The 139,227-nt window shown below is 40.9% G+C and overlaps 1 protein-coding gene across 1 annotated transcript; it reads right to left on the bottom strand.

Annotated features, from left to right (window-relative positions):
• Positions 1 to 69,040: 69,040 nt before the first annotated feature.
• Positions 69,041 to 136,826, bottom strand: LOC124605733 (trimethylguanosine synthase). The gene is made up of 9 exons (XM_047137612.1): positions 136,466 to 136,826; positions 136,228 to 136,387; positions 121,527 to 122,740; positions 105,260 to 105,385; positions 96,124 to 96,355; positions 93,955 to 94,411; positions 89,309 to 89,440; positions 77,204 to 77,505; positions 69,041 to 69,392 (listed from the first exon to the last, which is right to left on the bottom strand). The coding sequence occupies exons 1-9, from the start codon at positions 136,579 to 136,581 to the stop codon at positions 69,285 to 69,287; spliced, it is 2,847 nt and encodes a 948-aa protein (XP_046993568.1). The 5' UTR covers positions 136,582 to 136,826; the 3' UTR covers positions 69,041 to 69,284.
• Between the last annotated feature and the right edge of the window lie 2,401 nt (positions 136,827 to 139,227).

Below are 139,227 nucleotides of genomic sequence, written 5' to 3'. Positions count from 1 at the left end.
TTTCCTCGAAAGAAGCTGAATCCAACCATAGTAGCCATACGAGCATACATGCCATTGAACTGGCCAAAGAAAATGGGGCTGTTTTGTAGTGTCTTCCGCCACATTGCACCCACCTGCTTCAGCCTCTAGACTTGTCATTCTTTGGACCATTTGACACATACTATAACCAGGAAGTGAGGAAGTGGATGAAGAACAACCCAGGTAGAGTAGTTTCAGTTTACTAAATTACCAAGCTTTTCTGGGAAGCCTATTTGTTAGCAGCAACTCCAAAAAATGCCACAGACATCTTCCAAGTTTCTGGAATATGTCCGTTTAACCCAAATATATTTTCAGAGCATTTGTATACACATAGCAGAACAACAGATCAGCCATCTCCTATAACAGATCAATCTACCTTATCAACATCTGAGCTTTCTTGTACTCATGGCATCAATGAGCCAGCCACAGAAAGTGCAGAGACAATCCTCTAGGAGATTTCTCCAACTCCTTCCAGTTCTGGTATGTCTGATAAACGCAAAGCTGCTAAATGCTGCCAGGGGCTCACTGCAACACCAAATCTGCAAGTTCTAAAGGAAAAGGAGCTCCAGAAAAGTGAAAAGGAGCTGAGAAAATCAAACCGGGCTACTGCAAAGCGACATTTGACCATGGTTCCCTCCCCCCCCCCCCCCCCCACAGATGAAGAAGTAGCAGATATAAACGTCAATTGTGATGAATAAGAGGACGCAGCTCGTATTTACTGTTGTGATTAATACAGCTGATCAAAAGAAGGGAAGTGTGGCTGAAGTGTATGAGCTGCTCAAAATGGAGCCATGCTCACTGTGTTGGACTTTCCAATCGTACAAAAAAGTTTGTATGTGAGTTGTGCCAATAACATATTTTTTTCTAACTAATTTAACTGAAAATATCATCCATCAATTGAATACTGTTCAAATTTTAAATGTGATTTGTAAGATTCTAAGTTCCTGGAAGTAATTTGCAATACATTTTGGTATATTTTACTAAAGCACATCCTTAATTTGGTAGGATTAAAGTTCTAAGACTTAATTAATCTACAATATATGTTTATGCTATAATTTGTGCTTATACTAGCAATTTATTAGTAAAAATAAAGGAATTATCCTGCAAAGAGAAAAGGTGTGTCATTTTGTCCCACCAGGTAGCCCAAAATGACACATTGGCAATATTTTTGAAATTGTGAGTTCATAGCAAAACTAATTATTTTATACTGAATTCTTCATGCATATGCTAATGTAGAAATCCCAGTGAAATTTAAAATTGCATTTATTTAATTTTAATTGGCAAATATAAGTCGTGAAAGGCAATTAACTTTTTTGTATGTCGTTTTGGGCCACTTTCCACTACAATTTCTTAACATCCTCTACATATGGAGTTGTCGTTAGACAGCCCACTCACTCACGAATATACACGCCTTTTCTCATTGTTGCAACTTTTCTGGTGTTGAATATCACTAATATTTTATTAATATTCAGTGGCATAGTTTCTACTTGTATATACTGCTATTGTCGCAACGCTGCTTCATGGCGAGAATTATTACGCGACTTCATAATTAAACCCATTTTCCAAACTATTGCACCATCTGGCGCAATAATCAGAAAGATTAAAAACAACGGAGAAGACGAATTACAATTTCTAATAGCAGTGAGTTGCAGAGAAGATGAGTGTTCCGTGCACAGAGGTAGACCAATAAATTTAATTACAATAAATGTCATGTTCACTGTAAGACACCGTGATTGGCGGAGTGTATTAGTGAAAATAATATCAATATCAGTTAAGAGGTCTAATACCAGTAAAAGGTTTCAGTAAAGTGCTATCCTGTGAATTTTCAAGTAGCTTATCAGAAAGTCAGGTGTGTAAATTTTTATGTTCATTTGAAAATGCTCTGGCAAAGTGAATGTTTACAAGACTAAAGATAAAGATTAGGAATATTCAGGGCCAACTGAGTCATTTGGTTTTGCAATCAAATGGCGTATATACATTTAATTGAAAAAGGATTGTTTTCTCGCAGACAATTGTTTCATGTACCAGCTAGTTTGGATTTCGTATTGTGTAGCATGAGCTCCACATATGCCCGTTCAAAAATATATTTTCACATAGTTCTGTTGCCAGGGACTGAGATTTGCATACTGCTATACCAAAAATAAATCTCACACATTTCTCAGATACCAACTTGAAACTTACGAACAGGAGTTTAAATATATGTAAGAAACCTTCACTGTGTAAAAGCAGAGATGCACAAGGTTAATTCTCACATGTCAACCGAAATGACGAAGTTAAAAGCAGACTTAAAAACATTGTATTGAAAAATAGTTTGCCAAATACCGAGTAAAATAGGAGAGGTAAGCTGATGCTAAGTTGAAAACCATGGTTTCAAAAGTAAATTCACATCTTAGTGAGGTCCACAAAACTTGCTGTGCGTGAGCTGAGGATTCTGAGGGGAAGATTGTGATAAGGTTGGGAGCTAACGAAACTGTCTGTTCCACTTTTAATGTTTAGAACATGAACGGTCGGTAGTCCAAGAATTAAGGAAGAATTTTAGGGAGCATGCAATAGAAACTGGTCACATGCTGGTCACTGGGGAAATGGCACACAGCTGGTGCATAATAAATTGCTGGAAGAGAAACTTCTCCAAACCGATGAGATTTCAAAGTTGTTACGAACTGTATTACAGTATTCGCCCCCTACTTCAATGGAAGCTGCCTTTATTCATTGTCTAAAATTTAATTAGTTCGATCTGTATGGAAAAGTGCATCCCAAACTATTCATACAGGCATTTATGGACATGTTACTGAGATACTGGTCTCCGCATGAACAAATTTCTTTTGTAGCAGGACATTTTCAGGGGTTATGTCGTTAGGTCAGCGAATTAGATGGCTAACGACTGTAATGATTTACAGAAGTTCAGGGAAAAAAATTTAAAAGTGTATTGGGTTTCATAGATTAAGTGCGCATTGCTCATAGATTTCTGGTGTGGGAGTAAGTACAAACCAGATAGTGGAATAGTGAAAGGATTCTGTGACTGCTGTGAAAATGCATCAAGTTTCCTGATGTGGGGATGGCAATAGAACTGTTTTTCATGGATATTGAACGTACGTTGTCATTTAATATTCAACTAGAATTGGTTGCAGCGCTGTGAGATAGTTGCGAGAATTATGTAAGTTTCCTCGAAAGAATCGAAGGCTTAAATGGTAATCATGGCGGACTGCTGAATGAACAAACGAGGCCGCTGGAAGGTGTAGGGTAGGTGTGTCTTATGCGCATTTGGAGCCGCGCTTCTGACGCACAACAGGTGACACACTAGCAGCTTTTGTAACGACAGAGCGGAATATGACAATGAGCATATTCCACATGACCCCTAGACAGTGTTTCGGCTCAGACAATGAGATCTGATGTCCCAGGTTTTAATTCGAAAACTATTAGATAATGTGTTAACGAAGTGCCCACAGTGGACGTCTCCAGTGACCTAGGTGGCACGGAGAAGCAATCGGTGGCGGTAGCAGACGAGTCCAACCAGTGGCTGGGGGTGTTCTAACAAGTTTGGTAGCCGTTGGAGAGATTCGTCTACAGTACTGGGTGACCTTCACAGCAGTAGCTCAAACCATCATGAGATTCTTGACGAATCTGGCACAGCGGAAAAGTGCAGGATTGCACAGTGGTATGACAAGGAGGAACCGACTGTACCAGAAACGGTAAGGTATAACAATTCACTGAGCTGGCAAGTGTAGCAACTTTGGGCTCCAAAACAGCATATTAAAGAACTTCAGGATACAAGTACTTCCGAAATGTAAGCAAGAGAACAGAGACGAGCAATCAAATTGGAAAGCCAAAGACTGTCGCCACTTTTAGCAATTTTTCTTTAAATGTTTCCATCATACACTCCACTTTACCATTGGACGATGGATGAAACAGGTGTTTGACGCCATTGGGCATGCAGATCTACTGGAAAGCAATCGCCGTGAATTGGGGTCCATTGTCTGACACAATGATACAGGGAAACCCTATGGTGGCTAGAAGCTGAACAAGTGCATTGACAGTAGCGTCAGTGGAGTGGACGCCTTGCTAATCACATAGGAGTAGTTAGAATAAGCGTCCACAGCAGTGAGTCACATACAGTCCAGAAAAGGGCCAGCAAAGTTCAGATGAATGCAATCACAGGAGGCCAGAGCGCGAAAATTGGTGGAGCAGTCTAGTGCTGGATCCAAGCAGAGCAGCTGTGCACCAAAGCCTCCATGTCTTTGTTTAGCCATGGCCGATAGACATGTCGTCTTGCAAGGGCTTTCATCCATAGCATACCCTAATGCTCATGGTGGAGGAGTTTAAAGTAGGAGGGTGCAGGGTGGATAGGATGACGAGACTTCAATTATCTGCCTGCATGTCAAGCAAGAGAACATCAGAGATGACTGACCGACAATTGGAAAGGCGAGCCTAGACCGGGAGTTCTGGACTGCTGGACTTGGAAAAATAAGTGGGCCAACCATGGAGCACATAGTGACACTGGCGTTTGTTGGTAGAAATGTGTTTAGCTGTAATGGGAAACCTGTCCAATTTGTGTTGTCATTCCATGTCGATCTGGAAACAGGAGATTTTCTGTCAGTCATATGCCAGATCAGCTCCTAACGGCAGACAAGAGAGAGTACCAGAATTTGCGTGTTGTGCTGTGCGCCTACACATAATGGTATAATTGTAGGAGTTGAGGAAAAGTGCCCAATGCAGGAACTATTATGCTATCCGCTCCAGAAGCCAGGAATGTCGCCCAAATTGTGCTACCAGTGGTTTGTGGACTGTAACGGGGGTAAACTTGGTCCCAAATAGGTAAACAAGGAAGTTCTTAATGGCAAAGATAATTCCAAAACCTTGCTTTTCGATTTACAGGTAGTTCTTTTGAGCGGTTGTCAGCATCTTCGATACAAAGGCAATTGGTTGCTCACTACTGTCATCCTGTCATCGTTCCTAACCATCAGCACTGTACCAGTGTCATTAAGGGAAGCATCAACGGTCAAAACCAGGAGACGTGATGGGGAAAAGGTATTACGGCAGGATACCGAGTGCAGCACACACTTCAGCTGTGTGAAAGCATCCTCACATGCCAGTAATGAACATCATCCTTCCGCAACTGGTTGAGCAGATGCATAATGTGGATCAGCTTTGGGAGGAGCTTGGAATAATAATTCACCTTTCACAAAAACGCCGGCAGCTCCTGAAAGTTTTGTGGTTGTGGCAAAAAATCAATAGCAGAAACGTTGCAGTCAGTGGGTTGGGTTCCTTTTTTGTTGAACAAGTGTCCGAAATATTCCACTCCAGAAAAAACTGAATTTCTAAAAGCAAGACCTGAGCCCTGCATCACGCAATGTAGTAAAGAGAGTGCAGAGGTTACGCAGGTAGTCTTGACGCATAGTGCCCATGCCAGGTAAGTCGATGAGGCAGTTAGTGCATGCAAGGATGGAAGTTGTTAACTGTTCAAGGTATCTATGAAAGATTGCCGGAGTGGAAGAGATCCCAAAGGGCAAGGACTTGTATTTATATAAACCAGTGTTGAAGGCGATAATGCCTTACCATTCCTCATCCATTCAGATCTGCAAATATACATCAGTAAGAGCTATCCAAGAAAAATACTCACCTCTGACAAGCTTCTTGAGGAGGTCCTCTGGACCTGGTAAGGGATAAGTTTCCACTTGTGACTGGGCATTGATTGTCCATTTAAAATCTCCACATACCTGGAGGAAGCAACTGGGGCTTCTTAAACACAACCAAGGGTTTGGCTCAGTCACTGGTTTTAAGACCCCAACTCCGTGAAGATGACTTAGCTCTTGCTTAACGGTCATCCACAAGAAAGACTTGGACATAAGAAGACATAGGCCTTGAAATCTGTGGCTCATCTCAGACCAGGTTCTAGTACAGGTGCGAACACAGCATAAGGGTCATCGACTTCCTGGGAGGGAACTGTGTCAAACACGTCCTGAACTTCATCAGTGATGGAAAATCCAAACAGCGAGAAGGCATTCAGACCGAAAATATTGCAAGCCGAGTGACAATTGACCACAAAGAGCGTTATCAGGTGTGTGACCTCTTTGCAAGCTGTGGTGATTGTGAATTTACCACAGAGAGGAATCAAGATGTCACTATATCCGACCAACTAACAGGAGGCAGGGGCAAAACCAGGGGAATACAGACGAACATACATTTATTTTATTAGGTTTAGAGGTTTATTAAGGAAACAGAATCTCCTGTGTCCGCCTGAAAAATGGATATCCTGGTTCACAGTCACGAGATTGATAAGTAACTTAGTAGCAGGAGAGAGCCATTGGGAATAACCACCTGAAGTTCATGCACCATCCCTTGATACATGTGGAGTGTGGGATCCGACTGTCCTGACGGTTTGTGATAGAGTTCGGAAGTGCCAATCTTTCCCACAATGGGTGCAGTGCGCCAAGTGGTCCAAACAGCCCACACGTGAGTGTGCTGTGAAGTAGTCAGGACACGATGGGAGGCCCCTGTAGCTTATGCTGAGGGTTGACTGAATTTTCGGAGACCACTGACGCGCCCGAAATCGATGAATCACGACGCCGCCGTCGGGAAAAAGACTTACGAGAATTCCATCCCCTGAGGTGCCACCTGGACCACAACTACCTGTGAGCGATTTGTAAGGTTTTCATTTGCTGCCTGCATGTTCTCGAAAAAGTGCACGGTCTTCAACATTTCGTCCAACGAATGGTTGTCCAGTTTGAGGGGTGTAGTGTGTTCTTCCCGATCGCGAGATAATTTAACCACTTCATATCAAAGAATCTGCATATGTTTTGAAGTCACATTTGTGGAAGTGAAACTGCAATGTCGACGCAGGCCTTGCATGTTTATCACCCACGAGTGATCTGACTGACCAGATGGCACGTGTGATGGAACTTCAGGCACGATGAGACCACATGGAATCGTTGTACATAATAATTCAACAACAACGAACACTGCTCGAACGTGAGCGCGACAGGATTCGAGAGTGCAGCCAATCTTTTGGAAAAAAATGTCTCTATTGAAGCCCAAGAAAGGAAACGACCGTTGGAGCGCGTCATCAGAAACCGAAAAGCTGCGAAGTACTGTTTTTACCACGGAAAGTACATGTCCCAATCCTGTTTGGAATCGTTAAACAGAAGAAACGTGGGTAGGGGGCTTCCTGCTTGGGAACTGACTGCAGCCTGGAGGTGTTGGGTACCCTGAACCTGCAGTTGATACTTTAAACGCTGAATTTCCCGATGGAACAGTTCCGTATGTTGTGCTGTTGCTGTTGCTGTATTGAATTTGTTTTTGTAACTACTGTTGGAACTGCTGTTGCAACTGCTGCTTCAGGAGCAACATCTGCTGCTGCAGTTTCGCGAGATGCATGAGCTTTGCGTCTATCGGACGCCGCTAACCTTTTACCTCGTCGCCAATTATAGTGACCAGAAGGGGGCTAGACTGGAAACGGCTGGATAATCAGTGGAACAGATCGATCGGCAGAGTAAACAGGTGTACAACAACCAAAGGAAAGGAAACAATGGAGATGATACGGCAAAATAACAAACCCAGCAAGTAAACCAAGGTTGAAAACCTAAGATGTAGCGAACTCAGAAACAAGACATTGATGTGCAGTGAGATCAGTACAACAGCGCAGAGAAACCACGACTGACTGCAGAACTACTGCACTGCTGACTCTAAAGGGCAACCACAGGCGCTGATAGGCTGGCAGAGTGGGCATTCCCTTGCAGCGGCACTCACGGCAGCGACACTAGGGCCCACAGATGTAGAGCACTGTCCAGTAGCAGTCGTCGAGTTTCATACTTTCTGGTGAGTCTTCAAACTCATAGGACCAGAATACCACAAAAGTGAATTAAAGACTGAGCAGCAATAAGCAACAGAAAATATGGATTAAGTGGTATACAGACATGAGAGTCCAGGGATTAAGTAAACATAGCAAAAACAACCAATAAAATGTGATGTTAAGAGAAAAGTCGATGGAGTCATGTGTGGTAGTCGTTGGCCATTGGTATACTGTAACGAAAAGCAATTGTAGCTTTCCACCACGAGTAAAGGCATTCTAAAACTATCTGATAAATTAAAGGTTGATGGTCATCAGAGACCTTTGTGAGGTCAAAATTCTAAGATTTTTGAACTTAGACCCTAGCTGAGAAAGAGAGTGCACAGGTACGGGTTGGAGTGGACGACGGTAGCCACGAGGAAGGAGGCAGTGTCATCAAACATGTGGCCTGCAGGAGTACTATCTTTTGTTCCATGTGTGTTGCTAGACCTCATGGTATAGGGCCAGTGCCACCTCTAAAGGATGCACCACGAAGGTATTATCCGAATGGAACTCAAATCGATACTCAAACAAGTGATTACAGTTTCAAAAAAATTAAATGATTTATTCAAGAGAGAGTGCTCAACGAATTGAACAAGTCAATAATGCATAGGCCCACCTCTGGCCCTTATGCGAGCAGTTATTTGGCTTGGCATTGATTGATAGAGTTGTTGTATGTCGTCCTGAGGGATACTGTGCCAAATTATGTCCAATTGGTGTGTTACATCGTCAAAATCCCGATGTGGCTGGAGGGCCCTGCCCATAATGCTCCAAATGTTCTCGATTGGGGAGAGATCTGGTAACTTTGCTGGCCAAGGTGGGGTTTGGCAAGCACAGAGACAATCAGTAGAAACTCTCGCCGCGTGCAGACAGCCATTGGCCTGCTGAAATGTAAGCCCACGATTGCTTGGCACAAAGGGCAACAAACGAGGAGTAGAATATCATCGACATATCGCTGTGCTGTGAGAGTTTTGTGTATGACAACCAAAAGGGGTCTTGCTATAAAAAGAAATGACACCCCAGATCATCACTCCTGGTCGTCAGGCTGTATGGCTGGCGAAGTCAGGTTGGTTGTTGGTTGTTGAGTTTGTTCCTGTTTTCAAGGGGTACGATCGACGCCAGTTGAACAGCTCTGTGAAGAGGGCCACTATGGAGTTGGATTGACTGCTTCGGCCTGGTGCTGGGTCAGGGATTGGTTTGGTTCCTGTTGACACTATTGGTAGGTGGTGCTTTACTTGTCATGGCCTGCATCTCAATAGAAATGGGAAGGATATACTGGCTAGGTTGATAGCAAATTCTTTAAGGGGGGAACCTGCAACTCATGGAAGTAGCTCTTTTTTAGGATAAGCTCATTATCTACACATTCAATATTGAAACAAGATGTATCTGAAAATGTTAAGCTAACACTTTTGAAGACAAAAAAAGCAACAGGAAATTTACTACATCAAAATATCACATGTTTAAAAAACAAAAAGGTTTAAAAAACAAAATTAATGAATTTCAAATCTGTTTAGATAAGCTACAGTCTACAAATCCTGTTGATATTATTTGTATTTCTGAACATCATTTAGGTAGTGAAATTGAAATGCTTAATATGGAAGGGTATACCTTAACTTCAAAGTATTGTAGAAAAGAGATGGAGAAAGGACGACTTGCCACTTACATTAGAAAGGGTCACAATTATAAAAATATTGACGTTCTTAAATACTGTACTGATCAGCATTTTGAAGAACGTGCCTCACAAGTAGAAACACACAAAAGAAAAATAATTGTACTCACAATCTACAGGGCTCCACCTGGTAATTTCCAGCTTTTCGCTAAACAGCTTGATGCAGTATTAAATTTCTTAACTTCTAAAAATAATGAACTCATACTAAGTGCAAATTTTAATTTAAATTTTCCAGAGGATAGTTACTCAAGATCCATACTAGAGTCTCTTACCACTTCTTATAATCTCATTCCATTAGTAAAGTTCCCAACTAGGGTCATGGGTACCAGCAGCACTGCTATTGATAACATTTTCATAGATATTACGACACTAGCAAATCATAGTATAAATCCAATATTTAGTGGCCTTTCAGGTCATAATTGCCAGTTGCTTACATTTAACATAGTGGGGTCTGATTCAACTAATAACAGGAAGTGGGAAACTGTATGAATAATAAATGAAACAGGAATTAAGGTATAAAAAACTGTTTGAGGAATACAGACTGGAAAGATGTACGCAGTTAACCCAGAATAAATGAAAAATATAACTGTTTCTCTAATGCAGTCATAGGTCATATTGAAAACTGCTCCCCTAAGAAAGTAATCAAAGCAAATAGATTAAATTTTTCAAAACCTTCGATTACAATGGAATGAAAGTATCTTGCGAAACAAAAAGAAGACTGTACTTAATTTCAAGGGAAAACGATGACTACAGAGCTAAATCACATTACAAATTATATTATAAAATTCCAAACAAAGTAATCAGAACCTCAAAATGTATTTATTTTCAAGAAAAAATAAATGCCTCTAACAACAGGATAAAAACTATATGGAGCATAGTAAAAAGTAAAACAGGAAAAACTAATCAGGCAAATGAGGAAATTATGTTAAATGTAAATAATGAGTTGATTAGAGATACATCCAGAATTACAGACACTTTCAATAACTTTTTCCCTTCAATAGCAGACAACTTAGGTTTGCACAGTTCCTCAGAAGACAGCTTAAAATATTTTTAAAAATACATTTTCGCAGAAGTTTCACAAAATTCAACTATTTCCTACATCACCAAAAGAGATTTCTAATATTATTAGCTCTCTTAAAAACAAATGTTCCAGTGGTTATGATGAAATCAGCACTATCATAATTAAATGTTGTTCCTCAGAACTTTGTGACATACTGAGCTACTTATGTAATGAAACCTTCCACAGTGCTACTTTTCCAGATAAGCTTAAATATGCTATTGTCAAACCATTACACAAAAAAGGAGACAAATCATCAGTGGAAAACTTCTGTCGCATTTCATTATTGGCAATATTTTCAAAGGTGTTTGAAAGGGTTATGCACAATAGACTTTATAAACACTTAGTACAGAAAAACATTCTCATTCACTGTTACAGAACATATACTAGAATCGATAAATCAAAAGTTATTACCACTTGGAGTATTCTGTAATCTGGCTAAAGCTTTTGATTGTGCTAAGCAGATATCGTTATAGAAAAGTTAAAATACACTCCTGGAAATTGAAATAAGAACACCGTGAATTCATTATCCCAGGAAGGGGAAACTTTATTGACACATTCCTGGGGTCAGATACATCACATGATCACACTGACAGAACCACAGGCACATAGACACAGGCAACAGAGCATGCACAATGTCGGCACTAGTACAGTGTATATCCACCTTTCGCAGCAATGCAGGCTGCTATTCTCCCATGGAGACGATCGTAGAGATGCTGGATGTAGTCCTGTGGAACGGCTTGCCATGCCATTTCCACCTGGCGCCTCAGTTGGACCAGCGTTCGTGCTGGACGTGCAGACCGCGTGAGACGACGCTTCATCCAGTCCCAAACATGCTCAATGGGGGACAGATCCGGAGATCTTGCTGGCCAGGGTAGTTGACTTACACCTTCTAGAGCACGTTGGGTGGCACGGGATACATGCGGACGTTCATTGTCCTGTTGGAACAGCAAGTTCCCTTGCCAGTCTAGGAATGGTAGAACGATGGGTTCGATGACGGTTTGGATGTACCGTGCGCTATTCAGTGTCCCCTCGACGATCACCAGTGGTGTACGACCAGTGTAGGAGATCGCTCCCCGCACCATGATGCCGGGTGTTGGCCCTGTGTGCCTCGGTCGTATGCAGTCCTGATTGTGGCGCTCACCTGCACGGCGCCAAACACGCATACGACCATCATTGGCACCAAGGCAGAAGCGACTCTCATCGCTGAAGACACGTCTCCATTCGTCCCTCCATTCACGCCTGTCGCGACACCACTGGAGGCGGGCTGCACGATGTTGGGGCGTGAGCGGAAGACGGCCTAACGGTGTGCGGGACCGTAGCCCAGCTTCATGGAGACGGTTGCGAATGGTCCTCGCCGATACCCCAGGAGCAACAGTGTCCCTAATTTGCTGGGAAGTGGCGGTGCGGTCCCCTACGGCACTGCGTAGGATCCTACGGTCTTGGCGTGCATCCGTGCGTTGCTGCGGTCCGGTCCCAGGTCGACGGGCACGTGCACCTTCCGCCGACCACTGGCGACAACATCGATGTACTGTGGAGACCTCACGCCCCACGCGTTGAGCAATTCGGCGGTACGTCCACCCAGCCTCCCGCATGCCCACTATACGCCCTCGCTCAAAGTCCGTCAACTGCACATACGGTTCACGTGCACGCTGTCGCGGCATGCTACCAGTGTTAAAGACTGCGATGGAGCTCCGTATGCCACGGCAAACTGGCTGACACTGACGGCGGCGGTGCACAAATGCTGCGCAGCTAGCGCCATTCGACGGCCAACACCGCGGTTCCTGGTGTGTCCGCTGTGCCGTGCGTGTGATCATTGCTTGTACAGCCCTCTCGCAGTGTCCGGAGCAAGTATGGTGGGTCTGACATACCGGTGTCAATGTGTTCTTTTTTCCATTTCCAGGAGTGTATTATGGGAGTAGCAGGCTCATGGTTCTCATCCTATCCTTTTAATAGAAAACAGTGTGTGTCTGTTTCAGGCTTACCACATAACAATAGTCATTCAAAATATGAAACCATCAGACAAGGGGTGCCCCAGGGTTATATTTTAGGTCCTTTGTTGTTCCTATTATATATCAATGACCTTCCATATACAGTGACAAAATGCAAATTTTGTCTTATTTGCAGATGATTGGTATAAAAAACAAAACCCGTGATCTCACTGAGCAATCAGCTAATGAAATATTTCTAAGTATCAGTGGGTGGTTCACAGAAAATGGATTGTCACTGAATTTTGCAAGACCCAGTACATACAGTTCAGTACATCACAAAGAATACCTGACCCTATAAGTGCAATGTATTCAAACAATGAAATTAAAGCTGTAGACACTGTCAAATTTTTAGGGCTAGAAATTGACCATAACCTAGACTTAATCAAATGCCTTAGTTCAGCTACATTTGCAGTACACATGATAGCGGAAATAGGTGATTTAAAAATGAAAAAGTGAGTTTATTCGGCCTACTTCCATTCACTAATGAGTTATGGAATCATCTTTTGAGGAAACTCCTCTCACGAAGAGAAAATTTTCAAAATTCAGAAACGAGTCCTTAGAATTATATCTGTTGTCAGTCCTAGATCATCATGTAGAGACCTCTTTAAGAAACCTGGTATTCTAACTACTACTTCTCAGTACGTATACACATTGCTGTCCTTTGTCATTTCCAACATGTCTCTTTTTATACAAAATAGTGCAAAACATGGTTATAATACCAGAACCAAAAACAATCTGTGCAAGGAGTATAAAAGCTTAACATTACTACAAAAAGGAGTTAAACACATGGATATTCATATATTCAATAACTTACTACAGCATATCAAAGGTCTTGTAAGTGATAAAGTTCGGGTTCAGAGTGAATTTTAGAAACCTTCCATTGGCCAACTCCTCCTACTGTATCGATGAATATCTTCACAAGGATTATAGCTCATAACTCTGTCTGCATTAGCGTTGTAAAATATCCATGTATCTGAATAAATAAAAAAAACTTTGACTCCTTCTACATCTCAGAGACTCCTCTCCAAGTGGTCCATGGAAAACGATAAATGTAATAATGTATCCCACTGCTATCTGTAGTACCTCCAGTCAAGTCTTCGGCCTAGAGTCTCATTAACTGGGATAGTATTGTCTTCAGTGATGAGTCCCACTTCGAACTGAGCCCTGATGACCAACGAAGATGTATCTGGAGACGTCCAGGACAGCGATGGGATATCATGCTGACTGTCGCCCGCCATAAGGCCTGAAACCAGCACTGATGGTCTGGGATGCTATTTCATTTCATAGCAGCACCCCTTTGGTTGTCATCCATGGCACCCTTGCAGCGCAGTGGTACGTCGTCGATATTCTTTGCCCAGTTTGGTTACCGTTGATTGCAAGACACGCTGGACTTATATTTCAGCAAGATAATGTCCACTTGCACATGGCGAGAGTTTCTGCTGCTTGTACTCGTGCTTCCCAAACCCTACCCTGGCCATCAAATTCGCCAGATCCTTTCCCAATTCAGAACGTTTTGGAGCATTATAGGCAATGCTCTCCAACCAGCTCAATATTTTGACGATCTAACGCGCCAATTAAATAGAATTTGGCACGATATCCTTCAGGAGGACATTGAACAACCCTGTCAATCAATGCCAAGTCGAATAATTGCTTGCATAAAGGCCATAGATGGATCAGTATGTTATTTACTTCCTCAGTTTGTGAAACTCTCGATCCCATTCATATAATTTCTTTATGTTGCGTCTTTTTTCTGTTTCAAGGCGTATTAGAATTATGTTAAGATGGTAAGGAAATTGGTAGTATTAACTATCACTCGATGTTTTCTTAAAAGCAACAGTTTTAAGTATCGGGGGAACTTCTCAGAAGTTCGTAGTGCTTATAAACGAAATGAAAATGTCAGACTAAATGGTTTGGAAAATACACTAACATATTGGGTGTTGGAAGAATATGGATGAATGCGAAATAACAAAAAACTTAATTTCTCATATTGTTCTTGAAAATTCAGAGAACTTTTAAAAACAGTGGGATGAGGTGAGACGTGGCAGTGGTATATCTGTGTACTGTGCACACTTACTGCCCATTTTATCAATAAATTAAAACAATGAAGGAGAGAAATACTGAGTTGTAATCGTATCTAGATGTATAGAAAATTTTCGTATAATACTTTTGGTTAAAACAGCATTTTATCTTAGTGGAGAATCACGATTTATTTGAATTTTAATCCCGCTTATTAATCTAACTTCACGACCGCCAAAGGCCACCAGTGCCGGCCATTGTTGAGCAGCAAGGCAGTGTTGGTCACAAAAACTTGAGTCAGCAGTCATTTGGGCAGCCCACACCGTCAGGAAGGCTCAAATGCTGGCCAAGTTATACTGACAGTGCCCTAAGCAAAAGTACTGCACTGATTGCGGAACCGGACTCCCCTTTGGAGCGACCAAGTGGAAGACTCCAAGGCGGCATAAAAAGAGAAAAGAAAAATAGGGCAGGGTGAAGTTACTCATTGTTGTAATTATATAGTAGGGGAAATTCTGTTATCATTTTGCGGGGGTATCCCATGGAGCAATAATCTTAAAAGCATTAACATTTCTCAAAGTGGATGGTATGACATCACCTGGGACGGGCAGCAGTGGGGAGTGAAGCGCCATTCTTAGGAGAATGTGGATAGTGGCTGGAGTGATCATGCATGCAGTGTACGTCAGCTCCACAGGAAATACTAAGCTTTCTTTTTGTGCTTATTAAGTCAATAATGTCTCGGCAAGTGAAGTCGAATAGGAAATGAATTTGCTTGGTGTTGCAAAGTATATTTTGGTTTCTGACAACTTACACAGATTTAGACGACGTCAGTCAATGCATAAAGCTTATGCCAGGCGCGATATCAATACTATTGTTCATCTCGGTAAGTTGAATGCTTTGACTACTCCACTGTTACCTGTCTCAGTGCTGTGCTTTTATCATCGTCAATGGTCATCAGGTTGCAACAGTGGGATTATTTTATAATTTTGTGCCAGGGAGGATATTATGGGAGGTATTATGGGAAACTGCAATCTCTCCAGCATCGTCTCCGTGTACCAAGGCCGGTAACTCAGAGAGTGAGCTGGCTCACAGATCTGCTCTAGATAAAACTCGCACAATCTGACTGAGAAAAGCTCATTGGTCATCTGGGAAGCGCCGCGCCGTCGGCTCTGACACTGCAGCATCAGCACTAGCAGAAAGTCACATGGGTCAAAGCCTTCCTGCCTCAGTCTCAGAAAAGGGGTGGATAATATTGAGGCTGTTACATATTTAATAATAAATATTCATTGCACACTTATCCCCCTTCACATAAATTCACCTGATGATTTTGCTCTGTAGTCTGGAGCTAATGTTAAACTGTGTCACCATTCTTTTCAGTCATCAGTTTCCTGACTGGTTTGAAGCGGCCCGCCACAATTTACTCTCCTGTGGTAAACTCCTCATTCAGAGTATGTCCTCCGTTATTTGTTGGAAGTATTCCAATCTCTGTCTTCTCATACAGTTTTTACCCTCTACAGCTTTCTCTAGTACCATGGAAGTTATTCCCTATTGCCTTAACACATGTCACATTAATTCTGTTCCTCCTTCTTGTCAGTGTCCTCCATACGTTCCTTCCTTCGCCGGTACTGCGGAGAATCTCCTCATTCCTTATCTTACCAGTTCCCATAATTTCCAACATTCTTCTGTAGCGCCACATCTCGCAAGCGTTGGTTCTCTTCTGTCACGGTTTTTCTGCAGTCCATATTTCACTACCATACAATGCTGTGCTCCAAACGTACATTCTCAGAAATTTCTTCCTGAAATTAAGGCCAATGTTTGATACCAGTAGACTTCTCTTGGCCAGGAATGCTCGCTTTGCCTGTGATAGTCTGCTTTTGATGTCCCTCACTGCTGCGTCAATCATTCGCAATTTTGCTTCCACGGTAGCAAAATTCCTTCACTTCGTGATCCTCAATTTTGATACTGAGTTTCTCGCTATTCTCATTCCTGCTACATCTCATTGTCTTAGTCTTTTTGCAGGTTAGTCTCCGTCCAAGTTCTATACTCATTAGGCTATTCCTTCTACCCAACTCATCCTGTACTTCCTGTTCACTTTCATTGAGGACAGCAATATAATCAGCGAATCTAATCATTGATATCCTTTCGCCCTGAAATTTAATACCATTCTTGAACCTTTCTTTTATTTCCTTTATTGCTTCTTCGGTGTGTAGACTGAGCAGCAGGGGTGGACGACTGAATCCCTGTCTTACACCCTTCTTAATCTGAGCACTTTGTTCTTGGTCTTCCAATCTTATTGTTCTCTCTTGGTTCTTGTACATATTGTATATTACCCATCTTTCCCTACTGCTTACTCCTGTTTTTCATGTTACACCATTTTACATTCTCGAACGTTTTTCTAGGTAGACGTTGCTATGAGGGTATCCTGACTTTTCTTCAGCCTTCCTTCCATTGTAAAATGCAAAGTGAGACCAGCCTTTCTGGTGCCTTTACCTTTCCTAAAAACAAACTGATTGTCATTTAACTTTTCCTCTAGTTTCTTTTCCGTTCTTCTGTACATTATTCTTGTCAGCAGCTTACATTGGATGCTTACATTAGATGATGCTGACTATGCGATATTTTTCGCACTTATCTGCCCTTGCTATCTTTCGAATTGTGTGAAAGATACTTTTCTGAAAATCTCACTTCAATGGTCATTTGGTAGCCGTTCTCCCAATGATTTTAGGAATTCCGATTGAATGTTATCTATCCCTTCTGCCTTATTTGATCTCAATTCTTGCAGGGCTTTTTTGTTTTGTTTTGAGTTTTCTATATCTGAATCAGTCGTCCTGACATTCATTTCTTCTTCGATTCTTCCTGCAGCCATTTCGCCTTGGCTGCTCTGAATTTGCTATTTATTTCATTCCTAAGGGATTTACGTTGCTGTTTTCTTGTCTTTCCATGAACATTGTTGTACTTTCTCTTTCGTCGATCGATTGAAGTATTTTAGATGTTAGCCAAGGTTCACTCAAAGTTACCTTCCTTGCACCTATGTTTGTCTGTAAAACATCTTTGCGTGGCCTTTTTATAGATGTCCACTCTTCTTCAACTGAGCTGCCCACTCTGGTGTTACTTATCGCAGTACCAACAACCTTAGCAAACTTCAAGTACGTCTCGTCGTTCCTCGGTATTTCATATTCCGCGTCCTTCCACACTAATTCTTTCAGACGATTCACTTGGGTGTCCATCTACGCTTCATGAGTACTTAGTTGTGATCTGGGTCTATATCTGCGCCTAGGTACGCCTTAATATCCAATATCTGATTTCTAGCATTCAATATCATCTGCATCACGAAATATTTCCGTTTCTGTACAGTTATTGCATGGAATCATTCCATTGCTATTAATTACATTTGGTGTCTTAACATTTTTTACATTCGTCAGAGTGCTTTGTTGATTTCATTGAGCAATCTCTGTGTTCCAATATTCAGTGTTAGTTTTGAGATCGTCATATTTCATGAGATTTATTTTATCAGGTTTTTAATTGAATGTATCCATAAGCTCAGTTCACGCATTATCAAGTGCAACACACAATTTGTTGTAATCGTCCTTCATTTCTCTCTTTATTTCTCGACGAAATTTTTCAATTTTCTGCTGAGATTTCGTAATTTCCTGTTTAATTACTTGAGCCATTTTCCAATTTTTTAAAATTTATTGACTCATTTCCTGATGCAAATTTTCCATTTTTTGTTTTATCTGCAAGAGTAAATCACTGGTAACTATACCCATTTTCCTAAGGGGCTACTGGTGTTGAATTAGGCATTGTCAAACCTAAATAACAAACATCACTCTTGAGAATATTTTTGTTCTGTCGTTGCAACTACAAAAATGTGTGACTTTTTTTCCCCAGACGCGTTTCGCTTTATTGAGGTAAAGCATCATCAGTGGTCTGTAATTAAGTTATTTGCATTCTGATTAGCTTCTAGAGCAAAAAACAGTTCGTTAAGAATAGGTTGATTTGTACTTACGGTGATTTTTCGGCTGATTTCTCGCTTAGATCGGGAAATGGCGTCTGCTAGCACATTGTTGTTTTTCTGTGTTAGACACTGATAACTTTGGTCTAATTTTTAGATGTTCTGCGGCACTACACAGTTGTTATGTTTTCCACAACACTCTTTTATGCACAGCATTGTATTCTGTCTGTTTTTGTACTCCAATTATGTGTTGTTGTTTTGAAGTGTTGCCAACATAACCTTTCCACTACTTTGTCTTTGACCTACAACATTTTTTTTAAATTAGATTATTGTACGTGTGTAATTCTAATTACTTATGTTTCTGTGAATTTATGTACTGTGTAAGAGTAGAGAAGGAATAGCGATTGAGGGATGTTTTTTGAAGGGGTGGGTGAAACCATGATGAATGAATATAAGTATATAGCATTGTGATGGTGTGTGAGTTAGAGGAGAAAGTAAGAAGCGAGAAGTGATATGGTTTCCATTATTTAACTGGTCATTGAGTAACTGTTTATTTTGTGTTAATGCTTTTTATATGTGGAAATTTTCTGTGAAAGGGAGGAGGTGTCTGTCTTTACTGATTTTTATGATATTCATATCGTTTTCAATATTGCTCAGTCTATGGTGTTCTTCTTTTAGATGATCTGCAAATGTTGAATGATTTGTACCACATTTAAATGGTCTGGTGTGTTTTTATATCTTGTGTCAAATGTCCTGCCAGTCATTCCAATGTATATCTTCTCACAATCTCTGCAACTGAGCTGATATATACCACATTGTTGGTATCTGTCTGGGCTTGATTTCAGTTTTTGGGATGTGCTTTTGTATGGAATTGTTTGTTTTGTAAAACAAACATCACTATCTTATACAGTTCACAGAATTATGAACTTCAAAATTCTGTTCTACATTAACTCAATCATCAGACTGATTTGCTCTGAGTCAGTCATTTTAATAATGTTCATAACAGTAACTGAAATCTATAAGCAATTTAATAGCTCCTTTGCGAAATTAAAAAGTACTAACTCATTTCACAGTTTCTTTTCTATCCTCTCGTAAGCAGCATTGCACCCAGTTCTTGTTTTCTCAGAGGCCTTCAAAGACGGCATTGGTTTCAGGCCCTGGAGCTGCTCATCACAACATGTCTAACTAATACGACCACAAGCACCGATAATCCCATGCATACATTATGGCCTTCATTACATCTAAGATGACATTGCAATACTCCTGCTGAATATACTGATGAGCTTTCTTGACTAATAAACATTGACTATGATGAATAAGTTTCCTTCAGTTACGAAAATATTCCACTTAATAGACACTAAACACTATTTATTAATGTCAAACAACTTTCCACCACAAATACATTTCAAATTAAACATTATTTAGCGATACAGTGTACCATAAGCTTCATGACTGCACGTAGTCAGCATCAGCGATATTACATTCAAACGTATATGGGTAGTGTTCCCTTGCAAATTTTCAGCATGGGTTATGGACATTAGCCATACCGTATTTGATTACAGTTCCACAGGCACTACTATGTGCAATGTATCAGTGATTAAAGTTCCAGTTTCAAAACACTGTAGAATGCTCAGAATGATGTCATATTTGATATGCATATTATTGATGAAGGGGAAAACGTCATGGAATAAAACAAAAATTAACGAAAATTTATTGTTATTGTAGCATGTAACAAAAAGCTTTAACGATAATTTTAACGATATATGATGCTGTAAGCGTCTTAGCATAATTGGGGCCGGCTAATTGGGGTTGACAGATGACTCGCAGTACGATGGCTAAGGTTTGATTTGCACATTATACCATCCGCACTGTTCAGTGTACACGACCAGACAAGTTTTCCGTGAACAGCTGTGGAACTGTCGACTAGTGCCGAGTCGTATCACATCGGATGGGAAAAATCGTATTTTAATTGTCTTGACGCTAAAAACCGGTCGATTTCTAACTGTCACGAGACTGGCGTAAGACGTGTTCAGTGTGCTGACCACCGTTTTCTGCCACAAGTTGAAATCGAGAAACAGCATGTTCCACAACAGAGCGGAGAGTCACGGGGGTCATGTTGAGAATGCGTTTCGAACTGCGTGCCTTCAGTTCAGCTCCGTTCGTAATTGGAGCACTGAACTCATCTTTCAGATAACCCCACAGCCAGAAGTCGCACGGATTAAGATCAGGTGATCTAAACGGCCAGGCTTTAGGGAAACGACAGCTGATAATCTAGCATTTCCGAGTTGCCTCGGCAGCAGCTGCTTCACTGGCAGTGCAATGTGTGGAAGAGCGCCATCTTGCATAAAAATGATAGTACTGCAGATCCACACTGTTTAATGGTTGGAATGACATTGGTGTGCAGAAGTCTCTCATAATGTTTACAGTGATGGTGCGGGTAACTGGACCTGCAGGACTCACCTCCTAAATAAATACGACCCTATTATAAACAATGCCGTCAACCCGTACTAAACAGTTAACTTTGGAGAATCAGGGTATCGGTTGATGTGCCTGCAGATTTCCCGTTCCCATGATACGTAATTCTGCGTACTGTCATGTACTAGCAGATGGAAATGATATATCCTGAGCAGTGGTTCTCATTCTACAGCACTTTGAAACAGAAACTTTAATTACAGACACTCTGTAAATAATTACATTTAACCTTAGAACCTAACACATGCAAAAGAGCTGATGAATTTAAGAAGTGTTCGCGAAATACGAACAGAAAACTGTACACAGCACACTTGAGGTCAAAGGACATGTATTGTAATCTGTAATACAGTCTTTAATCCCCAAGAAAAACTTTTCAAAACAAGTTTAATAAGTACAGTTTCCAGTTTTTAGTACTAGTTTAGCATTTAATTTTACATATCAGAATTTCATGGGAGAGAAATTCGAAATACTGGATCAAATTGCTCGGTAAATCGTTTGTGTGTGGCGTGGTAGAAGTGAGTGACCAAATGCAGGTGATACTGCCAGCAATCCATTGTTCATATATGAAGTTATTAAAGCTTCAGTGGTATTTAATGTGTCACAAAAATTATCCAGTGCTCTACAAACATTATTAACGACCACAAAACCGAGCGCATTATAGCTGAAAAATTAAAGTTAGAAGTGAAAAAATTTATCATACATGAATTAAAGCGAACCAGACAGCAGATTACCTGCTAAACTGCACTATATGAGTGTTGCTGTTTGGAAGTGTTGCTCCTAAGCAACTTTCTGTTTTCATTATTTAATTAATAAATATAGGTTAAAATCTAAAGACTTTACTACCATTATTCTAAGTCTATATAATAAACAACCATATGTCTCTTTCTGAATTTTATCTTTGGGAAATAAAGGGATGAACATAATCCCATGGGCAAATGAAACTACCATTGCTGCTACCGCCTGTTAAGTTCCCCAGTCATACTGCAGTCATCAGATGTGATTTAACTATCCAGCAACAGTTGGGCTAGCAGTGGTTAGCACTCTGGACTCGCATTCAGGTGGACGACGGTTCAATCCCGCGTCCAGCCATCCTGATTTAGGTTTTCCGTGATTTCCCTAAATCGCTCCAGGCAAAGGTCGAGATCGTTCCTTTGAAAGGACACGGCCGAATTCCTTCCCTGTCCTTCCCTAACCCGATGACAGCGATGACCTTGTAGTTTGGTCTTTTCCCCCAAAACAACCCAACCCAACAGTTGGGCTAATTGTAGTTTTGTTAGTAGTCGGCTTGACAAGACATCCTGTAAAACACAACTGAATGCCTTCTCTTGAAACTATCTAGAACGAATAGATATGAACCCCTTTCATCATGGAAATGTATCGCATCTAATTTTAACAAATAAATCTGAACTCTCTTCAGGATGTATGTATTGAAAGTAGTAATAGTGATCACGAGGCAGTTGTAGCAAGAATGATTACCAAAGTACAAAGGGGAAATAAAACAAGTATAAATAATAATAGGTTCACTAAACTACATAAGGAAGCAGTAGTGTCATATCTCAATTAGGAACTAGAAACCTTTAGCTCAGGATAGGAGAGTGTAGAGGCATTATGACTCAAGTTTAAAAGTATAGTTGACCATGCACTGGATAGATATACACCTAGTAGAACAGTTTGTGATGGGAGCGATCCTTCATGGTACACAATCACTATAAAGAAACTACTAAAAAGAAAGGATTACCGCATAATAAATGTAAAACAAAGCATAGGACTATAAATAGAGAGACGCCGAAAGAAACATGGTCGGCTGTCAAGAGAACGTTGTATGATGACTTCAACAACTACTGTAACAGAATATTATCGCAAGCTCTCTCATAAAACGAGAAAAAATCTGGCCTTATTTAGAGGCTGTTAATGCCACTTAAGTTAGTGCACAAACACTTGTCGTCGAGACAGGAACTGGAATTGAGGGCAGCAAAGCAAAAGCAGAAATGCTTAACTCCGATTTCAAATGCTCCTTTACAAAGGAAAACTCAGTAGTACTGCCTCAGTTTCATTTCCATGCCACTGAATAGATGAGTGAAATAGATACCTTACTGGACGTTTATATAGAAGATTAGCACGGAGGGTGACGGAATGTTTTGGCCTATGGGAGAGTTTCATGGAGATGCTGAAAGAATTGAACTGGCAAACGTTTCATTACAGAAGAAAACTACACTCCTGGAAATTGAAATAAGAACACCGTGAATTCATTGTCCCAGGAAGGGGAAACTTTATTGACACATTCCTGGGGTCAGATACATCACATGATCACACTGACAGAACCACAGGCACATAGACACAGGCAACAGAGCATGCACAATGTCGGCACTAGTACAGTGTATATCCACCTTTCGCAGCAATGCAGGCTGCTATTCTCCCATGGAGACGATCGTAGAGATGCTGGATGTAGTCCTGTGGAACGGCTTGCCATGCCATTTCCACCTGGCGCCTCAGTTGGACCAGCATTCGTGCTGGACGTGCAGACCGCGTGAGACGACGCTTCATCCAGTCCCAAACATGCTCAATGGGGGACAGATCCGGAGATCTTGCTGGCCAGGGTAGTTGACTTACACCTTTAAGAGCACGTTGGGTGGGACGGGATACATGCGGACGTGCATTGTCCTGTTGGAACAGCAAGTTCCCTTGCCGGTCTAGGAATGGTAGAACGATGGGTTCGATGACTGTTTGGATGTACCGTGCACTATTCAGTGTCCCCTCGACGATCACCAGTGGTGTACGGCCAGTGTAGGAGATCGCTCCCCACACCATGATGCCGGGTGTTGGCCCTGTGTGCCTCGGTCGTATGCAGTCCTGATTGTGGCGCTCACCTGCACGGCGCCAAACACGCATACGACCATCATTGGCACCAAGGCAGAAGCGACTCTCATCGCTGAAGACGACACGTCTCCATTCGTCCCTCCATTCGCGCCTGTCGCGACACCACTGGAGGCGGGCTGCACGATGTTGGGGCGTGAGCGGAAGACGGCCTAACGGTGTGCGGGACCGTAGCCCAGCTTCATGGAGACGGTTGCGAATGGTCCTCGCCGATACCCCAGGAGCAACAGCGTCCCTAATTTGCTGGGAAGTGGCGGTGCGGTCCCCTACGGCACTGCGTAGGATCCTACGGTCTTGGCGTGCATCCGTGCGTCGCTGCGGTCCGGTCCCAGGTCGACGGGCACGTGCACCTTCCGCCGACCACTTGCGACAACATCGATGTACTGTGGAGACCTCACGCCCCACGTGTTGAGCAATTCGGCGGTACGTCCACCCGGCCTCCCGCATGCCCACTATACGCCCTCGCTCAAAGTCCGTCAACTGCACATACGGTTCACGTCCACGCTGTCGCGGCATGCTACCAGTGTTAAAGACTGCGATGGAGCTCCGTATGCCACGGCAAACTGGCTGACACTGACGGCGGCGGTGCACAAATGCTGCGCAGCTAGCGCCATTCGACGGCCAACACCGCGGTTCCAGGTGTGTCCGCTGTGCCGTGCGTGTGATCATTGCTTGTACAGCCCTCTCGCAGTGTCCGGAGCAAGTGTGGTGGGTCTGACACACCGGTGTCAATGTGTTCTTTTTTCCATTTCCAGGAGTGTATTTACAAAATTTCTAAAACCAGCTTTCACTAAGTAATCTAGGAATATACTACAACCCCCTACATATCCCCCCCCCCCCAAAGGGATCGCAAAGATAAGATTAGATTAATAACAGCACACTCACAGATGTTTAACCAATCATTAACCCCACATAAACCAGTAGAGATAGCGCCGAGAAAGGCTTGCAGAAGCTGGAGTAATCTTGATTTTTGGGTATGTAGTATGTAATACCTCGTGAAAAATCCAAGTTTTTGACCTTTTCCTCCTTTTGCGTTACCCGCCATCTTGAGAAACCTCTAAGAAATGGCGCTTTTTAGTTTTTCCTCGATAACTCGCTTCCAGTGCATTTTAGGCGAAAATATGCAGTCATCAATGTTAAAAAGCATTAAATTTCCTGTAAGCTGCATATATAACATGTTGGAAAAATTGGAGTGGCTACTGACGCCGTGAAAATTTGCAAAAAATCAATAAATCACAAAACGTTAGATGTGTCACTAGTTTCGCCTTAATAACTTTTTAGCACAGATTTAGGTACAATGCATAATAACCAGTGTTGTAAAGGATTTACTTTAATTCAAGATTTAAATAAAATATTTGAAATTACTCCCTATACACGTCGAGAAATGTTATAATAACAATTATAGTGAAAGTTGACTCAAAACTGAAAATACTATCCTCTGTCAAAAACAGTATTCCTGAATGTAGTAGCATCATTAAGCTTAATCTTTACGCTATTCAGAAATGATTCCATATTTTTACCCTAGTGCATGCTTCCACTACTCTAAATATGCTCATCTATATGTGCAAGATATGCTGACCTTGAAGATATAACTGATCCATTAGAATTTTAAAAAATTCGAATTCACAATTCGAAATATAAGAGTATGTAAAAGTGTATGAAATTCTTGTTTTTTTTTTTTTTTTTGAAGATGCTTATTTTCTAGAAATTACATGAATCTCATGAATTACATGTATATACAGATGATACTTCATTCAGGAATGCAAGTTTTGACTGCAGATGATATTTTTAGTTTCGAGTCCACTTGTTAGTTGCACATTTTTAGGCGTGTATGAGGAGTAATTACAAATATTTTATGTAAATCTCGAAGGAAATTAAATCCTCTGTAACAACGATTATTAGGTATTGTGTACTAAAACCGTTATTAAGGTGAAACCACAGACATCTCTAACGTTGTGTGATTTCTTGACTTTTTGCAGATTTTCACAGCCTCGTACTTCGGTAGCTGTTACAAATTTCCCCAACATGTTATGTATGAAGTTTGCAGGAAATTTAACACTCTTTAAAACTGATAATGTCAATTATTTGCTTAAAATGGACTGGAAGCGACTTACTGCGGGAAAAAAGAATAAGTGCCGTTTCTTAGCGGTCTAAAACTTGTATTTTTCACGAGAGGGTAATACATTAATACATATAGCATACCAGGAAATCAAAATTACTCCACCTTTACCAATCCGAAATGCTGTCTCTACTGAGTTAACGGAATTAGCTGCCACCATTGTTTTCCTAGTTTTGACTGAAATAAATTGATGCTGCAGTGTTCATCTTTAGCATACCAGGGTAGAAGTTGTCACATATTCAGCCAAGTGAAAAAATCTCTGTGGTTCACACCATTATTGACACACATAAGCCGATTTATGAATTTTCTTTTGTACGAGAGCGCATGTGTTAGGTCTGATTCAAAATTCTAGAATCTAGCAGTCTATCATTCATGTTATTTTCACCTAATTTTACATTTATTATGTCAATACTTGTGCGTATTGTGATATGTTGTGTGTATTCCTACATTTGTGAGTGCCACGCAAAACTCATATCTTACAGTCAATTGTAAACTGAACTTAAGCATTTGAGACAGTTTGTCTACTCTATCCTTATTCAAGACCAATCGTTCTCTAATTTCATTATATGTTGTTTTTGTTGTTGTTGTTGTTGTTGTGGTCTTCAGTCCTGAGACTGTTTTGATGCAGCTCTCCATGCTACTCTATCCTGTGCAAGCTTCTTCATCTCCCAGTACTTACTGCAACCTACATCCTTCTGAATCTGCTTTGTGTATTCATCTCTTGGTCTCCCTCTACGATTTTTACCCTCCACGCTGCCCTCCAATGCTAAATTTGTGATCAGATAGTTCAAATGGCTCTGAGGACTATGGGACTTAACTTCTAAGGTCACCAGTCCCCTAGATCTTAGAACTACTTAAACCAGCTAACCTATGAACATCACACACATCCATGCCCGAGGCAGGATTCGAACCTGCGACTGTAGCGGTAAATTTGTGATCCCCTGATGCCTCAGAACATGTCCTACCAACCGGTACCTTCTTCTCGTCAAGTTGTGCCACAAACTCCTCTTCTCCCCAATTCTTTTCAATACGTCCTCTTTAGTTATGTGATCTACACATCTAATCTTCAGCATTCTTCCGTAGCACCACATTTCGAAAGCTTCTGTTCTCTTCTTGTCCAAACTATTTATCGTCCATGTTTCACTTCCATAGATGGCTACACTCCATACAAACGCTTTCAGAAACGACTTCCTGACACTTAAATCTATACTCGATGTTAACAAATTTCTCTTCTTCAGAAACGCTTTCCTTGTCATTGCCAGTCTACATTTTATATCCTCTCTACTTCGACCATCATCAGTTATTTTGCCCCCAAAATAGCAAGACTCCTTTACTACTTCATTATACACTTAGGTGAAAAAACGTATGTCTTTGAGAATTTTCCTAAGCTTGCCAACGTACATTTCGAGAATTTTCGTAAGTTACTAGTGTTGTGCCACATAAATTTGCGTCTGTGATTTACAGTTACTGTAAATGACGCACATATCGTGTCACATTAGTTTTCTCTTTTAACAGGGTGTATGGTGCCTATTTTTATTGTAAATTAACGCTGTTGTCTAATTTTTTAGTGGCCATAACCTCAAAAACGTTTCAGAGAAACAGTAAATTTTTTACCTACCACGTTTTTCCGTTGTAATAGGTATCTTGCTTTTGGCTTCACTTCTAAAAGTTTTTTGAGAATACGTGTAGCATAATATTCCTATAAATTAAATAAAAAAGGGTGTCATTAAGCTTAGTTTAAAGTCATTAGTTTACTGTCCTGTAAAATATTGCATCAGGCACTGTGTATGCGTTTCTCGGACACGGGATGAGCTAGTTGCTGTTGGTAAGTAGACAGAAATCGCCCTGAAGCAATTGGAATCAGCTGCGGATCGGTGTATTGGGAAGGTACCAAGAGTCAGGCACCAGAGTAACCAAAAGCACCTCAAGTACTCTCTTCTCACATGGATACTGTGTCTTCTGCAGGAAATACAGAATCTGTCACTACTCGACCACTTGATTGTGAGTGGCAAGCCACTGGGATGTCTAGACATCCGGCACACGGGAGACAGGGACCAAAGGGAGATCAGAATCTTATACCCATCACACTAAACAACAAGTTCCAGGAGCTGTGTGCCACAGAAAACGAAACAGAGCCAGTGAGGCTAATTTCACCTGTTGGGAAACATGCTGAGTCCCATTACAAGGGAAGGTAAAAACAAAAGGCAGTTCAAACATACAGCGAGTAGTGGTACCATTACGGAAATGGTAGCAAGGAATAGGAAGAAACAACAAGTGCACTCAGTGTGTGTGTCTAGAAGTTTCGTTCATCATGTTGAAGAGGTTATTCCAGTAGCCACTGGGGAAACAAGATGCAACCAACTACAGACACTGGTGCATGCTGTAACAAACAATGCCAGTTGTCACAGCTATGAGATCATACTCGAATTATTCCAGTGACTGGCATAGAAAGTTCAGAATACCAGCAGTCCTCATGAAATTTCATTGAAGCTCACAATCTGCAGCATCATCCCCAGAACAGATTTGGGCCTGCTGGTTCTGAGTCGAGTGGAGGACTTGAACCAGAGACTTCGAGGGTTCCGTGACAAGACAGGCTGTGACTTTCTTGACTTGCGCCATAGGGTTGAGAATTGAAGGGTGCCACTAAATGGACCAGGTGTGCACTACATATCAGACACAGCTACGCAGGTTTTTTAGATTAGGCGGATCTGCATCCATTCTAGATAGCGGTAGCTGTATGAAACACAGCAATATCAGTTTAAGATTGAAAAAACAATGCCTTACACAGGTGACAGTACAAAATCTTAGCGGTTAACTGACGAAGCATTTGCAATGAAGAATCAGAGTTCAAAGTGCTCATGAAAGACAGTGAAGGTCACATAATACAAGGCACTGAAAGATGGTTGAAACCTCAAATTGATAGCAGAGAGATTTTTGGGGAAAATTTAAGTGTATATCGAAAGGATAGGCTAATGGGAAACGAAGATGGTATATTTGTCACATAGACAAGAAACTCAAATCCACCGAGATAGAAATGGAAACTGCATTTGAGATTGTTTAGGCAAGACTCAGTATCAGGGATGGGCATAAAATGGCGACTGGAGCCTTCTATCACCACCAGATTCATTTCCTGATGTAACAAAAAACTTTAGAGAAAACCTCAGTTCATTTGTATGTAAGTTCCCCAGTCATACTGTAATCTTCTGTGGAGACTTTAATCATCTAGCAGTCAAATGGGAAAATTACACTTTTGTTAGTGTTGAGTGTGACAAGGTATCCTGTGAAATATTACTAAATACCCTCTCTGAAAATTATTTAGAACAAATACTTTGGAACCCTACTCAAGATGGAAATATACTACCTCTAACAGCAATAAAATTCTTGACCTCTTTGAGGAGGTCCACATGTAAACTGGTATCAGTGACCAAGAGAAAGTTATAGCAATAGTGGACACCAAAGTACAAAGAGCAGCTAAAACAAGTAAAAGTAGCTGCAAATTCAATAGACTAGACAAAGGAGCAGTAGCATCATATCTCAACGAGGAACTTGAAACTTTTAGCTCAGGAAAGGAGCATGTAGAAGATCTGTGGCTTAAGCTTAAAAAAATGGTTGTCCATGATCTGGATAGATATGTACCTAGTAGAACAGTTCATGATAGGAGGGCCTGTAGGGAAGCAGCCTACATTCACAACAGTCTTTCCATTGTGTGCCAGCCAGTCCGCTGTAACTAGCTCTGACGTCATAAATTTTGCACAATACCTTAAAAATCAAGTAAATAACCTGAAACGTTTCTAGGACGTCAGGAGTAATACTAAATCAATATGTGTTGAATATCAGTTCAATAACTTTAACCATTTTCGAAATTTGGACATTTTTCTGTAAAAATCATTGGCGCAACAGAAAAGCGCTGGAAACTTAAAAATTTATATTTAGATTCATTTTGCGTAATAATTTAGTAGAAATAGTATTTTGGATCTCACAAATTTAAATTTTAGTTGAAATTCATGATTTTCTGGTTTTTGTCTTAAAAATTAAGGAAGCAAGATAGATTAAGTAGGCGAATAAATAAAGCTAGGATGTTTAAATTTAAGTAGAAGGGAGATCCGCTATAATCATAAAAACGTGAGAAGTTTCAACAGAATAACTATAAAACTATAGCTATAGCGTATCTCCAAAGAGCTCGTCTACTGCATGTAGTGTAATTTAATTAATTCTCTCGCCCAAAATATTTGATTTAGCCACGTCATACTTTTATTATGATTACTTACTTGTGTGCTGATTGCACAATTAAATTGAAAGCTTCATCGGCCATCAGCAAAGGAAGTAATGATTTATTTGATAACTTAAAGTGGTACATTACTAGCCCAGAGGCTAGTCGGGACAGCAGAGTTGATCAGGCGTTCCCTTATCCGTCCGCACCGCGGCTTTATATGTAAGAACGCTGCGCGAGTAAAGGAAGGCCCCAGTTCTCTCCAGACGCTGACTAGCGCACCACCTGTGCCGGGAGTCGCGATGCGTCGGTATCGTTGATATAAACAGCCTCGGATGCAGTAATAAGTTACTCGGGATACGCATAATCATGAAATCGTTTTCGAGTGAAGTGTAATTTTGGGATGACGTTAATGATCTATCTTTAGTTTGCGTATGTCGTATTTTCACGTGCCGCTGCAGGACAGACATTCTATCATTATTAGCGTGGCGTTTGATGAACATTATCATCAAATTATGGCGAGCATTGACTTAAACATTTAATTTGAACAGTTATAGTTGCATCAGCGCATTAGACTCTGAACTGCTCTGGTAGTTGGATTGTGTGGATTCTTTTTGGTCTGTGACTTTCAGAATATAGTGAACATTTTAGAGAGAATGGTTTTTGATTATGAAGCCCAGACAATCTCCTAATTCCTCAGAGCTATAAGCTGTAGCTATAAATGTATTTCTCAGATGACGTGGGTACTAGGAATTCTAATTACAGGCTTCACGTTCTGCTAATCACTTTCTGGTTGCCAATATTGTAGTTAGAGAGCCAGTGTTGAGAATGGCAAACAACAGCATTAAATAAATAATAGGAACATTAACAATTATTCCACCCACCGCCCCTCAGGCCCTCCATTGTATGATGTCTCTGCACTTGAAAAGAATTTTCTAAAGAAGCAGAGGCTACATCATAATAGTTACACAACAAAGCACAGGACGATAGAAAGATGCTGAATGAAATGTGTTTGGCTGCCTAAAGAGCAATGCCTGAAACCTTCAGTGACTACAGTTGTAAACACTATCGAATTGTCTTAACAAACCAAAGAAATTCTGGCTGTATGTAATGACTGTTAGTGTCACCGAAGTTAGTGTCCAGATAGACAAACCTAGATGAGACAGGAACTCAAACTGTGGTTAACAAGACAAAAACTAATATACTTGACTTTGTTTTCAAATGTTCCTTTAAAAAGGAAAACCGAGGAGTATTTCCCCGATTTAATTCTCATGCCTGAATGTATCACTGTGTAGGACATGAAGTGGAACGATCATGTAGGCTCAGTCATTGGTAAAACTGGTAGCAGCGTTCAGTTTATTGGCAGAATACTTGCGAAATACAATCTGTCTGTAAAGAAGATTGGTTACAAATCACTCATGCGACCCATCCTAAAAGATTCCTCAAGCGTGTGAAACATGTTCCAGATGGGACTCACTGGGGCATTGGACAAAGCAGAGAAGGGCAGCACAAACGGTCACAGGTTCTTTGACCTCTCAGAGAATGCCACAGAGATGTTGAAAGAGCTGAATGGACAGACTCTGTGATATTACTTAGTAGGTGATAATAATTATGTGAAGAAAGGTCCTCCTAAAAATTTGCAAGAAGAAGCATGTACTTATTAGAGAAACTCAACTACCATTTTATACAACAAACACAGTATAATCACTGAAATATGTCAGAGAATCACTACTGGAAAAGGAAAAGTGAATCAATACGATTTTTTATTACCTTTTCGAGATTGTCTCTTCTTATGGTCTTATGAAAACAGGACATTCTAAAAATTTGTAATAAGAAGTTCGTATTTATTAGAGAAACATAATAACGATTTTATATAACAAAGTATAATCACTGAAAAATGTCATAAAATCAAAAGGAAAATTGAATCTATATGATCTTTTATGTTACCTTTTCGAGATGGTCTTTTCTCATGTTCTGATGAAACAGGTGTGAGCCTTATAATCCTCTTCACTTGTATGAGTAAATAGAACCCCACAGCGAGCCCTTCAGAGGTGGTTGTCCAGATTGCTGTACACAATGGAACCTCTAATACCTAGCAGCACGTCCTCTTGCATTGATGCATGCCTGTATTCGCCGTGGCATACTATCCACAAGTTCATGAAGGCACTGTTGGTCCAGATTGTTCCTCTTCTCAACTGCGATTCGATGTAGATCCCTCAGAGTGGTTGGTGGGTCACGTCGTCCATAAACAGCCCTTTTCAATCTATCCCAGGCATGGTCGATAGGGTTCCTGTCTGGAGAGCATACTGGCCACTCTAGTCGAGCAATGTCATTATCCTGAAGGAAATCATTCACAAGATTTGCACGATGGGGGCGCGAATTGTTGTCAATGAAACGAACGCCTCGCCAATATGCAGCCGATATGGTTGCACTATTGGTCGGAGGATGGCATTGGCGTATCGTACAGCCGTTATGGCTCCTTCCATGACCACCATCAGCGTACATTGGCCCCACAAAATGCCACCCCAAAACAGCTGGGAACCTCCACCTTGATGCACTCGCTGGACAGTGTGTTTAAGGCGTTCAGCCTGACTGAGTTGCCTCTAAACATGTCTCCAACGATTGTCTGGTTGAAGGCATATGCGACACTCATCAGTGAAGAGAATTGCATGTCAATCCTGAACGGTCCATTCGGCATATTGTTGGGCCCATCTGTACCACGCTGCATGGTCGCAAATATGGGCCTCACCATTGACGTTGTGAGTGAAGGTGCGCATCATGCAGCCTATTGCACACAGTTTGAGTCGTAACACGACGTCCTGTGGCTGCACGAGAAGCATTATTCAACATGGTGGCGTTGCTGTCAGGGTTCCCCCAGCCATAATACGTAGGTGGCGGTGATCCACTGCAGTAGCAGCCCTTGAGCGGCCTGAGCGAGGCATGTCATCGACAGTTCCTGTCTCTCTGTATCTCCACCATGTCCGCACAACATCGCTTTGGTTCACTCCTAGACGCCTGGGCACATTCCTCGTTGAGAGCCCTTCCTGGCACAAAGTAACAATGCGGACGCGATCGAACCGCGGTGTTGACCATCTAGGCATGGTTGAACTACTGCCAACACTGTGTACCTCCTTCCTGGTGGAATGACTGGAACTGGTCGGCTGTCGGACCCTCTCCGTCTAATAGGCGCTGCTCATGCATGATTGGTTACATCTTTGGGCGGGTTTAATGGCATCTCTGAACAGTCAAAGGGACTGTGTCTGTGATACAATACCCACAGTCAACGTATATCTTCAGAAGTTCTGGGAACTGAGGTGATGCAAAACTTTTTTTGATGTATGTACAAGTGTTTTTGAGTTACTTAACTGTCTTACATTTCGATCCAAGCCAGTTCTGAACCAAGTAGACTTAGCAACATTAACGTCTGATTCGTCTCCATTACAGCTAACATGGGAATAACTACTGAAAGGAGTGGCAAAGTAATAGACCTCACACAGATAACAAAAAACTAAGAGGTAAAAAAATCGAGGTCTAAAATATTTACAGACAATGGACTACGTGAGTGTACCAATAAACTAATATAGAGAGCTTCTCAAGATAGATGGCTCACCATAGCCTCATAAAATTATATAAAATAAAATTTCAATTAATAATTTCCATTTACACATAAATTTTTCCTTGTAAGGACATCTAAAACTGTTTTATTAATTTATTATAACTCTTGAAGATAGATGCAAGCTATCCTGAGAAAACCCAATTACAAAGTTACAAGTACTGGCTTCAAACGATGACTCTAGGAATATTCTACAACCCTGCATACGTCACTACCATAGGGACTCATTCCTCCTTCATTCCATATGTGAATAGAAACGGAAAAAGCCATAATAAGTTGTACAACTGGACGCATCCTCTGCCATGCACTTCACAGTGGTTTGCAGAGTATGAATGTGTGTGTAAATATGAATGGAATGTGAAAAGCCCTTATAACTGGTACCATGGGAAGTGCCCCTTTTCATGCACATCACAGTGGCTTTCTGAGTACAAATGAAGACATAACTATAAGCATAAGTGAAAATAAATAACCGAACGAGCTTTGTCATGGACAGGGAAGAAGATCTCAAGAACATATATATGTGAACAATAAGCACATATTGTGTTCCTGCTAGAAGATGGACCCTCTTTACTTCGTTATTAGCAGTGTATCTGATTATAATGGAGTCTCATCACATCTCTAAAAGAGGAGACATTTGAGTACCAGAAATATTTTTATTAAACATTCATAATACACTGAAATGAAAAAAGTAATCGGACAGTGATACCTACATGTGCAGATGGCGATAGTATTGTGTTTGTAAAATGGCAAAATGTTCTTAAACCCAGTGATAGGAATCTCATACAAGCAGTCAGCAGTTCTTCAGCATCTACATCTACATTACATTTATACTCCGCAAGCCACCCAACGGTGTGTGGTGGAGGGCACTTTACGTGCCACTATCATTAGCTCCCTTTCCTGTTCCAGAAGCGTATGATTCGCGGGAAGAACGACTGCTGGAAAGCCTCAGTGGGGGCTCGAATCTGTCTAATTTTACATTCGTGATCTCCTTGGGAGGTATAAGTAGGGGGAAGCAATATATTCGATACCTCATCCAGAAACGCACCCTCTCGAAACCTGGACATCAAGTTACACCGCGATGCAGAGCGCCTCTCTTGCAGAGTCTGCCACTTGAGTTTGCTAAACATCTCCGTAACGCTATCACGCTTACCAAATAACCCTGTGACGAAACACACCGCTCTTCTTTGTATCTTCTCTATCTCCTCCGTCAATCCGATCTGGTATGGATCCCACACTGATGAGCAATACTCAAGTATAGGTCGAACGAGTGTTTTGTAAGCCACCTCCTTTGTTGATGGACTACATTTTCTAAGGACTCTCCCAATGAATCTCAACCTGGTACCCGCCTTACCAACAATTAATTTTATATGATCATTCCACTTCAAATCGTTCCGCACGCATACTCCCAGATATTTTACAGAAGTAACTGCTACCAGTGTTTGTTCCACTATCATATAATCATACAATAAAGGGTCCTTCTTTCTATGTATTCGTAATACATTACATTTGTCTGTGTTAAGGGTCAGTTGCCACTCCCTGCACCAAGTGCCTATCCGCTCCAGATCTTCCTGCATTTCGCTACAATTCTCTAATGCTGCAACTTCTCTGTATACTACAGCATCATCCGCGAAAAGCCGCATGGAACTTCCGACATATATGATAAAGTGACTCACTTGAAGTGAGTTAACGGATTCTAAAAGTATTGCAACTTACAGTGCATCCTTGCTGATGGTCATATTACCAGTACTGCAGAACAGTAGGTACTGTACAGGTAGCTTTTTTTAATATAATGATAATAATTTTTTGCTTTAGTCACTGAATGTTAATGTTATGGTGAAATGGAAACTTATTTCTGGTTTTAGAAATTTAAAGCTATTCTTGACCCTCATTAAAACCCTACATAAGTAAATCAGTGTTGGTACTGCTGATATCACTGAGTAAAGGATAATTCACACTGGTTTTCACATCACATCATGGCACCACCACTTCATAGTGTATTCATGCTGTCCGTCATGTCACGTCACATCAATCCACTTAGCCCAGTACCTAACAGTGAATGTTAGGTTATGAGTAACCATTTGGGATAAAAAAGTTGGAGTGTGGTATTGTAAATGAGGAACTAACTATGATAAAGTTAATTAATGGCCAAAGCAAGCTTCATAGCGTAAGTTCTTGATGAATTTTATGTGGTAAAATGTTGAGAAGTTAAATATCATTTCCGAACATTGACATTATCTGCTAGTGAAAATATATACATGAAAACATTTCAGACAATATTTATACGAGAATAAATAGAGCCTCTTTATTTTATCCATTATGTTTTTTTCCATTACATAACTAATAACACCATAAATAACTCTACTTTTCTTCATAATTGCAGCTGATTGCATCATCATCTTATTTTCTTATTTATATGCAATGTGGTTATCAACTCCGTTCTGTTATCGCAAAATGTAAATAATTTTTCGCTTTCAGATATCTGACCTAGCTTGTGGCAGAACACTCAAGGGGAAAATAAATAAATAAATAAATAAACCAAACGAAGTCGCCATAGGAAAATATGCGATTTACCACGAAAGCAAAGTACAATAATGAAACAAAGATTACAAAGAAACAAATACACGATATCCACAACTATAAACTTAGAGTGCATGACGAAAATATGTTAACTTCCATTTCTAGCAAGCGACGACACCGTCTAATCTTTCCTTCCGAGAACCTTCACGTGACGTGACGTGATGTGCTGGTCCGCTGGGGTCTATCTCACGTAATATATTGCAAAGTATGGATGAAGGGGAACAAGCAGTCCCATATTTCTAGATTTCCGGAAAGCATTTGGGGTAGTGCCCCACTTCAGGCTGTTAACGAACGTACGAGCATATGAAATGAGTTCACCGAATGTAAGTGGCTAGAAGACTTGTTAAGTAATAGGACCAAGTATGTTGTTCTCGATGGTGTGCGATCATCAGAGACAAAGGTATCGTCAGAAGCGCGCCAGGGCAATGTGATAGGACCGCTGTTGTTGCTTAGAGACATAAATGATTTGGTGGATAGCAATCTGTGATTTTTTGCTGATAATACTGTGGTGTACAGTAGGGTGTCGAAGTTGAGTGACTGTAGGAATCTACAAGACGACTTAGACAAAATTTCCAGTTGGTGTGGTGAATGGCAGATAGCTCTAAATGTTAATGCAGATGAGTACGAAGAACAAATCTGAATGTTTGGTTACAGAATTACTAGTGTCCTGCTTTACACATTCAAGTTGTTGTAATACCTGTGTGTAACGTTCTAAGGTGATGTGAAATGGAACGAACATGTGAGAACAGTGGTAGAGAAGGCGAATGGTCTACTTCGATTTATTGTGAGATTTGTAGGAAAGAGCCACCTGTAAAGGAGACAGCATATAGAAGGCTGGTGCGACCTATTCTTCAGTACTGCTCTAGTGTTTGGGATCCATACCAGGTCAGTTTGAAGGAAGACATCGAAGGAAATCAGAGGTACGCTGCTAGAATTCAAATGGGAATATCTGGAAGGAAGGCGACGTTCTTTCCAAGAAAAACAATGGAGAAAATTCAGAAAAAAGGCATCTGAAGCTGACTGACGAATGATTCTACTGCCATCAACATACATTGAGCGTAAGGACCGCTAAGATAAGATCACAGAAATTAGAGCTCATACAGAGGCATATAGATAGTCGTTTTTCCCTCGCTCCATTTTCGAGTGGAGCACTAGTGAGGCCAGCTGAGGATCTTCTTGACTGAGAAGTTGTGGCAACAGTCACGAAATCTGACAATGGCCAGGAGAGTGGTATGGTAACTACATGCCCCGCTATCAGTACCTTGGACCTTCAAGGACTGTTCACACAAGTTGGTTCTTTGTATTTGCAAGTGGAACAAGAATGGAAATGAATAGTAGTAGTGCAGGATACCCTCTGCCACACTCCGTATGGTGGCTTGCAGAGTATCCATGTACGTGTAGTTGTGTGAATGCCACCATTTTAAATCCACTGTAGAATGCTTTGACATGACGTGATGTGAGCACCAGTGTGGACTGGCCTTTATGACTGTTTTACACAGCAGTACAAAGTTTGGTTACAAAATTAAGTACTATATTCGGCAAGGAAACGTAATATTTACAGAACTTGTGACCTACCAGAATTCTGAATAACTCTAAAGATAAAAACAAAGCAGAAATTTTGAAACAGTAACGTTACTCTCCAATATACCTTCTGTGGATTGTAGGTAGCATCTGTAAATAATTACTTCAATGTCAAACATAGATATTGTCATATACTTATACAGAAATCGCTGATGAGAAATACGGCATTCTTTTGTAAATAATTGAGGCATGATTTGCCCTATATCTCTTGTCATCACTTCTTCTTGGTTAGTCTTCTTACTCACAGCAGCTTAACATGCAAGCACCCAGAGCCGAATAATTATAACTGAAATCCATACCTTTCTCTACACTTCACTTTAAGAGCATAGTTGCTACCACTTGTCACTAATAATAACAAGATTTATATTTTTCAGTGTAATTGAAGTAGGAAGAAGATCAGTTTGGTGATGTGTCGATTTTGGTGCCAACCATGTGCAATTACATGCAGATTTGCACATTTAAAAAAAGTCGAACCTCTGTAAACTATAATGAAATTTTCGCTCTGCAGCACAGTATGGCAGATTAAAATTGTATGCCAGACCGAGGCTCGAACTCGGGACCTTTGCCTTCCAATGGAAAGTGCTCTACCGTCTTTTTTATTTTTTATTTTTTATTTTTTATTTTTGTTTCTTTTTCATTTGTTTTTTAATTTATTTTTTATTTTTTATTTTTTTATTGTTTTGTTTCTTTTTCTGCCAACTTTTTTTTTAAAGTCCCTTAATAAAATGGAACTTAAAAAAAAGTAAAAAAAAAAACCTAAGTGCCACCGCCACTTTTCATCCTATAACAAAAAAATCTGGTCCACTTCAGGTGTTGCCTCCTGGCTAAACCTACTCCAGAGAGCTGCCTATATACCAGGGGAAATATGGGAAATCAAGGTTAGGGCTATCCTTACAAACAACAAAATCTTCCATTTTTTGAATTTTATTTTTATTATTATTTTTTATTTTGTTTTGCGTAGTTTTGTTGCGTATTTGGTCAGAGGCCTTCTGCGCCCCGTTGAGTCACGTCTTCTCGAAATTGATGTGTTCCGTTGAATTGTTCAGAAATGTTCATTGGTTCAAACAGGAAACCTTGGCTTAACACATTCCAGCTGCGTGGCGGCTCGTGGAAAGCACTCCCAAGGAAGTTCGAGGAAAATTGTCTGTATTTTGGGTGATGGACAACGACATAATGACGGTCATTGATGTATGTCCAAAAATCGAGTACAGAGTCTACAGTTTGTCCAAATAGGTAGTGAATTGCATGTCCGCGAATCCAATTCACAGCATTGGTCTTTGTCCGAGGAAAATAGTCACGTTCCGGAAATAATAATGAAAGGGGAGTAATCCAATCCGGAATGTCCCGCGTTAGAAAAGCCACAATACGTCGAACCAAGTGCCAAACCTCCGCCGCCGGTCCGCGAACAAACCGATGTTCATCGTTGTCTGGCACTCCACACGTGGAACATAGAGGTGATTGGGCGAGGTGGATATGATGAAGGCGAAATTGGTTGATTTGCTTACCATTGACAGTTAGGTACCAGACTGATTGAACACTCGTGTCAAGGTAACAGGCGAACACCGCGCTCCATTCATGACGCCAGTCAACCTGGGGGAACTTTTGTTCAATCAGGTTAGGTGGACGACCTAATTGGAGGACATTGTATACTTCCTTTGTCTTGAGTAAAAGCGGTCTTGGTAAGGTGAGGCGTAGATAACTGAGTTCAAGAAAGAAGTACCGTATATAATGGAACTGGGCCGGAACGTCCGAGATCATCACTGGGGCTGACAGTGAGACCGGCGACTATGCCTACAGGAGGAGACCAGTGAGGCTCATTGGGCAACGTCTCCATACCGTCATCTGGGAGCTGACAAATAGGGCGCGAGCTCTATCCGGCACGTGAAACAGACCTATCCCACCTCGTTCATGGGGAAGAGTAAGGGTTGCATAGTTAACTTTGAACAACAGCCCAGAGCTGACGAAAGATGCCATCACTGCCAACATGCGACGTGCCACAGTAAGTGGGAAAGGTAGAACTTGTGCTACATGGGGAACTCGGGATGCGATATATATATTGACATATCGAGCTCGTTGGAGAATATCTAGGGATCTAAGGCGATGGTCCATAATACCTGCTCTGATCATTAAAAGGAGGCGTCGGCAGTTGATGGTGGCTGAACGCCGGAGATCAGATGAAAAATCTATTCCCAAACAGCGAATGGTATCAACGGTGGTGAGAGGTGTAACGCACTCCACGGGAAGTCCCGTGCCAGTGAACATAACTTGTGACTTACGTACGTTTAAAGAGCTACCCGACGCCTCACCATAAGTCGCTACCCACGTCAAAACAGCTCGAACCTCGTCGGCATTACGTAAACAGATGACTACATCGTCAGCATAGGCCGTGCAACAGAATCGGTAGCGATCTATGGACAACCCTACCAAACGTTGTCTTAGTCCACACAGCAAGGATTCCAAGGAAAAGGCGTACAAAATTGCTGGTAGAGGGCAACCTTGACGTACGGATAGACCTATTTTTATCGGTGGAGTGAGTCTGCCATTGTACATTATCCTGGACGAGGCACCCCGCAGAAGGCGCATCACTACCGTGATAACAGCGACTGGGAAACCCATATGGTGGAGAACGGCCGTAAGGAACGAATGGTCAACCCTATCAAAAGCTTGACTAAAGTCCAAAGACGCAAGTGCCCCAGAGAGGCGTTGTGCCTGGGTAACGGCGATCATATCCCTGTAGCGGCATAAAGCCGTGCGGATATTATTATCCCCTCCCAAAGATGCTTGGTCTGGCGACACAACATATCGGGCAATGTTTTTAAGTCGTGCCGCCAAAAGGCGAGTGAAGATTTTCATATCACTGTTAAGGAGGGTGAGGGGCCGATAATCACTGATATTGTTGCCACCATGCGGTTTATGTACAGAAATAATAATTCCTTCCATGAAAGCGTCCGGCACAGGTACTTCCGGGGACATCAGTTCCTGACAGATGGAGGTGAAGGTGGACTCTAACAAATCACGGAAGGTGCGATAAAATTCGGGAGGAAGACCGTCGGGTCCTGGGGAGCGATTGATGGTTCCTACCCGGATCGCATCGCAGACTTCCTCATCAGTCACCTCTGACATCAAGTCAATTGCCGCATCTCCTGGGATACTACCGAAGTTGAGCTGTGTGACTTACTCGATCAACTCTGGGGAATGTAGGATTGCGGCGTATAGCTGCTGGTAGTGGGCGTGAAGCACATTCCCTATTGCAGAGGAGGAGGATATTAGTGTTTAACGTCCCGTCGACAACGAGGTCATTAGAGATGGAGCGCAAGCTCGGGTGAGGGAAGGATGGGGAAGGAAATCGGCCGTGCCCTTTCAAAGGAACCATCCCGGCATTTGCCTGAAGCGATTTAGGGAAATCACGGAAAACCTAAATCAGGATGGCCGGAGACGGGATTGAACCGTCGTCCTCCCGAATGCGAGTCCAGTGTGCTAACCACTGCGCCACCTCGCTCAGTCCCTATTGCAGATTGGGTTACGTAGCGACGCCCTTCTTGATCTGTTAGGACGTGAATCAATTTTCGGCGTCGATTTTGGCGTGTTTGGATGATATGGTACATCGACGGATGTTCATGAGGCATGCGATCAGCAGTACGAGATCGTACTATCGCTCCTTCCAAATGCCTTCACATGAGATTGGAGATTTGGGCCTTAGCATGGTTCATCCTTGTATGGCGCTCAGGGGAGGCTGGCATCGTGGAGCATTCTCGTAGGATCCTGTAATAAAAGTCCATAGTGCTCTTCCTCCAGGCGACAACATCTTTGCCATACCGGATCAAAGTTTTTCGAAGAGCAGGTTTTGCACACTGGATCCACCAGGATATGGTAGACGGATACGTGGGTAGGCGTCTATTACATGTGATCCAAGTGTCTTCTATTAGAAGTCGACAGTCAGGTGAATTAAGAAGTGCCGTGTTCAGTTTCCATAAACCACGTCCGTGCCATACTGACTGTCTTATGAGAACAACATCACAGAAGTAAGCCTCATGATCTGAGAAAGCAACAGGACAGATTTCAGCCTGTCGAGTGTGTTGAATTAGGGATCGCGAGATGTAGATGCGATCCAGTCGGCTAGAGGAATGCGCAGTGTAGTACGTAAAGCCCAAAAGATCACCGTGAACATGTCTCCACGTGTCAACAAATTGTAGCCGCGTGACGACTGTTTCCAGAGCTGCGCATGGTGAGTGACGCGGCAATTGATCCTGAGGTCGCTCGGTGCAGTTGAAGTCTCCACCCACGACCCAGTCATCGTGTGGTCCCATAAAAAGGGGTGTAACTTCATTCGCGAAGAAGGCATTGCGTTCACGACGGTAGCTGGAGCCCGACGGCGCATAAATGTTGACGATGCGTACACCAAAGAGAGTAAGGGCCATACCTCTGCCGTTGGGGAGGTATAGGACATCTTCGGCAGGAAGACCTTCGCGTAAGATGATGGCAACACCACTACCAGTGTCCGAAGCGGGAGAAAGATGCGCCGTGAAGCCATGTGGTGGTGAAAAATCGGCGACATGCACTTCCTGAAAAAGCGCAATATCTATGTCCGCATCATAAATCATATCGCGGAGCAGCGCCAGTTTGTGGGGCGCACGAATGGTCGCGAGGTTAATCGTTGCGACACGATAGTGCTGGTGTTGGAGTTCCACAGGCACAGGTGGGGCTTCTTCTTCAGGAGCGAGAGGTCGTCGATCTTGCCGGTCCGCTGAAGAGGCTGCTATTGTGGATAGTGTGCGGGCGCGGGCGCAACCGATGGGGGCGCCCCATCATCAGCACCGTCCACCCGAGTCCCGTCGATCTCCACGTCGTCTGCCCAGGAGACTGATTCTGCGGTAGGGCATCGGCTGTGCACATCATCCACGTGGAGAGGAGACCTAGTTTTCGTCTCATCGGATAGGCTCTCTTCAACGTCGACCTGTGGGGGCGACGGCGCCAGTAAGGAGGGGTAGTCGTTGCCAGTGGTCGCCTGTGGTGGGTCGTTCGCATCAGACTTTTGGTCATCAAAGAGCGGTTTGCCGTCCATCTTCGGGTCTGCATCCCTGGTATCCATCCGTAGAATGGATTCATCAGGGGGTGTACGGCTACGTTTCTTTCTCTTTCGTGTCGTCCCTTGTTTTCGAACATGTCGTTCAGAGTCTGATTGCGGGTGGCTTTCGTCTGACTCCGGACCAGTCTGAAGGAAAGCAGAAGTAGGTACCACTCCCGGATCAACGCCCATCTCAGTAGCATTTTCAGTCACATTGCTGCGAAGATTCCGCAGGTCAGGATCTGGCGTCTGAGGATCTGGCGTCTGAGGCACCTCAGAAGGATTCTCAGTAGCGATTGCATCTACCTGATCAGATGACGCCAACGAAGCAGGAAGACCCTGTGGAGAGGTACTACCTTCCTTGGCAACCTTGGCATATGTGACAGGGATCTGAGTGATCACCGCTGGGGACGCTTCCTCTCCGACCGGCGTCTGAATCAGGTGGCCTTCTTGTCCACAACCCGCACATGTTGGGGGTTGGCCGTCGTACATGACAATGGCTCGCACCCCGCCAATTGTCAGGTATGATGGTATATGTTTTTTCAGTTCAATTTTGACCTGACGCACACCATTAAGGACGTGGTAGGTCGTGAAGGTTTGCCATTTTTCCTCTACGTAACCGATGACATTACCGTATGGTTGTAACGCAGAGACAACTTCGTCCTTCGGCACTTCAAAAGGTAGTTCAAACACCCTAATCGTGCGGTGACTGTACTCTGCGAGTACAAGTGTTACAGCTCCGACGTGACCATCAGAGTATTTGAACTTAATTCCATTGGCATGGCGGCGAATAACATCTTCACACACCTCAGTGTTTGTCATTTTAATATAAACGACACTGCTCATGATCGAAAAATTGATTCCGATAACGCGGTTAGGATCTAAACGAACTTCTTCACGTATGAACGTCTCAACTTCATGTGCACAAGGTCGCGCATGTTCAGCTGGGAAGGAGACTTTAAGGGTCGCACGGCGGTAAGCGCTCGACATGTTCACGGTGGACGGACACAAGCCTTGAAGCTACGACGCGGACGTAAACAACGCCTGCAGCGGAGCACTGGCCGGCGCGCGGGGGCGTCCGCACGCTGCCACGGCTGAGAGCCGACTGCCGTCTGAGCTACTCAAGCACGACTCACGACCCGTCCTCACAGCTTTAATTCCGCCAGTACCTCGTCTCCTACCTTCCAAACTTCACAGAAGCTCTCCCGCGAACCTTGCAAAACCAGCACTCCCAGAAGAAAGGATATTATGGAAACATGGAAGGCAAGAGATAAGTAATGCCATGAGGACGGATTGCGAGTCGTGCTTGGGTAGCTCAGTCGGTAGAACACTTGCCCGCGGAAAGCAAGTTCGAGTCTCGGGCCAGCACACAGTTTTTAATCTGCCAGGAAGTTTCATATCAGCACACGCTCCCCTGCAGAGAGAAAATTTCAATTTGGAAACATCCCCCAAGCTGCGGCTAAGCCATATTTCCGCAGTTCCTTTTTTCAAAGGTCTGTTCTTAAGTTTCCCGATTATTCTTGGGATTTTAAGATTCTGTCAAAATAACAAAAACGAGATAACTCGGGATTTTACACTACTGGCCATTAAAACTGCTACACCACGAAGATGACGTGTTACAGACGCGAAATTTAACTGACAGGAAGAAGATGCTGTGATATGCAAATGATTAGCTTTTCAGAGCATTCACACAAGGTTGGTGCTGGTGGCGACATCTACAACGTGCTGACATGAGGAAAGTTTCCAACCGATTTCTCATACACAAAAAGTAGCTGACCGGCGTTGCCTGGTGAAACGTTGTTGTGATGCCTCGTGTAAGGAGGAGAAATGCGTACCATCACGTTTCCGACTTTGATAAAGGTCTGATTGTAGCCTATCGCGATTGCGGTTTATCGTGTCGTGACATTGCTGCTCGCGTTGGTTGAGACCTAATGACTGTTAGCAGAAAATGGAATCGGTGGGTTCAGGAGGGTAATACGGAATGCCGTGCTGGATCCCAATGGCCTCGTAGCACTAGCAGTCGAGATGACAGGCATCTTATCCGCATGGCTGTAACGGATCGTGCAGCCACATCTCGATCCCTGAGTCAACAGATGAGAACGTTTGCAAGACAACAACCATCTGCACGAACAGTTCGACGACGTTGCAGCAGTATGGACTATCAGCTCGGAGATCATGGCTGCAGTTACCCTTGACGCTGCATCATGGACAGGAGCGCCTGCGATGGTGTACTCACCTATGAACCTGGATGCACGAATGGCAAAACGTCATTTTTTCGGATGAATCCAGGTTCTGTTTACAGCATCATGATGGTCGCATCCGTGTTTGGTGACATCGCGGTGAACGCACATTGGAAGCGTGTATTCGTCATCGCCATACTGGCGTATCACCCGGCGTAATGGTATGGGGTGCCATTGGCTACACATCTCGGTCACCTCTTGTTCGCATTGACGGCACTTTGAACAGTGGACGTTACATTTCAGATGTGTTACGACCCGTGGCTCTACCCTTCATTTGATCCCTGCAAAACCCTACATTTCAGCAGGATAATGCACGACCGCATGTTGCAGGTCCTGTACGGGCCTTTCTCGATACAGAAAATGTTCGACTGCTGCACTGGCCAGCATATTCTACAGATCTCTCACCAACTGAAAACGTCTGGCCAATGGTGGGCGAGCAACTGGCTCGTCACAATACGTCAGTCACTACTCTTGATGAACTGTGGTATCGTGCAGAAGCTGCATGGGCAGCTGTACTTGTACACACCATCCAAGCACTGTTTGACTCAATGCCCAGGCGTATCAAGGCCATTATTACGCCCAGGGGTGGTTATTCTGGGTACTGATTTCTCAGGATCTATGCACCCAAATTGCGTGAAAATGTAATCGCATGTCAGTTCTAGTATAATATATTTGTCCAATAAATACCCGTTTCTTCTTGGTGTAGCAATTTTAATGGCCAATATTGTATGTTAAGGGGTTCAAGGCAAAATTTTTACTTGACCTCAGAGATACATTGGTTCATGTGCCTGAGGACGATCTAGAACAGTTTAAATCCATATTCAACTCGTCGTACCTCATACAAGACGGTGCTAAACTGTGCATCGATGACAATACCCGCACGGAGCGGTCTTCTCTGCCACACGCACCGTGATACAGTCATGGTGGAACAGTAGAACATCGAGTAGGTTACATCGTACAGGTAGATCTGCCACCTGCATTCATGTGCAACAGTCTGACCGCAGCCCACACAATTTGCATAAGAGAAAACAAAACGACAACCGGTATCATCTCGGATTCAGTGGCAGTGGTAATCGCTCTTAGCCTAACAATAATGTATGTTACATTGCTAATCGATGGAATCCTCGTGTGGGAGACCAAAACCAACCACTTATAAACGATAACAATAACAAGAACCAAAATAATTTCAACATGCAAGATGTCCTGGTCCAAAGGCGCACGATTGAAGGCGATTGTAGGACGAGACACGCTCCTCTGGTAATTATTAAGGTCCTGGGGGAGCTGTGACTTGATAGTAAGACATCGACAAATTAATTCCTGCCGCGTAAACCCTCAAATGTTAGCTGGGGTTTAGAGTGTTGGCAACCAGTACCACAAACTAAACTAGTTATGTTATAATGATGACGTGGACATCTGAGAAGAATTAATCAGAGAACATTTCAACTGCCATACATTGTACAGGCCACAATCCCTGCATTAGTGGGTGGAATAACGACTACAATCATGTTAGACACAGGTGCTGTGGTGAGTGTTTTATCGTCTAATCCATTTAATAAAGCACATGAGATTACTGAAGTACCAACCTGTTCAGTATAAAACTGTAGGATTACTGGGGCTATTGGTGTAAAGTCACAAAATGTCAATATGCAGATGCAAGTGGGTGTGAAATTAGGAAATTGAATAGTAAAATACCTGTTCCTAATCATGAATAGATGGATAGTCAAATGCATTTTGGACATAGATTTCTTGCACAAGACTGGTCCAGGGGAAATGTACTCTGAAAATCAATACCCAGGAAATCGTGGTAGGTTTGATAAAAAACTAATTGCAGCATGTTGGGAGTAAAATTACTTAGGACAAAAACACACATACACACTCTGGTCTAGTTGAAGGTATAGAAAGTTCAGTGAAAGGCTACATTGCTGAATCCATCACTAATGATACACTGCAACAAACAGAACTGAGAGATTTGTTGTTAAACAATTTTCATGTATTTGTAAGTAAACCTGGTGTTTTTAAAAGGTACCAGTATCATATGGAACTCCCCCCATCCCACACACACACACACACACACACACACACACACACACACACAAAACAAAAACTAATTTGCCATCTGTCTGAATGACAAGAGGGCAGAGGTCGTAAATCAGGTTTGGCAAACGAAATATGTTAAAGTGTATGGCGATCATGATCTGAAGAAATACTTTCACAAGTGAAAAAAATAGTTTATCCTCACTGAATTAATGTTAATATTTACTGCAACTATTAGTTATGAGTTGAATCTTAATTGGCAAGACCTGCCAGAAGGAAGTTTTGAATAGTAAAAGATGAATGAGATATACTCCTACTTACAGGTTATGCAAGTTGAGCTAGACACTGCTCCACCTGGAGTATTAAACTTATTAGCAGATTATGTAATTATGTAAATTACAGGTGTAAGATAATGTAAATGCAAACACTTTAGTGTTAAGTATGTAACTTAGTCAATACACAGTAAGATTGGGCATAAGCAATATAATAATAATCTGTAATTTTGACTATATGGATCAAGGAATAAAATAAGAAGCTTTAATTCTTTAAGACACGCAGATGTAGCAATTAAGAAAAAACGAAAAGTATCTTTCGTCTAAAATGTTGGCATGTTAAAGGACAGGTGACGAAACTGTAACACAGAACTCTTTATCCAAGTAATTCTTTTGACATGAGAGCTTTATTGTGAGAGCAATTTTATTTAGTAGTTTAAGCTAGGTGACAGGTCACTCAAAATATGTTCCCAGTACTTCTGGAGTCAATAAGAGTGTTGGTCAATGATACTGTGCTATGGACGACAACCAGTTCATACTTGCACATTTATTTTACCACAAGCAGTTGCAAAAATGATTTAGATATAGTACTCTGCAAAAACTTGTAAATATTGGTCTTAAATATAGCAAGAAAGTTTTGTGTGTGTATGGTCTCATTGTTTCTTGCAGTTTTCAACATTGCTCAGCTTTGAGCCTTGATTCATGCTTAGTTTCCCTTTTTATGACTCATGAATTGATGTAACATGATACTCTATGTGTCAGTTAAACTTGTCATTTTATAAATAGACGACGTCAGTCTAACCTGTCCCTAAGTGGTCCTAATGAAGAGCAAGCATTCATGTTGGTCAGGCCTGAGTCGTAACTAACATGAAAAAAACGAGTGTTAACTCACTTTATGGAAATGTATGACAATAATATTTACACTGCGAGGTAGGCTTATCGTTTTGTCTTTTTCTTCTGATGGCCTCACAGACCTGAATGGGTCTTAGCCTCCTCGACAAGTTTCCTCCACTCTGTCCTCTCCAGTGCCCTTCTTTGAGATCCTCTAACTCTGAGAGATTTCGTATCTTCTTCCACATTGTCTGCCCACCACTTTCATTTTCTTCTTCTCTGCCTTCTTCCAGTTGGCCTCCGTTCAAAAATCGTTTTAGTTGTTCATCCAATATCCTCCATAAAGACATGTCCAAGCCAGGCTATTCTCCTACTTTTATTGTTCTTACAATGTCAACTCCTTGTATCAGGTGATCCAGCTCAGTGTTCGTTCTAGATCTCCAGGAACCATTGTTATCTTGAACTATCCCATAGATCTTGCGTAGAAACTTGTGTTCACATATCCTGAGATGCTGCTCATCAGTACTCGGTACTGTCCATGTTTCACATCTGTAGACTACAACTAGCCTGATCATAGCCTTATGAATTTGAAGTTTCTGTCTATGTAGTAACCTAGAAGCCAACAATTTCCTAAATGTTAGGAAGCATCTATTACCACTTAGAATGTGCTGTTTTATTTCAGTTGACATGGAATTCGTCCTGTTACTATTAGCTCCCACATAGTCAAAGTTCTGCACATGTTCAAAATTGAAGGCAGCTGATGATATAGATATTTGAAGCTTTTGAATGGCTGCTTCAAGAGCCAGATTAGAATGACTTTTAGAGGGGATGTGTCCTTGTATGGCCCCTTCACTAATGCTAAACAGTTTACTGAGTTCTCCATCCACTTGTACTGCACCTTTGGAAGCAGCCAATGTTGATTGAATAACTGAAACTTACTTGAATGGTATACCAAGCAGTATCAAATCATTTAGCATTTCTGCTCTGTCAAGACTATCGAAGATCTACTTGAAGTCTGTGTAGGAGTTATGGGACTCAATATTATACTCATATACCTTTTCATGTTTGTGCCTCAACACAAACATCTAATTTTTTGTTGACCTATTAGACCGAAATACACACTGATATTTTCCTAGAATCTCGTTTGCATTTGGAACTAGCATGTTGTAGATAATCCTAGAAAGAGTCTTATAGGTAACTTTTAGCAGAATAATTCCTCGGTATTTCTTGGGGATTGGTTGGATTACCACAAAGGCTCACTCTTCTAGGATTCTTTCATCATTTAGTATCAACTTGATAAGTTTGTGGATTCGTTTGTGGAAAATTTTTTAACCGTTCTATAGTATTCCAGTGCACTTCCTGGATCTGCAGAGTAGTAGAGTGGTTGCTCTCACTCCTGATACGATTGAGCTCCAGAATTCCCGTGCAGTATTCTCTCCATCTACACAAAACATCTTTGTATCTGTCAGAAAATTTCCCTCTTTGTTATTTTCGGCCTATATTATAGAGTTCCTTCTTTAACTTTCTTAAAAAACTTCCTTTGATAGCACTGTTCCATCTCCTCTTCTTTCTCCTTATGGCTTCCCTTTTTTTCTCCTACATAACATTACTGCCTCTATTCTCTTTTCATTATATAAAGCCTGATTTGATTTTGTATTTTGCAGTAAGCACTGCAATCTCGCTTCCTTTCTCTGCTCTACTGCCTGTTTATATTCATTATTATACCAGTCTTCATTCCTAAGTCTCGTTGTTTCCCCACGTATCTCTACAACATGTCAGAATGACATTTTTAATAGGGTTCCATTCTTTATCCATAAGGACTTCACCATCTTTCGTCTGTAAGTCCTGTCTCGATCTGTTTTGTTACTTTTGAACAGTTGACCTATCTTTCAGCTGCTCTATGTTCCATTTTTTTCTTTCTTTTTTATTTTCTATGTTGGCAGCCACAGAGAATTTCTGACTCATTTTGGCTCCTACTAGATAACGGTCAGGATCGCAATTAGTTTCTCCGGAAGTGAACAAATTTCCACATCAGATCAACACCTCTTCAATATCAGTATATGGTCTATTTGGTTTGCTTCATTTGTTATTGGTATTTTCCAGGTCCTTGAAACAGGTACTCACTGGCTTTAATTTGTTCACAGAAGAAAACTGGGAAACTCATGTACTGTTATTTCTAGTTTCAGCACGGACACTTTCCTTACCAAACACTCTTCTGCAAGAGTTGCCCAGTTTCACGTTACATTGAGGTGACAAAAGTCATGCGATAACTCCTAATATCGTGTCGGACCTCCGTTGCCCGGCGAAGTGCAGCAGCTCAATGAGGCATAGACTCAACAAGTCCCTTGTAGAAATACTGAGCCATGCAGCTTCATAGCCTTCCATAATCTTACGAAAGCGTTGCCAGTGTAGGAGCTTGTGCACGAACTGACCTCTCGCTTATGTCACGTAAATGTTCGATGGGATTCGTGTCAGACGATCTACGTGACCAAATCATTCGCTCGAAATATCCAAACTGTTCTTCAAACCAACCTCGAACAAATTTGGCCTAGTGGCATGGTCCATTGTCATCCAAAAAAATTCCATTGTTATTCGGAATATGAAGTCCACAAGTTGTCTCTAAGTAGCTGAACATAACCATTTCCAGTCAATGATCGGTACATTTTGACCAGAGGACCCATTCTGTTTCATGTAAAGCCATTATGGAGCCACCATCCGTTAGTGATAGCGATTATCGCTAAAACAACTGGTTTTTGCTTACACATTTTTCTTTCGTTTCCAGTTTAACGTGACTGTTAAAACTGTTCATAATAACCAGTTTGTTAAATAAGCGATTTTCTCTTTTTTTGCTATTACTTCCAGTAACAAACGTAGACTCGAAAAAAAAGTGGAAATTCTAATAGCAATGAAGGAGTAGATCATGATCGATACCAGGCTGAGCCTGTGGCAGGAATCGTTCTCATTGTCTGTAGCAGAGATTGCGAAGGTGAAAGAGATTGATGCGGCAACAGTGAGAGTGAAACGTCACAAGCTGACGACCTCCCTGCATCATCACTTTTGAAGAGTATGAATTTTTCACCCCAAAGCACACACAGACTTAAAGCTTCAGTTATTATGCCAAGTTTATAGCATGCCATTAAGTTTAAACGTGTATCAATCAAATTTACCCTCTCTTCCAAAGAACATAGTGGATGTTCTCTCCTTATATGAAGTCGCAGGTTTGTTGTGCCTCCTCCCATTTTAATACTTTTAAAGCAAATGTATATTTTTCTACCACACTTTGTAAAATACTTTCATGAACTAGGGGTGTTACCATACTGAAATAAAACTGATGTCCGAGAACCACAGTCAAAAACTACCATACAGTTCAGGTGGGGGCAAGTTAGCACACTGCACTGACACTCGACCATCTCTGGCTTTAGTCAGACATGCCTAGCTTTTTAGGACCGTGTCCAGCCAGATAGACAGCTTTTGTTAGGTTTTGTAGCAATGAAGTAGAGGAAGCTCAACTAAAGCCTGTTCTGGGCAGATGTTGTAAGCATGAGTAATAAGCATGAGGAAGAATAGGGAGATATACTATAAGAATATAAGGGTACATATATCAAACAATGGTATTCTTATGTTCATATCCTATGTTCTTCTTCAAAGGCCGAACGATCCTCACATACAGTGTCACAACCACCCTAGACGCAGAGCAAGTGCATTACAAAGAATTTTATTCAGAATTATTGAAATTGGCAGAATATTAATTTGCAATTCCAGGCAATACTGCTAACATCAAATGAGTGTAGTGTTTCATAAACGCCCAGTGGAAGAAGGAACACGTATAACAAAAACAACAAATAACAAAGGTTAACAACTGATATCACCCACACAAAGCATGATGAAACCAAGAATGGAAGTTGAGCGCTCAGCTGTGTATCGGGAGCAAACGAGGTTGGGGTCACGTGATCAACAATGGACAAAGACATATGCCATCAGAACTTTCTTCCCAGGAAACCATGATAGTGCCATGACGAGACGTGATGTGGTGTGATGGCTAAATTGGATGCTGGCATTTGAAAATCACTGTGGAAGTTTTGACAGAATGTGACGTGATGCGATGGTCGGTGTGAACTGGGCCTATCAGAAACAATTTCTGTAATATTTCACGTTAGGTGGGTATAACTGCACTGTCATTTTTTTATTTTATTTACACATCAGGTACCATAGGACCAAATTGAGGAGCAAATCTCCAAGGTCATGAAAGTGTCAGTACATGAAATTACAACATAAAAGTAATAACAGATAAAATAAAATGTTTATGAAGCCGAAAATAGTCAAGCAATAGGTTTAAGTAAATGAATCATCAATAGAACAAGAATCAGATTAATTTTTCAAGGAACTCCTCGTCAATATAGAAGGGGTGACCCATGATGAAACTCTTCAGTTTCGATTTGAAAGCGCGTGGATTGCTGCTAGGATTTTTGACTTCTGGTGGTAGCTTATTGAAAATGGATGCGGCGGTATACTGCACACCTTTCTGCACAAGAGTTAAGGAAGTGCAATCCAAATGCAGGTTCGATTTCTGCCGAAAATTAACTGAGTGAAAGTGCTTATTCTTGGGAATAAGCTAATACTGTTAACAGGAAATGACAGTAAGGAATATATATAATGAGAAGCCAATGTCAAAATACCCAGACTCATGAACAGGGGTCGACAAGGGGTTTGTGAACTTACATCACTTATGGCCCGAACCACCCGTTTCTGAGCCAAAAATATCCTTTTATAATGGGAAGAGTTATCCAAAAATATAATACCATAGTACATAAGCAAATGGAAATAACCAAAGTAGATTAATTTTCGTGTAGAACGATCACTCACTTGAAGATATCATTCGAATAGTAAAAATGGCAGCATTAAGTCTTTGAATAAGATCGTGAATGTGGGCTTTCTATGACAGTTTGCTATCTACCTGAACACCTAGAAATTAGAACTGTTCAGTTTTACTAAACACATGCCTATTCTATGAAATTAAAACGTCAGGTTTTAATCTGTAAAAACTGAGTCTTACTGTGATTTAGGATTAATTTATTTTCTACAAGCCAAGAATTTATGTCATGAACTGCATTATTTGGAACTGAGCAAATGTTGCAGCAACATCCTTTACTACCAAGCTAGCGTCACCAGCAAATAGAAATATTTTGGAGTTACCCATAATACTAGAGGGTATATCATTTATATAAATAAGGAACTTAGGTAAATCAAAAAGTATGCCTAGCATTCGAAATCTTTCGTTTAACCCATCCAGTACCTCACAGAGTAAAAGAATATAGCATTTTCAGTTGTTAAACGACTTCTAAACCGAACTGTACATTTGATACCAAATTATGTGATATAAAATGACCAATTATCCTTACGTACACAGCCTTTTCAATAACTTTAGCAAACACTGATGGCATAGAAATAGGACTAAAATTGTCTACATTATCCCATTCTCCCTTTTTACAAAGCAGCTTTACTACTGAGTACTTTAATCGTTCAGGAAACTGACAAATCCTTAAGGAAAAATTACAAATATGGCTAAATACAGGACTAACATATGCAGAACAGTACTTTAATATCCTTCTAGGCACTCCATCATATCCATGAGTCCTTTGTCTTCAGTGATTTAATTATTGACTCAATCTCCCCTTGTCTGTATCACAGAGGAGTATTTCAGACATCAATCTCCGAAAGACATTGGGCCAAGAGAGTTATATGATTACCTGTAGAAACTAAATTTTTACTTAATTCACCAGCAATGCTCAGAAAATGATCTTTAAATACACGACATATATATGATTTGAGAGTAACATAAATATTTTTACTACAAACTGACTTTATGCCATCAAACTTAGGCTGCTGACCAGACGCTTCCTTCACAACTGACCATATGGTTTTAATTTTATTCTGTGAATTATCTATTCTATTTGCATACTCTTTGCCTTACTTATAACATTTTTAAGCACCTTACAGCACTGTTTGTAATGGGCTACCGTAGCTTTATTATGACTACATCTAACATTTTGATATAATTCCCACTTTGTTCTACATGATATTCTTATCCCACCAGATAGCCACCCAACCTGTCTTTTACGGTTAGTACACAGTATAGAACGTTCTAATGGGAAGCAACTCCCAAACAGCATGAGAAATGTGTTAAGAAAAGCATCATATTTGTCATCTATGTTATCAGCGCTATAAACATTCTGCCACTCTTGTTCCGTGACGAGGTTTAGAAAACTGTTGGATTAACTATCCTACAGAGTTGTAATTATATGTGACATTTGTTTGAGTACAAAAGCCTTTAAGTGTTAAAATTTGTGCATCATGGTCTGAAAGGCCATTCACCCTTTTACTAACAGAAGGCCCATCTAGTAATGAAGAATGAGCATAAATATTTTCAATGGCAGTGCTATTGTTCCCCTGCACCCAAGTTGAAAGAAACACAGTCTACATCAGATCATATGAATTCCTGATACTTCCTATAAAGTGAACTGAGAACCCTCTCTAACTGCTCTGAAGTCAGATTTAGGCGACCTATAAAAACGACAATTAGAAATTTATTTTTACTAAATTCAACTGCTCCCTCACAGCATTCAAATATCTGTTCAGTGCAGTGCCGTGAGACGTCTATGGACTCAAGTGGAATACTGTTTTTTACACACATGGCCACTCCCCCAACCCCTCAAGGACTTTCCTTGAAATACAGCCAGCTAATCTGTATCCTGGTAAAGGAAGCCTCTGACTTGTCAAATTATTTAATTGGTGCTCTGATACACCAATAATTTCAGAGTCAACATCTATAATCAGTTCACTAACATTACCTCTAATACCTCTTATATTTTGATGAAATAGGCTAATTCCTTCTCTATTTAGAAACATGACATTCTCTGAAGGTGAGCCTTTAGATAGAGGGACTTCCTTTAAGCAGGTATACCTATCAGCTGACTTCAATCTAAAAAAGGTGTAGCTCTAACACCAACTACAGCAGGAACTTTTCCATGAGTGATCCCACCACCCACTACACTGTGTCACCAGTAAGCTTTGCCAGCCTCCCCTTCCCATACCTCTTGAGGTGCAGGCCATGCCTACTGAAACACGATCTACTTATATACTCAACTGGCACCACTGAAATGTGACCCACGCCCTCTGCCATCAGTGACTTCTACAGCCCCACGTTAACGCGCCTAAGAGCCACCTTAAGATGAGACCAATCCTGACGCTGAAACAGTCGCATGTAATGCACATTAGTGCCACCGGTTTGAGTAGCTATCTTTAGCAGGCCACCACTTCCATCATATTCCCTGTTCCCTGCTCCAACCACTATCACTACCTGATCTTCCTTTGTAAATTTCCTACGTAACTCCCCTATGCTGTTAGTCACCTGAGCCAACCTTGCACTAGGCTCCACAATGCTGGTGACCTGGTACTCACCCTCCAACACTTCCTGCAACTGCTGGCCCACACCTCTACCATACGAACTACCTAGCAGCCGAACCATCTTCTTTTTGTAAAACTTTGCAACTGACCTAGGCGTCCTAACTGCTGAGGATTGCTGCATGTTCCTTACACCTACAGCTACGAGGGGCTCCTCTCCAGTCAGCTCCAACAGTTGGTGAAATCTATTGCATATATGCAAAGTATAACTGTCTGAATACCTCCTCCTCCTAGATGCCTTCTTGCCAACTGCCAGTTCCCATTCCCCAGCACCCTTCACCCTCCTCAACCTATCTAGTTCTTCCTTTGCGTATTGTAACTGCACCTTAAGGTCACAGATCTTACGCTCCTACTCCTCTATCAACTTATTTCTACTACAGATACTGCATTCGCAGGAGACGATTTCGCTAGAATGCCCACTGGCTTCCCCACTGCTTTCCTCCCAATGAAAATACTTCGAACATATCCCATACCATAACCCACTACTCACAAACCTACAACAGAGCCCACACTTCTCACTCCTGCTAAAATTTTACAGTTACTGAGAAAAACTGTACATCTGCGTTACCTAAGTTCAGTTACACCAGCAGAACTATTTATAGAACTAACAATAGCGGCCTCGAAACTCTCTGTCTACTAAGAAAGCAACTACTTGTATTAATACTACTAAACCATAAATAATACCAATACCAACAAAACTTCACAAAATTATTAGCTAAAACCAAAAATTGAAGCGGCCACTTGAACACTCAACGAAGTTAAAACACTGAAAGAGAATTTTACTGAAATATTTCACTAGAGACCATAAGAAACGTCAGCTGAAAACTAAAGCACGAAATTTACTAAACGACTTCAACACACAGAAAACACTAAAAAACACAGCGAGCGAACTTTTCCAAAAAGTTTATTAAACCGTTATTTCGCCACAAACAACACGAAACACCGCCGAAAACTGTTAGATTTAATAACTTTATTACAGAGCACAAATAAGTTTGTCAGTACTTAGCTTTATAACCGCTACAGCTGCAACCGCAAGCCGCAAAATGTAAACACACTACTGAACTCTGAGTTTGTTCGATTTGGTGAACTGAGTGGACATGTATCTTTAATTTTTGTCTAATTACACATTTACGGGTACTTAGATGTTTATTTGTGTATACCCAGGCAGAACAACATGACTAGCATATGGACAAGAGGGGAAATATGCTTTCAAATACCGTAGAGCTAACGTAGGCTCGTGGGTTTGGGTATACCTTCTGTATGTACATCAACGTTAGCTGCCTCGCCCCGTGTGCCGGCGGCTTAACTTCGGTTTGTGAAAACGCCAGCTTGCATGTAAGTGTATTCTCGGGGGTGGGTCTAGCGCCAGTAATTTATGCCTCTGGAGACCCGTCTTTGGATGGCGTTGATCATTGTTGGAGTTGTTATATTATCTTTGAGCCGTTAGCAGAAGATTTGGTGAAGAGCGGCGGGTACGGCAGTTTTGGTTTGAGCCTTTGAGGTTAAGAAGTGTGATATTGTGTTGTTCGTTTGAGCTTGTCGAATTTAATGTAAGTGTGTTATTATCCTTGAAGTATTCCGTGAAGTTTACTGTTTCTTCTGACGTAATCTTTATTCAAAGCTTTAATTCAATTGACGATCTAATTTTAGATTTCGGGCGAGTTGAGTTTTGTTTTGTTTGGACGGACTAATAAACTAAAAGTGAAAATTCCAACATTCGTCCGACGTTTTATATTGCATATAGATTAAGATATTATCAAACAAAATAATTCTTTTTAGACTTTAATAGTACAATTATAGGCTTAAGTTTCCGAAGAAGAGAAGCATTTTATCATCATAGATATGAAAGACATCCTACTTGTTAAAGCAAGAGCCTGAAACTTGATTTTACAATAAATTATAACGTGTATTTTCTGTTTCCAGCTCTCAAAATGTCTGCTGCTATGCCAATTAACCCCAAACCCTTCCTTAATAGCTTGACGGGAAAACCAGTTATGGTAAAACTGAAATGGGGCCACGAATACAAAGGATATTTGGTTTCTGTGGATGGTTACATGAACATGCAGCTAGCAAATACTGAGGAACATATAGACGGCTCTCCTACAGGCAATTTGGGCGAAGTGCTTATCAGGTGCAACAATGTGTTGTACATTCGTGGAGTGGAAGAGGAGGATGAAGAAGGTGAAATGAAAGACTGAATGAAAAACTTGATTGTGTGTCTGTATATTGACATAGTGCTTTAATTTAAGACTTTACTTTTATACAGTATGTGTTTCTCTAGAAATTCTTATTAAAAAAAAGCCAAACATTACTGTCGATTTTATTATGTAGGTTAATTGTTTAAATTTTGCATCATTGGCTTGGTGGTACTGAACTGTACTTTTGGATGTATTCTGCGACTAATAGGGTAATACACTTTTCTTACATAGTGTCACTGAAAGAAATGGGGATTTTTGCTGGTCAGTTTACTATTTATGTGGAACAAACTCCTTTTTTTACGAAAAAGTTGTAACATTTTATATATTATACTTTGCTTGCACTTTTATGTAGTAAATTTAGTGTGTTGCTGCTGTGTCAATCGCTAGGATATTTTATTGCAAAAGCAGAGTATAAAGTAGTATAATGCAGCTTGTTAAGCAGTGTCATTACCTATGTGTGTCATGCTGGATGGGGAAAGAAACTGTTCTGTTTAGAGTAATACGTGTCATTTGTACAGTCATTTGAAATGCATCCATGCCTCAGAGGTGTAGTCCCTCCATTCTACACACATTAGGCAGGGGAAAAGTGATCAAGTATTAACTGAATTAGGATGGATGTGACCATCTCTCTAACTGCAGATACGGAATGAGATGATTGGAGGCAACTAAAAAAATTGCTTTACCTGCAATAAGTCCAAATCGAAACACACACACTTGTAACAAGTAAGTTTACCAATCTGGAGATATAGAAATATATATATATATATATATGTGTGTGTGTGTGTGTGTGTGTGTGTGTGTGTGTGTGTTTTTCCTGAGGTGTTCCAGATGAAAAGGATGTCTGTTCTCCTAAATTTTCTTTACAAAGCATTGTTATATGGGCTTTCCTGATGGGAATGCAGTTTAATTTATACAGGGTGTGGCAGAGCTGATTCGATGGTTTCTGCGTGTAATAGTGGTAATTAATTTTCAATTGACACATGGCGCATTAAAATTTCAAACATATATTATGTTGCATTCTCCGCATAACACTCAATTTAAAGGTGCCTAAGATTCCATTATATTCCAGAATAACTAGTACTCCAGCAGTGACAGCACCATCCTGGCCCATGGAGACTGCTACCACCATGCAGAAGCATTGCAGTCACTGCTGAAGCAATGATTATTCATGATTTACTTTTCCTTTAATGTATTATTGATAAAATGAATAACACACTTCACTAACTTGGAACTGCACTATGGAATGGGCTCAGAAAATTCAGATTTAAAAATCATTTTGTTTGCAATGGGAAACCCATTTTCTGTTGACGCAGAGTTCTGTATGAAAGATGTTGAATAGCATCTGTTTGGAGAGCGTGTGTGTTTCTCCGAAATGTGAAATGAATTAAGTGCACAGCATACAACAATCTTTCTTTCCTCTATTTAAAGCAGCCTGTCAAAAATGTTTGTTGACATTTTGTAGCTGAAATTGAGCTTCATCTGATAACTTTATTTTCCATAATGAGCACAAGTCACTGCTTCTTAACTAAATTGTTTCACAGTTTGTATCAGTAAGTGTTAGTTCATATTTAGTCTTTTTCTAATGTTAACTGTTGCGATAGTTCATAAAGATGAGAGGAAAACAGGAGGGTGGGTGAAAGCAACAGTGAAGGCTAGGGGGCAGAGTAAGATAAAGTGACAGTGCAGGGGATAGGAATGTAGCACTGGACTGCTCATACCAGTGGTATACAACGAAAATGTATGGGGTGGGGAAGAGCAGCACAGAAAAGAGGAAGAGAGATGACTGGAATGACTGCTCTAGATATTGTCCTCCCTTTCCTTCACCCCTCCCTTCATCTTATTCCTCTCACCCAACGTAACCTGTCATCCTAGTTGGGCTGCAATGCCAGCGGTGTAGTGTGATGTTTGTATTCCATCGAGGGCTTTACAGTATTGTATGTGGCTCTATTAACTTAAGTCTTAATTATTCTGATTTTTCCAGAAGTTGTAGAACAACAGATTGTTGTCTGCAAGAATGTTAAGACTTTGCTCATTTTCAAGTGTTTGAACTGATCATGGAAGGCCTGGATTCTTTGACAGGGCCGAAACAGTTGATCTGAACTGACTTATTTATGACAAAATGGTTGTGTGTATTGGCACCTTAATCATGTTTTATTGTTACGTACTGTATCTCATTGTAATCATTACTTCGAAATGAGCACTCTACTGCAAATGCAAAGTGTTCACTTATTGGTTTTAAACTGCACGGGTCTAGTTTAGCAGGGGATACAACCCGTCTGCTTTGAACAATGACGTCACAAGTCGCCAGAGAGCATGTATTACAAAGATGAGAGCTGAGGAGAATGTTGAGAAACAAAGGAATGCGAGAGAGATAAACTTTATTTCACATACATAAGGGCCAGTTGTATTTTCACGTTAACGATATCGCGTGTTTGTATCTTAGTATTTCTCTGCAAAATACAATGGAAAGAAATGAATGAAATTACTAGCAAAGAATACATCACGTTACATGTATGTCAGTTGTATCTCGAAAGTCTTTCGAACTGTATTGCTTAAGTGCAGTACGGGATAAAAGTTCAGCGTAGTCGATTTCTTAGTTTCAACTAGCATTGCTGTCCTGTTGTTCACTTGAACTACGTATCCCCTGCTTCACTAAACCGCAAATGAAACCCGATACAAATTAAAAGCTCATTCGAAGAGTGTTGCTTAAGTACAGTCTGGAATATGAGTTTTGTCGTAAGGCGATTTCTTGGTTTTCACTAGCATTACTGTCCTGTTCTTCACCTGAACGATGTATCCTCCGCTTCAGTAAACCCTAAGTGGAACACGGGATACAAATTGTAGATGTGCTGTTTATTTTGTCTCCGCTATTACTAATGTAAAGTAGGATCAGTTTATTCTATCTCGTGAGATTTTTTTAAAAAAAACACTTATCAGCTACTGAAGCATCTGTATCTTCTAATGGGTGCGGGAGTTCAGACTCACACCCACCCACCTCCCCAGGAGTCGGAACTCCCGCACCCATTAGAAGATACAGATGCTTCAGCAGTTGATAAGTATTTTTTGGCTTTTAAAAAAAAATCTCAAGAGATAGAATAAACTGATCCTAAGATACAGATGCTTCAGTAGCTGATAAGTGTTTTTTGGCTTTAAAAAAAAACTCACGAGATAGAATAAACTGATCCTACTTACGATTAGGTGGAAATACATGTACGTTACATTTGCAACCTCTGAATAAGAAACAAACAATTAACTTAATTAAATCACAGGTTTAATGAATTAGCGAATATCAAGTGATTGCTTTTAGATTCACATTCAATTATTTTAATGATAGCGCTTATTAGAACACAGAACTGCTTTATTATCTATGCCTCGAAGTGAAGACATTATTATCTATAACTAAGGAATGACTTCATTGTTCAAAGCCGACGGGTTGTATCCCCTGCTTCACTAGACCCAACTGCACTATACAAAGCTGTAACACTCATTATGCTGTCTACCAATGTATACATTTGCGGTAATTCTAAGTCATTGAAAGTCTACTGCACTCTAAAACAGAATGGCTGTAATGTAGTTGGTTAGTACTCAATATGAGTGAAGTTTGAGGTAGATTGGAAAAAAATTGAAAAATGATTCTATCTTGCAAATTAAGTTGAAGTACAATGTGTTTAACAGTTGTCACATTCTGGAGTTGCTGGTTTGTCCCTTACATAAAATATTGAAAAATCAGATGAGGCAAATAATGATGCTTGGATAGCCTCCTTGAAACAGATACCACATGTGTAGAATGATGTGCCATAATAATAGATGATTTTATAAGAATATGTATAAATTTTACAACAAATTCATAGCAAACATGGTGTCTGTGACAGTTGACATATCACGATAACACCATTTGTGTTTAAAACACTCGACTGAGATAACCTTTGACTATACAATTTTTGTGACTGCATGTGTTGCGTCATTCTAATAGGCTGTATAACTTCTCAACTCTTGGCCAGTGCCATCTTCTTGCGTGAAGGAATTTCATGCAATCTTTAGTGTAAAACTGAAAAAGCAAAAGGTTTGGGAGAAGTAGGTTTCATCTGATTTTTATATTCTCTTCGGGTTTGACCTGATTTAGACCACTGCCTTCATAGTGATAAATGGTCAGCAGCAACAGCCAACAGGTCCAGCTAAACACTTACTGTACTCAGGCCACTCGGCCACCATTTACCCTGAAAGAGCTGCTGGTGGTAAAGTTGTCTTTCACATTTACTGAATTAGACAGCATAATCATTAAGATACTGAGGCAGAATGTTCATTCTGCTATGGAATGTGCTTTGTCATAACTTCCTGGCAGATTAAAACTGTGCTGGTCTGTGGTTGTAACCTGAACCATCTCAGGTAATAAGCTTACCAATTGAGGTATCCAGGGACAAGATTGTTAATTTTCTAAGAGAATTGCCTGTGAAAGGCCAAATTGCGGGTTCAAGTCCCAGTCCAATACAGTTATAATCTGCTAGGAGCCAATCTGGTGCAAAGGAAATTACTTAACGTGTATAGAGGTTTCCTTGCCACCTTGTATAATCTGAACTAAAACTCAGTTGCTGTGTTGGTGCAATTGGCTGTCTTGCCACTGCTTGAAGTTTAATTTGCTTTTGTAATGGAACTGAAGTCTAAGAATTTGCTATCTTGGATGGTTAAAGCACTTAATATCTAATTAAATTTACTTTTATTTACCCAACCAATTATATTGGTGAAAATGAAAGGCAAGCTCACTATTTTGATGTTAGATATAGAGTGCATGTTTTAATAATAGTATTGTGTAACAATGCTCTGAATTTCTTCAGGCAGTGCACATGGTAGGGGTGGAAATTTACCTTGTACTAGAGCACCAGTCTTCAAACTTTTTTGTTCAAGAGCCAATACTGATACTGTGGGATGGCACCTCTGGCCGCTTATGTACCAATATTATTATGAACCTACGTAAATTAGTATGTTAAGTGCCCCCCGTAGACCAGAAATATTAAGTTGTAATAAGCTGTTCACATGGCTCGATATCGTTAAGTCTGTACAATTCGGAACACTTGGTGTATACTATTCTGTTTCAGGTAGCTGCCACCCTCAGTAACTCCATTGTTGTGACACTATAACTGCCTAATGAAGTGTTACGTTGTCTGTGTCAGTAGATGATTGTTTACTAGACCTTACATTGAAGTGCATAATGCAATATGTGACATCCCAAATTTTACTGCATTTTGAGTGTTGCATTTCTGCTACTCATTGTGTTGTCTTACACCAGCATAAATTTAAATTTCATATTCCTTCTTACAAGTATGTACAGAGTTCGAAAATGACTGTCTCTATAATATGCACTCATGAATCCATGTTACCTCCAGTTTGAAATTCATAACATAGCGGCTGCTCGTTATAACCATGCAAGCCCATGAGTTGACACTTGAAGACAAATAAGAAAGCATTCTCCCTATCACATCCTCTCACCCTGCAGTGACAAATCAGTCTGCTCTTGTACCCAGCTTTTGTCTCTGAGATGACCAGCCAATATATTGCACACTTGTCTCCCCTCCAGTATGTTTTTGATTCAGTGAGGAAGTCAGGTACAACCAACAGTTGTAATAGTGTTTATTTTTTGAAATAAGTATAAATACTTAACCATTTGCAGCTGTTGCCTGTACTGGATTCCTTCACTGAATAAAATTATTGTGCAGCTGACAGTGATCAGCCTTGTTTATGATATTAAAATCCTTCAACATGGGGACTAATTACTTTAAATTGCCTTGTGCTGGTTTAACAACAATTGGCCCTTCAGGGATGTAATGACGGTAGTAGTGTGTTGGCACATGCAGTTTTGACAGAGTTTTAGAAGTAAAATAGTAAGACTATCTGCTAATTTATTTTTGTTCATTACTGAGAAGGAAAACTACATTCTGAAGAAGCTTTTAACGTTAGTTGATGTTTTTGAATTCAGCTGTTATTCGCTAGATTTATAACACACGGCTGAGAAACGCAGGCAGCAAGACTACTTAATTCAAGTTGCATGTGTCCATTGGGCCGAAGTTATACGACCGCTGCTCTAGCCCCTCCAGGAAAAAGACGTATTCTTGAGAACCTCTTAAAGCATCTTAAGATGTGTTTAACTGCCTGGTCATCTCTTTAATGTGGTATGCAGATCACCCTATTGTTAGCATAGGAACCAACTCCAAGCCCAATGCACATACAATGAATTCATTTGCAGAAATTTATCATACTTAAAGATGACTTTAAATGCTGCATTTTATGTTGATATCCCACATCACCTGCTCTAAATTTGGAGACAACAGTTTATTTATAGAAAGAAATGACAAAACTAAATCCTGTTTAGAGGGTATTTAGAAAGAAGTGTTTTATTGCATTTTATCGAGTGAAGCTGTACTTGCTCAAACATTGAATTGGCCTATGACTTTTTTCAAAACCTTTCTACACAAATTAAAATAAAATGATAAATGTTTAGTAAATAAACACGCAGAGATACAGATTTTACTGTGGAAGCTGTTTCACAATTCCTATTACAGGCTTCCAGAGGTTGTAGAGGGAACTTAAAAGGTAAAGTTTCAATTTACATACATACTAGTTTCTTGCAATCATTGTAGTCTGACAAATGGTATGTGTTTTTATAATTACTACAGACATGATTTTGTGTGCATACTGTGAAGCTGGAGATTTTAATGGGGTCTGATCTTCAAACATATTGAACATTTCTGAATGTGGGTGCCTTATCAAAAGTTTATGTACGAAGACCTTTCTAGACCTAGAACCTGTAATATGAAATGTCCAGCACCCTGTATATTTGCATAAGATGTAGAGGCAAGTTGGTGCTTGTTTGGGCTGTGTAATGAATTGGCCTGGAATCGGAAATCTGCATATCATTGAGTGAAGAAGGGTTAAGATGAAATATTGATTTACTGAAGTCGAACATGAGCAAATACTGATGGTTGTAAACAATGGTACATACAGTATCCTCTGCTGCATTCTTAATGGTACCTGTACAACACAGGTGATCACATGCCATTCTCTTGGTTTAAATACATAAAAATTGCGGAAAATGGTAAATCCTGCACTAAAAGAAATCTGATGAAGCCACTTTAAAATGCATGAGGCAAAATATGGGCAGTGGCACCACTGAAACTGATGTGCAATTGATAAATGCTTTCAAATAGTAGTTTTGCAGAAGAAACAAGGGCAGCTCACTATAGCACTTAAGCAGTACAGTCAGCTTTTTTTCTTTTAAGTACTCAAATACTGTGTGTACACATGGAATGAAATACTGCGTAGTTTTATTTTATTTGCTGCTATTTAATTTCTGATTTTACAACTTTTATGTAAGATAAATCTAAAATTGCGGCATGTGTTCTTGTTAATTTGTCACCTAAACAAACTCCAAAATCAAAATATCTAGAAGTCTGAAGAGAGATCAGAGGTTGGTAAGTAAGCAGTTTCATTAAATTGGTTTACTTTATGTCATAGGTATGGTGACAAAATCAAAATGTTTTATCCTTAATAAAAATATAAAAAACACTAATCCTCAAGAGAGTAACATTCTAGAGCTACTAGTTGGTGCTTGGTTTCAAATATTTCATTGTTATTCAAATGAGCTGTGTTCATTGTATTTACTGTTTGAGAACATAACATACTGAGGAAAATGTGGAAGGGGGCAGTCAAATGAAAATGAGACAGATAGGGAAAAAGTAAACTGTTTAGTATTCAAAAAATAGTTGCGGCAACTGTTAATAAATTTGTTGCACTGGGAAACAAGACTGCTGATGTCTTCATGGAAAAAGTTGCGGTTGCCTATGGAATCATAAGTGTACCAAGGGGTTACCTCATTGCCTGAAGCAAATTGACAGCCACAGATCTTATTCCCCTGAGCTAAAAAAAACTGCACGGGAAGAGATTGGCACTGTTATCAAATGTGCAAGGCTTCACAGCGAAACTTCTGCAGTGTACTTGAGACAACCATTTCACAGATGGGTGGGTATTATCCTGCAACAGAATGCCATTCAACATTCTTGGACTTTGGACTTGATGGCATGCTTCATTTTTGCAGTGTCAACATACAGTTATGGCACTGTGTTCCAGAAAGTCAGTAGCAGCAGGCAATAGGAAAAAGTCATAATGACTTGCCCGGAGTTGGTGTGCAAGGCCACGGATTTTTTTGCTGGGGGTGAATCCGTGTGCTTCCATTGTTAGCTCTGATGCTTGCTCTCTGGTTCAAAATATGACACCATATGTCATCTTCCATGACAGTACAGGGCAGAAAATTATATTTGTCTTCATGGCACTATTCCAGTGATGTCAAAATTCTGTTCAACTTCTGCTCCTCTGTCAGGCTGTGGGGAACCCATTCTAAGAAAAGAATTGTCTGCGTTTGACATTTTAATCAAGCGATGGCAGTGTGTACTTGGCACTGTTTTTGTTCTTGAATCGATGATCAATGTCTGAGGGACAATCATTGCACAGACTTTTTTTTTCTTCAACACAATCTGAAAAAAGTGTTGAACACTTGATTTAGATATGTTTAGTTCATTGTTCCAGTGTGACACAAATCAAGACCTTACAGTTATTAGTTCAAGCTGCCACCGTAGTTACTGCACTGATGTTGCTTTATGCAGGGAATATAAGCAGTCTCAGAACTTTCTGGATTGATGGTGTATGTGTAGCCTATATTCCAGTCAACATCTTGCTGGGTTTCTCTATTTTCTTAAAATAAATAGATTTTCATCTTGTCTCTGCTGACAGTTATCCTTTTTCTATTTATCATTGCTCTCCTCTCCATCTTCTACTCTTTAAACTGTTTTTCCAAGTTCTGCTTGAAATAAATTAACTTCTGATTACCAAGGGATAATGCACTCCAAAAATAAATGTTACCCATTGTTCTTTGCTGGACCTTTGGTGTGTGTGTCTCCAATATAGGTTTGTTGTTACGCTTCCTTTCCTCCACATATGTATTACTTTCTGTTGCACTAATGTTATTTTTAGAAATTACAAGGTTTTCAGTTTGTACACTGTGGTACTATTTTATGGTGTGAGTAAGAAGACTTGTTGCTCTCACATTAATTCTTTTAACCTTCACCCTGAAACTGTTGTGTAATGACTTATCAAATTATCTTGACGCGCGCGCGCCCACACACACACACACACACACACACACACACACACACACACACACACACAGAGAGAGAGAGAGAGAGAGAGAGAGAGAGAGAGAGAGAGAGAGAGAGAGAGAGGGGGGGGGGGTTGTAATTCTGCATTTTTCTGAGCACTTGAATCTTGGCATTGTTTTCCGTGCCGCTTCGCCATAGTGCCTGTTCCTTTGGTGATGTGTGCATGTCCAAAGGTACATTTCATCTTAATTCAGAATAACATAGGCACTGCAATATTGTATTTATCCACTGGCACCGGGTAAGCGATTTTCAAGTAAAATTCTCACATGTAATGGGAATATACATGATGGACATCTGAGAACAGTTTGTAGACACATGGGTGACAAGGAAGTTCATGTCTGGCCACGAGTCTTGCATGGATAGCCAAATGGTAAAGCGACCACTCACGATAAGCAGGAAATTTGGGTTCGAGTTGCAGTCTGGCATATTATCATTATTTCATTCTATAGCCAGTGGTTGTCCATGTCCTTCCATGCATCATTTTATAATGAATCTGCTAAGCTAATTACTAACTGTTGCATTGGATTTGAAACAAAAAGGATGGTATAGACAACTGTAGTTTGGGGCAGATTCATTGATGTTTAAATGTTTAACACCTATTTGCTTCCACTATCTTGGAACCAGAACTCTAATGCACAATAAATCATTTCTCAGTTTGTTTGTTACCATTCCAGAATTTGTGTGCGACACACGTAATAGGATGAACAGCAAAAAATTCACATATGTAACACTTTAGCACCACCCATGTCATGCATAAAGAAATGTTTGCAGAAAGTAATGGGATACTCGTTCATGCAAATTAAAGCCTAATATAAGAGTGCAGAGTGTAATCTGAATCTGTTGCATGTAATGTTTTATTTATGTGATCTTCAGAGGTAAAATAATTTTTTTACTACATATGTTTCCCCAATTTTTCCAACAATTGCAAAAGGTTCCTTAAATATTGAGACTTGACTGTTTTGACTATATGATACTTCCCATTTGATCTTCAACACTGGTGTAAGCACTTCCTTCTATTCCATACTATATTTTAATTATATACATGTTAATGGCTCTATTAATCACTGACAACTGTAACTGAGGTCTTTATTGTATGATTATATGATAGCGGAACAAACACTGGTAGCAGTTACTTCTGTAAAATATCTGGGAGTATGCGAGCAGAACGATTTGAAGTGGAATGATTATATAAAATTAATTGTTGGTAAGGCGGGTGCCAGGTTGAGATTCATTGGGAGAGTCCTTAGAAAATGTAGTCCACCAACAAAGGAGGTGGCTTACAAAACACTCGTTCGACCTATACTTGAGTATTGCTCATCAGTGTGGGATCTGTACCAGATCGGGTTGACGGAGGAGATAGAGAAGAGCGGTGCGTTTCGTCACAGGGTTATTCGGTAACCGTGATAGTGTTATGTAGATGTTTAACAAACTCAAGTGGCAGACTCCGCGATGCAGAGCGCCTCTCTTGCAGTGTAGCTTGCTCGCCAGGTTTCGAGAGGGTGCGTGTCTGGATGAGGTATCGAATATATTGCTTCCCCCTACTTATACCTCCCGAGGAGATCACGAATGTAAAATTAGAGAGATTAGAGCGGGCACGGAGGCGTTCTTCCCGCGAACCATACGCGACTGGAACAGGAAAGGGAGGTAATGACAGTGGCACGTAAAGTGCCCTCCGCCACACACCGTTGGGTGGCTTGCGGAGTATAAATGTAGATGAACCAAATATCTGTTAAGTCACTTAGGATTAGCAGGCTGACACTACACTCAATACTTTGAAGTACAATCTGCATTTATTACAAATTTTGTCAATATATTCAGAGATCATGCACAAAACTTTTAAAACAGACATATGTTTTGGGTAATACACAAACATAGCTCAAGACTTATGAGGAGTCGCCTTTCTTTAACATCAGTTCCTTCACAATGCACTGAGTACATGAGTTACATTTTCATAAATAACACTGAGTCATCAAATGATATTAAAAATGTTTATTGGTACATTAATTGCCTAACTGTTACTCATGTATAAGTTCTCCATAATACGCTGTGACTGCCACAAGTTTCTTGTCGAGAAAATTTTGTTCTATTTCTACTTGACCACCTGGACCTGCAAGCATCACCAGCTGAAATATAAAATAACCATATCATTGTGTGTTGCACAAGTTGCAAAGGTTAGTAAGTGAGCATCATAGTGATATGCCATAATTATTATGAAACAATTACATCAATTACCAGACAAAATTTTTTTTTTTAAAAAAATGTAATATGTACCAAGGTTTTTGTTATGTAAGAGACCAAACTCTTACCTGATTTAAAACAAAAATACAACTCCAGGAATCGCTTACACTGGAATTACAACCAATGAGTTTGTAAAACAGAAGGGTCATTAAGCTCTTTTTCAAACAGGTGCACCAACAGTACACTGTTATGCATGATGTTCTCTTTCTACACACCAGCAGTGTTCATCACAGTTGATCCACTTCCTCAGATTTCAAATATAAAATAGATCCTTGAAAGTTGAAGTAAGCAGACAAGCTTAAAGTTTTAGAAAACTTGTTTTTGAAAACACAAACTAACCTCACAGTTTAGGCAGCAAGCTTTCCAGTTTCCTTTGAAAGATATACAAACTTGACTATATCACCACTGATCAATTAAAAGCACCACTAATTAAAGTATGTCAGCTTTAGCTGATTAACACAAGCAATTTTTTTTTTCCCTCCAATGAGTATTTGCCTAAAACCAAATATATAACATCCTTCACTGAACGATCATTTCACAGGCACGGTAATTTTTTTTCTTCTAAGAGGTTCACTCTCAAACAGAGAAACCACAGGAATGAGGCTTTATCTTATTCTTTGGGTCACCTAAATACACAATTTTTGCCAAGTTTCAAATTAGAAAATATTCCTCCATCGTAGTTGATGTAGAATGCAGTCTTAATAAAGGTGAAGTACATTTTCAATATATGTCAAATCCACGAGCAAACAGCTGTACTTGCCATTTCAAACACTATCTCCCACGTAGCTGAGACATTTGCAGGACACCTATCTGTTTAAATGATAATTTCCTATAGGAATATGTGAAAATTCTCATTTATTACCTGAGTAGTTTGGTACAAAACAAAATTTCCCACCCTACTGAGGCGCCGCCTTGCCCCCCCCATTCCTATACAAATTACCTCTTTAAAGGCATATACTTTTCACATAGTATTTTTATGGTGTGGAACATATCTACGAACACCTCTGCCAGAGTTACGATTTTCTGAATTTGTAAATGAACTAAGGTTAACCCAATTTAAAATAAATGTTTACTCCCTCCTTGTTTTGGCCAAAAGGAATAACAACAGTATTCAGATACATTAAGGAAACTGTGTGGAATTATGATAGGGCTTTAGCCCTTAGGGCTAACTGAGTCATGGAAACTGACAGAGAAAAAGCACTAAATGAACAAACAGGACAATGCATTAGCACTGACGGGTAACATATCAAACATTATAACTGCAAATTATGTCAACCTGGAAGATGCAAGTGCAGACAAAGGTAGTGAACTTACGGCAAAAATTTAAGTGCAATATCGAAGAAATGAGTGACCCAACAGTGGACCCGAAGAAAGTGGGTACACTTACTGTGGTACAAGAAGCATTGAAAACTGTCAAGAAAGGGAATCGTGTTGTGGGCAACAGTAGAGCCAAGCTTAATGTACACAAAATAGATAGTATAAAATCTGCTGTAGCATGTGAAGGGGAACACAAAAATTCAGTTAGTTAAAAACCACTGTCACCAGCACCAATTGAGAGAACTGAGACAATCTGAGGAATAAAGAAGAGATGGAGAAGCAACATACCACAAAAGTAGACTAAAGAAATGAGACGAGACTGACGCAATTCCCACCAATATGGAATAAATGATTCTAACTCATTTCTTATATATGCTGAATGTATTTCTCTGCCTCTCAGCAATTCCAAGTGTAACATTTGTCAACCGTGTCAGTAAGCATACTAATCTGAGAGGTGGTGAACAGAGTCTGGTACATGTCCAAGCCGGTCAGGCACGTCCTGGCCTGCAGGCGGCCTTGAAGGAGTTGTGCAAGACCTAAATCGCGGAATCGCGCCACTCGTAATACTAGATGGCGGCGATTGACTTTCTAATGAGGCTACCACAGGGTTTTCACTCGCAGAGGATGCCCCTGCAGCTCCGAATAGGTACGCTGGCATGCGTGACATGGCACTTCCCATCCGTCGTCAAATTGAGATTGTGAAGAGTCTTCACTTGTCCTGTGCTCCCGGCGAAGAAAGTCAATCGCCGCCACCTAGTATTACTAGTGGCGAGATTTAGGTCTTGCGCAAATCCTTCAAGGACATGCCTGACCGGCTTGGACATGTTCCAGACGGTGAAGCAACTGCTTCGCGCCGCCGTGGGTATGAAAAGATTAGCGATTCCTTTCTTATCACCGTAGATGCTTCTTCTGTTGGTGGCAAACAACTCTTTGTTGACACTTCTTTCTGTTTGGTCTATTTTGGAGTATTGTGTGCCAGGAACCTTTTGCGCAAGGTAATTTGACACATTTGCTTTGTTATATGAAGGTGAAAATTAAGATGTTTTCAGAAGTAGTTCGTTCCGGGCTTGAATTTATGTTTGGTAGTATTAATGGAGTCTGATGTTCAAAAAGAAAGGTAGAAACCATGGGCAGATTGAGTTCAAATTGCCACAGTGGGCAAACAGTGTTCTTGCTACACACGCCCCAAGTTAATGAAATTTTACACACCTGGTGCCTGGTTTCTTTGTTGTCAAGCAGGGCTTGATACAAGATGTAGATATTAACATCGTTAACAATGTACTTGCCGAGAACTGGCTTCAGAAATGAAAATTCTTCATGCTCACGGTAGCCTAAAAGAAAGGCTTGAGCCATCGGGAAATTAAATACGCTCCATCTTGATCAGTTAAACTGCTTTCGCTGGTCACATACTTCTGACAGCAGTCTGCATTATGAATATGAGGTGCGCCACAGAACCTTATGTTGACAATTTCAAGCAATGTTACGAATGCCTCAGTTATGGCTGCACCCAAAAATAGTAACACAGTGGTGTACAATGTGCAAAACGTGCCACGCTACACAACGTACCTGAATGCAATTTCAAGTGGGTTATTTAGTGTATCTACTGCTGGATACCCAGATAAGAATTGCAGTGAAACCTGCAAGCAGAAGTATACTGAATATAAAATAGCATAGTATAATATGACAGCAGAAGAGGCACTACAATTGGAATACGGTAGCTTGTATGTAGGATGCACTACGTCCCCTCCTACAGTCTTCTGAATTTCTGCCACTGAAGAATGTTTTATCGGAGCCACCTACAAGAATCCCACTCGTCTCGCTGCCACTGGAGGAGGGTAATTCTATTCCACTTCTACATATACTGACACAGCTGACCATGGCACTGTTAGCCAGCATACCCACTCCTGCATCTGCAATACTGCCACCACGGACCTGGCTGGCTTCATGGTTCATCCTGCTCAATAGCAGCCAGCACCGGACACAGAAAGAAATGGAAAACTTGCTATTAAATCAGAAGCAGCAGTCTGAGAGCCCGAAGGCTTCTCCCCCCCCCCCCCCCCCCTACAAGGTATAATATGTTCACAAAGAAATGAACGAGGGTTCTGAATCTGCAGAAGGCGGACCGCTTATTTGTCCCAAGCAGTAAAATGGACTATCCAGGTAACGTACAATATCCCGCAGTAGTAAGTACTCTGCAATACATTAACCACAACTTTGGTGGCTGCTTCACTACACACAGAATTTTAATTTGTCTCCTGAGATCACCACTTTCAACTTCATAGATGGGTACTTCACGATACAAACTAATGGATCTCACCTTACACTGATGGCTGCACCCTTCTTTCATTGTCATTAATACATTTAGATACTTATTATTCGATGTTACATTTTTCCTTACTGTTTCTCAATTACATTTCCAGGAAAAAAAAAATTAGTACACCCTATTAGAATTTCCAATTCACTCAAGATTTATTGTTGTAACAGTGCATATGGAGTACATGAAATGACTTGATTACATTTACAGATCAATAACAGAAGCAGTTTTGAGCTACCAGGTATCAACCCATGCTGAAACACCCATATTAGTGTAGCCTCCATGAGCAGCAATGCAGGCACTGACTCTGGCATCCAGTCAGTTGTAAAGATAGCAAATAGTGTCCTGCGACACATTAGGCCACACCTGCTCGACACGGTCACATAGCTCTGAAAGAATTGTTGGTTGGAGGGTCATTTATTGTCCTGTCTTATCCAACACTTGCTCGACTGGAGACATGTCCATATACCATCTTGCATGGCACACTGAGTTTCACAGGCACTGCGTGGGTGAGTATTATCCTGTTGGGACAACCCACCATTTCCTATTGTAAGAACAGCAAAAGAACGGCTCTAACAACATTCTGAATGTACCGATGCTGGTTAGCTCGCACGCACCCCGCTAATGAAGTAAAAATAATTTGTAAGGGACAACGATGCTACGAGCATAAAAAGACTGTGCATCTTTTTGCTTAATCTTATCAATTTCACCAACTGCTGCTATTCATTCCAATGAGTGGATTCACATTAAATGTTTCATTTAGTGTGTTAGGTACCTCCTCACAGATGACATTATGCACAATAAATCTAATTGTTTCCCATCACAGAAACTGAGTGACTTGTGATGCAAAAAGAAAAATAATGAACACCCACCTTTTCAGTTCTACTGAACTACTACTCAGTCACCATTTACAAACTGATACCATATAAACCTGTACAATGAAACACCTGACCTGCGATATCTTTAACTCACTTGCAGCAGTGTGGTACAATTTGTCTGGCTTGTACTAAAGGACCTGGAACATTTGCAAATGCAATAAATGTAGATTGTCTCAGAATACAAATCTGTGTAATAGATGCCATTCCATATCAATTGTATTCAAAATACTGAACTATTTTATCTCTGACAGTTTGAAATACCTTCATTTTCTGCTTATAAGCATTGAAATAGTAACTAATTTTCAGTTAATGGTATTGCACATCCAACAAAGCCCAATTTAGAAAGAGAATGTGTATAAGAACAAATTTGCAAAATAGGAGCGCACCCATGCATGAATGAGACAATGTATCAGAGCAGTCGTAAGTTATCCTCCATTCTCAAGTCAAACAGTAGAAGGCTGAATGCTCTCCAAAATATATGCACCATATACTGGTTATGGCAATGTGGGACCTGACATTTTAAAACAAAGAAACATTTGCCTGCTGGTTAAAGTTAGCATTCTTTGAAACTGTGGACTACAAGACAGTTTTGGGTGTGGGGTGTTTTGAATTATGGTTGTGTAATATAGTGGTAGAGGTTGGATCTGAACTAACAACATGATTTACATTGTTGCCAACCATTGCTGGCAAATGCACATTACCCATTACCAAATATGTTGCGCACTCTGCTTTTCTTTTTGTAGCTTGCTATTTTTGTATTTTGAAACGAGCGAAGAGGTAAGCCTGTTCATAACAAAGTTCGAGTACAGCTCTCATGACATCAAAAGAGATAGACAATTCATGTGCCAACTGTGCTTTTGCAAAAACTAAGAACATGAGTAAAAACTGGCTGACCTGCACAAGGGAGTTGGGGCATTTTCCACCTGTGCTGCTTCAAAACTATCAGACACTCAAGGTACTTGTTTGCTTGTTTGTTTGTTTACGTTTGTGGTTGCCCACTGCATTGCACAGCCCATACAGTGGGTGGTTTGAGAAGTCTTGTAAAAAGGCAAGAAAAATTTTTGTTTCTTAAACAACTCATTTTACTTCTCAACATAGTATCCTGTGAGGGATACACACTTGGTTCAGAGATCTTCCAGCTTTTTCATCCCATCAGGAAAATCGGTTCAGTCAAACTCTGCAAAATACTTACAACCGTAATTGTCACTTCCCCATTTGATGAAAATTTCTTCCCAGAAAGCAAAAAGTTTCAAATTAGGGAACAGGAAGAAGTTGCTTGGGGGCTAACTCTGGTGAACAGGGTGGATGAGAGACCAGTTTATGTACTTTCACCATTGTTATCACTGATGTATGGGATGGTGCATCATCACCGTGAAAGAGCACTTTGTGTGTCAACCTTGGACTTTTTTTTTAGCCAATGCAAGGTTTAGACTATCAACAGTGAGGTGTAATAGGATCTGGTGATGGTTCTACCATTTTCCAAGTAATCTATGAATATTATTCCTTGGGACCCCCCCCCCACAAAAAAGGGGGTAAGGGAGAAGAAGAAGTCAGCTTACAGAATACTCTTTGTCTTTGGTGCACTTTTACCAGCCACTGTCCATTGTTTTGACTGCTGTTTCGACTCTGGTGTGTAATGATGGACCCAAGGCGGAAAATAATAATAATAATAGTAATAATCTTGTGGACTGTGATTAATCATCGCCAGAAGTTGTGCTGAGATGTTGTGTCGGGTACACTTTCGGTCGACTGAGAGCAATTACAGCACCCATCTTGCACACAGCTTCTTCAGAGACAATTCTCCATGCCGGATATTATGCACCCACTTAGTTCAGATGCCTAGTCTCAGAAATTCCGTTAATTTTTATTCAGCAGTCTTGCATTACCATATCATGGATTTTGTCAATGGTTTCCTTTGTGACTAACTCAACTGGACGGCTGGAGCGCATTTCATTTTTGGTGCTTGCCCGACCATATTTACATTCATTAATTCAAAAGTAAATTGTCTTCAATTATGGCTCAGAGTCCATGTGAATGTCACCCACTTCTGTTTTAATTTGTGCAGCAGTCCAACCCTTCAAATTAAAATATTTAACAACAGCACAAACCTCTCTTTTCTCTATTTTCAACTGCAGTTGGCACACTGACCAATTCAGACAGCTGTCAGCAATGAATTATATGATGTACATTGCTGAAATTCTCTATAGAATACTTGAATTATCAAACTTGCCAACCATGAACACACACCAAAAATTTTCAATTCTTTCATGTAAATTTACCAGACTTATCAAACCACTCTCTTATTGCACCCACCCCAAGTCTCCCTATAATGTGGAAGTAGAGTTATGGAAGTAGAGTTACTTTGGGTTCTACTTCCACTGTAAATAGCTTGTTAGTTCTATCTGCAGCATTGTCAAGTGCGGGTCACACAGCCCTTCAAAGGACTCTGCAATAAGAAAATCAGGGCGACAGATTTGAAATCGGTGTTCTGCAGATTCTGTAATTATTGAACTGGATGGAAAACAAAGAATGTTGGGAAATACCTTAAATAAAGGACGTACTCCCTTCAAAAGTGAGAAAATGCTGCTGCTTCTCAACAGAAACAACCACTTGCTGAAAGCTTATATATAGCCAATAGAAGTTAACAAGCAAAGATCGTTTTGGAAAAAACTAAGTTCTTGCAGTAGCAAATATTCCACTCAAAAAGCTCTCATAGAGAATAAAAACTATTTATTCTCTTTTATCATAATTTTGTCTCCAATGACTGTTTTTATTTCTCTTTTCTTTTATTTTTGTTTCTTTTTCAATGAATTTTGTCCTCAGGCACATAGGTTGGGAAATTTTTAAATTTGTAATCAACTATTTATGAAAAATTTACTTCTTTTTGCCAAAAAACAATCAAGTCTCTACTATAGCAGATAACATTTGTGCGAGGTTTTGAATATTGTCCATTTATGTATCTTATTTTCTGTATGTAATACTAGTACTATCAAAATCATACCTTCCGGAAACTGGTTCAGAGGATGTGTGTTTTAAACTATGCAGCAAGCTTAATGTGCATGTCTGTCAGTCTGCACGATACGGCTAAATAATTCCTATGGTATGCTTAACCTATGACTATCATAATTCATTCAAGACTCATTTGACGTTCACATTAATTGTAAGCAGGAGACAAAAAAGTAGTTACCTGGTCTGTGTTTACATTCCGTGGGACGTAATAAGCAATGTTTTCAGTTATAGCCTTTGAAATTTCAAACAAATGACTACCACCAACTGGAGGCATGATGTGGTCAATATCAAAAACATCAACGTCAAGATATTTAGGACCACCCCATGGTGGACTAAGGAACACCACATCAATATCTCTCAGAGATGGAGCTAAATTGAGGTAGTCACCAACTAAGAACTCTATGCGATCTGCCACACCATAAATTCCAGCATTGTGCTTTGCTATAGCCACTTTCTCTGGATCAATGTCAATTGCAATCACTGCCAAAGAAAACAAGTTTATGCTTTAGTAACATTACAACAATGATTATTAACACCACTTGGGTGTGATATTAGCAGACATTAACATGGTCTTACAAATTGTGTCAATTGAAATTTAATTTAGTAAGTCAGCACTGAAAAACACTAACATTAATTATTTACAGATGAATGGAATGATTAGTAGAAGCTGACTTCGTGGATAACCAGATGGGTTTCCCAAGAAATGAAGGAACATGCAAAGAAAGAGGCATCCTTTCACTTATCTTAGGAGACAAACACTTACTTACAGCATTTGTAGGTATAGGAAGTTTAAACAACATTGCCTAGAATAAATTCTTTGAAGCTCTGGTGTGATCAGAAACAGAAAACAGGGAGCAAAAGACTAAAAACCAGACAGCAAGTATAAGTGTCTAAGAACATGAACGGGACAGAGTCAGTGAGAAGGTAGTGAAACATTGAGCAGTCAGTAAAGAAAATGATTGTGAAATTTGGGAATTAATCTTCAGGTAGAAGAAATAAAAACTTTGAGCTGTACCAAAGACATTTTAAGTCTGACAGAGACGGCAATGGGCTTGGAAGATCAGCTGAAAAGGAATGGATAGTGTCTTAAAAAGATGATATAAGATGAACATCAACAGAAGCAATAATGGAGTGTATCCAACTAAAATCAAGACAATACTTATGGAATTAGATTATGAAATTAGACACAAAGTATCAGGTGATAATGGCAGACGCAGGAATTAACTAAAAAAAAAATTCTGAAAAAGTTAACTTGTTGACATTGAAGTATTTGTCTGGGATGTAGCATTATATAGAAGTGTGGGGTGATAAAACAGCACATACGAGAGGAGAATAAAAACTTCTAAATAGTGGTGATACAAAAGAATGCTGATGACTGGTTGGATAGATTGAATAATGAATGAAGAGGTACTGAATCTATTTCTGAGAAGAAATGGAGCACGGTATGAGGAGAGAGAGAGAGAGAGAGAGAGAGAGAGAGAGAGAGAGGAGTCAAAGACAGGGAAAGAGAGGGGACGGGGGGCGGAAATCTGTAAGAGGAGACCAAAGCTGGACTACAGCAACTTAGTTCAAGTTGCAGCAGTTATGCAGAGGCTTGCACAGGTAAGACTAGTATGGAGAGTTGCATCAAACCCATAACAGTACACATGTAGAAACAATACCTAAACAGGAAAGTGTCCCAGCAAAGTAAAATGTTTTAATCAATAACAATGGATAAGAAAGTCTCAACACAACATTTGATTCAATGTATTACATCCATTTTAACATTATGAGCAATGCATTATGCACCAAATTGGAAATTTATGGTAAGGTCTTATAGGACCAAATTGCTGAGGTCATTGGTCCCTAAGCCTACACACTACTTAATCTAACTTAAACTAACTTACACTATGGGCAACACACACACCCATGCCCGAGGAAGGACTCAAACCTCTGACGGTGGAGCCGCATGGACCATGACAAAGCGCTTCAGACAGCGCTGCTACCCTGTGCGGCTTTATGCACCAATTTTAGTCTACATAATATGAAGGAAGGAATATTATTGTCATTTTGATGACTAACTTAATGGAGATGGAGCAGAACTTTTGATTGAAGGAAGTTAAGTAATCATCCTGGTATTTGGCTTAAGTTATTAAGGGTAACCACAGAAAATTTTAAACTGGATGGTGATTTGAACACCGATCCAAATGAGAGTCCAGTGTCTCCTCATTGTCCCACTTTGCTCAGTATTAAAAAATTTGTTTATTAAGATTAATGCATCATGCAGCTGCATGCTTGCATTGTGCAGTGTAATGCAACAGTCTGGTAAAAATTTTGTACGGTGTTATAAAATGAAAGAGAATGAGGACTAACTGTACAAAATAGTGTGTGCAAGATTGAAGGCTATCATTCTCTGTCATACTAGTAGCACATTCATAAATGATAAGTCAAGCCTTATTAACATTTAAAAGAAAAATATTAAAAATCACAGAAAAATAGCATCCTGGCAGTAGCCATAGGAATTGACATGATGCTGTACTGTTACAGAAGGGTATACCAAGAAACTTCATTTCTGCCATTACACAAAGGAGTCCTTGATAAAATAAGCTGTGACTACATTATTGAGAAAGTATAAATCTTCCAAGGCCTCTTCTTTTCTTCCTTCTTTCTTGAAAATAAATTAAGTACGAAAATTTATGAATCTATAAATATTATCTTCGTTGCTCACTTCTCTATTAAATTTCATTTTTGAACAGTCTCTGAATGTTTTTGATGTTTGTTGTCTTTTGATCTAATCCAAATTCAGCAACTATTCCAAACAGAGGTTCTTGGGCTCTGCTGTTACTAAAAATGTTTGAAACTGACAAACTTTATGACTTTTTTGCTTGTTGTGCATTAGAAATTATTTACTCGAATCCTAAGATTCCCAGTTTGTTTCACATATGATCGCCCTTTTCTGAGTACATCACATTATTTAAAAAGTTGATCCAGCTGTAGGTCCGCTTAGTCGAGGAGAGCTTTGGACAAAACTTTGCAGGTACCTGAAAGTATTGACATTCCACAATTATTGTTTAGGGCTATCTTCATTTTTAGATAGTGGATGTACTATTACCATCTTCAAATATTTAGGAATTTTTTCAAATTGTCATATTTCATGAAAAATGTCTGATTTCCCCCCCTCCTGCTTTTTTCCATAATTATCTCGCTTTTGTCCACTCTCAAACTTTATTTCGTCCAGAGATTTAATTATGTCCTTTAATTTCTTCATACTTGGTGGTTCTGAATCTCTATTTCACTGTGTATACATAAAACACATTTTTTGTGATAATTTTCATAGTTAAGTAATTTAGAAAGTTTTCAGCATGGATGTTACAAGTACTACTCTTGGTATGTGCAATTTCGCCATGTTTGTTTCTGAACTGAAATGACAATGGAGCATATATGGCGGATTTATTTTTAAGGTTCTCTACTAATTTATTGAATATTTCTATTGCTTGTATTTTTCGTATTCACTTTCTGAATTTTGTGGATCTGATTATTCTGTTTCCTCTGTGAAATTTTCTTTCCTTTGAAGTCTTCTACATAATCTGCGTGTTCTGGAGCTTTCATTTTCAATTTTCTGTTTCTTTTTTTTTTTTCTTTCTTTCTTTCTTCGTATGAATCACATCTATGAAAAATTTTGTAGTAGTGATCAAATGTAAGTCTAGACATCTGAGGATTTCGAGTTTCGTAGCTTCAGTTTTATTAATGTGAGAGATCATTATGTGATCCAACTGATATTCACCTAACAAAGGACTGTGAGAACCATTTCTTAGTTTTGCAGAGCATTTCCACAAAGAAAAAAAGGAAGCAAGATTATAGCCTGAATAACATTACTTGATGGTTGACACTTTCCACGCTGGAGCTGATTTCCTCAACTCAGAGTGCTCAACATGACACTTGAACCATTTGTCACTGCCAAACTCCTACAACAATTGGTCACTTCACTTCCAATTTCTTATCTGGCTTTCTTTCTTGATGTGTTTGGATCTCAAATCCTGGGTGAAGTATCCATGCCAGCAGAACAGAAATGTGGAAAACACAAGTCCGAAAACCATTTACTGGTCTCACCAAAACGAAATAAACATACAATCTCAACTGTGGATCATCACCGATATACAATAACAAATAATAATAGAAAAGACACGACTCTTGACGGGAAGAGATCACAATCAAACAATTCTACAATGTCGTTCGCTGATTATACCAAGTCCATCTGCAAGAGATCGGTCAGCTAGAAGAGGCGCCTGGCCTTGGTGTAGCTCTCTAGACATCCAAGCGGTGCATTGAACTGCCCTTTGCTGTCAATGTGCCTTCTTACAAAGCCCATTTGGCGGATGTATCCACCGGAACTATTTGCGATCACGTGCCTGGCATATCAAAATAGTTCCTGGGCTAGCTGCAACCTCTGGTGAAGCTGATCTGTAGGCTCCGTGAACGGGTAGTGGTCCCTGGCGGCTGTTAATGGAGACCTGGTGTGCTGTTGTGTTGTGGCTGCTGGTAAATATTTGTGTTGGCAACACAGATGATAAGGTTTTCCTGGTGAATATATGCCCTGTCACGAAGGCATCCTGTGTTGATTGGATGTGAAGTGGAATGCCAATGCCATAGGCACTACAATGTCAGAAGTCGGCGGCCACACCAGACCTAACCCCTCCACTGGCTAAGTAGAAGGTTTATCTTGATGTCGGGCCCCGGGGTCGTCGGCAAAAGGATACTGGGGAGATGGCCACAGGTGCAGGATCCACCTCCATGGGCGTACGGACTGCTGCTGGAGGGTCTGCCTGGGGTGTGACCGGCAGAGCTGTCAGAGGTGGCGGTTGGACGGGGAGAGAAGCACCGTCATCCCCAAGGGCCGACGACCCTGGAGATGGCAGAGGAGCGGGCTGTGGACCACACTGGGGGCAAAGCTGGTTGATGTGCTTCCAGCACACCATGCCGTCGGCATGGGTGACAGCCGCCATACTGTGGCTGATGAGCAACGAGACCCTGGCGGGGACCCATCGAGGATGATTCTGGGTGAACGCCACAGCCCAGACCGGATCCTGCAGAGAAAAACAGGGCCTGCCGAAAGTGGAGGAGCTGGACAACAAGAAGACGGAGACAGGAGAGACAAGGGGGGACCGATAAGAGCGGCTGTGAAGTTTTTAGCTGCGGATGACCCATCCTGAAAAGTGGACCAGTAGAAGGAAAGAAAGATGGTAAGTGCCTCGTCCAGGGAGTGTTGGGAACACAATTTTGACATCTGGGCTTTGAATGAATGGACAAACCATTTGACTAATCCATTAGATGCAGGATGAAAGAAAGTGGTATAAATCAACTGGATGCCCAGCATGGTGCAGGAGGAGGTAAATTCAGCAGATGTAAATTCAGGGCTGTTGTCAGTCACCAATGTCTCAGGAAGGCCCTCAATGGTAAAGATGTGGGAAAGAGCTCGGATGATACGGGGGGGGGGGGGGGGGGGGGGGGGGGGGGGGGGGCGTTGTGGAGGACATGTGGGAGACATAAGAAAACCCACTGCCTGCATCCACAAGAATATGCCAGGAGGAGCCGAGGAGTAATGGACCCATGAAATCCAAGTGCAAACATAACCGAGGAGGAGGTCACAGTAACAGGCATCGGAGGGGTGCATTCTGGTTCCATTGGACATGAGGCCACCATTCAGGTGATGGCAGCATCCATCCCCCCTCCAGCAGACGTGCTGGCAGGCAGTCCATTTCGTCAGGACAATCTCCCAATGACCAATGTTCAGGAACTCCAAGGCCCGCTGGTGGAGGGAGGGCAGCAGCACAACCCGCCAACGATCATTATCACCCAAGATGATGAGGACCCCATCTCTGACAGACAGGTCCTGGCAGCGATGCCTGTAGGCCTGGACCTCCTTTGCGGCAATAGATGAATGTCTGATGGCAACCCATGCTGAACATGGTGCATTAGTGCCTGGAGGGTCGGGTCTTCTGCCATGCGACTAGTTTGGTATCCAGTGGCAAATCAGCCACTGCCTTGGCAGGGGTGTCTTCCAGTTGGAAACAGGCAACCGGGTCAGCATTGAACTCAAGGTCATCACCCAGTGGGAGACGAGACAGAAGATCCTTGCTGGCATGAAGAGCTGTGGCCCAGAAATGGATGTCGTACAAATATTCCGTGGGGAACGAGGCCCAGTGCTGGAGGCGGCAAACTGTCCTCATGGGGATGGCAGACATAGTGCTGAACAACAAGACCAGAGGCTTGTGGTTGGTGTATAATGTGAGGCAGAAGTCATAGATGATATCGTGGAATTTTTTAAACCCAAAGATGGCCAAGGCCTCCTCCTCAATTTGGCTGTAGTTACGCTGAGCCAGAGATAGCGTTTTGGAGACGAAGGCTACCAGGGGCTTGACTCTGTTAATGATGAGAGACAAGACGGTCCCCACACTGTAGTCTGACACATCAGCAACCAGGGTGAGAGGCTTGATGAGGTTATAAGGGACAAGGCAAGCCGGCATCAGGAGAAAAGACTTAAGATGGCAGAACGCCCTATTACAAGCCAGTGACCAGTCCCAGTTAACATTATTACGGAGGAGGCAGTGAAGGGGTTCCGCCAGAGCTGCGACATGTGGCATAAAATGACAGTAGTAATTGAGGTGACTTATTACTGACTTGAGCTGGGAGATGTCCATCGGGGACAGCAGCCACTGAATAGCCTCAACATACTGGGGTGTCGGTCGAATGCCATTAGTGCTCAAAACATGGCTGAAGGAGGTCACCTGAGGGGAAAAAAAAAAGACATTTCTCCTCATTGCAAAGCAAGCCGGCATCCTGAAGAACATGGAAGAGGTGCCAGAGGTTCCGGGCTAAGTCTGGGGTGGAGATGCCAGCGACTAAGATGTCATCAAAGTAGTTAGACATCCCCTGTCATCAAAGTAGTTAGACATCCCCGGAATGTCTCTTGTCAATGTTTCCAAATAGCACTAGCAACCCCGAACAGGAGGCTGTTGTAACAGAACAGCACAAAAGTGGTATTGATAACCAAGATCATTTTTGATGATTTATCCAAAGGCAACTGGAGGTAGGTGTCCCACAGGTCAATTTTGGCAAACACCTTGGCACCAGCCAACCTGGGCAGTATGTCACCAACCTTGGGTATGAGTCAGAAGTCAATAACAGACTAAGCACTGACAGTAGCCTTAAAACGCCCACAAATATGAAGAGATCCATTCGACTTCTCAAGGACTATGATGGGTGTAGCCCAACGACTATGGGGGACTGGGGTCTGGATGCCCTCAGCCTCTAGACGACGAAGCTCCTGCTGTAGTTCGCCACAGAGGGCGAACGAGGTACTAAACGAGCATTGTGGAACTTCAAGACTGCTGAGGGGAGGAGTTCAATATGTGCTTTGAACCTGGAGACCCCTGGAGATGTGGCAGAGAACACATCTTGGAAGCTGCTGCAAGTGATTGTCTGCCGACAATGACCGGACGTCCAGGTCCGAGTCATGTATCTCGAGGCCCAGTAAGGGGGAAAGATCCATTCCCAATCAGTTGGTGGCCTTGGGGGCAGTGAGGACCAAAACCCGGGCTGTGACACTGTGAGTGAGGTACTGGACCCAGCCAAGAACCACCCCTGTAGTCGGATGACGTCATTGCTGTACCCCTTCAGAGAAGTATGGAACTGACTAAGTAGCAGTGAAACCAACTGTCGGTGGGAATCCCCATCGATATTGTTGGCAGAGGACCCCATATCCACTTGAAAAGGGACAGGAGTGACATCCACCGGCACAGCCAGAGTGATCGCTGGCGTCATGTGCAGAAAAACCAACTGCATGAAGGAAATTGGTGGCAGCGAGTCCATCTCATCCACCACGGAGTCAGAGGTGTCCAAAGCAGGGCAGTCCATGGGTATCAACGATAACGACCAACAGACCTCGGCTTTGTAACCCTGCTTTCCACAGGTGCAACAGGTCATCCTCTGGAAGAAGCAATCTTGCCTCTGATGTGTGTCAAAGCATTGACTACAGGAGGGCAACCATTTTCGCTGCTGCTGCCACTGCGGCCGCCTTTGGCGCAGGTGGGACCAGCGCCCAGGTCCTGGAGGGCGGGCGCAGCCTCAGGAAGGGGCCCCGGTGCTGCTGCGGCAGCTGCGGTGATGCGAACCAGCATCGCGGGAATGCGGGCAGCAAAGACCTGCACTGGGGACTGCAGTGTGGAAGCAGAGCAAAAGGACTGCTCATGAGTGTGGTTAATGGATAAACAGGTGTCTAAAGAGAGATCTTTCGGCTTCAGAAGATCAGTCCGTATGGTATCATGCGGGGCGTGGACAAGAATCGCATCATGAATGAGACCCGATGCATAAGACTGCTTGCAATGGGAGTTGCCACAGAAAAAACTACAGTCACGGGAGAGATCTTGCAGCATAGCAACACATTCCCTGTATGACTACGCGGGAAGCTTCTGACAACAGAAGAACTTGTGACATGCCGCCGCCACGTGGCCCTGAGAGTCAAAATAATTGTATAGGCTAGCAACACCTCGTACGAGAGAGCACGAGGTTTTGTACCAGGATGAAACTGTTGCAGAAGGTGATAAACATCCGGGCTCACACAGGCGAGGAAAAACACGCGACGCTGAACGTCACCAGTGACATCATGAGCAATTAAGTGTTGTTCCAGACAAGCCACGTAGTTGCCCCAAGGCGCAACAGATTTGTCAAACTTAGGAAACGCAGCGGAAACAGCCCGAAGCCCCAAAAGCAGGGATGTTGGGTGGGACCCCTGCGTAGGAACCTCAATAGGAGGGGTAGACATCGCCTGTAACCCCTGAATAATGAGCTTGTTCGTTTGTTGCTTACATTCTAACAGCGCTATGACTCGCCCTGTAGGTTCATCCAGACCTGGAATACTGTCTGTCATAGCGGTGAACAACTGAGCAAATGTGGGAAACTTAAACCAACTCGTAACCACTGAAGTATCTGGACTAGCAGAATAGATATGCGGAAAACACAAGTCCGAAAACAGTTTATTGGACTCATCAAAATGAAATAAAAATACAATCTCAAAAACAACAGCAGACACGATCCCAACTGCGGATTGTCACAATATACAATAACAAATAATAATAGAAAAGACACGACTTCACAGGGAGAGATCACAATTAAACAATTGCACAATGTCGAGATGTTCATTGATTATACCAAGCCCATCTGCAAGAGATCGGCCAGCTACAAGAGGTGTCTGGCCGTGTCTGCAGCTCTGTAGACTTTTCAAGTTGGTGTATCGAACTGCCCTTTGCCGACAGTACGCTGCCTTATAAAGACCGTATGGCGCATGTATGTGCTGGAACTATTTGTGATCAAGTGCCTGGCATATAAAAGTAGTTCCTGGTCTAGCTGCGACCTCTGACAAACCTGTTCTGCAGGCTCCGCAAACACGTAGCAGCCCTTGAGGCCATTGGCGGAGACTGGTGTTCTGTTGTGTTGTGGCTGTTGGTAAATATTTGTGTTGGCAACACAGATGACATAGGTTTTCCTGGTGAATACACGTCCCGTGATGCAAGCATCCCATGTTGGTTGGGCGTGAAGTAGGATGTCGATGCCATAGGCACTATAATGTCTGAAGTGGGCAGCCACGGCACTGGGTCTGGTCCATTTTGTATTTCATCACACATGATAAGCAACACGCACACACACACACACACACACACACACACACACACACACACACACACACACAAAACAATGCTAATGAAATACACTTTTCACAGCTAATGAAATAGACACATTTCCTACACAGCACTAACCAAACACTACTGGATCCTTCCTCATAAATATGATTGAGCACCGCATATGCAGTTATTATCACAAAGATCAGGTTACAGGAGATAAGCTTCGTACATTGCACAAAACCAAATTTTCCCAATTTTTTAAGGCTTCAATTCATTGTTACAACCTCGCCACCATAGTTACAAGTTCTTGCACATTAAAATGTCTTAGGTTCAAATCCTGTCAAATGCAATGATTTTTTTATTTATAAAGCTAATCAAAAGACTGATTACTATTTTTACTCAATTAACTGGTTTAAATGTAATTTTTTTTATTTCTAATACTTTTCTGCATCTTTTCCTTAAGTACATTAACTTTTTTATTTTTTCTTATTTGTCTTCCTATCATTTTTTTGATTGGAATCTTCCAGTGTTGCCTATAATCTGCCACCAAATGCCAACCAGGCCTGCTAATCAATTGGTAACCCTGCAGCACAGGTAACCAATGTGAATATAGTTTCTGGCAACCAATGACAGAAAGAAATTACAGCTTGCTTTCAGTGCTCAAACTTTTTTTGTGTCGAGTCAGCTCTTAGAGGTTAGCTTTAAACGCCATGAGCAAAAAGATCACAATTTTAGTTCTGCCGTAGAATGTTGACCATCGTTTTTCAAGATAAATTGCCCACCACGAGACTATGATTAGGTTTGGATAAGATTTTAAATTTGGGGCTATGAAACACGTCATATGCTGCCAATCTGTCATTGCTCACACTTTAAATCAGCTATCAGAAGAGATTCTCACATTTATGGCATACCTTGCGGTGGTCGCTTCCAACACTGCTCCACATAACACATTAACAGCATTTGTGAGATGTCCCCGTTGGGTTCGTGCGTCGCCTACAACGGAGTGCTCGCCAGCAGCCGATGTGGCAACAATAGCAGCAACTGAATATGTTAACTGTAAAGTAATTTTAATTGGACTACAATGTTTGACATTCCGTCAACAACATGTTCATTAGAGATGGAGCACAGGCACAGAACAGAAAAGAATGGGAAGGTAATCGGCTGTCTTCTTTCTAAGGAACCAAGCCAGCAATTGCCATATGCAATTTCTGAAAATCACAGAAAACCTACATCTGGATGGCGGGACAGTGATTTGAACTGTTGTGCTTCCAACTGCGAGTCCAGTCAGCTAACCACAGTGCCACCTCACTCGATACTTTCTTGAAGAAAGTTTATTTAAAGAACAATAGTGATTTCTGCAGAGCACAGTGAGCCAATGCACCTGTCATTAATTTAAGAGCATGAAAATAATTATATTACTGCCAATAATGAAGAACCTATTTGTTACAAAATTCCAGGAGTGTATCAGATTGTATGCAATCTTTAGCACGGATAATGTTACGACCCATTTGAAATGGTTGAAATAGCTGAAGTGTAAACCTAAAGTGAAGACTGTTGTAATAATTGGCATTCATATTTGTAATTTGTAAAGATGGATGTAAATAAGTGATCCACCTGAACAGTGCAGCATGAACTATTACAGCGGGTTGGGTTGTTTTGGGGAAGGAGACCAGACAGCGAGGTCATCAGTCTCATCGGATTAGGGAAGGACAGGGAAGGAAGTCGGCTGTGCCCTTTGAAAGGAACCATCCCGGCATTTGCCTGGAGCGATTTAGGGAAATCACGGAAAACCTAAATCAGGTTGGCCGGACGCGCGATTGAACCGTCGTCCTCCCGAATGCGAGTCCAGTGTCTAACCATTGTGCCACCTCGCTCGGTGAACTATTACAGTGGTTCCTGGGTAAAGAATGACACCTGTCCCATGAGGCAGCAGTACAAAAATATCTTTTGTGTAAAGACTGTGGCTGTATGTCTGACAGCACTGGAATGTCATTTGTGTCTTCACAAAAAGTACAAAGATATAAATTTGTTTCAGCAGTGCCTGTTGTTGAAATACTTTTCATAAATTGTTAAACAGCCATACCACGAAATATTTGGAGCAGAAGAAGATACAAAGTAATTGATTAGAAACGTTACAAGTTTTTGTGTCCCTTTGAACATTAATGAATGATGGATTGTGCTCATTACTACCCTAGAAGTTACTACCATGATCATGATGTATCTACCATAGATTGTATGAATATTGTGTATTCAGATAGCAGTCAGCTTGCAATATGTAGCTGTTGCTTTCAGGCAAAGTAGGAATGTTATTACTTCTGCGTATTTACAAATAAATTAAACGAAATTATTACATCTAGAATTAATATTTGACACAAAAAATATCATAGCTTAAATACTGCAATATATCTCTAGATGCAAGGAAGAGAAAAATCTCAAACAGGGTTGTTGTTAGGCAAAGAGAAACTATCCAAAAAGCCTTATTTATTCATGTATTATTATTCTCTGTTACCACCAAAATATTATTGTATTTTTCAATATTAAACAAAAAAGCACAACAAAAAATATATATGGACAGTGATCACAACTCCAGGAGAATACAGAAATACTTAATTGTGCAATGAACCTACCTCTCTCACAGAAGAATGCAAATTGTATAGCATTCCCACCACAGCCACAAAAAGCATCTACAATCAGGTCACACTGACATCTCTCAGCAATATGTTCTGCAACTCTTTCTGGTGTCACTGAGAACCAACTATCTAAAAGTAATAAAAATATTTGTTATTTAGTTGCAGGTTTCATACCCCATATTCATGGCAAACATTATGGTGTGAGACAGGTCAATTGAATGAAAGATTGCAATGACAAAAAGAGAGATTGCAATGACAATTGAATAAAGTATTTTTATGGCTACATGCAATTCATTTACCAGTTTGTAATTGCCTACTAATTACTATTCAAGGATTCCTCTACTGTACAGAAGACGTTGTTACAGAGAAATGACTTTAACCTACACTTGAAGACACATCTGCTGTCTTTCAGACATTTTATTTTAGTTGGATGTTTGTCAAAGATTTCTATAGGAGTGAATATCACCCCTTTATGTGCCTCGTGTTCACTAAAGGGAAGTTCAAAGCATTTTTCTTTTTAGTATTGGTAAAGTTATTAACATGTTTTGTACAAATGGACTAGTCTTAAAATTTGAAAAGAACAACTCTTTTTGCACTGTCAGTAATACCTCACACCTATTAATGTAGTGAATCAAGAAAAAGTAATTAACAAGTTAGAAAGTTAAAATTTTTCGGGTATACATACCAATGAAAGCTGAAACCAGATAAATCTAGTCATAGATCAGCTAAACATTTAGATTCAATTAATTTTGTTATAAGAATAACTATTAACTTTGGGCAGCACAGAAATCAGTAAATAAATATAATTGCGATTTTCAATGAGGTAGCTTTACTTCACAAAAGAAAGTAATTAGAATTACACATAGGGTCTATATCTTGCAGGCAACTGAGAATATTGATGACAGCCTCACAATCAGGGCAAGTCCGAGCCTCATTTTCACACAATCAGCTTACAGTTTGCCCCCTCCTCCCTCACACATATTCACTTTTGTCAGTTTTCGCCACTATTTGTGCCAAGCACAAATGTTGCACTTGTGTATCCCTGGTGCTCCTCTCAGCTTGGCGTCTCAGGTGTCCACTACTAACAGTGACACATCCTTATACACACTAGAGGCACCCCACTCAGCTTGGAGCCCCAAGTGTCGGCACTCTTAAACTGGCCCTGCTCACCCTACAGTTACCACTGACAGAATTTGCAAATAACTATCACCTGCAGTTTGCAAGCAATGGTTCAATTAGTTGCACATAACATGTCCACCATGTAAATCTAATGGACTTTATTTTTTTTTTTTTTAATGAATTTTGTGTTGCTAACTGGGAATATTCCTTCAGCTTGAGAGCCAATTCTATCTATTTGTCTTATAGCTACTGTCAGGAAAGTTAACACCATTTGTATTTGTTTTGTTTCTTCATTATAAAGCACTGCTTTAGATCACATGTTCAGTTTTTGAGAATTCTTTTAAATGAAAAATTATTTTCCTCTAGTTTTTTTATAAGATTAACTGTCCAGTTTGCAGTGCAGATTTAATTAATAATTATATCAAGGTCTTCCAGTTATATGAAGACTTTTATTCATTTATTTCACCTTGCAAGATGATGGTGATGTTAACAACAATATATATAGAAATTAACATATGATATTTAGGAAATGTCAGTCTTTTCCAACAAAATGTTAAGCAGTTTCCTCATAGCATGCCTGTTTGATGTGAATCCTGGCATTTAACAGAAATGAATGGAAACAGTACAGAATGAATAAAATGTGGAGAAATTCACTGGTTCAAGGAAACGTTAGAAATTATAGAAATAAGGTTAGCAGAAGAGATGCAAGAAAACAGAAACATGTAAGTATGGGAAAGGCATGGATAGTGTTAGCAATGTAGCAGAAATTTTTGATTCTCTGAATGTCACACACATTTATTACTGCTGATCTTTCTAGAAAACTTGATTCCATATTACATGAATAAATATATTATGGAGAATTTGAACTGTATTTCATAACATATAACTACTTTAGCTTTTCTTCCTTCAAACTCTGATTTTTTGATTAAAATAATGTTCTAATCGATTTACTTTTGTTTTGTAACTTAACCTACGCAACTGCTATGAGTCATACAGAATATGCATGATACGATTTATTCATTTGGGAAGATAGCTAGAATTTTGATGTCTCTAAAAACTAAGTGGTTCTTCAGAAATGCAGAAAAAGTGGTTTTTCAAGGTATGACGATTTTACAATTTTGAACATAATGATGCTATTAAAAAAGTAATAATCAACCACAAAATAAATGAAATGTAATATCTGAAACCAAACAATTCAAAATTAATATATGCTACTGTTACTGCTCCTGCAGTCCCTTCAGTCTGAGCACTGGTTTGATGCAACTCGCCACACTAGGCTGTCCTTTGTGAGTTTTTTCCTTGGCACAACCACTGCACCCAACATCAACTTTAACTGCTTACTGGAGTCAAGCCTTTGTCTCTCATAATAGTTTTTATCCACAACAATTCCACCCATCACCAAATTAACTATTCCATAATGTCTTAAGTTGTGTCCTATCAACCTATCCACTAGTCAAGCTTTTGGCAACAGCCTTCATTGGCAAAAGAGGAACACACACCATTCATGCACACAAGCGAGAATACCTCAAGTGTACTGACTACAAGCTCTGGCAGCTCGGGCCACAAAGGAACTATCACCTGGAATGGAAGTAGCAATCTGGAGGGACAGGGAAGGGGAAGGGTAAGTAGGGTATTGAGGGAGGGGGGGGGGGGGGGGGGGGAGGAAAGCTGTCTGATGGACTGTGCAGGGACTAGAATGCCAACAGGCACAGCATCAGGTTGTGGGGCAGGGTGGTCGGGAAAAAAGGATTGAAAAAGAGGAGCGGGGAAAGATGGGTGGTTGCATTGGCAGATGGCAGCAAACAAAGAGGGTAGGAGACGACACTTGAGAGGAGATATGAAAGACGGGAAGGATACTGCTGGACAGACTGTGTGAGGATAGTATGTTACCATAGATTAAGGCCACGATGATAACAAGAGCAGAAAATGTGTTGTAAGACTAACTCCCATCTGCACAGATCAGAAAAGCTGAGGGTAGAAGGGAGCATCAAGATGGTTCAGGAAACTTGTATCCAGTTCACCAAACTGAGTGGGAATTGGAGCAAAATCAGTGCCCAAGGAGGTCGAGACTGAGAAAGAAAATAAAAATCCAATAGTTGCTCATCTGCAGTGTGCTGGTCCAGTCTCCAGAACAATTGGTAGAACCTTATGAAAACATGGCATCCAATATATTCTTCTTCTTCCATAAATGAAGATAAAAAGTCTTCTTTGCGATGTTAAGGGTGATCTAGGTCTCAAAGTTGGGTACGTAGTGCATTTCATGCCAGAGTGATATGTATTTATGTGGGAGCAGACTATGAGAACAGTTGAAGAGAGGTGCAAGGAACATCAGCAGCACACCCGTATAAAAACCAAGCATACCTTCTGTCACTAAGCTCAGTCTCAAGTATAATAACGAAATTAAAGCTGACAAGATCAGTATCATGGTGCAAACACGAAGTTTCTGGAACAGCATAGTAAAGCAATGATGTCAGAAAACCTTATGAACTGGAATGAAGATTTCGCTTTAAGCAAGGCTTGTGATCTGGCACTCAGGTTATCAAGATCCCACTGGCCACGTCATTCACCAGAGGTCGTAAATGCTGAGAGAATTTGCACTTCACAGAGTAGTAATGTTGATTCCAAGAAACAAAGCAGCAGCAAAGACATGGTGGCCTCCACGAGTCAAAGTCAGCTATAAATAGCTGTGCAACACTAACAATCCTTCATGGTCTCCGAGTCAAAGAAACAAGTGCACATAATAATACAGCTGAGAGTAGGTGAAGAAAATAACTATTGGCTGTCAAAATATTGAGCAAAAAAATGGAATCTACAATTCGACTGAACACCCAAAACCATACCATTAAATTTCTTTATTTTAAGAAATTGTTTCTCACTGTCATCAGTTTGCATTTTATATCCTATTTACTTCAGTTATCACCTTCATTTTACACTAAAACTTGTTAACTGCTTTCAGTGTCCCACTTCATAATCCAATTTCCTCAGCATCAACTGATTTAAACTGATGTCATTCCATCGAATTTACTTTAAATTTTTTGAGGTTCATCTTATAACAACTTCTCAGGACACTATCGACACTGTTCAACTGTTATTGCAAATGTGACAGAATAATTGATAATCTTAAATATTTTTTTCTCCTCTCTGAAGATTCATTCCCAAATGTTACCCCAGTTTCTCTTACTGCTTGCTCAATGTAATATTAAACGTGAGATATAGGTTGCAACCTGCTTCACTACTTGCTCTATTAATGCCTTCCTTACACCTATTTAAACTCAAAACTACGAACAATTTAAGATGAAACGTTTGTCCGTATTAAGAGCTATTCACAAAAATTATGCACAAAATTTTTTACAATGCTGTCTGCTTTACATTGCTGCAGTTGCATTACATTTTCATTCAATGTAGTTTTTACACCAAGCAATCAGTCACAACAAAAGGTCATAATACAGAAACAAATTTATAATAAAACACCTGTAATATAATGAAAACCTGAACTGACACTGAAATGTACAATAATAATTTACCATTATCCATTCTAATTCCTTCATCAAATTTCGAGAAAAGTTGGTATCGTCGAACCCAGTACTTCATTAACTTGGGATTGGATATAATTTCTTCTGGGATTTTAGAACTCAGCCTTTTTCCTTTCTTTCGTTTCTTTTTCTGCTGTGGTTTCTTGACTATTTCCTGGTCATCTGCAAGAGCAACGAACTCTCCATCACCACTGTTTGCAACCTCAAGCACTGAAGACTTTTCAGCATCAGGTAAACTTTCTGCCAGTTCTACAGTGCTTGCTGGATCTGTGTCACAGCCACAAAGTGAAAGTCGCTTCCTTTCTTTCCTCACAACACTTTTCTGTTGTTGTCGTTGGGCGGGTGAAATATCTTCATCTGAGCTTGAGTGCGTATCAGTAATAATAGCTGCTGTGGTTCCATAAGGTTGTGCACTGGAGGTTGTAATACTGTTCAAAAACTGTTTTGTCTAGAAAACAAGAAACACTGAATAAGTGTTAAGTACTGCACAGGCCTTAAAGTAACAATTCCATGTAGTTTACAGAGGGTAAGTATGAATGTTCTTGAGAGAGAAAAGGGTCCTTTCTTACCTGATTATGGCAGTAACTGATCACCACTCCTGTTCACTATATGTCTACTTCAGTTCTATTTTATAGTTAAGCCCCTTGGATTTACTCATCTCCTATCTTACCCGCAACCGTTGTGAAACATTGAAAGAAGGGAGGCTACATACAATGTCCATGCATGCAACTGGATAGTATGGCTGCAAGGTTGTGCCTGTGATAAAGTTTCCAAACCAACAGGGGACACTGATCAAAATTCAGCATCACCCCTTGCAATATATGGGACAAATGTCATAACATGCAAATGTGAATTTCACTTCAACCTCAGGTTGAGGGTCTGACCTACCTGCTTCTCCTTCCTAAGCCTTTCCCTTATAATGGATCAAATGCGACACGAGACGATGTGCGAGTATTAATTTGTCATAAGTTAAAACATAGTAACATGAAATAGTATTAATACAGGTCACAGATCTGAGACTATTTATTTAAGTGTAATTTGGGCATCTATCATGCAACAATAGTAAATGAGAATTTTTTCGCAAATATGAGTTAGTTGCGAGCAGTGATAACTATATATAAACTCCTACAAGTGCAAACTTACTCGGGAATGATAGGTTACCTCTGAATCATGGTATGTAACAAGAGGATTTAGATTTTACATTAGTTCTGGATGGGGCTACGGCATTATATAGGTGTAAAAGTGTTCTGTTAGCTAGCAAATGGTTTTCTCTGCATAAATCCAAGATATTTAACATGGTAAAATACTTTTCTTCGATAAAACCTACTGAGATAATAATTGCTACAGCCGCTACGGATGGACAACATTCAGACAGGTGGAATCAGAGAGGAATGGTTGTGGATTCAAGCCTGCTTTCAGTCCAGCTTTACATATGGAAGAATCGTTTTGATTAAAGTTGTTACATCAAACACAAATTCTCTCCTTATGCAGACCAGTGATTATTACTCCATGTAGAGCGCTACATTGCATGGTTGTTTACAATCTGTCTAAAGTGCTCTGCTCAATCCTTTTCCAAGTTACAGTACCGAAAGAAATAGTGGCTGCAGCAGTGTGGAACAAACAGAATTCTATGACAACTGTATTGTTAATTATTTCACTTCTAGAAGACAATGAGAAGCCTGTCCAATAAACACAAATTGTTATCAAAGAAGATCTATTTCTTTACTTCCTTTTTTCTTTTTTTTTTCTTCAATTCACTACAGCAACTTAACAGATCTATACAACAGACTTTAATGAACTGCAGTTTAATAATCTTAGCAGCATTTAATGAACTTCAGTGAGTTAGACTTGACAAGAGTAATCACTCAGAAAGAAAACAGTTACAAAATGTAAGCTTCTGTTTTCTTTACTTTTCAGTATTCCAATCAGTAGAACTGAAATTTTATTTTCTGGGGGATAAAAACAGACCACCTATGCTGTCTCCTAGTATTTCTACATTTTCTCAACTGAATTCTCTAATAACACACATAGACAGTTCGTAACATGTTAATGTGTGCACAAAATACCACAAACAATAAATAAATCCTCCCGATGCAAGCAATGAAGAAAATTTTTTGTCTGATACACTCTTATCATAAAAAGAAAAGCAAAACAACATACCCTCGATAGAGCAGATTCACATTCATTGCCATCGTCGTCATAATAGATGTGTCGTGATGCCATGGAACGATTCAAGTTCATTTTCAACTGCCTATTCTGTACTCTTATATTACGCTTTCGGTACAGCACAGAACTCTTCGGAATGTGTCGGTGAGGCTGAAATGCGTAGCCCATTAAGGAAAATGCAGCTTTAACTCTCTGCAAGCTTGCTTCATCTGAATCACTCTCATGGCTGAAAAATGAAGAAAAATTGTTGAAGAGGTATCTTCGGTCAAAGTTGTATGGTATCAAACATCATTAGCATGGGAGGGGAGTGGAGCAGAGGGGAGTGGAGCGGAGTGGAGGGGAGGGGAGGGGAGGGGATGACAATCATAAAATATGAGTGCATTATTTGTGTTTATATCATTTTGTTTTCTTTCGTTTTATTTTCAGACGCAAAAACAACTAGGGTCATATGCACCTACATCAGAACTGTAGAACACAAAGACAAAGAGAAGAGTTAAAAATGACTACACTTTAATCCCAAACGATGGAAGAGAAGACAGCTAAAAACAGGAAAGCGGAGAAAGGTCTATAAAGTACGTCACAGAGAAACGGAGGCTCAGAACTAAAAATTAAATGGCCTTCATCATATTCTCAAGACAGATAAAAAGGAAAATGCGGTCAACAGCCTGTGCGTCATTTACTAAAATGGCTGTAACTCAAGACAGCAAACACAAATAAGAATGTAAGTGGTTAAAAAAAAAAAAAAAAAAAAAAAAAAAGGAGTATTCTGTCAGGACACGGTGGACTGTCGAAGGTTGAGTGTAATGAGTAGAAAGTAGTGGGGAAGCACCACTTAACAAATGACGAGGGCTAAAAGACAGTGCTCGATACAGAACCTAGCTGAAATGATCTCACGGTGAGAGGGCCGAGAGGAGGTCCAAGTTGCTGGGAGAGGCTTAATAACCTGAAGTTTGTTCCCATCAAGGATGGACCAGGCATGATGCCAAAGTGACACCACCTGCTGACAGGCGGCAACACAGATATCATTTGAGGGAATGTAAAAACTAGTGCGCTCAGGTACAAGGACTGCAGCAATGTCAGTGGCCTCGTTTCCTGTCAGATCGAAGTGACCAGGAACCCACAAACATCACAATGGCTCCATCAAGAGTGAGCAAGTGACAGCTTTCCTGGACATGTTGCACTAAGAGATGGATGGAGTACAGCAAACAGAGGCTTTGAAAGGCACAGAGAAACGGAGCAGATGACAATTGAAAAACCTGTGTCACTGGTTTTAATGCATGGTCTGATACAGGGCAAAGAGCTCTACTCTAAACACTGAGCAGTGTTCCGGAAGCAATACTGAAAAATGTTGGTGCCAATGATGAAGGCACAGCCAACACCTCAGTCAGTCTGAGGGGCATCAGTGTACACAAAAGTACTACTGCGAAGATATGTGTGGAGATTATGAAACTGAAGGCCATAGAGTGAGGTTGGAGTCGTGTCCTTAGGAAGTGAATGAAGGCCAAGGTGCACATAGGCCATCACACAAAGCCAAGATGATGAAGGGTTTACACTCACTGGGAAAGTTGCAGGTAGCGCGAAGTTAAGCTGCTGGGACAAGAGCCGAAAGCGAACACCAGGACGTAACAAAGAAGCGGTACATGCTCTATACTGGTGATGGAGCCATCGAAGGAGTAGACATAGGATGGGTGGCCAAGCATGGCAGACAAACAGCAGGCATATCTTCTGAGGAGAAAGTCATGGTGGTAGGACAGTGGTAGTTTGCCAGCTCCTGCATAAAGACTCACTACCAGGCTAGTGTAAAAGGCAACAGTGACCAAACAGGTGCCACACTGGTGGGTAGTATTGAGACGGACAGACATGGAGGTGCATAAACGAAACACCCATTGTCTGTTTTTGAACAGACACGGGACTGGTATACACGGACGTGGGTGGTTTGATCTCTTCCCCAGGAAGCACCACCGAGGACATGTAGGACACTGAGGGACTGCATATAGTGGGCTGCCAGGAAAGACTTGTGGGAGGACCAAAGTTTCCTGCTGAGCATACGAGTCCCAAGAATTTCGTACATTTCTTGGAACAGAATAGCAACGTGCTCAAGACGTAAAGACGGTGAAAGCAACCTATTGCACACCTGAAAATCATACCAACAGTTTTGTCAGTGAAAAAACAAAAGTCACTGGCAAAGCTCCATGATTAAAAATGATCACGAACCTTGACAACTCGGTGTTTTAAAAATACCTGAACGAAATAGAGCATGCAGCCACGGAAGACCCACTTGTAGCGACTATGGAGGATACCAGTCCTCTCGCAGATGTCGTAGGGTTTCTCCAAATTGAAAAACATGACCAGAGTATGGAATTTCTACAGAAGACCATTCATGACATGGGTGGACAAAGTGACGAGATGGTCAACTGCAAAACAGCTCGAAATCCACACTATGCAGTGGTTAGTAAATTGCGTGACTTGAGCCGCCATACAAGCCAGGTGTGAATTATACGTTTCATCACCTTGCAAACACAGCTGGTGAGAGAATGGGGCAGTACCTAGAAGGAAGGTATTTGTCCTTACTGGTCTTAGATATGGGTATGACAGTGGTTTCATGCCAAAGTCTGGGAAATGTGTCCTCTGGTCAGATGCGGTTGTATATACGAAGGAGAAAGTGCTTGCCTGCAAGAGAAAGGTGCTGCAACACTGTCCGGCCCTCGGGCTGTGGATTCGCATGAAGTGAGAGCATGATGTAGCTCCCTCATAGTGAAGGCGGTACTGTAGCATTCATGATTCTGAGAAGAGAGGGGTGTCACCTGAGACTCCTCCACTTGTTTCTGATGGAGGAAGGCAGGGCAATACTGGGAGGAGCTCGAAACCTCCACAAAATGGTGTTGGAGATAGTAATAGGATCCAATGTGCTACTGGCAGGCCGGAATTTGGGGAATGGATCTTGGTTCCCGAGACCCGCCAGATATTGGCCCACATGACAGAAGAGGTAGCAGAATGTTAAAAGAACTAGTAAATGAAATCCAGCTACCTTTTTTGCTATCCCAAAGAACACAACAACACTGTGCATGCAACTGTTTATAAAGATTGTAGTTTGCCATTTGCATAGTGACATACCTCAATCCACCAAAGGATCATGAGACGGCTTTGTAAAGAGGAAATGCGAGGAATGGAACATTCTGTGGCAGTAAGGATAATGTTTCTACGCTATTCTACCTGGTCATCACAACTGGGGAAAATGACGTTCATCGAAAGTTGCCAGGGAGGAGTAAAGCCTCCAGTCAGCCTTAGTAAGCCACCATTTGGGTGTGCACGTAAGTGGGGTAGGAGACAGCAAACAACTCCCTCATGAGATAGAATGCCATCATCAGGGGGAAAGTCAAAAATGGACCGCGAAGAAATGCAAGAGCTCAAAGCAGTTGTAAGCAATTTTGTTTCCTGGATACAGATAATTAGCATACACTGCGATTCTAAGGGCACCCGTAAATCCTCTTTTTTTTACCTAAGGCCGTGAACATCCCACTGAAGGACAGTCATAACAAGGAAAGGGGAGGAGGGAAAAAAATGAAAGGATGTCACCCTGACCAAGTGCCAGCCTTCAAAAGACTCACTGCTAGAAGTGCAGAGGCTGGAGGATCCTGCTCCATCAGATCTGCAGCATCATTGGCATTCTCCTTCTGTCAATCTGCAGAATCCAGGGCAGAAAAGCGATTGGCTGGGCACACCGGTAACACAGAGGTCGGCTGGGCTAAGGTATCACATGGCAACACCATCAAAGAGGGTTTTTGAGTCGGCGAAAGAGGATACCGTTTCCCTTTGTTCCACTTCTTGGAGCCTTTCCAGTTGGCAGAGAAAGACTCAGATGTTTGTTGGTTGGAGGGAGGCAGGAAGTCTTCGTGGAAGAATTCCTTCTGTTCTTTCCGGCCTGGTGGTTGCGTAGCAGGTGATTTCACCCCAGGAGGAGAATGTTTGGTGGCTTGCTGCACAGCTAGACTAGGAGATGGCGATGCTACCATGACAATGGGCGATTTCACAACCACAATGCTGAATTTGAGGTCGCATGTCTGCTTGGCCATGTCTTTCATGGAGCAAGATATACAAGAACAGTACTTTAAGTGTCAGATGGTAGAACACAGGGTTTGTGACTAGCCAGTAACTTGTGAGTGACCAACATTGGTAGCAGCGCATCGGGTTCGGAATATAGGGTCGGACTGTAATAACTTCATACCCTGCTTTGATCTTAGATGGAAGCACCACTCTACCAAAGGTGAGAACAGGGTGCATGTGGGCATTAAGGGTGCCTCTATCTTTTTTATCACCCAATGGATGGCAGTGACACCCTCATCAGAGAGGTACGTTTTGATTTCTGCCTTGGTCAGACCATTGAGCATCCTAGTGTAAATAACACCATGGGAAAGAATTCAGAATTCTATGAGCCTCGACACAAACAGGATAACTGTAGAGAAGCGAAGCAGCAAGCAGTAGTTTTGCTTGAGAAACAGAAGTAGTCTCCAAAAGCAAAGTGCCACTGAATAAATGAGGACAGAATTTCACAGGGCCACAAATTGCATCAATACCTTTCTGAATTAGAAATTCATTTACCACTGCGTAGGACTGACCATCTGCAGTACATGAAACCATGAGGAACCATAGTGCAGCTGGGAGGGTGTTTGAGTTGGGATCTTCATTCCATTTACGTTCGGTAGACATTGACTGCAAGGAGTGCTCACCTGCCTTACGTGATTGTTCACATCTCAGGTCATACCTCCCCAACACTTGTCAGAGGGACCAATTGGCAATTTGGTAAGGTAGCAGCCCAGGGAATCACCCCTTCCTGGGCCTGGCCTGTACCAGGGGGTATGTGTGAATCCTACCTGTCAACCCAGGGCTAGGAATTTTGTGTTACCCACCCACCTGTTATGCATCAAGACGTGTGGACCGGCCTTCAGGAGTGCATAGGGTGGAAGATAATAAAGAGGAGCTTCAAACACCGAAGCGGAGGATGGATAGGAGAAGGTGAAAGAAAAAAGGAACGAAAACCAGTGGCGAGACTGTTCTGTCTGCCACCGAAAATGTGGAACACATTCTGAAAAACACCCCAGACATGTTCCCCATGGGAGGGGAAAAAGAATAGGAAGAGGACAGACATGCAGCACGGAAGGGAAAAAATGGTGCTAAGGCTGGGGCCCCATAGCAGCCAAGCACAAACCCGCCAAAGAGAGGCAAGTCCCCTGGGGGTGATTTTGTTTATAGAAAACATTTAAGTTACAAGTGGGCAACTATATGAAAATGGAAACACTATGAGAAAACATTCTCTAAAAAGATAAACAATATAGATTAAACAACGAAAAAAAAGAAAAAGAAAGAAAGGAAGGAAGAAGGAAAGGAAGGAAGAAAAAGAAAAAAATTAAGACTAATGCCCATGCAAAGTATTCAACGGCAAAATTACACTCAGGAGCATGAAATTTATAGCCATACCTCACAGATATGCACATATGTAATTAGTTATTTTTGCAAATAAGAACCGACCCTGCCTATAAGACAATAGCTTAAGGCACCAACATGAATTTAAGCATATACAATGTATTCCACTGACAATTCTCTTACTTTTGGAAATCAATGAAGTTGAATGGAAGTAAAACCAAGGAAAAATATACTGATGTAGCTCAGAAATAATGGGAAATACTAAATACCACAACAATACTTTGATGAATATCCCATCACAGAAACAATACAAAAAGATAAGGACACTTAACCTCATGTACACATTAATGGTGGGTGGAAATAAAGCAAAGCAGCCAACAATCTGAAGATTGTTTTGAACACTACAGTGCTTAATCAGCCTGGTTCTGTTGGAGGTAGCATGCTGTTACCTTCCCCTGACCTCTGGACTGATTGCCCAGCCAGCTATACTGGGACCTACAGCATAAGCTGAATTCCAAACCACGGTGCAACTCAGCATTTCTCAGATCAATAAACATTGTCAGAGGTGAAAGAAATAAGTGACAAAAATCCTAAGATTGACTGGGGATTGAAACTGTGACCTTGGATTTGTAGTCTGGCACTTAACCAAGGCACAATTAAGCTACTTATGACTGTATTAGCTTTTGGACTTAGATAGAAGAATTATACAGAGTAAAATTAGTTTTAATGTTTTCTATAATCCTGTCATGATTATAATACCAAATATGAACAGACAAAAATCCCTAATGATATTGGTTTGTTTTTTAACACTTGAAAGTTGTGATATTAAAATTAGGATCCCATCAGATACTTAACATCATTTTCTTATGGCCAGAAGAAAATTTAATGAGCTAGTTCAGAAACACTAAATTCATGATGTCCAAAATTCTTTTATTTTCTGATGTAGCCACCATTAATAACAACGAAATTCATTCAACGTTTTCCCAATAAGTAGATATCGTCTCTGAAATGTAACTTTAAAAGGTATCGAGGATACCCATACTAGACTACAATGGTCTCTACTTTTACCTTTAAAAATCCTGTGAGAATAGGTGGAAGTCTAAGGATGGGAAATTTACTGAATAAGTTGTTTGTTTACGCCATTCGTACTTCAAACTCTCATTGGCTCAGAGAATAAGTGCAAAATTTTCTAGGAGATTTTTAGGTTGTTCTGGCAATAGGTAAAAATAATCCCTTCTGATTTCTAGAAAATAAAAATTCTAGCTTTATGGCAGACAAAACCGACAACATCTTTATTGATGCTGGGCCATCGAATTCCAGTCGTTTGGTAATATTGTTCCTGTCATAAAAATGTGGACTCATGTCTCATCCAGAGTAACAAATCTGCGCATAAAACCAATTGAATTTATCTTTGAATACTCATAGATTCATGAAACTTCCTGGCAGATTAAAACTGTGTGCCAGACAGAGACTCGAACTCGGGACCTTTGCATTTCGTGAGCAAGTGCTGTACTATCTGAGTTACCCAAGTGCGACTCACGACCCACCCTCACAGCTTCAATTCTGCCAGTACCTCGTCTCCTACCTTCCAAACTTCACAGAAGTTCTTCTGCAAACCTTGCAGCACTAGCATTCACAGAAGAAAGGATATTGCGGAGACATGGCTTAGCCACACTCTTGGGCAATATCTATCTGAAACTTGTTACACTATGCTCCCACGTTTAACTATGATAATCTGTTATTGTATGACTATGGCTTCGTAAGGGAAAAAAAAACTAGTTTGAACACTAACAAATACTGCAAAAAATTAACATTTTGTGTTACACTTTATAATTACAAATGCCTTACGAGTCTCTGGATATTGTTTATTTCTTTCTCACTTGTTCTGTTATTACTGTGATATTGTCATGGCAACATTTGCTTTTCCTAATCTCATTCTGTTTTTTTTTTTTTTATTTGAACATCCTCTGATGACAAAATTTCAATACTTCTGTGTTAACAGTGATTTGGTGAAGGTAAGAAAAAATATGTTTACTATAAGCTGCAAGCTAATGTTTCACTGAACATAGAGTGGAATCTTGTACTCATGCTCCCAATCCTTACCGTGTATAGCATCTCTATTAGAGTCATATTTATTCTCTTTTTGTTGACACTGCTTCTATGCCTCTTCAATATATGCTTTACATTTCCAAGACACAGAAGGGTCTTTTCCTTCAGTTCCACGCTACACCAATTTTTGCTAAAGTATAGTCAGTCCACAGTTACATAAATATATAAATTTAAATCAAAAAAGATATTTACTGTTGCCAACTTCTTTTATAGTTCTGTACTGCCTCAGACACAAAAATAACAGGCATTTTCTGTTGACGCTGGAGCCAAAATGTGACTCTGACAGAATATTGTTAGTGACAAGATGTGTTGCTACTGTTTTTATACATAGTCTTTGTAAAAGCCTTCAGAAATGCTGCTAGTAGGAAAACTGGCCTGTAAATTGTCTCCTCTGTTTCTCCAGTTTTCAGTAAAAAATATTTAATAATGAATATTTTAATCTTCTGAAATGATACTGCATAGAAGACTTATTGCAGCACTAATATATGGTGCATTGACCTTTAAAACTCTATCAGATTTTTATTATGCCCATTTAAATGATCATTATGATGATTTTTCTAAAGCCTCAAAAAATGTGGTTATTAGTTCCTTTATCCTCACAATCAAAGGAACAGTTGAAGAGTTTTGCATCTAGGGTCAAAAGCTATGGCATTGTCTCAAGAAATTAATTACAAAGAGTGGACAGAGTAATGATGATGAAAGATGTAGGGCACGCACGTTTGGCAGGTGGCTCTAACTATGATGATGATGTACATATTTTGTGGACATATCTCAATGCAAGGGCAAGCGATGAACGTAATTTCAATCTATTCAGTACAATAACTTCAAATAAAACACTGTGAAGTGAATCAAATGATGATCTCAACTCATAAAAGTAAACATGGGCCTATTGTCAAACAATTTTACAGATAGCTCAAGTACAGAATAGTGGGAATTAAAATTGGTATAAAGCTTATTCGGAGTAGCACAAGTTTGCTAAAGCCAGAGAACACACACAAATATGTGCAATGTCATAATGATAACATAACAGTGGAAAAAAAGAATTACAAGGTTCGAAGGATGACTGACTTCTTCTGTCTATCCACAACACTTTTCCATTTCAGGTTGTATCACTTGTTTTGTGGTATACCTTATCAATATTTTATTTTTCACATACTGATTAACACTTTCAGTGGTAATCTAAACAGCATGTGCCACAAGTAAAAAATACTATTCTTGTAACTGCAGCACTTGTCTGTTAATATAATCACAGACAATTAAGAATCATCACAATCCTACTTCTGGAAAGGAATACTGCAATATAGTTTACAACAAAAAGTTGTTTTTTTTTTACATTCTGAGTCATTTAAGAAGCTGTTCAGTAGTGCAGTAGTGATAATATGACAGATGCAGGGTCTTAAGGGCAATATTTTTTGAAATATCAACCATCAACACCATAAACATGCTCTGGGACAAAACAAAATGTTCTTTGACGTTAATGCTAGCACAAATGAGCAAAACATTAGCATTTTACTTCTTTTCATACAAATTTTCATTAACATTTAACTGTTGTATCAATTCAATATCACATAAGAAACAGATCAACTGTAGTGCACCATACCTCCTCTTCCGAGTAACAGTTTTTACTTCATCAGGTATATCATCACAATCTGGAGCATCTGGTTGTGAATTTGCTTGTGACACACTCAAATTTTTTAGCAAGTGTCCTACAGAATCCATCAGTTTCCTGAAGAAACAAAGGTAAAATATAAAAGAAATATCTATGTATATCTTACATAAAGATAAGCACAATGAAGTCTTAGCATTAGTAATATTACGAAAGGAAAAAAAAAGGAAAGGAAAGGAAAGGAAAGGAAAGGAAAGGAGAGGAATGAATAAACAACTTTGGTATAAAACCTGTCCACAAACTACCAAGATTTGAATCTTAATTTTTAAAAGAAAAAACTCAGTCCTAAAGTTTTACTACAGCCTTTAACTTCTATCAGGTCCTATAGCTGAAGAGAAAATAGGGCATATTTGGTTCAATTTTTCTTCTGAACAGTGTTCACAAGATAGTACAGTTTGCTTCTGTTTCGCTTTAGCGTGCAAAACCTACTGTGGTCATATGCACCCAAATCAAATTATAGAACACAAAGACAGAGGAGTTAAAAAACGACTATACGTCAGCCCCATTTGACATAAGACAGTTAAAAACAGGGACGTGGAAAAAGTGCTAAAAAAGACACCATACAGAAATGGAGGTCCAAAACTAAAAATTAAACAGCCTTCGCCATATTACTTTGGTGTATAAAAAGTAAAACATGGTCCACAGCCCGCGTGTCATTTGCTAAAATGGCCAATAAATCAGACGAAAAACCCAAGCGGGAACATAAACAGTTAGAAAATGGGCATTCCGTCAGGAAATGGCAGACAGTTAAAACTTGGGCACAATGTGTACAAAGTGGTGGGGTAGCGCCACTTCTCGAATGACGATGGCTAGAAAAGCACTGCCTAATACGCAGCCTAGTGAAAATGACCTCAACGGGAGGGCCGAGAGGAGATCGTCTAAGCCGCTGGGAGAGGCTTAATAAGCCTGAGCTTATTACGGTGATGGGACGACCATTTGTGATGCCAAAGGGACACAACCTCCTGACAGACGGCAACACAGAGACCATCGGAGGGAATATAGGAACTAGCAGGCCGAGGTACGAGGACTGCAGCTTTGGCAGCAGCGTCAGCAGCCTCATTTCCTGACAGACCAACATGACCAGGAACCCACATAAACACCACAGTGGCACCACCAAGAGTGCAAGTGACAGTTTTCCTGGACCCTTTGCTCTATGGGATGGGTGGTATACAGCGCACATACACTTTGATGGGTGCCGAGTGAGTCTGAGCAGAGGACACAATTGAAAAGTCTGTGGCGCCAGATGTACTCCATGGCCTGATACAATGCAAAGAGCTCAGTTCCGAGAACCATCAGTGTCCACAAAAGTACTATTGTGAAGTTCCTTTCAAGGGTTGTGAAACTACAGGCAATAGAGAGAGGCTGGAGTAGTGTCCTTAGGAAGTCAATGAAGGCCAAGGTTAACATGGGCCACTTCTCGGTGCCAAGGTGAAGGATTGACACCCACCAGGAAAGTTGTAGATAGTGTGAAGTTAAGCTGCTGTAGCAAGTGCCGAAAGCAGAATCCAGGAGGTAACAGAGAAGAGAGACACGCCCCATACTGGCGGAAGGAGGAGGCATAGGATGGGTGACCATGCACGGCAGACAAATGGCATACATACCTGCTCAGGAGAAAGTCACTGCGGTAGGACAGTGGTAGTTCTGCATCTTCAGCATGCAGACTCTCAACCAGGCTAGTGTAAAAGGCGACAGTGGCCAAACAGATGCCATGATGGTGGATAGTGTTGAGACGGCGTAAGAGGGATGGATGTGCGGACGTGTAAATGAAGCACCCATAGTCGACTTTCAAAAGGACATAGGACTGGTACAAACGGAGGAGGGTGGATCGATCTGGACCCCAGGAAGTACCATTGAGGACACGTAGGACGTCGAGGGACTGTGAACAGTAGGCTGCCAGGTAAGACACATAGGAGGACCAAGAGTGTTTCTATCAAACATTATCCCCAGGAATTTCATAGTTTCAATGAATGGAAGAGCAACAGGCCCAAGCTGTAAAGATGGTGGGAGAAACCATTTGTGCCGCCAGAAATTCACACAGACGGTTTTGTCAATGGAAAAATGAATGCCCCTGTCAATGCTCCAGGAATAAAGACAATCAAGACATCGCTGAAGACGTCGCTCAGTGAGACAGGTCCGTGGAGAACTGCAATATATGGCAAAATCGCCAATAAAAAGGGACCAGAGATGCCCAGTGGGAGACAGACCATTATAGGATTAATGGAAACAGCAAAGAGGACAACGCTCAGGGTGGAACCCTGAGGCACACCATTTTCCTGGATAGAGGTGTCCGACAACGCAGAACCCACACACACGTTGAAAACTCGTTGTTTTAAAAATTCCCAAAGGAAACAAGGCAGGTGGCCATGGAAGCCCCACACGTAAAGAGCAAGGAGGATACCAGTTCTCCAGCAGGTGTCGCAGGCCTTCTCCAAATCTGAAAACTCGACCACAGTCTGTGATTTCAGCAGAAAACCGTTCATGATATGGATGAACAAAGTAATGAGATGGTCAACTGCAGAACGCCACACTTGAAATCCACATTGTGCATTCTTTAGTAAATTGCGAGACTCAAACTAACATACCAGCCGGACACGAATCATATGTTCCATCACTTTGCAAACACAGCTGGTAAGAGAGATGGGGCGGCATCTAGAAGGAAGGTTTTTGTCCTTACCAGGCTTAGGTATGGATATGACAGTGGCTTCATGCCAAAGTTCGGGAAATGTGTCCTCTGCCCAGGTGCGGATGTATGTGTTAAGCAGAAAGTGCTTGCCCGCTAGAGAAAGGCGCTACAACATCTGAATGTGGACAGTGTCTGGCCCTTGGGCGGAGGATTTGGATGAAGTGAGAGCACAATCTAGCTCCCTCATACTAAAGGCAGCATTGTAGCACTCACGATTCTGCTCGTTTCCGATCGAGGGAGGCAGGGTGATAGTGGGAAGAGCTCGACACTTCCGCAAAATGGTGACCCAAGGTGTTAGAGATAGCAATAGGGTCCACGATAACATCATCTGCTACTGTCAGGCTGGAAACTGGCCGAATGGATCTTGGTCCCAGAGGGCCGTCAGAAGTTGGCCCACACGACAGAGGAAGGTGTGAAATTGTTAAAAGAACTAGTGAATGAAGTACAGTTAGCCCTTTTGCTATCCCGAAGGACACAACGACACTTCACATGCATCCGTTTATGATGAATGCAGTTTGCCATCGCAGGATCTGCAGCAGTAAGGATAACGTTTGTGCGATATTCCACCAGGCCATCACAACTGGGGAAATGTTTTTCTTCGAAGGTCGCCTGGGAGGAGTAAAGCCGCCAGTCATCCTTAGCAAGCTGCCACTTGGGTGTGCACACAGGTTGGGTAGGAGTCAGGAAACAGATGGCATATGGGAAATGGTCGCTTGAGTAGGCGTCAGAAAGAACAGACCACTCAAGACGATGGGCGAGCTGGGCAGTGCAGAGTTAGGTCCAAATGTGAATAGGTGTGCGAGGATTGGGAAGGAAAGTGGGTGCTCCAGTGTTAAGGCAGAAGAGGTTGTGTCGATTAAGACGATCAGCCAAGAGGGCACATCTCTGACAGGTTCTGGGAGAATTCCAAAGGAGATGATGGGCATTAAAGTCACTGAGTAGCAGAAATGGGGGAGGTAGCTGCCCAGTAAGCTGAGGGAAGTCTGCCCTGGTGACACCGAATGACAGAGGGACATAATTGGTACAGGGGGAAAAAGTCAGGTGGGGAAGGAAAAGGCGAACTGCAACAGCTTGAAAATGGGTAGTCAGGGAGAGGATTGACTATAATGTCATCCCGTATGAGCAGCATGACGCCTACATGAGATGGAATGCCAACCTCAGGGGGAAGGTCAAAACAAATCGGGAAGAAATGTGAAAGCTCAAAGCGGTCCTGAGGGCGGAATTTCCTTTCCTGAAGGCAGAGTATAAGGGGAGGCTGAGATGCTAAAAGCAACTGTAAATCCTCTTTGTGGGACCAAAGGCCTCGAACATTGCTTTGGAGGAGAGTCATGATGAGGAAGAGATGTAGGGGTGTCAGCTCGGCAGCTACTGAGTGACAGCCTGGGAAGAGTTGTTGCTACAGGGCACAGAAGCAGGAGGATCCTGCTCTGTGGGGTCCACAGAAGCATCGGCTTGCTTATGCTCCCTGTCTGTGGAGTCCAATGCTGAAAAAATGGTTGGTGGTGCGCACCGGTGACACAGAGGCTGGCCATTTGACTTTGGTGGACTTCTTCAAGCCTTTCCGGTTAGAGGAAGACTCGGGTGTTGTTTGGCTGGAGGGCTGCACGAAGTTTTCGCAGGAGTACTCCTCCTGTCCTTTCCATCCTGCCTATCAGTGGTGTAGCTGGTGGCTTCGCCCCTTGAGGCCAGAGTTTGATGGCTTGTTGCACAGCTGGATGGGAGGATGGCGACGCTACCTTGACACTGGACAATTTGACAACCTCAGAGCTGAATTTGAGGTTGCATGTCTGCATGGCCATATTCTTCGTTGAGCAAGGGGTAACAAAAACAGAACTATAGGTGCGAGATGGAAGAACGCAGGGTTTGTGAATAGCCAATAACCTACAAGTGACTGGGTAAGGAACTTTTTTTTTTTTTTACCCGATCTCTTGGACAGCCCGCTCATCAAGATAAATGGGAAAATCCCAAGAGGAGGCGGCATGACCACCATTGCAGCTGATACAGCGGAGAGAAGGAAGCGGACAATCGCCCTTGTGCACATTTCTACCTCAGGTTACACATTTCACTGGGTGTCAACAACACATTCGAGTGTGGTTGAAATTATGACACTGGTAGCAGCACATCGGGTTTGGAATGTACAGCCGGACTGTGATAATTTCATAGCCTGCTTTCATCTTGGACGGAAGCACCACTCCATCAAAGGTGAGAAAGAGAGGGCGAGTGGGGACTAAGAAGGAATCTGCCTTTTTAATCACCCAATGGATGACAATGATACCTTAGCCAGAGAGGTAAGATTTGATTTTGGCCTCAGTTAGACCGTCGAGCAGCCTAGTGTAAATAACACAACGGGAAGAATTTAAAGTTCTATGAGCCTCGAAAAGAACAGAGTAGCCGTGGAGAAGCGAGGCGGCAAGCAGTTGTTTTGCCTGAAAATCGGAAGTAGCCTCCAAAAGCAAAGTGCCATTCCGTAAACAAGAGCAAGATTTCATAGGGCTGGAAACTGCATCTACATCTTTCTGAATAATAAACGGATTTACTGTGGCGAAGGACTGACCGTCTTCAGTATGTGGGAGCATGAGGAACCGCGGTGCAACGGGAAGGGTCTTTGAATCATTAGCCTCATTATGTTTATGTTTTGTAGACGTTGATTGTCACGATGACTGGCTCATTGCAAGAAAATCCACCATGATTGCCAGCATCTCTGATGGCGTGCTCCTTCCAATTAGGGGCCCCCTTCACAAGGGGCGCATCTACCTTGGGTGATTGTTCACACTTCCCAAACACCTGACAGAGGCACCAATTGGCAATTTGGGAAGGTTGCAGCTCAGCCAATCACCCCTCTTTGGGCCTGGTCTGTACCAGGGGCTACGTGCAAACCCCACCTGTCGACCCGAGGCTTGGAATTACGTGTTACCCAGTCACCTGTTATGTGTCGTGTCAGACATGTGGACCGGCCTTCAGGAGTGCACAGGAAGGAAGATGAAAAAGAGGAACCTCAAATGCCAAAGTGGAGGAATGAGAGGAGATGGGTAAAAAAAAAAAGACGGTGATGAGACTATTCCTATGTCAGTGACAGACAATGAAGAGCATTCCCAATGACACCCCAGACTGTTCCCCAAGGGAGGAAGGGAGGGGAAAAAGAACAGTAAGAGAATAGACACGCAGCACGGAAAAGAAAAGATGATGCAAAGGCTGTGGTCCTGTGGGAGCCAAGCACAAACCCGCCAAAGAGTAGCATGCCGCCTAGGAGGAAGATAGTACAGTGGCAATTTACAACAAGATAAAAGATCTGTCTGTGCTACAACTCTTTGGTACTCTTAATTTTTTGCTCTGGAAACTCTGAATAAAATTCTGCTATTAGTGTACACTCTGCCCTTGTTTACTGCCCATATTACATCAAAATGAGAAAGGAAAACCCCCCCTACAAAGACTATCTATAAGTCTTCACTACCAGTTTATGTACAGAAAAGGATGAAAAGGTTCTATTTATTTTCTGGTAGTACTACTGCAAGAATAGAGGCTAAACTATTGCACCCTACACTTACATCACATAAGCTACACACAATGTGATGGTGCTAAATCTTTTTCAATATTTACCATCTCAAATACATTCATAGTAAATAGGAAATATCACATTTGAAGTTTTATGAAAGCACATTTCCTATAAAAACACTGTACCCAACTTCACACCAACATATTGCAGATATCAATTCCACCAGCTTAAATATTTGCAAGCTGCTACCCATGTTCATAATACTGATCCACAGTAAAAGTTACATCCACCACGCACAAAAGAGATAAAAATACCCCACGCACAAAAGAGATAAAAATACCTGTGCTGGACATAAATAATAAAAAGAATATTCATACAAAATTTAATGTCAACTGAAAACTTAAAGAGTTCTAAATAGATGACAACACATTTCAGTCGCATGGTGTATAAATTTCAAAAATACATCTTCAAACCAACCAGCTTTAAAGTGAAGTGCAGTTGGTTCCTGCTTAATGTACCTTCCAAACATTATTAACACACTCTCTGTCTCTGTGTGTGTGTGTGTGTGTGTGTGTGTGTGTGTGTGTGTGTGTGTGTGTGTGTGTTGGGATGGAGGAAGAAGCCCGTTACTTATGCAAAGCAAAACAAAGCCACAAAAAAGTTCAATATGTGTAAGAAACAGTATTTTCTTTTGAATGTAAAGCTGATGAACATGTTTCGATGACTTCCGCATTAATCTGGCCATAATGTTTTTGTAGACAGAGTAAATATCTGGTAATTTGCACAAGTATCTCTTAAGAGGATGCCTATCTGAGCTATCTTAGATAAGCGATCTGAAAACGATCTCTTATGGAAGTTGCAGTCTTTCTAACAACTTCTGTGTAAAATCATGAATGCTTTCAGATCCTACACACAGATTACTTAAACAAGAAATATTTTCTGTTTCCATCTTTTAAAATGATCAAACTATTTAGAAGGCATTTTAGTACTTCCCTCTTGTGAAAGATCACATTTTTGTTGAGAGGAAATTGTAGGAAACACGTGTCCAGAGATATCAAGTCAGCTTGATGACTGTCTCAAAAGTGACATTTAAGGTTAAAGAATTTTGGATGCATGAAGTTCAGCTATTATGTGTGGAATATCCTACGAACATGAGATCATGTTCTTGAAACAAGTTTCTTTCAAGAGAAAGGAAAAACTTTTATTAATTTGTTTAGTCCCAAAATATCACAGTACAGTACAACAGGGAAGCAGTCTAAATAACAGTTCTGCAAAAACTGTCTCACCATTCCGCAGTTTATGGTAACACACACACACACACACACACACACACACACACACACACAAGTTCATTATCAGGTTCCTCAAATCAATGTACACGATTCTGGTCTTGTGACATGCCATCATCGTAAGGGAAAACAGCGAACAATAAGAAATGCAGGTGATCCGAAATAATGTTCACACAGTGCAAAACTGTTATGATGCCTTTGATTATCACCATAGGTCTCGTGGAAGCCCAGGAGAATTTCCCATATAGCATAATACTGCACACACTGTCCTGTTTCTACGGTGTGCCGTACACATTGAGCAGCCGTTCGCCTGGATGACAGTGTATCCAGATACAAGAAGCGAGTTGCTGCTGCATGTACTCATCTCATCATGCAACATATTTCCATTGATCCACTTTAAAACCACTTTCAAATCTCCATGATTCAGTGTCTACTGCAATTATAACTCACAATGTCATTAGGTCAACGAGGAAATACACAGAAGTCATCTGCTATGGAGCTCCACATTCAACAGTGTGCGCTGAATGGTGTGTTTCAAAATACTTGCACGTGTATCAGCACCAGCAGTGTGCTGTTGTCAGATCTGTCTCTGATCCTCATACTCTTTGATGAGGCATGGATCTCGAACACCTTGTTGTCATGGTTTCACCATCTAAAAACCAGTTTTCACAGACGCTCGTGACTGGAAGATATGAACACTCAACCAGCTTTACAATTTCCAAGAAATCAGTTTCCAGGGGGTGTGCCATAACAAACAGATTTTGTTGAAGTAGCCTACATCAGACAATATACCTGTTTGGGGCCCATTTTATTGCTAGAATGGTTGCCTGTTCATCTCTGTTCCACTGCTATATTTTCCTTGCCATGCCACATGCTCACAACACTATCAGGCAAGATTCAATCTTGTGTTAGGCAGTGGTCATGTTTGGCTTAACAGTACATACAAGGGGTGTTTGCAAAGTCCGTGCAAAAATAGAAACTACTTACGTATTTGGGGTAAATGTGTTTTATTTTTCTACACAGTCTCCTTTTAGAATTATATACTTCATCCAACACTGTTCTAATTTGTTGATCCCTTCCGAATAATAGGAATTGTCCAAGTCTGCAAAATAGCTATTAGTTGCTGCAATCACCTCATTAATTGAATAAAATCTTTCTTCAAATTGGGGAACAAATAGTAGTCCGAGGGAGCCAAGTCTCGGGAACGGGGGGGATGTGAAACAAGTTGGAATCCTATTTCCATTAATTTTGCGACCACAACTGCTGAGGGGTGTGCTGGTGTATTGTTGTGATGGAAAAGGACTTTTTTGCAGTCCAATTGCCAGCGTTTTTCTTGCAGCTCAGTTTTCAAATGGTCCAATAACAATGTATAATAAGCACCTGTAATAGTTTTACCCTTTTCCAGATAGTCGATGAGGATTATCCCTTGCGGCCGAAGGACTGGTCTTCGCCTTTTTTGGTGCAGATTCTCCCTTGGTAACCCATTGTTTAGATTGTTTTTTGGGCTCAGGAGTATAGTAATGTATCCATGTTTCATCCACAGTGACAAAACAACGCTTGAAGTCCTGCGGATTCTTCCTGAACAGTTGCAAACCAAGCTTGCAACACTTCACACGATTCGGTTTTGGTCAAGCGAGAGCAATCGTGGAACCTATCTTGCGGATAGCTTTCTCATGTCCAAATGAGTGTGCAAAATATTATGTACCCGTTCATTCAAGATGCCCACAGCACTAGCAATCTCACGCACCTTACGTCTTCTGTCATCCATCACCATATCATGGATTTTAACAATGATTTATGGATTCATAACCTCCACAGGGCGTCCAGAACATTCAGCATCACTTGTGCCCAAATGGCCACTCCAAAAATTTTGAAACTACTTATAAACTGTTCTAACCGAAGGTGCAGAGTCACTGTAATGTTTATCAAGTTTCTCTTTAGTCTCCTGAGGTGTTTTGCCTTTAATAAAGTAATGTTTAATCACCACACGAAATTCTTCTTCGTCCATCTCTTTGACAATCACTCGACTTCCTTGATTCACACTATTGCCAAACACAAATAAATACACCAATATGGCTGAAACTTGGTGTGCTTTCTTTCCAAAGATGCTACTAACTAAACATGACCTCGATACACGCTGGTGGTGCCATCTTTCCGACTTTGTATGGACTTTTCAAACACCCCTCGTATTTCACTTTCAGGCACTCAGTTATTAAAATATCTACCTGTCTCAACTCAATTCTAAACACTGGGAATCTTACTGCATCAAATGACATGATGCTGTAACACATTACCTTAACTACAACAGATTATGCATTCTTTGAAATTCCTGCATCATATCTGTTAGAACAGAATGATATCAGGTTTATTCAGCATTATAAGTGAAGAATGGATTTCTCAATATTTTAAAGTCTCTTCAATTCAATGATCACGGTAGAAAGATGAGATGAGGAACTTCATCCCACAATCACAATGTTCATATTCCATACTCTCCACAATTATGTGGTACTGAGCAGTAAACATACTGAATTTCTTTCACAGCCATTATCTCTGATTACTTCAAATTCAGAAGAGACAAATTCTCTTGAAGGTGAAATCAATTTGGACATCCAGTATCAGCCATTATTCAATAAAGCACACAGAGTTTGCAGAATAATTGAAAAGGATGCTCACTGCACCTATCAGCACAACCTGTATCCTCTATTTGTTGGCACCATTCTCATAATATCTTGCAAGGGAGACTACACATGAGAATTATTTACAGTATATTGATACCATACCACATACTCCTGAAAATGGATGCTTGTAGTTTTCTAATTTTACAGATCTGTGCTTTTCGTAGACACTGACAAATACACTATCTCAGCTCAACTCGTAAACCGACTTATACCTTCAACTTGCCGTAGGCTCCTTCCCTTTTCTCTGAAACTGTTTTAGTTCCGTCAACTGCTGTTTGATGGGTTTAAATCAAACAAACCAAAAATCAACATTCATCATCATATCTAAAGATAATGCATGCCTAACAAACAAAGGCAGAGATAGGGCACAGGTCACACACAGGTACAATCATACTTGAAAACTGTACAAGAGAAGCTACAAGTACATATTCTTCAATATACCTAACATTTTTCAATGGCTGCTTGAGATTTTCCCAATGAAATAATAACTTGAATGGTACTCAGGAATAACTACAGATGCTGACGTGGAAATAAACAATATTTTACCAAGGCAGCTGCTTGTCCCCTTCAGGTGTAACTATCATCTAAACTGACACTCCACTACATTTCCCCGCACTTCTACCTGAAGACAAGCACCTACTTTGTCGAAATATTGTGCAGTTTCCATGAAAACAACACACACACACACACACACACACACACACACACACACACACACACACACACACACATATTAATATGAAAATTGCCCAAAGATGGGCCAACATGGAATTTTGTTTGACTATGACAGACCATCAGATTTAAGGCCAGCCCAAAAATAAGCATTTCGGTTTTCAAAATACAAGCATTTCATCATAAATCCAAAGTTTCCATACCTGCACTGCAGCTTAGATTTAGCTAAATATTCTTAGTTCTTTTTTGTCTCTGCTCAGACATGAAAGAAATCAATCGGGGCTGTCATTTTTAGTCCCTGTGATGGTGTATGCCTATGAAGCATCCCTGAATAAATTATCCAAAGATACATCTCATAAAGGCTTCGGTACTGGTTCGAGAGAATACTATAACGCTGCTTGAAGGGTAGCAGATTGACAAGATTTGAATCCAAATTTTTATAAACAGAGTAACTGTCTAAGCTGCTCAGAAATTAATGTGTAACTTTCGTATAGCGCACATATTGACTGGTCATAATACACATGGTCTCTGACTCCTTGCATTCAAATCATACTGCTTGCTGGTTGTCCCTCATGCTTTTCTACAATTGATAGGACACATCATGAACAATGAATAACAGAACTTTCACTATCACATAACTGTACCACTTACTCAGACAGCACACAATGCATAGTTAATTTACATAACCAGGATTCAGAGTAATGATGAGCTTGTCTTTACATTACACTGACAACTATTGAACCACCAATTCACCTGCCTTCAAATTATTTTCTACTGTGCTCACTAAAAGCCACATAAAATTAAAACAAATGCCTGCCATGCAGCCATCTAGAATAAGTAAGTAGTATGAATCCATACCTAATTCTATCTTTGTTCTTTGTTGCTTTAGTGATAGTGTCTATAGTCAGACTGTTTAGTAGTGGTAAACACAAATGAAAACACTGTGTTTCAAAAATATTCATCAAATTTCACAAGACTGTATCTTCTACTCTAACGAAAATAGGAACTTGGGAATAGTTACAAAGCTTTTTGTTTTTGAAAGAATCATCCAATTTTACACAGCCAGGAAATTGTCAAACTCTGTTGTCGCTATGTGCTGCCACAGTTCACCCAAAGTTGTTGGAAGTGGAGATACGTGAAACTAATATCTCAAAGGACCTTCCCCCCAATAAAAAGATCACATATTGCAAGGTCAGATGACTTTGGTCAACAGTACAATGTCAGATCACTATGTACCTTAGGACCAACCTATCACAGAGCCATTGAGAAGCAGCAGAGCTATACTCTGGACAAAAATACCAGCACGCAAGCACAACAGTTACTGAATTGCAGCTGTTGGAACAGAGAATGCAAATGTCCTTTGTTGCTGTGTTATTGAGATCCTGACTTAAACACATTAGTTAACGAATGAGGAAGTGAGGGAGTTAGCTGCATCAGAAGGATCTCCACCGGCAATTGTATGAAATGGCAAATTACAACTAGTGCCAAGTGAACTTTTAGTTTGGATGCAAAAGTTCAAATTTACTCAGCCTCTATTTTCAATTGTGTAGGCAATGTAGTTTTGTAAAATCAAATGAATCATTTTGAAATTCCATGTAACTGCCACTATTTATATATAATGGGAATAAGGAATGTTTATTGTTCAGACTTACCGAAAAATAAAGATACTAAAGATCTAAACCAGCAGAGCAGCTGAATGCTGTGAGAGTTGATTTAAATTGGATGATCATTGATCTACGGATTTATCATCTGCATAAAACACTGTCATCACAATCTCAATCCTATTAGCAACAACTGGACTGAATAAAGTGGCACAGCCTGTATGACACAAACTATACTTTCATACTGAAAGCTATGTTTCAAATAGCATGATAACCCAACCCACAAAATAATGTCCAACATTTCTCCTACATAATATTCAAAAATTCAATCAATACCATGTGGTAGATGAAAAGATAACCTACATAGCATTTAATAGGTGGTGATTATGCAGTTGGTATCATTTGGGTTAAGCTGGTCATAATGTTTTATTTCATATATATACATGTGCACTCACCACAGAGTACAGAGATGAATAATGAAATGAAAAATTGGAATCAGCACAGACTAGATCAGTTCCTCAGTTTCCATTTAGTTGAAAAAAGTATACAAGTGACATAGGTGAACTTCATCAGCAACAGTAGTACTCTGTTAGCTTGCCAACAAGTGGTAGGAAGATGAAAAGGTGTTCTTCAATCTCAAAGCAGAAATGGACATTATATGTAATGGTGCTATGCTTCTAACTACAGTTTCAGTCTGAGGTGAAAAATCAATTTTTTTTCCTAAAAAGGAATTACTTTTAGATAAATCTTTGTTAAATGTTCATGCTGGAAAAATTTTAAAACAGCACATTCTTTTGAGAAAGTAAACAACACAAAATATTCACTTATAAAAGCAATTTCCAAAGATGTCATTTCTACATAGATCTGTAGTTTGGAAGCCAGTATGCCTGTATGAAGAGTGTAAAGTGAAAAATTTTGCAGCCTAACACACATATGGGTCAATATCAATGATTATTTGTTTCTTATTTTGGTACATTTTAAACATATGTCAAATGTAAACTTGATTTCTAGCTGCCTTGTTTATATCGCTTTTTGAAGTTGTTGGAAAGTTCTGGTAGAATTTAAATATAAGTGGCATGAGAATGAAAACGAGATAGATGGGAAAAATGTAAGTAAACAACTTATTATTTCAAAAGTAATAACCGTAACTGTTACTACATTTCTAACACTGTGAAACAAGATGGTCGATGCCTTTATGGACAACTGTTTGCAGTTGCCTACAGAACGCTGATTGTGCTAGGCATGCCCTTTTCCTCCAAAGCAAATTGATGGCCACAAATATCTTTCTTCAGGGCTGCAAACAATACGGAAATCACACAGGGAGATATCGGGACACTATGCAGGATGCGTGAGGGCTTCCCAGTGAAACTTCTCCAGCATAGTCGAAACAGCAGGCACGCCAGCCTGGGAAAGTCATGAGGACCTTTTTCTTTGACTGCAAGGGCTCACTGCTCATAGAATTACTGGAACAAGGCACCACAATTAACGCACAGCGGTATGTGCACACTTTTCAAAAATTAAAGCGCACAATCAAGATCAAATGACTAGGGATGTCAACTGACGGCATCATTCTGTTGCAGGCATTTGTGGCTGTCAATGTTCTTCAGACAGAGAATTGACACCTGGATACAATCATGATTCTGTAGGCAATTGAAAACTTTTTTCCATGAAGGCAATGACAGTCTTATCTCACAGTGGGATAAAAGATGTATTAGCAAAGCGACTGAGTTAGTGAGTGACCTAGCTGAAGGAAGGGTTACTCCAAAAGCAGCAAGTTTCCTTTCTTTGTGTGTGTGTGTGTGTGTGTGTGTGTGTGTCTCAACAACTCAGCACTTCTGCTTTTCGTTGTGTGATCCCTTATAATCCTAAAGTAATACTCTTGGATATGTTTAGTTCAAATGAATAACCTGAGATAATGCATGTCAATTTCTTTGTTTAGAATGTTTTAACTTAGCAGGGCTTCATCCAAAATTGGATGCTTTTTCACTTTCAATAGTTTAGAAATAGGAAGTGAATTCAATATGGCTGTATTTCTCTTAAGCATGAAGGTGATCTCGAAACTGGATCGACAGATGAAACCATATAAATGAAAGCTGAAAATTGTAGCTGTTGCTTCATCTGCAAGAATGTTTGGGCCTTTTGTGTGTGTGTGTGTGGGGGGGGGGGGGGGGGGGAGATGCAATGTGGCCAATGTTTTGTAGGGAGTAGTTAGTAGCGTTCTCATTAATTACAATGCAAAGCATAAAATTAAACTGGACACAATTGTATGCAACACTTCTGTACTGGCTACCTGAAAAAAAAATGTGACAAGTGGCCTGGATTGCAAAAGAAATAAAAATCATACTTGATCAGTGCAACAAAACTGCACAGAAAGATGGAAAAACTTAAGGTTCATAAGTATGACTGCATGAAATATCTGTCTACTCTTTCTCTTTCTGACTTCCATCTATTACACCTAAATTTGTGACTGGAAAACATTTTGAGCTGATGATTCACTGCAAAAATGTTTTGTAAAGTAGACTGATATAAAAAGAGACTACCAAGGAAAAAAGTGCATTTTATTTAAGATCCACAGTCTTACACAACCAGGAAAAGTACTTTTCCACTATGCCTTATGTAGCATACTAGTTGTATTTCCTTCCACTTTTTTTTCTATTCACTGTTGGTTTACTTAAAACAGTAGGAAATGGACTTGCATCCATTAACTACTACCCACTAATTTTCCGGTAATGTTAATAAAACAATGTGTGTATAGGAAGAAGTATTTATGTCGTGTGGCTGTTCTTGTGTCTGCTCTCAGATTTTTAAGAGCATTCTTTCTGTGATACCTTTATAATGACTACAGAAATCTTTGACAAGTTACGTAGCCTTTCTTTGAGAGTTATTGCTTTCAATTAATCCAAGCTGGTACAGATCCAATGCTAATCAACAAGCTATAGGAGTAAATAGGACGAAAATTTTGCCAACAATCTTCTCTGTGGACAAACAGATTCTTACAATGAATTTCAGCTTGCCACCTGTTCTCCCCACAATTAGACTAATGTGATTATTACATCTTAAATTACTCCAGATGGATAATCAATAATGTTACTGGTTGACACTGATTCTAGTGACTGTCCCGCAATGGCGTTGAATGTAATGTTGACTTTTTTGTAAATTATAGTTTGTAATTTAGAAGGTCAGCAAATAATCACCTGCTTCCAGAGCTCGGAAACAATTTCCCAATGGTGCAACACTTTCAAAATCAACATCTTGCCCGTGAATTATATACTAGATAATTTGTGTACACCATGAATACTACAGGATTTATCACTTTTCCTTGAGGTACACCTGTCACTTTAGGTTCCAACGATTTCTCCTTACAAAGTTTTGTTTGTTAAGCTGTCTTCAGATCTAATCACATGTGTAGCCTTATATTCTTAAAGCACACATTTTCTAGGCTGCAATGGAGAACTCTATTGGAGACTTGTCAGAAATTAAAACAAAAATGATGTTAGACTGGGCTCCATTCTCTACAGAATTCTATTCTCACCGATAAAAAAAAAAGTTAAAAAAGGAGAACCCTAGGCTTTACATGACCAGCACCTGCAGAATTTGTGTAGATTTTTAACGCCAAAAATGTTGTCATATACAAACCTGAAAGTGTATCAAAGTTCTATAATCAAATACTGAGGTGGAGGAGGAGGTGGTGGTGGTGGTGGTGGTGGTGGTGGTGGTAGGGGGCGGGAGGAAGACAAAAGTAATTTATATTTCAGCAACATAATTTACTATTCGTAGTTGCTTACCTTTCTTTCTTCTTATCACTTCTGTTTTTGCCTTTATTTTCATTTCCTGGAATGCTTTTGGGGACACTGTTAGGTATAACTTCATTCTGTGACAATTTCTCATGACCTACTGAACTAACTTCTTCATTATTTTGACATTCTTCAGATTTCTCTACAGATTCTATGTCTAATGACTCCATCTCCTCTACATCCAACACTCTATGAAGTCCTCTGTCAGAGCCTTCATTACTATGCTTTAAACTACAGTAATTTTCTGAATCACACTCTTCCAAAGGATCATAAGAACACTGCGGCTGCAATGATTTTTCACGAGCAGTACTGTCAAATGTTTTTTCCAAAAATGCACGATGATGTTTTTCGTACTGTTCCTGAAAATGTTGTTTCCACAATTCTTGCCAGTACAAATCAGCTTCTGTCAGAGCTTGACCATCACTGGCACTTTCACCTGATGAGGAGAATAGAGAACCACTGCGAACAGAGTCTTCAGTGTCACAGCTAAAGTCCAAGGAAGAAACTGTTATACGTGTGACATTTGTCATCGAGTCTGTGGTTCCTGTCATGTTAGCAAGTCCACTGTTTGCAGACTCACAGCGATTAGAAAATCGCTGATTGTAGTCACTACTGCTGATACTGTCACTTGAAGTTTCTTCTGTGGTTGGAGGTGAAGGAAGGCTCCATTGTTCAATTTCATCCTTAACTTGCAGCTGGTCTGGAATGTTGCATTCTTCAGTTTTCTCTATATCACTTTTACCATTATCATCAACAATACACTGTGGTGTATTCACTGCATCAGTATCCACCAAATTTGCACAACTTGCATCAAGTGGAAAATTTCTGTTATCAGTGGGGGCTTTTTCCGTTGGCGATTCTACATTCTGATTTAACTGTCTTGCTGCATTAGCACTTCCTTCTGAAGCTGCCGGTTGTTCTTCAATATTAAATTTATCTACCTGGTTCAGGTAGTCAGGGTTTATGTATTCCCCATACTTTGAAATCCAGCTTTCCCAGATGAGACGTTCTCCATTAATTGACCAGTATCTTTCCCATTCTGTTTGATTTGTAGCATCACACTCTGACAGATCTGCCCCACTATCACTGAGATGCAAACCACCTTTAGCAACAACTCCACCATCACCACGTATACTGTCATGTTCATCAGTAGAATAATTATTATCTGTGTGAGATGCACTACAATAACAGCTCACAGCTTCCTCCTGAAAAAAAAAAAAGGAACACTCATATGTACACAACAATGAAGCCAACCATACCCAAAATAATTAAGAGCAATGCACATTATATGCAAAATTGAGATACTGTAAATAGCTAAGTCCTTCTTGAAGTCCCCAAATCAAGTAATATTGTAGCAGTATTAATAATGTGAATCAGGTTGCTGAAATGTAATATGATCCCTCGTAAATCGCATATGATCTGCACACACACACACACACACACACACACACACACACACACACACACACACACACACACAATATGTAGCCCAACTAATTTATTGCATGAAAGCACATTGACTACATTTTGAAAAGTAAACACCCAGTAACGTTAGTAATTAAATGTCATGTTTGCAATTACTGTAGAATTGGACAATAAGTACTCAAATTACAGAGGAGAAAGGAGGGACTAACTGTATGTATTATTCAGTGAATCACAAGGGGACTGTGCTCTCCCACTCAGAAACAACTTAACATTTCAATAAATGATGTATACAGCCTATTGGTTGCATAGTTTCTTGTTATAAATCTTCATCAGTTTTCAGTATAACTAAGGGTATCTTCTTCAGAAAGAGTAAAGTCACAAAACTTACTTTAAGTTTAAATCTAATTTCTTCAGCTGATTTAAATCTACTGCATCCCATTACCCTTGTTTTACTTATACTGTTGTTAATCTTATGACCCCTTTTCAGGACACTATTCCATTCCTTTCATCTGCTGTTCTAACTCCTTTGTGCAATTTTTTTATTTTCGTACCTTCCCACTCCCTCTCCCTTCTTCTTCCCTGTCAAATTTCTCTTCTGTTCCCTTTATTGTTTCCTGAATAATAAACTAAGATGGGGGAGAGGCTACAATCCTGTCACACTCCCCCCTGAACCAGTGCTTTCCTTTCACATATCTCACTCTCTCTATTTTCTCTTTCCTACATTCAGAACTTGAAACAGAGTCTTATAGTCAATACTGCCACAAGCTTTCTCTGAATCTACAGTGCTGCAAACAAATATTTGTCTTTCTTAAGCCTCTCTTCTAACATGTGTTGTCGGGTCAGTATTGTCTCACAGGTTTCTACACTTCTCCAGAAACCACATTCATCTTCTCCAATGTTAGCTTTGATTAATTTTTACATTCTTCTCTAAACACACTGACAGAAAAAAAAATGTCAACACCAAGAAATAATTAATTTAGAGTAATGGAATTTTGGGAATACATTTGCCTAGGTAATACATCTAAATGATTAATACTGCTAGTTCAAAGGTTAATGTAAGCATGAGAAAGGCCATTGTACATGCAAAATGCTGGTACATTAACAACTGGCATAACCGTCAGAATGTTGAATGCAAACACGCATGCATTGTGCCTCATAGGTGCCGGATGTCAATTTGGGGGATGGAGTTCCATGCCTGTTCCACTTGGTTGATCAATAGAGGGATAGTTAATGCTAGCTGTGAATGACCCTGGAGTTGTCATCTGATTGATACCTCATATGTGCTCGATTGTAGCCAGATCTGGTGATCGAGAGTATGCCAAAGCGACATGTCAACACACTGTAGAGCATGATGGATTACAACAGTGGTATGCAGGTGAACATTATCCTGTAGGGGAATACCCCCTGAACTGCTATTCATGAATAGCAGCACATTAGGTTGAATCACCAGACTGATATACAAATTTACAGTCCTGGTACATGAGATAGCCGTGAGTGCTTCCGCTGTCATATGAAATAACACTCCAGCCCATAATTCCAGGTGCAGGTCCAGTTGTGTCTAGGCTGCAGATACGTTCACTGCAGGTCCTCAACTGGTCACCACCTAGCCATCATACAACCATTACTGGCACTGAGCCAGAATCAGCTATCATCAGGAAACACAGTTCACCTCCACTTCATTCTCTAATAAGCTGCCGCCTGACAGCACTGAAGTTGCAAATAGTGGTGGTTTGGGGTCGGTGGAATGTACGCTACAGAGAGTTTGGTTTGGAGCTGTCCTCTAAGTAATCTATTTGTAACAGTTTTGTTGTGTCACTGTTTTGCCAACTGCTGCTGCAGACACAGTAGGATGCATGACTGCCACATGCTGAACACAAATGACTTCCCTCTTGGTAATACCATACGGCCGTCCACATCTCTGTCTCGTGACTGTACCTTCCCATGGCCACCGCTGCCAGCAAACACGTACAGTGGTTACATTCCTGCCAAATCTTTCTGCAACAACACAAAAGGAACATCCACCTTCTCATACCCCTATTACAAACGACCTCATTCAAACTCTGTGTGCTGTTGTTAACGGCTTCTTCATCATTTTAAGGCATTCTTGACTACCATCAACTCACTACGTCCAGTCTCAGAGGTAAGTAACACTCATGACCATTGCAGCACATATTTAAAGCAAATCTGATTTGCATCCTTACAGTGGCACTTCTAGTAGCATATTCTGAGACTGCCATGAAATTTGATCATACGTCATCTTTCAGATGTAGAAACATGCCTACCAACTTTCATTTATCCTGCACAACTCATTCTTGGTGTTGACACTTCTTTTCCCAATCAGTATATTTCATGTCAATATTTTTACAATCAATTAGATAACGCCATTGATGTTAATGCCAGTGACACCTGTCGATGTCTGGTACCCATGAACATGTCTGATCTTCATCCAGACTTGGGTAGGTGGCATATGGCACCCAATGGTCGAGACATACCTCTCCCAACATTTCTGTTTCCGTCTTTTTATAAGCTGGCAAATGCAGGCACGCAGTTGTTTAAAAGCTATAAGGTGCTCTAGGGAAGGGTGCCGTTTATGTTGCTGCAGAGCTCACTGATGCTTTTTAATGTCCTCAGTGATTTCCGGTGACCACCAAGGTACTGACTTTCGCCGGAGGCACCCTAAAGAACAAGGGTTGTGTTTCCTGCCGCAGAAATGACCACTCTAGTGACCAGCTCAACTACCACATTGATAGTACCATGTGGGGGAGATTCAACAGTGACAGCAGAGTTGAAAGCTTCCCAGTCTGCCTGGTTTAAAGCCCATCTTGGTAGACGTCTGGGGGAATGGCACTGGGGGAGTGACAGGATAATAGGACAGTGTCACTACCACACAAGTCATTGTGGACTCTCCAGTGGACAGATGGGAGAAGTCCTTGGTTGCAGAGGCATGAATCAATGGCTGAGTAAGTGCTATGAGCCACATGTAAACGTGTAGGGGCCCCAGTATTTAAGAGACAAAGGTTGAGGTGAGAAAGTTTTGACATCTCTACCTCGGCCAGTAAGTACGGTGCCACCCCTCAAGAGGTTATGGGTGTTAAAATCTCCTGAAAGTAGGAAAAGGTTTAGGGAGTTGTTGAATCAACGCAGCCAACGTGTTCGCGAGTACTGCACCATCTGGAGGAAGATATACGTTATTTCCTATGCCGTCCTTATCCTGACAGCCACAGCTTCAAGAGGGGTTTGAAGGGGCACAGGTTCACTGCGTACTGAGTTCAAGACATAGACACAACCTCCACCTGACACACTATTACAGTCACTCTGTTTCTTGTAATATCCCCTATAGCCACGGAGGACAGAGGTACACACTGCTGGGAACCAGGTTTCCTGGATGCAATGCAGAAAGCAAGTGTAAAGCTTAACAGTTGCCATAGCTCAGCCAGGCATTGGAAAAAACTGCAGCAATTCCACTGGATGGTGACTTTTTTTGAGGCTGGGAAGACATGAAGCATGCAAGGAGGCAGGTTACGCCTCAGGGTCACCTGCTGCCACCGACTGAGTATTTGTATCCATTCCTATCAGTGAGATCCAGGTCGTCGGGGGACACTGAGATCTCCACCTCATCCTCAGGTGTAGAAATGGTAGGGAGTGGTGGTGTTGGGGTCACCGGAGGGTCCTTTTTCTTTGCAGACTTCTTTGTTTGTTTACCCTCTCGCTTCTCTTTAGTGACTTACTGGGAGGATTTCTCCGAAATAGCTTCAGGCACAGAGGAAGACCGCGAAGCTCTTCGTCCAGCAGCTTTTGGCTCCTTTAGCCACTGGTGAGAGTCCGCAGTGGCATTAATGGAGACCTTGGCAGAGAGGGTCCCATGGGGGCCCTTCCGCATGAGAGGAGCCAGAGGGTTGTTGCTTCTCCAGCTGGGGGGGGGGGGGGGGGACGATGTCCCCAACATTTGGAAGGGGGGGGGGTGGCCTTGCTGCTGAAGTAGGTGTTTTGGGAGGAACGGAAGGAGATTTCCCCCCTACCACCAAGGGGACAGATGTACTCTGGTTGCCTGTTTGTGTCACAGAGTAAGGAGACACTGGCACTTGGGACGGCGATGGTGATGTAGCTGCAACATACGTTGACGTCAACCGAATAGGGTGTAATCTTTCGAATTTACATTTAGCCTTGTGAAAGTCAATTGGTCCAGGGTCTTGTACTCCATGATTTTCTGCTCCTTTAGGAGTACTGTGCAGTCTGGCAAGCAGGGAGAGTGCTGCTCTCCACAGTTGATACAAGTGGAAGGAGGCGCACATGGAGTATCCGAATGCAGTGGACGTCCGCAGTCTCGACATGTGGCATTGGAAGTGCAGCGGGAAGACACATGCCCAAATTTCCAGCACTTAAAGTACCGCATAGGGGGAAGGACATACAGTTTAACATCACAGTGGTAAACCATCAACTTGACCTTTTCAGGCAATGAATCACCATCAAAGGCCAAGATGAAGGCACCCAGTAGCAACCCTGTTGTCTTTGGGCCCCATGTAGTAAACATGCCTGATGAAATGATATATCTAGATTGGCGTAGAGCTCGTTGTCAGACTGCAAGAGGAGATGCAATGGAAAATAATCCCCTGGACCATGTTGAGGCTTTTATGGGGAGTGACGGAAATAGGAATATCACCCATTCGGTCACAAGTGAGTAACACTCGGGATTGGGCTGGGGATACTGTCTGAATCAAGACCGCGCTGCTTCTCGTCTTTGACATTGCTGTCACTTTCCTAAACTTATCCTCAAGGTGTTCAACAACAAATTGAGGCTTTGTAGGTTAGAAAGGAGACCCCATGCATTCTGCTACAGACTAAATACCGAGGTGAACATGGCTCTCTTCTTTCTGTAGCCCTACGTTCCTCCAAAGGTGTAGCGAGGGAGGGAAAAGATTTAGGGTCATATCTGTCAGCATTGTACTCGATCTTGTCCCTCTTGGAAACTGCTGGCACTACAAGGTCCCAGCAAGAGACAACTTAGTCCGTTTCATTGCAGGTCATCCACCCTGATGCCACCCACTCCGATTTGGGAGCTCTCCCCACAGGCGCCACCCGGCCACAGCAAAGGCCACCTGGCAGGACAGCCATTGCCGGGAGTCCTAATGCACCAGGAAGACAGGCATCTACTCCATGGCGTATGTGGGGAGTTTACAGCTCAGGCATCAGCACTGCGATCCCTGTGTTGTCAGGGGCTACCAGCAAATGGGTACATGACGGCCCCACCACAACAGACTGGCTACTGTGCTGGATATTGAGAGCAGAGAAATCCAATATTGTCTTAGGGGCGAAAGAGGACAAGAGAAAACAAAAGAAGATGACATACGCTGGAAAGTGTCCTCGCCCACACAGCTAAACTGCAGGTGGAGATGCAAAGACATGACAAGCGGTTCAGGAGATTGAATCTAAGGGCACTATAGATAACTCATGCACCACGTAAGGCACCCTTCCCCATATGGCCTGCACTTCCGTAGAATTTGGAAAGTGGCAGGTCAAACCATAAAATGCGAGCTGAACTTATAGGGCCAAAAACTGAGACACTCTTTCAGTCACCTCTTACGACAGGCAGGGACATCTCGGACCTATTCTAACCCCCGGATCCACAGGGGATCTGGCCATCTTTCCGATGGAGCATAAAATGTGATTCATCTGAAAAGGCCACTTGCCACTCAGTGGACATTCAGTTGTGGCACTGGTATGCAAATTCCAGCCTTTCTTACCAATGAACACCAGTCAGCTTGCCCACATGAATCAGGTGCCTACTGCTGAAGCCCGCAACATTTGCTGAACATTCATTCAGGGACACTGTTGTTAGTCACTTGGTTCATTTGGGTAGTCAGTTGCCCAACAGTTGCATGTCTATTCGCACATACTCATCTCCGTAGCTGTTGTTCGCCCCGTCTTCTACGGCTCATGGTGAAACATAGTTGCCTCAGTGCCAGTTATGGATAACGCCTTTTTGCCATGCGCAGTATACTTCAACCACACAATCAGTCGGCAAACTTAGCTGTTTCCGAAATGCTTCCATCCTTGGCCTGAGAGCCACTAATTACGCCGCTTTGGGCACCACATATATCACTCCATTTCTGCATTACAACAATAACTGTACTGTTTTCCACATCCCTGAGCACACTTTATACACTGCGCACTGCAAGTACTGTCACCCACTGTCTGTGGGCAGTTATTGCACAATGACAGAAAACATATGCAGTGGTCACATTAATGTGACTGGAGTATGTTTATCAAAATAGCGCACAATTTTCTATTTAATAACCATAAAACTGTCTTGCTATCCATTAACATGTAATGAAACAATACTCAAATACACGTACTAATACTTGTATAACCGTATATGCATGGTTGGCAGATGACTGACAGTGATGCATTATCCACCACCAATTTGAGAACAAACACCTTACAAATAAATAAATAATGTCCTGAAGAGCTTACCTATCAAACCTCCAGATTTCAGACACTCAGACTGGTACCAAATGTTGTATGTCGATACAGTATCAAATGAAACTCAAATCTAGAGTTAACTACATGCAGTTGTCCAGCAGAATGAGCATAAATGTTAATTAAAAGTAACTCCAGAACCACAGAGGATATCGAGAGAATAAATGTGAGTAGCTAACATATGTAGCTTCTGTGGGGAAGCTGGTAAAGTGTTAGTTTGGCGTGCCAAAGGTCCTGGGTTCAAACCACAGTAACAAAAATTAATTAATAATAATTATGGCTCTAAGTTCTATGGGACTTAACATCTGAAGTCATCAGTCCCCTAGACTTAAAACTACTTAAACCTAACCAACTTAAAGACATCACACACATCCATGCCTGAGGCAGGATTCGAACCTGTGACCGTAGCAGCAGCTCGGTTCCAGATTGAAGCCCCTAGAACCACTCTGACACAGCGGCCAGCAATTAATAATAAGATCAATAATAAGTACATAAGGTTCAACTAACAAAGCGAAAGCAGATTGGCTAAATAACAGTGTTACAAACCCCAAAAAGTCCTTTTACATGTCAAGAAAATGTTCCCCCTTATAGCAATTTCACATGTAAACAGTTTAAAAAAATTTCTTCACTGAGCTATAAACACAGGACCTTCAGTACAACAACCAAACACTTACCTCTTCATCCATGCGAGATCTACAAGTCAATCACTCACAGATACACATTTCCTGTGCTCCACAGCTCTGTTGATACTTTTAATTAGCATTTTCGCACATTTTACTGACGACAGCAGTAACAAAATCGGTGTTTTGGTTCATACTCTATAGACATACTTTTGGTACTAATCTGAGTGTCTGACATCTGGAGGTTTGGGTGTTACCACTGCTAACCCTCCAATATCATAAAATGTTGATGTAAACAATGACATACTATTGAATATATGACTATCACAATTACCTGTAAACATCCAAAACATTTTGAAAGTATGCACTGGGGATTTTTTAACTCTGGCACAGGCAACCGATCTTATACTAATGACGTACAGATGTATGAAAGTCACTGTTACCTCCCCTGAAGAAGATCCCATGCAGGCACTACATTCTGAACTAACCAGCCAACTAGCAGAGCTTCATTTAATGTGTTCAACATGCCCTTTCCCACAGCAGCTGCCCACAGGCCAAAATAGACATCCGCCTGCACAGAGAGACATGCTGGTAACATCGCAAATTTGATTCACAAATCAACCTTTGTCACCTGTCTTAAGATACGGGAAACTAACAGATACGGCAGTAGCAATGGCAACTGACCTGACAAGAGGAGGCTGACATCGATTGTCACAGAAGATAAATTACAATCCTGGCAGATACAGTGTTATCCTACCTGAGTGTCCAGCATCCTGTCTTCTGATACGTACAAAAGATAATTAACACTTGTATGCTACAAATGGGCCAGCCATCCGGATTGGATGCATAACACTAACTGCTCATTTTTCTCTTCAGTGTGGGTTCATCTAGTGATTCACTGTTACCAGCATGCTTTATTCAAGTAATTTTCTATCTTTCTAAAGCCTTCTACTTGATGCTCACCACCCACGTCTCATTCACTCAACAACCTGACTGACGAGTCATGGATACCTTCATCACATCATGGACACACTATTCGTTTGATCATTTGTACGAAATAGGGATACAGTAACCTATTATGAGTTTCCACACATCACCCACAATACATCCTATAACATACTTAAGTATACACCACACGGTCACAATAAATTCATGAAAGACCACAGAGACTGACACCTGAAAAGCTGGGAGTGGCCAGATAAGAATTCTGCCTTCTACTTGCCTAGGGTGTATGTTGCTTCCCAAAAAGCAGCTGATAGTGAACACTTCTCGTTGTGCGTGTTAACAGTTAGCAGCCAGTGGCATCTGCAGAATAGGTATTTACATGGCTTGATCATTCAAATGCGTAGTCAGAGCAGAAGAATAGTTTCTGGGTTAAAACGATATGCCGACAGCATAAGGAATTAAGGCCACAAATCTATGCTCCTGTTTATGCACCTCCTGGGGTAGTCCAAACTCCATTGTCCGACGAATCTGCTTCCCAGAATATCCGTTTTCCTTAAAAACGGCCACCCAATGTACAAGTTCTTGGGTTAAACTGTCCATGTCAGCAGTGGTATATGCTCTGCATACCAGAGTCCTAAGGACACCATTGCATTCGTATAGTGGATGGCAACTCTCAGCATGCAGATACCGAATAGTGTGCATCAGCTTTCAGTGAACAATGTGTCCCAGAGCATCATCTGGTTTTTGTAAACTGTGACATCCCATCACTTTTAACCTCCTTGGTAAATTTAATGCTGGGATGAAGACAGTTGAAGTGATGCAAAAATCTGTTGGCAGCATCATGTCCATGTGGCCATCTGTAAATACCTCCAGAAGCATTTTGGTTGCATAGCCGAAGTCCTCTGTGCCATATCCTCAAAGCCTCCCATAAATAAACTGGCGACTTTGGGTGATAAAGGACTACCCATAGCCCCTCTGTCATTCTGTTCAAAAATGTTGCTGTTAAATGAAAAATACATAGATGTCGGTGCATGACGACAAAGCTTCACCAACTCTTCATCCAGTTTTTCACTAATCAAACTCGGAGACTCTTCCAGAGGATTTTGAAGTCCTATATAGGATGTTGATTTGCAGCCATGGCATCAGTTCTCAGTGGGATGCAGCAGCATTCTCCTGAAGATAGCAAACAGTTGGTTCACCAGACTATTGAATTGCCTTGATTCTATGATCCGGCAGCAAACCTGAAGAGACTTTCAAGACTTATTACACCGGGAAAGCCTATAATGTCATAACACATAAATGTGTTTACTGAGGAGAGTACAGGTGGTTGGATATAGCCTTGTTAAAGCAATTAATTGAAGTGTTTTAGTAATAAAATTGAATTAACCTATACCATGATGGCCATGCACAACATTATCCTGAATCCTAAGACCAGTGTGCTAAATAGACTAGCCTATAAAACCTAACGCACAATTATCTTATGTTTGTAGATACCTGGATCAATTAACTTGAGAGCAGGAGAAATGCTTACACAATCCAGAACGAATTTTCACTCTGCAGCCGGGTGTGCACAGATATGAAACTTCCTGGCAGATTATAACTGTATGCTGGACTGAGATTTGAACTCGCAGACCTTCACCTTTCGTCGGCAAGTGCACTATCAACTGAGGTAGCACAGTTTTGCAGCACTTCTGTCTAGTTTGAAAGGGAGGAGATGAGGAGCTGGCAGAAGTAAAACTATGAGGACAGGATACAAGTCGTGCTTGGGTAGTTCAGTTGGTACAGGACTTGTCCACAAAAGGCGAAGGTCTAGAGTTCGAGTCTCTGTCCAGCACACAGTTTTAATCTACCAGGTAGTTAATTGCACATTATTCACTTAGTCCCTCCGTACTTTTCATTACTTTCATCTGTCTCAAGCCTTGCAATATAAAGCAGTTCTTGGGCTTAGCAACATCTACCACAGGTCAATCAACAAATTTTGCAGGAAGTTCAAAACCACGAGATACACTGCACTGCAGTAGACATTGTCTTTACTGATCTGAAGATCACTGTCACAAATACAGTACTTTTATTTCATGCACTGCCACACATGCCTCTAGCTGTAGTAGTACAAGGGGACTACAGTCAGGAAGATACACATATTGTCACACACTAAGACTATTCCACAACGAGAGAGCGCACTGGAAGAGGTTCATGTTCTGCGTTTCCTGCACACAATTCTGCTATGGTCTGAATAGCAGGTGCATCACAGTGTGGAGTGAAATGGCAAGACAATGGAAATGTATTCCAAAACATGATTCTTGTGGGCAAAATACTTTAACTGCACACATATTCATCATGACATTCCGGTACTAGGCACATGGAACAGATGCAATGTTGTGTCCAGCTGTAGTGGAATGGTGCCAACAATTTGGCCAAGGCTGCACAGATGTGGGTGATGATGACTGGGAAGGAAGGCCATCAACATCGACCAAAGATGACAATGCCCACGTAATCAGGGAACTGATTCACAGCAATTGCAGATTTTCTGATGGGGATGATCACAAAGCAGTTCTCAAGTGGCTCCTAGATCATTACAATCATTCTTAAACTGAATGGTTGGTGTAACATATGACTGTTGCTTACAGCGACTTGATGGTGTCTTGTAAAATAGTGTCATATGTGCCTCACTTTGAAGTGTAGTGCAGCATTCAATAGAAGTTACTTGGCCTGCTATAGCAATGTGTAATTTACTTTTTGAAATCCACTTGTAAATGCTTTGTTCCCTGCAGCAGGAGCAGTTTCTAATTGCTAACTGCAGTCTCTTTCATTTTTCAACCAGTAGCTACCTCCTACAAAAGCCAGCCTGTTGCCATATTACCAATATTTATGCAGCTTATGGTGCCATTACAAAATTCTGATACATGCTAAAAGGTTGACCATTCCCTCTTTACATGGCAACAAACTGCTAGCATATTCTTTGTGCCAGACCAGCTACAACATCGAAGACTTGAATCACCAAATTCACTGCACGTATCAGGTATGTCAGAGGTGTGCAGAACATGCCAGCAGATGCCCCTCCTGCAGTGAGACAAAAGTAAAACTATCATATTTCTAAACTCTTATTAGCAGACATGAAAAGAATGACAAGTTAAAGTTGCATTTTGTTTCTTGATCTAGACTGCAACTGCACACAAAATAAAAATGGGAGGATGCGTTACAATGTCAATACCGGATGTACACTCACTTGTTATGTCCGAGTCCCAACTTCACTTTGTAGTCTGTCCCAACCAGGAGTTCAAGTCATAATATGTCTAGTTAAAAAAAAAAAGCATTTGTGTAGTCCAAGCTAAAAGGTCTTACAACAAAGCAGCACATGGCAGCAGAAGAAAATAAGTCACCACGTCAACCCCCACACCCCTTTGTACTTCCATTCCATCAAAGCCAGTATTTTGAGGATGTCCATAAAGATACTGTCGGACCACATCGACTAGTTGTACACAGAAGCTAATGGCAACCCACCACTTTTCATATTGACCTTGAGCTGCTGTGATGGAAGATGCCACAACTCACATAGCAGCCAAAATATTCTTTTCAGATGGATCACACAATTTGCTATACCACTAACTATACCAGTAACTATATGTCAAGGCCAACAATTCGTGTCTCACTTATGACACTACATACATACCTATCATTCTTCAGCAAATAACTACATTTAAATTTACATTTTCACCTAAAATCTTCCCTTAGGTGTCATGTTTCCGAACATGGGACAGAAACCAACATTTATCATCCTTGGTGTGCAAACCATCTTCAAAGAGGATCTTACTGCAACAACGTAATATTTAGTCTATGGACAGACATTCAGTTTCCACAGATTTTTGATACCACTCTAAGTAATGACAAAGAAGTATCTCATTTTCTTCAATGGCGTCACACACACACACACACACACACACACACACACACACACACACACACACACAGGCTTTGACATGCAGTATTTGAGGTAGGCCCCTATACAATTCCAAGTTCCACTCGTATTTCAAAACTTGTGTTCAAGTGAATGCACTACATGTATCATGATGTGACACAGAAATCAATGCAGCCACCTACAATAATTATTTGCAATGCTCACACACCATGGAAAGATATTTGAGATTGACGTGTACTGTTGCCTATGATGATGAGCTTCACCAATAGTTTAGTACCATCCTTTACAACTGTATAGTGGAAACCTGTGCCCACCAGAAAGGAAAACAGGTCATCTGACCCAGGGAATGTGGAAGTACCATACACCTCTTCTTAAATGGAGCATTCTAACAATTGACCAGTGACTATCACATTTGCGTCGTCCACAAATACCATCAACATGGGGCAGAGGAGAAAAGGGTGGGTGAGTAATGTGACTTGGCTGACAGTTCTTGGCTTACATAAATACATTCTGACTACCACACTAACAACGTACTACTGCACAAAAACAAAGTCCATACTATTCCAATGATCACCTTGAAAGATAGCAGGTGGTGGTGGTGTGGGTGGGAGGATACGGACAACACATAGGTCGAAATGTGCTACACAGCGTTTAGTGAATCCAAAAACCATGTGACAAGGATCAATCAAGTTTTACAATTTGGTTAAATGAGGGTAGCTGAAATTAAATTACGTCCAACAGATCTACAGTTACATCACAGTGATGACAAATGTTATTTCACAATGACCTATTCTGGCATTTATTGAATATATAGCGGATAAAACCAGTCTTCAAATATACAAATAATGACTACATTTGTTCTCACTTAAGTTTTATTCAAATATATAACCTGTGACCTGATGTATCCACTAAGCAACAGGAAACTCGATGCAAAAACTTTCTGGATCAAAGGAAAAGAAATTCCCAATCTATTCGCTACGTCTAATAACCTTGATGTGATGAACACAGAAAAAACAAAAATGTATGAACACAAAACCTTCTCTCTGCGATCACTTTCAGTTCCGCGGTTTGAGAAATACTCTATACGATCTCAAGTTGCAATTGGTTTCATCCGTAAAATAACCATCCATACACCTGCACATTTATATTCGTCTGACGTAAAGTGTCTCACTTCTAAAATTCGGTTTTCGTAAGAGTTCAACAAACTGCCAAGCTTAACATACATAATTACATATTTACAAACAGCTGTCACATGTTTAATCGCATGCTGGAATGCATGAAGTTTAATATGACATGTATGTTTACTTACTTCTGGTTTACCCACCAACTTCAGTGCTGTTACTTCAGTGTTTCCTTTTTCTTCTAGCGGGATTAAGGTATAGGAATCTTCACCATCTAAATTATAATGAGTTTCGTCCTCACTTCCATCAGTTTTCTCGCACATTCCCCCTTGCAAAAATTCAGCATTACTGTAACAATAACAGACGACACACTGTATCACGTCCCATAAACAACTCTTTATTGTCACTTCTTTGTGCAACCATTACCGTATAAAAACTCTGCTGCAGAGGCAATAGATACCCTCACTGTCACTAACACTTGTTGGTGCTTCACTCACTGCCAAATGAATCTCCGCTAGTGGCTCCCAAAAATGTTCACACATGATAAACAAAATACTATGAACTAGTGTCAGACGAAACACATAGTAAAAAAAGAGTAGTAATCAAACGACGCCTAGCTAGTTTTAATTCCAAATGGATCGTGTTTTTACTCTGTATGGCCAGCGCCATTCCTAAACCTTGTTGGAAATGGTCAATTACTACAGAATACCACTTTCATTCACACTTTTACACACGACGCCTCTCTACACACACACCTCTCTTCACGCTTCTCAGATCTTTAAGTTCAGACAGTACAGGCGTCTAAAGCTAGCGAAATGAGGGATGCTCAACTACTGGACCTACCGATAGATGGCCCTAGCGCGTGCCGGCCAAACATTATATCATTGAGTGTCCGCCAGAGATCACTGGTGTCCGCCATATCTGAATTTGGCAAAAAGCGAAGTGTCAAAACACGGATGAAAATGTTTTTCGTTCTGCGCCCTCATAAGTCTTTTATATTCTATGTTCTAGATATCTACACATCAACATAATGAAGTGTTTCTAATCTAGCGAGAAAAAACAGTGACTGTTCTGCTATGAAATTCCTAAATTCGAGTGTGTTTTGGAAGTTTGGCAAGCTGACCTATAAATTGTTTACTATTAATTTTATGAGTGCTTTACTTATTTGCTCGTTTTAAAACACTATTTAAGATTCAATGGAGGTCAACAAATTACCTTGCTTGCCAAAGCTTTTAACTACAGGTATAATTCGGAAAATCAAGTGTGGAAAAGAGTGAAGACGTCCCTTAAAGAGAAGTTGACATCGTTTGCTTAGGGGTATCTTTACTGACAACAGAAATTACAACTGAACTATTAAAGTATTACTTCCATATAAACGGAAAAAATTTTTCTTTATCTGTAGTGATGCATTACCGATCTGCTTATATGCTGACACTGTAATTGCAACATGCACTTACGAATTTGGCTCACTCTTTGATCAGAAATTTAAATACCATGATATTATTAACGCCTGTACATGACACGGTGTATTTTAACTGAGTGATAAGGTAGAAGTACTAGTTTTTGAAAGTGCTTCAGTCTTTGATACGAGACAAGAAATACATTTAAATGAGAGAAACACAAAAACCAACGTTAAGGCTCCTCTTAAATGCATGACTTGTATCATTTGGAAGTTACGTCTATTAATAATATTATATTGGACTGATCCATGATGATGTAGGAAGTGAAGGAACTTGTTGAAAATAACATCGTTCACAGCTGTTAATTTTAAGGTTGGGGTGTCTTAAAACTGTAATTTTCCAGTCTGACACCCAAACAATGACTGGTATCATGGTTTTATTTTAAAATTGAGTTAAAAACATGTCAGTGAGAAAAAATTATTACACTATGAATTACAACCATGGAATCTTATTTCTGTGAATCTTGGTTCCAGTCTTTGACATGGTGTCAATCACTGAAATGACTGGTTGTCAGTATAGGGCCCAAGCAAAAAACAAACCTGAAAGCAAAAGCTGCAGAAGTTGGCACCCCAATGGCTGCTACAATCTGTGAGAGACAAGGGTGACATTATATTTCAAATTTAGTGTAAAAAGTTCCATATTGTCTGAATTTGTCCTTTAATGACAGGACATTCTAGTCCAGTCGATTTTCTTACCTGCAAAAGTACACTAGCCAATACCAGTGGCACAAAGGCAGTGCCAAATTACAAACTATCCAGTAACACAGAAGTATTGCTGGACAATGTACAGTAAATAATATGTAATAACCTGAGAAATTCAGAATTGGTTTGAAGAAATAGAACAGTATTTGGAAAGAGAGTAACATTTTGAATATAACAAATGACGCAAGTAGAGTTTTCAGTTATTATGAGAGCTTGCTTAATTATTTTTTTTCCTCTCTCTTCTCCATTCTCAAGGGAAAAATGTGATAACATAAAAGTGCAAGAAAGTTGTGTACAATGTTGGAAATGACAATAAAGAAAATCGCACCATGCTTTTAACAGCATATGCTGCTGTAAAGGTTGCTCCTCCTAAGAACATGATGTTCTCCAATCTCTCTCTCTCTCTCTCTCTCTCTCTCTCTCTCTCTCTCTCTCTCTCCTCCATGTGAAGAGTATTCCTGTAATAACAGCTAATAGCATACCAAGAACACAAGGGTGTCACAGTGGAGATTTGTTTTCTGGTACAGACGTCTGATACAACTATTCCACAGCAAAACTTACTTTCAATAGGTGTGGTAGCAGTGCACTCCCATAGGATAACAGAATATTATGTCCTCCAGGAATCACATTGGGTACACCACTTACAGCATAAACTGTACAGCAACTACAATGTTTTGTGAGCAAGTAATACCAGTCAGTATCTTTAATTTTAACATAACTCTTGACTCCCATAATTACCTGCTTATACATGTGCTTGTACTACAGGTTATTGGTAAAGCAAATACTTATTGAATAGGTCTTACACATTTAATACTTAGCAGAAATTCTTTTATTACTGTATCACCTCTATGGTGAATTAAGAGGTACTGACTGGTTTCTTTGAACATTTAATAGAAGCCTTCTTTTTACCTGCTATTGATAGACAGCCATTCCAAGTTCTGTACAGAACAATCTCTCACATTTTTCATGAGGTTTGTTATTCTGTACACTAAGATTTCCTCTTCTAAATTGTAAATATTGCATTCAA

Source organism: Schistocerca americana, chromosome 3 (genome assembly GCF_021461395.2).
Source record: "Schistocerca americana isolate TAMUIC-IGC-003095 chromosome 3, iqSchAmer2.1, whole genome shotgun sequence".
Lineage (NCBI taxonomy): Eukaryota > Metazoa > Arthropoda > Insecta > Orthoptera > Acrididae > Schistocerca > Schistocerca americana.
Note: the sequence above shows the minus strand (reverse complement) of the source record. Positions and strands in the feature narration are given on the sequence as shown.

What these genes read in the sequence shown, in the direction of transcription:
- LOC124605733 (XM_047137612.1), bottom strand. Translation starts at nt 136,581, where the DNA reads ATGTGTGAACATTTTTGGGAGCCACTAGCGGAGATTCATTTGGCAGTG. An exon ending in ACTGTTACTCGGAAGAGGAG is followed by an intron (nt 96,356 to 105,259) that starts GTATGGTGCACT and finishes TTCATTTTTCAG; the next exon opens with CCATGAGAGTGATTCAGATG. An exon ending in GTGAATCTGCTCTATCGAGG is followed by an intron (nt 94,412 to 96,123) that starts GTATGTTGTTTT and finishes CTTGTTTTCTAG; the next exon opens with ACAAAACAGTTTTTGAACAG.